This window comes from Phyllostomus hastatus, unplaced genomic scaffold, assembly GCF_019186645.2.
Source record: "Phyllostomus hastatus isolate PE091 unplaced genomic scaffold, TTU_PhHast_1.1 phas_scaffold_501, whole genome shotgun sequence".
Taxonomy (NCBI): Eukaryota; Metazoa; Chordata; class Mammalia; order Chiroptera; family Phyllostomidae; genus Phyllostomus; species Phyllostomus hastatus.
The window spans coordinates 38,034,611-38,178,789 of NW_025334033.1; the positions used below are offsets into that span (position 1 = coordinate 38,034,611).

The 144,179-nt window shown below is 37.4% G+C and overlaps 2 protein-coding genes across 6 annotated transcripts; one reads left to right on the forward strand and one right to left on the reverse strand.

Moving 5' to 3' along the window:
• Positions 1–33,053: 33,053 nt before the first annotated feature.
• On the reverse strand, positions 33,054–79,609 carry EXOC5 (exocyst complex component 5). Its single transcript, XM_045823960.1, has 18 exons — positions 79,341–79,609; positions 64,522–64,616; positions 63,787–63,934; positions 61,758–61,952; positions 60,891–60,955; positions 58,505–58,533; positions 57,255–57,364; positions 55,437–55,481; positions 55,186–55,326; positions 54,098–54,180; positions 52,769–52,978; positions 51,276–51,423; positions 48,267–48,375; positions 45,013–45,133; positions 43,293–43,379; positions 40,219–40,327; positions 39,804–40,019; positions 33,054–39,165 (listed from the first exon to the last, which is right to left on the reverse strand). Exons 1-18 carry the CDS (start codon positions 79,365–79,367, stop codon positions 38,977–38,979), a joined length of 2,127 nt encoding a protein of 708 aa, XP_045679916.1. The 5' UTR covers positions 79,368–79,609; the 3' UTR covers positions 33,054–38,976.
• Positions 79,610–79,648: 39 nt separating this feature from the next.
• Positions 79,649–99,299, forward strand: AP5M1 (adaptor related protein complex 5 subunit mu 1). Of its 5 annotated transcripts, none has more exons than XM_045823961.1 (10): positions 79,649–79,781; positions 79,882–80,097; positions 84,287–84,932; positions 88,310–88,537; positions 89,865–90,004; positions 90,965–91,050; positions 91,138–91,256; positions 94,126–94,222; positions 96,683–96,761; positions 97,327–97,486. In XM_045823961.1, exons 2-10 carry the CDS (start codon positions 80,024–80,026, stop codon positions 97,349–97,351), a joined length of 1,494 nt encoding a protein of 497 aa, XP_045679917.1. In that variant the 5' UTR covers positions 79,649–79,781; positions 79,882–80,023; the 3' UTR covers positions 97,352–97,486. The 5 variants fall into 5 exon arrangements, with proteins under 5 accessions (XP_045679917.1, XP_045679918.1, XP_045679920.1 ...); XM_045823962.1 differs by having other exon boundaries at positions 79,713–79,786; XM_045823964.1 differs by lacking the exons at positions 79,649–79,781; positions 97,327–97,486 and adding an exon at positions 98,380–99,299 and having other exon boundaries at positions 79,788–80,097.
• The last annotated feature ends 44,880 nt before the right edge of the window (positions 99,300–144,179 follow it).

The following is a 144,179-nucleotide window of genomic DNA, read 5'->3' on the forward strand; positions in this document are numbered from 1 at the left end:
ACTTCCATTGCTTTCCTTTGTAACAAAAAATCTAGATGATGGGTAAAGCTAAAAGAAATTTTTTTTATAAAGAAACATGGAGACTTCTGACCAAGATGGCAGCATAGGTAAACATGGCTCACCTACTTGCACAACCACATCAAAATTACAACTAAATTATAGAACAACCTTCACTCAGCAGAAATCAAGTTGGATGGAAGTCTGACAACTACGGAACTATAGAAACCACATCCATCCAGTTTGGTAGGAAAGGCAGACACACAGAGCAGGCTGGTCCCACACACACATGTGGTAGATAAAAATCTGGGAGAGATATCTCAGGAGCGAGGATTCCCAGTCCCATAACAGGACCCTCAGCCCAGGCTTCCAGTGCCAAGAAGATAAGTCCCCATAACGTCTAGCTGCAAAAACCAGGAGGGATTGGGTCAGTGGAAGAAACTTCTAAAGTTCCATGCAGTTCCTCTTAACCCACACATGGACTCACTGACTCAGACTCACTCCCTCTGAGCCCCAGCACCAAGGTAGCAGCTTTAAAGGCACCAGTGGCATACAGGGAGAAACTGAAGTAGCTGGCATCAAGGTGGGAGCTGGGGGACAGCTTTCTCCCAGACAGAAAGGCAAAGGTGGGCAAAGCCACAAGGCCAGCAGGGTGCCATATCTGTGACTCCGTCAACCTGGCCAACAATGTTTGCCCCACCCTGGAGATCCCCTGAGGCTCCCTCCCACTCAAACTACAGCTGTTATCAGTATCTTTTCCACATGAATGGCTGGTGTTGGCTAATGTTTCACAACTTCCTAAAACCTTTCAAACAGGAGACAACTGGCCTCAGTGAGCCCCAGCAGCCAGCCTAGATTCACAGCTTGGCTTTGCCTGGGAATCTCCAAGCCCAACACAAGTAGCATCCATCTCAAATTGCTCTATAGCTCAGGCAGCGTGGCCTCTGGCAAAACACAGGTGGAAATGACCTTGGCCAGCATCACCCAGGAAACTCCAGGGCCTGGGAACCCAGTGGACAGCTACAGACTACATCGGAGCACCATGCCCCTGCCCTTGCATAGCTGATCCTCCACAGAGGGCCAAGTTGATAGTAAGTGGTCACAGCTTGCAACTGACAAGCCTGGGTAAATCTCTCCCATTGATTTGCCAATAGCAATCAAGGCTCAACTACAAAAGGAAGGTGTCTTCAGCACACAGAAAGGATGTACCTCAAGTACCCAGCTTGGGTGATACGGGAGGCTGTACCACTAGATCCTACACAAGACACCTACTACATTAGGCCATGATACAAAGACAGGGAGTCATAGAAGCTCTACCTAATACATAGAAACAAACACAGGGAGGCTGCTAAAATGAAGAGACAAAGAAACATGGGCCAAATGAAAGAACACATGTTCTTTTAGGTTATTTGCTTGTCTTGGCTATTGTTCAAGTTAATACTTAAGTTACCAAATTTCGTAAGCCTCTGGTTGAAAAGATCTTATCACCCCCCTTTTAACATTTCACAGCGTGAAAACTCTCCAAACAGAGGGGAAAACAGGGAAAAGTCACTAAAATATATTCAAGGAACACTGAAAATTCTAGTTGATCTGGAGATGGGTCCTCAACATGTCAGATGAACTCAATATTTCCCATTGATATCCTTTCCTTCTTTTTCCCTTTTATGAATCTTTCAGAGACAGCTTTGAACATTTATTTTCTTACTTTTCCAGGAAGAAATTTAGAATGTCAAAATGATAGCCTCTTTCTGCCTCAAAACTTTATCAGAGGGCTTGCTGTGTTCTGTTCCTTGGCCTGGTAGTAGATTCACAAATGTTCTTCATGATAGATCATCGGTCTACACAATTTTAATTTTTTCAGTTTTCTGATGTGCGTGCATGTTTCACATTAAGAAGATTAAAATTATTAAAAGCAGATAGAAGTGCTTTTAGTAATTTTTAACCTTTTTATTGTTGTTCACTAATAATTAGAAGTCAAATTGAAACACTGTTGAAACTGAAAGAGCCCCTTTATTCTTTTTGATGATCTGAGAGTTCAAGGAACAAGTTTAAAATTTAAAAACAGGTTTTCACATTCACTGTTCCTCTCTCACTCATTTGAGAATATTTAGGAAAAGATCGACTCATCTAAAAGCTATTCTTTACATATTTTGAATTTAGAAAGAATTCTGGAAATACTTTACCAAATGCTATTCAGCCCCATTTTTCTCACTTTACTATTGAAACAAATATGTATTTTAAACTTAATAATGTGCCTTGACCACCGTGGCTCAGTTGGTAGGCATCGTTCCATGAAGCAAAAGGTTACTGGTTTGATTCCCAGGCAGGGTGTAAACCTGGGTTAGGGGTTCAGTCCCCAAGAGGAGTGTGAGAGCCAATCCATCAATGTTTCTCTCCCTTTCTTTCTCCCGCCATTCCCCCCTCTCTAAAAAATATAAGTAAATAAAATCTTTAAAAAATAAACTTAATAATGTGAGCTAGATATTTATTTTATCTCTGCCATGTTCATTGTTTCAAGACGTGTGGATTTCCATCTGCAGAGTTTGCAGTCAGATTCCAAAACAGGGGGCCTAACTCTGAACAAGAACCCATGGCAATTATTAAGACCCATTTTCAGGAGGATGCAATCCAACTCTAGAAGGAACAAGAGTTTGAGTATGCCAGATTTGGGGATCAAAATCCATTTTGGTCTGTGAAGAGGGTTGAAATTTTAATCAACTATTTTCTAGCCCAAAGAATCCCATATGGTGTTGGGTCATTTTGAACATGGGAATGCTTCAACATTGCACATCACTTCTGTTTCTCCCCCTAAAGGAGAGCCATACCACCTCCCATTTAAGGGGCTGCAGTGGATGGAAGCTACTCCCAAGAGCCCGTTGATATCTGCTGGCAAAGCTACCCAAGCAAGTCATGCGTGAGTAGTTTCCTTGCTAATGTTTTGGCATGTCACGATTATGTACCGCTAAGTCTTTGTCAGGAACAGACCTGTTGCCAATGTTTGTTGTTCATGCCTGTTGTTATTAATTTTCTTTATTCCCCTCCCCTATAGCAGACATACTCTGTTGTAAAAGATAAGAAGAAAACAAGCAAGGAATCTCAAGGTTGCTGTCCTTCTCCTTGGCTTGCAAGAACAAAGGGAGATGAGGAGCAGGACAAGGTGAGAGGAGTGTATCAAACAATCTCAAAAAAGGAAGTTCCTTGGTATGAATTACTAAATCTAAAGCGGTTGTACGCCACCTTGATTGCCCATTGGAATCACCATAGAGAGTTGAAAAGACTGAGATCTGGACCCCTCTCCCATCATTCAGTGTCTGGGGAGAGGATAAGGGGCTTTTCAAGTTCATGAGGTGATGATCAGCATCAGTGAAACCGAGGCTGGAGAACCACTGCTGTAGACTTGGTGAGACATCAAGATGACAGTCTGCTCTTTGATCATTTCTTATCATCGAACTGTGTCCTCTCAGTCATCCTAGGACCATGTTACATCCGTCCGGGACCTGCAAGCTCAGCTTGTCTTGCCCTCTCTTTTCAGGCAGCTCTGATGTGACAGAAAAGGTACTGGGTCTAGGTCCAAGGACCAGACTCTTCTGTTCACAGTTAAATAAACTACGACAAATCATGAACAAGTTAAGGCATCACTCTGGGTTCCTTTTCTAAGACACTGGACTTGGGAAAATTCAGTGACCATTATGAATAGCATAATGGCATATGGCAAAACACAGGAAACATTTTTGTCTTTGTTTCTGTTTTATGGATAAAGGCACTGTATCCAAAGGGACAAAACAATTGCCTTGAGCTCTTTCTTTTGTATCTGAGGCCATCATATTTCTTGTTTGGGTGTAGATTTTTTATAATTGGACAAACTGACCACATATCATTTACCTCTATCCATTGGCTATCCCATATCCCCTAACCCTATCAACATAGAAGCACATATACTCACAAACGTGGCTCCAGAGGATCTACAGTCCAGGAGCAAACAGATATGTTCATGCTGCCTCAGGATTTCTAGGGCTCGGACCTCTTACCAAATCACAGCTCTGGAAATATTTCACTCTGGGGTCCCAGACAATCTACCTACATCTTCTCTCTATCTCTTCCATCGACAAAATGAAAAAATTCCACCGGAGATTAATTCTTGCCTGCATGTCACTTTAAAGATTAAAACACACTACATTAAAAAAGCAAAGCATGAACCATAGGGAAGAATAGGAAAATCACCAAGGGAAGAGGCAATAACAAGTGAATCAGCCAGAAGGTAAGCCTTTGTGAAGAATGAGCTACGCAATTGACATGAAATTAAATTTGCCATCTTTATTTCTAGAGTACCTGTTGTGTATCTGATGGAGACTTAACAAAAAACAGATTTCCAGGCAAAGCTGCTATGTTTCTATAAAGGGCAAGCCCATTTTTAAATAAAAAAAAAACAACTAGGTAACTTAATTCTTAGGTGAGTATTGGGCACTTTTTCTCTCTCCCTCCTGTCATCTCTGTCTGTCTCTCTCTCTCATTTATTGATCTTCACATTCAAACATGTCACAGCTGGCGGTGTTTTAAGTCATGCATTAGTACAGCTAAATATCTACCTGAGCAAAGAAGCTTTTTCTCTCTAGCACTGCCAAAAGTGTGTAGGGGCCATAAAATATTCTGAAAGCAGAAAACACTGTCAGGTAACAATATAGACTCTTGTCCCTTACTATTACCACCCCCGCAAAGATTTTCAAGTTCCCCAAATGTATTCTTATTGGGTTAAATACATGCTAAATCAGGTATATGTTTTCTAAAAAACTGCATCATCAACTAGGAGAACATTCTTTACTCAATGTAAAGTCTGCCTTTCCTGAAATGCCTTCTCTACACCTTGGGACAACTACATTTCACATTTCCATTAAGGCCTAACTTCCTTCAGAAAACCTTTGCTGCAACAAACTACCCTGCAATAACTCCTCTCCAGATTTTTAAACTAAAAAAAATAACAATTAAAAAACACTAAGAGGCAAATTTAGATATGACAGAAGTAGTGACTGGCTGCCTGCCCAGCACTGTTCCCAGAGGTGTTGGTGGGGGAAGACTGGCTGCATGGATGGGAAAGGGGAGCCCCAGCAGGTAACCCCGTCGGGAAGCAGGGAAGCCCAGGGTGGTAACCATGTCCCTAGTTTTCCAGGATCAAGCTAATGAAATGGGTGCCCACCATCTGGGAGATCCCCGGAATTATCTCCTCTTTCCTGGAAGTCCCCTTAACCCCAGGGCCCAGAATCATTCCACGTGCAGTACATTTAGGTCGGAGTAGACAACTGCCACCAGGTGGCACCAAACTGTGGCCAGGACCGGGGTGGATTTAGATGGCACAGACTCCTGGAACTCCCAGATGGCTACTTGGGCAACCTCACTCTGGTCATTTCATTAATCTTGTAATGTGATGCCAGGTTTTAAGCAAGTGAATTTTTGGGACCATGCCTCTCTCATCATGAAAAGAGCTTTACTCTACTTATTATTGCAGTTGATTTTATACAGCGTTATTTTTTAGTTTGTATATTCCAACCCCTAGCCAAATTGCAAGCTCGCTGGGCAGAGGAATTATGTTTTCTATCCCTCTGTTATACCCCAGTGCATAGTGTGATATGAAGGAGGGGTAAATGTTCAACAATTTCCGGTCTTACCGTCTTGTTGAAGCTTTACTAGAGTATGAATTTTCTTAATATAGATTTCTGTAACGTCCTGGATACAAACCTGTCTACCCTAGATATTCCTTCCTCGTGTACATCCCCACATACACAGCAGGCTCTCACATGTGGCTCTATCATTGGCCACACTCTCAGGATGCAATTTGTTCAATCCTGTATCAGAGAGGTGAACAGAGAACAAAACATCTTTGTGCAAGATCCCTTTGCGATTCCATTGCTCAGTAATCAACACAACTTTGTACTCTTTCTGACTTTCTGGTTTTGTGCCTAACTACTTATTAAACCTCTATTTATTTTTCCTACCTCTGTTAAGTGATTGGGGAAAATAGCACACACACACACACACACACACACACACACACACACACTAGCAGTGTGCCCTTCTCAGGGGGAGCCACCAGCATAAAAGTCTGGAATGTGCTTGGCTTTGCACCCATCACAGCAAGGCATTAGAAATATTGGATTTAGTGTTGTGTGTCCACAGATATAAAATTAGGCCGACAGAAGTCTGGATCCGGGCCTCGCTCCATACCGCTAACTTGTAGAGCGCTGGTAGCCAAAAAGGGTTTGGAACGGTTGTCTCTCTACAGATGCTGCCATTCATTTGTGTGGGAACAGGAGCACTTACATCTAATTACAGTTTCTGCTTAAATTAACAGGACAGATATGACAGCAAAAACTTCTTCAGACTAGCTGGTGGGGAGACCTTTAGCTGACACAGCTTATGAAGTAGTTGGCTTGCAGCAAAGTAATGTCAATTTTAAAAAGCAATTTAGAATTCATACGATTCCACTCAGCGATTGGTGGCAGCCGGCGAAAACCGCGTGGGGTGGGGGTGGGGGGAAGCGCAGGGCAGGCCGGAGCATACACCGTCTGAGACAGAAGAATAGATGGTCTTACAGAGTCAACAATTTTAGAGAGATTAGGCTACTTTACACAGAGCCATTGCACAGCTAATAAGCCTGGAGCTGGCGTTTGGACCCCGACAGTTGAAATTCAGAGCCCTTTTCTTCTCATTGCCTCCGAGGATACCTAGTGCCCTAACACACAGCGAAGTGCCACTTTCTCAATTAAAAGAAATTCTGTGCTTGATATTGGTTTGACGACAGTGTCACTGGCCTTCATCCTGGCCAGTCAACTTTATGCTGTGAGGTCCAAGGTGAACTGACCCTGCAGGACTCTACAAATTCCTAGAACGAGTCATTAAATAACCCACAGAAGTCAGTCGCTGTGAAAGTCGGCCTCCAGCCAGCAAGGGTTCCAGGCTGCTCTTCGGACCGTCCCACAGATGCCCAGGGTTCACGAAATTTACCCCTAAACTGCTCACTTGCCTATTTGTACCTTGTTCCTCTCTCTCTCAGCCACCCACCCACCTACCCAACCTGCCCATGGGATGCCTCTCACCAGATTCCAGCCGCTGTCTTCGTGACCCGGCCTCCTCTGATGACCAGCCCCTTACCTTGATCAAACAACCTGGCTCTGGCAGGGGCTAGCCGTGGTGTCACGTGTTCCCACAAACCCCTGCCCCGGAGACGGCTCTCGCCTGGAAGAGACCACCCCTGGAGTCACAGACAGAGGGCAGCTCTGAGATATTCGTTCCACTTGGAGTCTAAGAAAAACAGGGGGGACCCAGTCTTATTATTTGTGAAAATAGTTACTGAACATCAGTTCAAAAAAGTTGTAGGGTTTCACAGCACTCTAGATAGAAGTATAGAGATATTAGATACATAGATATAATATATACAAACACATGTACATAAGTACATATGTACAAACATGTACATAAATAATATACATTTTCAAGAGGAACATACCACACTTAAAAGTTGTATTTTAAAATGAAGCACTTAAGTAAAGTTCTCTTAATTGCTCACCCTAAGTCCTGATGGGAGGACAGGAAGTCCCTCTTTGAAAGACATAGTTTGGGGGGCTGAACATAGGGGTCAGAGTCACGAAGTGACAGCTAACTTGTCTGCAACTAAGTTACCTTTTATTTTTTATGTTCTATAACGCTCTACAGTTCAGGATAACAGATTTGTTCCCAGAATTTCCTAGATCACACTTCAGCAAACCACAGCCCACAGGCCTGTGTCTGTGAATCAGGCGTTGCTGGCACAGAGCCGTCCACGCTCATTTGTTTGCCCACAGTCTGCGGCCGCTTCCACACTGCCGTGGCTGAGCCGAGTGGGTCGCTGCGACCGAGATCGTGTGGCCCTTCAAAGAAAAAACTGTTTCCATTGTCTACTCAACTTCTGACACCGAATGGGCGGCTGTTTCTCCCCATACCAACCCACCTACCCTCCAGCTCTGCAGACACCAACTCGATGCCCTGCGCTTCAGTTCTGACACTGATGACTCAAGGGTAACACAGACCCCCAGGTTCAAGGCCAGGCCCCACAAGACTGTCCCCTCTTTGGACACCAATTGCAAGTCCCAGGTTTTCAACAGTACTTCTGATCCACTGGTCATAAATTGGGGTTCCTACAACCTCCTCCTCAAGTCTGATAATTTGCTAAAACAGCTCACAGAACTCAAGAAAACCCTTGGACTACTTGGTTCATCATAAAGACTGGAGTGAAGGATACCAATGAGAAGCCAGATGAAGAGGTACCTTGGGTGAAGTCTGGAAGTGTCCTGAGTGCAGGGGCTTCTGTCCTAGAGAAGTTGGGGTGCGCCACCCCACCACCATGGGGCTGTGTTCACTAACATAGCTCTCAGAACCCTGAAGTGCAGATGTTTATGGTGGTTTCATCATGTAGGTATGATTGATTATTAACTCAGTCTCCAGCCCCAGAGGATAGCCAGCAGGGCTGGAAGTTCCAGGCTTCTAATCGTGGTTGGTCGTTCTGAGGACCAGCCCCAGTCTAGCCATCCAGGTGCGCCCAGCTGCCAACCGCCTCCTTGGCACATGGCAGACACGGTCACCACTCCTGAGATTCCCAGGGCCTCAGAAGCCCTTATGTCAGGAACCTAAGTCGAAGATCAAGTATTAGAACAGAAGCTGTTCCTCGCACCTCTATGGCTCAGGAAACCACAGGGTTTTAGGAGCTCTGCACAGGCACTGAGGACACAGATCAAATGTATTTCTTCGATCACACCCACAAAACCTAAGATATTTACTATCTGGCCCTTCCCGGAAGAAGTTTGCCAGCATCCCGTGCTAGACGAACAGTATGCAGCATGTTAGTGTACCACATCGGTTTCACCACGAAAAAGCAGCCTCTTGGTAGGTCTGCATGAAGACTCACACAAACATCCCCTCCGATTCTAGAATTCAGGACAGACTGCTCCACAGCGCTGGGTTTTAAATGCATACAGTTCAGAGTCAATTATTGAAAATTCGGCCTTGAACTAAGATACCGAGATCTTTTTGCCAGTTACTTTCTCCAGGGGGTATTCAAGTTATAAAATAAAGTCATCATCCTTTATTCTCAGCCTCAGACTAGCAAGAGTACATATTTGCCTGGTTGATTTAAATAATGAAGAATAACTAGGGGTGGGGGGGGTGGGGGGGTGGGAAGTAGCTCACAGGGTTAATATAAAATCTCCATTTCCTTGGAAGTGAAGAAAAAACGAGTTGAGGAAAGAAATAGTGATAAATATTTACATTTCCTTAGAGGGGGAAAAAAAGCATTGCTTTCAAATAAGTTAAACAATTACTTATTTAAATACCACTGCGTGTAATAATGAGATAGGTCTGCAAGTTAGTGGTTTCTACTCTTCTAAAATCTCTTCTAGACACAGAAGATAATTCCCAAACATGCACAGTGAACAAAACAAAACACTTTTTACAGGTTAACTTAAGGGAGGTGAACGGGGGCTCCGCAAGCCCAAGGTGCTGGTGTTGACGGAGCAGAGTGCGGGCGGTGAAGAAAGCGCGTGTGGGCTCATGGTAATTAAGGAAGCCAACTCCGAAACCTTGGGCACGTGCATAAAAATCTGATCTCCTTTGGGTCTGATTCTCATTTGGTTCCCCCTTCCCTTTAAAAAGGTGTTTCTGTCTTACCGATGCTAGACTATTGTTTAGATTACTCCTCAGGTTGCTGGAAAGGAGAGTGCAGTTTGCAGCATCTCTGTTGTACGACTAACATGCTGTCTAGCACTCATTGCGTCAAGGCACGAGTAGAAAAGGCTTCAGGCTGGGAATCATGAGCCGTGGTGGGGGTCTCATCTCTCCTTCTGCCTAGCTGTGTGCTCTTAGGTTCTGCACCTCAGGTCCCTCAGCTGAAAAATGTGGATCGTGAAAGAGGCCCCAACCTACCAAAATGCCAAGCTACAGGAATAAAATAAGAAAGAAGATGAACACTAGTTCTTAAACAGTTAGAGTTTTAATAAGAATTGGCATCTCCCCCCTCCCAGGGGTATGTGTTTTCAATTCAATTTATCAAACATAAATTGGCTGAGTGAACACAGAAAACCCCAAGTAGTTTTGATGTCCCGAGATGAAGAATCGGCTGCTGTCTTCCCCCAGCCCTCATTCTCTATGGTGCTGGCTGTGGCTCTCTGTGGGAGGGCCTGAGGCTTGGGGGGGAGACAGTGGGTAGCAGGGAAGCCGAAGGTGGGCCCCACATTCCCATATCCTCCCAGCCCAATCTCCCACCATTGCCAATGCAAGTAAGTAGAAGTAATTATCTGGGAGATTTTGGAAATTACTGTCATTTTCTTGTCAGTACCAGACAGCTACAAGATCCAGAATTATCCACATTGACATATAAGCCAGGGTGAAAAGTTGCTACAGATTGTACCAACCACAGCTGGGAAAGGGGGAGATTTGCATGGTTCATTTTTACCCAGTACCCAGCAGCTGGTTGTACAGCATCACCTTGGCCATCTCCTTATAATCTGGTTACTCATATTTCAGCCAGTTTATTTTTCCAGCCCCCTCTTGCCACATAAGTAATGCTGACAAAGGTTGGCTGTAGGCAGGGGGGAAGGCCGAATAGCACTGGCACTCTGCTGAAGCCCTTGGTGGTGAGGAAATGAAAAAAATATAGCCTATTGGCTTTACTGATAACGTTTTGGTGACGGGTTCAATGCCACCCAGCAGAATCTTGAGTTGTGACCAGATGAAGACCAGATGTGACCTTGCTTAGTGTGGAGCCGTCCCTCCCTGCCTCTCAGAGTCGAGCAGTCAGAAACCACTTCTGAATGGGTAGGTTCTGCGTGTCTCTTGGCCTCACCAATCAGAAACATTCTTTTAGGGCTCAAGGCCAATAATAAGGTAAGGAACTATTTCCCCCATGTCTTCCTTATGGGACTGCTCAGATATTAACACGCGAAACAAGAAAACGCACATTACTGGCTGTCGGTAAGAAGTGCCATTTTTACGCAGACCTCCAGCGCAGTTGGAAAGCGGGAGGTGACACAGAACCCTACTTAGAGAGTGAGTATGACCAGCAGTCCTTCAGATAGCCACTCCAGTGGATAAAGAAAAAGTGATGGAAATGGAAATTTTAGCCTTCAGCGCACTGGCGCTGTCCTCCTTCAGGCCACCAATATGCATTATGATCAAAGGGAAGGCAATTTAAATGTGTGGGGCGGAATTTTTTCCCCAGCCTATGGGCAAAGCTGTTTTATTTGCTTGACCCTCTCTAGTCCTAAAACTATTTATGGTCAGATATTACCAAACGTGTGAAGAGCCACAGAACAAAATTACATTTCTTTTAACCAAGGGTAGGGGAAATAAGTTAATTTCATGCTATTTCTTGAGGTCTGATAACAAAATGCACATTTATCCGGGAAGAGAAATTATAGGCCTCTCTCCCCAAAATTGTTAGGCCTGAGAGTAAAAGCCCTTGAACCCAGGGAGAGGATGAAGCGGAGGTCTGAGAGTGCAACCAGCAGGACAGGGAACCCAACGGCAGCCGGCAGGCGGGGCTGCCTCCTGAGCACAGGGCCTTTGATGACGGTTCCCTCATTGGGTGACAATGAAGAGGGCACCTGAGAGAAGCCCCTGAAGATCAGCACTTCTGCTCGTAATGAACCCAAGAGAGAACACCAGTGGCCACAGCTTCCGAGGTAGTCGACTTCCAGATCAGTGGTTTTTACATGTTAGCGAGCATCGAAATCACCCAGGGTGCTGGTTAAAACACGGATTGCTGGGCCTGCCCCCAGAGCTGCTAACTCTGGAAGGAAGGTCGGGGGTGGAGCTGATGATTTGTTTGCATTTTTAACAAGTCCCCTTGGTGATGCCGCAGCTGCTGGTCGGGTGATCACACTCTGAGGGTCACTGTCCTAGATCAAGACAAAGACAGTCTTAGAACAGGAAAGAATAAATAACCCCCAATATTTCCTATGGAACTGTAGTTGCACAGCAGAGTCCATCATACTGTATTGATGAACAACCACAAGTTCTACTCAGACATTGCCTTGGATTGATATTTTTAATACTCACAACCCCAGGGAATTACAGACCCAGAAAGGGGCCTTTAAGAGCTGAGAGAATGGCGGACCCAAAGCTAAGATGGTGATCTTGAGAGGAAACTCCAGTCCAATATCCTCAAAGCCACATGGCTTACTCTGAGGATCACAAACTGAAGCGGCTTAATCTAGAGCCCTGCCCAGGGTCAGATCCACAAATGCAGCAGTCCATGCAAATCCCCTGGTGCCCGACTCTGGGGCAGAGCGCCCGGTGAGTGATGCACCCAGGGGCTGGTGACAAGGACTCCTGAGCCAAAGCTTCAGACAGGCCAGAGGGTGACCTCAGCACATTTGTTCTTAAATAATCCATAGACCAAGAGCAGACGGCTTAAAACTATCCCCAAATAATCCAGCCCTTTCACGCTATGCAGAAGAGATTTGGCATGCCCTCCCCGTGGTATGGGCCTAGGAGGGGCTAGGGAGGAAATCCTTTGCACAGCATGTTATAGTTTACAAATTAATTTTCACAGGTATTGTCATTTGGTCCTTGTAATTCTATAAGTGTAAGTATTGGCATCACTCCCATTTTACAGATGAGGAAATGGGGATCAATAAAGATTGCCCAAGGTCAAAGCCTTGAGATTCAAACCCAGGCCACTCAAGCTCGATGCATGATACCACACTGCCTCTCAGAGGCCGTGGGACAGACGTACAGCAGCAGCCTGGAGAAAGCTCCAAATAAAAGAAGTAAGACCACCAGCAAAACTAAGTAAAATTCTTGGTGTCCAGCAAAGGGACTAGTGCACAGGACAAGGGGCAAGCCATTTGGCCAGCAAACAATGGAGAAGCAAATGAAAACGAGATAAAATTTGGATTAAAAAAAAAACATTTACACAGTGATTTCACAATAATAAAATAAGACGTTTCTCTGAGGGTACCCTTCAAGGTTCTCACATAGACTGTCCTGAGGGACCTTAAGCAGACACCTGACTCACCACTACTCCCATAGACATATTTAACATTTGATTTTTGAGCTAGTTTTTATTTTAGCATTTCCCAGGAAACATCAGTACCAGGGGAACAAAAACTGCTTTGTTAGAGGTGGTCAATTTCCGACTCCCCCACCCACCGTGATGTGTGAAAGAACGATTGCTGAGACCGCTTTAAATACGAGTTCATGATGATGCACTTTCCTCCGTGAGCTCATTCTCCTCCTTGTCTTCCCTCTTACGTCCTGGTCAGAGCCAGCCCCAGGCAAACTGACAAACTGAAGTTTGTTTTCAGCACCATTTCCCCCTAATTCCCCTCTTCCCAACTTTCTCTAAAAACCCAGGTACTTTCTCCTATTTCCCTTCACCCGAGGACTCAGGTTTTTTCTTTTTTTTTCTTTTTCTTCCTAATCAAAATCTGTCCCCCAGAAAGGACGTAATCAAAATTTTCACACTATGGACTAATGGTTTCCAACTTCGGCTGCACATTAAAATCACCTTTTATATTTTTTAAAAAATATATATACTAAGACCTGGCTCCAGTGCTTTAAAAAATTCTTCATGTGGTTCTAACATGTAGCCAGGGTTGAGACTCACTGCATGTATATTCATGGGAAGGCTTATAGTACAGGGTCCGGCAGAAGTGACGCCTGCCTGACTGTGGTCGGCAGGGTAATAATATGGGTGTAATGATTTATAGTTTTAATTTGAGCATTTCACCTAAAATGTCATATTGTGTGCTTGAGTGTGATATTATGTTATAGAATTACATGCTTATGATTTTGTAAGAAAAGATATTGTAATAAAAAAACGTGTATTATTTGTGCTGGACCCTTATCACCCTTTCTGGAGATAGTTGTGATTTATATCATAATAAAGCCTTAATAATGGAATTTTTTAAGCTGGCCATGAGATGGATGCAGGTGGGGGGAGAACTGAAGGTAGAAGGAAGATCCCTGGGTGGAAATCACCCCTTTATGGGTGGGCAGCCTTTGGTTTCCATCTCTACTGGTCGGCTTTGTGGACTGGTGACAGGAGGGTCCTCCAGACGTGCGTTTGGCTTAGGGTCCTTCTGTCTCCTGGGTTGCCTCTTACACGCAGCACCCTCTGACTGCTGTTCATGTTGCCTGCACTGAGGTCCTTTGGTCACCTCTATTTTTAATCCATGCTGTCGGATCATTCTCCTCTCAGGCCTGATTCAAATACCTGCACATGCTTTCCATCATTCAGCTAAGGGGTAAGGGGCCCTGGGTAAGTCAACACTGTCCGTCAGTGCTGTGAGGACAGTCCCTGGGCCTTCCTCTGAAGCGAAGATTAGGGCTGGCTGTCTCTTTCTGGGCAAGTCTCACGGGGTGGCAGTTTGGTGGGATCACCAAGAAAGCAGGGTCGGCTCTCAGTTTTACAGGCTCTAAACCACAGTTTCATCATAGCACTTGAGAGTGATCAGGGCTTTATGGGGTGGTGCATAACTAATCTACCACACAAGTCACAGTGCAAGGTTCTCATTTTTATGGAGATCTTTGATTGCCAAATGGACCACTCCTGCTGGCCAGCCTACACCTCAGCTTAGGAAATTAAATTCAGGGCAAGTGCTTTCTTAAGAAGAATAAAGGTAGAGCAAACCGCCTCTACAAAATGCTTCCTAGCATTTCTAGAAATTTCCAGAAAACCTAGAATTTCTAGAAATTCTAGAAAACCAGAGATTCCTGCATCTTAGCCATACTCACTGTCTCTTTTCTCCTTGCCTTTGAAACAACGCCCAGCTTTCTAAGAGTTACACTTGGCAGTGGCAGCAGAATCAGTCCAAGAGGACGCCTTAGTTGAGGGGATATTGCCAAAGAGAGTCCATTATCTGACATCTGCCGTAGCCTCTTCACTCAGACCAGTGGATTTCAAGTCTTACCTGTGGGAGGACCTTTACAAACCTGACACCTAGGCCACACCCTAGAGCAGTCACATCAGCGTCCAAGGGGGTGGGCGCCCACGGCATCGGTGTGTTAGGGGCTCAGGTGATACTACAGAAATGTGCTGACAATGAACTCCGGTCATTTTTGTAAACTCCCCTGAGGTGTTCCAAAGAAAAGCCAAGTTTGCAAACTACAGAACCACTGTGTTTCACCATGTATAATGCACACTTTTGCCCCAAATTTTGAGGGAAAAATAAGGATGCACATTATACATGGGAGTGCATTATACATGGCAAAATACAGTATATCTGTGAAACTGATTAGCATATCCACAGTCAGATAAGGCTGGAAATATATCCCTACTCCATTTCTCTGTCTGCCATTCTGTTTAAGAGAGATCAGGTAGTGAAAGCTATTTATGTTTAAATTTATATTTATATTTATATTTATATTTATATTTATATTTATATTATTTACATGCCAGACACTGAAGAGGTGTTTACTACATGCCTTATTAGTTCTGAACATAAGCTGAACATCCCAAAGCATTGGGCTGAGTTTTCTAAATATATACATGCCAACCACATACCTCCCCAGGTCTCCTTAATCAGAAACTCTGAGATTGGGTGCTGGGAATTTGAAGGTCTTTAAAACTCCCCAGATGAGCTGATTCAAAACTAAGGTTGGGAATTGCGGGGCCATGTAGGTCACCTGGAACTTGTGACATTGTTTGGCACTTATCATGATAACATCGATCTGGGTACAGAGCCAGATTACGGGGTGAACCAACCAGAAAAACTGCCTGTGGTATCAATATATTAAAAGTGGTAAAAATACCACAGGATATATTGCCTGTGAACTCAGGCCTCCTAATGTAAAGGCAAAATGTAACATAGTCCCATTGCTACTAAATTAGATGACCTTTCAAAAGAAATTAAAAGGGAGAAAAGAAAAGCATTTTTGTCAGTGTTGACCCCTACTCACTGTATTAATGTTGAACAAGTATCTGCAGCACCCACAGTGCTCACACATGTTCATCCAGCCCTCATTTCATACTAGATTTCACTGGTGCTGTCTGGGGTGGCTGTTCCCTTGTGTTCTGAGTGATAAACAACACAGCCAATAGCACCGCCGTTTACTGAGCACTCAACTAAATTTCTGGCGCTAAGCCTTATAACTTTTTACTTCTTACCAAAACTCCTCCCATGCAGGGAGGTATTCATTCATTCATTCAACAAGTATTGACTGCCCACTGCAGAAAAAGACAATATTTGACAGCCTTTGGAATGTTAACATGAATCCGAGTCCCTACCTTGTAAGCTACTGATTGTATGCCTCTGAACACTGTTTTATTCCTTCTAAGCCTCAGAGTTTCCTCCTCTGTAAAATAAGGGTAACAATATCACCACAAGCGAGTAGCTCATTAAAGCACCAAACACAATGTCTGATTCATTCAGTAACAGTAACAGGCATCGCAGACTCTCTGCTACTACACGTACTAACTGTGCTGAGAGACTGAGAGCCGGACACCTTTATCTCATGAGCAAATTCGCCCATCCATTTGTTTATTCATCTATTTAGTAATTCAATCAGTCAACAAATCATTTTTCTAACGCTGTGCTCAGCGGTGGGAGGGCGCAGGGCAGGGGGAGACAGAGTACATAACTAGTGATGAGAGCCGCAGTGGGGGCGAGCGTGTGAGGCAGTGCAGAGGGAGGGCCCGGAGCCTTGCTGAGAGCAGTAGGCAAAGGTTCCATGGCACAGATGACATCCCGAAGGAAGCGTGCAGCCAGTGACATGAGTGTGGGAGGAGATAGGGCAAGGGAGTGCCAGGCAGAGGGAAAACCATGAGCCAGGACAGGTTTCTGGGATGATGGCCATCCCTGACTGGAGAGCAAGGCCCTTGAATTTCCCCTGGATTTGGCAATCTGAGAGGTTGGGATTTAATTTTTGAGCCTGTAGACTTAGGCTTACCAACTATACTTCTCAGAAAATCCTCATTAAGATTTGATGAGCTACCTATGCAATTCTTATGAATAAATTCAGCAAAACTGTAGGCAAGTGGTGTTTCCATTGTCGCAATCACGCAATCATTCACTGGCAAGCAACTGCAAGTCCAAAGGCAAAAAGGAAATGTGGGTTTAATAACTGTTTGCAATGGATATTCCAGTGTGATGTTCATACTATTTTTCTATCTCTTGGATTTGTTTTATTAGCCTTTAAATATCAAACACATGACTCTGCAGCAAGAATAGGCTTTTGAAATGTTAACAGAAAGTGGTATTATCAACATTCACTTATTAGGTTAAAATATATTCTAAACACAAAGGATTCCCTCCCTGGGGTTTCTGTAGGAAGAAAGCTCTGCTGACGCAGCTATAAAACACAGGCCAAGCCCACAGAGTCACTCACCCTCACTCCAGAGGCTGCGAGAGCCTCTGAGCGCTTCTGCACACGCCCAGCAGCCAGGGGGCCTCCTGGGAAGTCTGTTTTAACTCTCAAATCTGGACCTTTGCAACATAGTCAGAGAGGGGGGAAATGACGACACACAACTGCAGTTGTCTATGAAAACTGGAATTTTCGGTATTTTCCAAAAAGCGTTAATGAATATTTTACTGCTTAAAACGGCTCCCAAATTTACATAATTAAATACATAGTAATGAAAACACAAGTCAAACACTAAATTACTCGGCCTTCACATCTAGCTCTTCCTCACTTCTCACAAGCCCACGTTGCTGTGTTTAATGCAATTGTGACGGAGACGTCAACACTGGGGCTTAAGCGCCTCGATGGAAAACAGGACTGTGACCATTGTCGAATTCATCCGTTAACTTTCATTCCCATGCATCTCCTCTTCTTATACCTTGTTTTGAGCTTATGATTTAATTATATTTTAACAATGGGTGCTTTAAAATCAACTTACTGTTACAGCTGATAAAACAACAGAAATATAATGGTCGAATTATTGATCTATTCCTTACCAAAGTTTCCCTAGACAACTTGTAACAGGAGCAGGAGACTTGGGGGCGATTCATTAAAATTTCTACCAAGAATTTACAATGACGTACACCAAGCCAGTAAGGACAACATTTTAATCGTTGTAAATATCAATAGCTAACATTGTATTTTAAGAATCAAATTAGGATTATTGTAACTGTACAGAGTCTTTTCTCAAGAAATTAAATGATAGGGAAAAAAAGGTTATCTCCTGGCCATAGTCTTACACAGCAAGAAACATTTTTATTGTAACTGTGCCTTTTACAGCCCTTAAATTTAAAAAAGATGGGGAGGACGGATCCTGTGTGCTTACTAATCTGTAAATAGAGTACCAGGCCAGGAATCAATTCTGAAATGTGGCATCAATTGCACAGACTTCCACTTAGTTTTAGTTGAATAAAATCCCTACTAGATACGCAAATAACATCAAACTTGCCAGATTAAAGAGAGGCCCTTCGTACTATAAATCATGATCGTCAATCATTACTCAGGATTAAGGGATATATTTTAAAAACCTAAAAGCAAGTGCTTCCTTTTAACTTCTGACTACTGTGCATTTTGGATTACCGCCCAGAAATAGCATTACTTGAAACAAGACTGCCTCCCTCCTACCATTTACGAGAAGTGCACCGTTACCATCTGCGGCTGTCTGTTTGGAATGAAACTCAGCAAGGCGTGCGGCTTAAGGTGCAGAGCCCTTCAGCAGACTCTGCTTGTGTGTGGCACGCAGCCTCACATTTAAATGGGGCTGATTTTTGGGTTAGTCAGTGTTTTCTCCACATTGCTATCCTCCCCACCAGAAAGGAGCAAATTAGTCTGAGAACTAAGACGACCATAACACATTCATGTTTCGAAGTGGAAATTCCCTTTAAACCCTGCAGTGGCCAGTGAAGCTTTACTTGTAAACTCTCCAGGCTCGTTCAGGTGAAGAATGCTCCCATTTTGTGTTTTCTCATTATCATTCCCCTCTCTAGACATCCATATTATTTTCACTATTAGAAAATATTCTTTTAAAAGGCGTGTGTCATAGTGAACAATACCCCAAAGGTGTAATCATCCAAGGGCCTTGGGGAAAAAATATGTATATGTGTGTGTATATATACCTTATAAAAAGTTATAATAGTTCTAACAAACAACAGATTTTGTGAATTTGTATAAAAGAGTTGTCTAAATACCTCCAAAGTATACACAAGAACCTAATAACAGGTTTCTTTATTCAGAGGTGAGGGGAGACTGACAGTCAAGCATGAGAAAGGCATTTATCCATATCATTTTGTGTTTTTTTAAACAAGTAAATGTATTGAACATTTTTTTAGTAATAATCCCCTGTGCAGTTATTGAAAATTGTAAAAAAAGAAAATATATACTAGTTCTTTATATTTAAAACAAAAATCACATTCCAGCACTAATCTTATCAAGAAATAACCTTTTAATAAGATTATTAAAACAAAGTGTTAATTTATGAAAAGTTCAGCGTTCTATTAAATTGCTAACAAAACACAGAATTACAACCCAACAGATTGCTTCACTGAATTCATTCATGCGCTCCTGGCAAAGACATTCCAAATTTTCACTTAATTAATATTCCTTCTCCTGGTTTCCATAGTTTCTTTTTAAACATGAGTACCAGCAGAAGCTGGCAGTAACTTTACTTATATTCTCAATAATAACCCCCTCTGGCTGTCAGTATATATGAAAAGGACATTTTTTCCTACTCAGAAGAGCTGCCATTTTCACATCTTTTGTTTTAAAATATGCTAGTAACATTTCTTTCTCTCCCTTATTTGGTACATGCAGTTTGACACACTTAACCCTTCCCCTGCCTATGATTCCCACGATGCTCAGCTGAAAAAATGCCCAGGAATAGCAGAGCAGTGCTGCCATTCTGCCTTCCTGTGGCCTCAGAACTGCAGGGGTCTGCGGAACTGGGGCCTGACAATAAACGTTCTGGCAGAAACCAGTATCATGCTTGAAATTTAGCTGGGTGCTGAAGAGGCCTTGGCTCCTGTTGCGTTTTACACCTCAGTGAAGATCTCCTCAGCCACTGTAAACAAAGGAGGGAATGGCAAGAAACTACATCTGTATGAGTAAATGGCTTGTGGGCCCACTAAATTGATTCATTTGGGCACAACTAATCCACTATACTCCGCATGTCTTCTCTAAGTCTGGGCATTTTCCTATAACCCAAAGAGGACAGGAAGCAGTCTCAGACCTAGTCTTGTACCTCCCCTCTGCCGTGTCTGCCCTTGAAGACCTGCTTGTCCTGGCTGGGCCACTCGCCTTCCGTGAGTCACAATGTCTTGAGCAATACGCTGCTGGGCTAGAGCAGCATAACAAGTATCTCTGCCCGCTTCCTTTTAGTTTACAATGCCCTCCTATTTCTTCTAAGATGCTGTTGCCGTTCTTCAGATTTTGCTCTTACTTTTTATCTAGCTGCTCCATTTCTGTGCATTTGCACATTCCACAAGGCTGGTGAAAATATTCCTGCTGACTAAATTGTCTGTTGTGGTTTACAATAAGACTTACAGCCTGATTGATGTGGGTGAGCTCCCTTTTCCCTGGTTTGCACAAATCAAGCCTGGACCACACATCATATGAGCCCCTGTGGTCCCCGCTTGTGTTGATCTTTGCATTCAGTCCTCACTGACCATCAGTGTCAAAGGTAAATATGTAGGCCCCACCCAAGAGGCACGGGGTCATTGACCTCTCTGGCAACTTCTCTTTGGTCTTGTTGACAACCATGGCTATGCCAGCAAGTAACCACACAGAGCTGTCTGTTCTCATGGCCAGTGTGGGCCTTGTCTTGTCCACCACTACCCTGACTTCGAGACTCACTGATCTCTCTGTTTTCCCCTGAAAGGGATTATTTATCCTATTCCAATGGGTCTGAGTGAGAAGAATAAACTTGCAAGCAAGAGACAGCTAGAAACACAATATGCCAGAAAACAATCAACTATTTTGTTTGTAGTTGTATGTTTCTCCAAAACTTTTTAAATTATTCTATGATTCAGTCAAAGGATAAAAAATAATATGAAAAAAATGGGCCTCGCATGTGCCATGAAGCTACTGACTCTCCAGAAAGTCCTGAGAATAAATTCAAATAGAATTTAAATTCAAATAAATAAGACAGAAATGTACTGACCTTAAATAGAAAATATCTACAGGGTGGGGCAAAAGTAGGTTTATAGTTGTGAGGACAAGAAAGTTTACTCATGAATTATTATTTATTAATTATTATATTATTTTCCATATGAACAACTGAAAACCTAATTTTGCCCCGCCCTGTATATAATATCACTGAAGGACATAAAACCACATTGAAAAGCATACCATCTTCTTGAATGCAAAGAGCTTAATATTCTAAAAATGCCAATTTCCCCCAAATTAATATACCAATGCAATGCAATTTCAATTACACTCTCCACAGACATGGCAGACGCGCAAATTCTGCATCGCTCTTCTTATACACATACTCCATTGCCCCATTCAACTCCACTTAAAAAACAAGAGTTCAAAGGTAAAATCACTAAGAACTCAAGATGATGTCCGCAGAGTATTAAACCACGGAGGGCGCCTGCTGAGCGCGGGCCTCATGCAGCTGCGCACGTCGCACACACACAGCTGACCCTGCACCCTCTCCTCCGCATTTAAGAAGGAGACTTTCCCCTGCCGTCTCTCCTTTTTCTCTATGTCCTGATCTGTAATATTCTCCCCCAAAGCATTTATCTTCTAATGTATCATACAGTTCATTTATTAATTATATGGATTGGCTTCTGCTGCCAGAACAATTCTGGGACTTTGTTCACTGATGTGTCCCGTGTTCCTGTCACAGCACCTAGAACATTCTAGGTGTTCAGGGAACACTTACTGAACTGAGTGGATGCTGAAAGGAGCCCTCAAGTGCTGACAGGCCTCTCTTCCACCCAATAAAACTCTCTGAGGGAGACCACTGATTTTTAACTGGTGTGCCACAAGAATTTTTAAAACATGCAATACTTATTTAATCAAGGGCACTGACCTTTTTTCCCTTAGACTGGCAAATTTAAAAAAAATGACTATAGCCAACACAATAGCCATCTGGTGTGAATGAGTAAAAATTATACCTTTTTTTGTCAGATCAGCAAATAATACATATTTTGGTGTGCCACAGAATGTCAGTAATTTTATGGTTAGCCAAAAAGTTTTAGTAGCACTTAGTTGTCTTTAACTTCATTCGAAACAATTTTGTTAGATTGTATTGTGACAGCTGTCATATCAGCGTGTATTTAAAAAAAACTTATCAAAAGTGGTGAATTTTTAGATAGCCATTTCAATACTGAAGATAGAAGAAAATACGTGACATTTTTGGCATATTATGCTTTTTTGTTTCAAGAAAGGTAAAAGCACAATGGAAACACACACAATAAAATTTGTGCAGTGTATGGAGAAGGTGCTGTGACTGATCGAATGTGTCCAAAGTGGTTTGTGAGGTTTCATGCTGAAGATTTCTCACTGGATGATGTTCCACGGTTGGATAGACAAGTTGAAGTTGATAGCGATCAAATCGAGACACTCACTGAGAACCACCAATGTTGTACCATGTGAGAGATAGCTGATGCACTCAAAATACCCAAGTCAGTAGTCACTGGTGAAAATGAAAAACGTGTCTTTTATTTTACAGGAAAAACCTGATGGACTTTTTGGCCAACCCAACAGTTAGTGTGTGCCATGAGAAGGAAAGGGTTGAAAACCGCCGAGGTAGAGTTTTGTGGTGATTCCTCACTGGAAATGCATGGCATTGACTTCTGAACTTTGGGCACCCTTCCATGAAGAGCAAAGGGGACACTGGGCCTTTCCACTCACATGTTCATATTGCCGCTCATTTGCAGGTTTGTTAATTGACTAAAAAAGCCCTTAAAATGGGTCTAGGTTGTCTTTATTGCCCATCTTTGAACCTGGACCAAGCTCCGGCTCTATCTTTGCCCCACATTTAGGAAACATTATTATCAACTGGTCTATTCTTACCACTGGCTCTAAATAACAAAGCAAAGGCTCACTCCCTCAATTCTTTATGTTGGCTCAGGTATTGCCCCTCTGCTCACGCTATGAGGAGCCACATCAATATTCAACTTGCTGCATATTTAAGTATGAAAAGTGTGGATTTCTTTAAGTGTAAGAACAAGTTTGAGAAGCTACACCAATCAAAACCCACAGTATAACTATTGAGTTGAGCTCTGACAGCATTGGGATTTTTTCACTTTTTAAGTGTTCTGGTTTGTTTTGTGAAATGACCTGGCTTTGGGGGGTTGCCAGGTAGTTCGGATTTCTGGTAGACAAATCCATTATATTCTGAGACATGCCCTTCATTTGCAGAAAATGATCCAAAACAGGCTCTTCTATTACACAAAATTAAGAGTTCATCAGCAGATCTTGGAGAAACATGTGAAGTCATCATAAATCCAAATGCAGATATTATCTGAGCAGCTGATTTTCCAAGAAATGTCACACAGTGGTTAAGAGTACAGGTACTAATGTCTGACTGCCCATGTTCAATCCTCTCTCTCTACCTGCCCCCACCTGGGTGGATTTGCATTGCTTTCTCCACGCCTCAACTCTTTCATCCATAAAAAGTTGTTGGCAATATATCATCTACCTCATAAAGTTTTTGTGTTGACTGACTGTGCCAATTAAAATAGCATCTGGCACAAAGTAAATGTTCCATGAGTGTGGGCTATCCTCATTAGGAGTTATTCAGTAACTGGATAATGGCTCTTGAAGAACCGGAGAAATGCTTTTCCTAAATGTAGATTTACTTAGGACTCTCAGTGTTCCTGTGTGGTGTTATTAAAATGAACTAATCTGGGCTTTGCAAAGTCTGTGACTGGCCTTCTAGTTCCTCTCTCAATCATTTTAAAGCAGAAAACTAAATGGACCTTGGAATTAGGAGTGTGGGGGTGGGGCAGAAAGAGCCTTTTTGAGCCTGGATTTGGAGGGTGAAAGTTCTTGGGGTTTTGTTGATGGGCATTAAATTGGCCTCAACATCTGGGAGCCTGATAGAAACTCCACAGGGTCCCTGACATTGAATTTCAGGCTCATGAACCTGAGAAAAAACTCACTGCCAATGGCAGACTAAATCACTTTTAGAGCTGTTCTTTGGTTATCCCCCAAACAGGCAGTAAAGCTTGATTAACCACTAGGGCCTTAGCTGGGAATTCAACATGTTGGACTGAAGTCATAAGATTTTAATATTTTTTAAAAGTTGACCTTTTGTAAACCAGGCCAGTAAGGCACGGCATTATAGATTTCTGGCTATACTACATTGTATATTTCTATAACGTTTGAAATATTTATAGCATGTATGCATTACTTTAGAAAAGAGAAAATGTGTGTGTGTATGTGTTTCAATCCATCTACACAGAAATTCCTTATCATCTGAGGTCAGATGATGTTAATATTCAACAAACAGAACAAGCCAGAGCTGTAGTATGTCCAGAAAGTTCTAGAAAATGTGCATCCGAATTCTACAGTATTTTAACAGCACCATTAAAGGTTATGAATACAAAAGTAAAGTAGTTCTGTTACATTCAATTACTTTCTTTCAAATAACCTTTTTATTAAAATATAACAAATTCAGAAAAGTGCAAATTATTAAGTGTACTGCTCTATGGATTACTACAAAGTGAACACAGTCATGTAACTGTACCCAAGAAAGAAAACAGCACCCCAGAAACAATGCTCTTGAGACACAACCCTCCTTTCCTTCTCCTTAAAGGAAGAGTAGAATTGCTGGTATGCATATGCAATAGAAAATAGCAAATGATTATTCAAAGAGCAGTATATCCATTCCCATTACAAATGTATATGAATTCCACCTGCTTCACATTTGCCAACACATGGAATTGTCAAGGCTTCTTAATTTTTGCCATTCTGGGGAATGTGTAAGGGTATCTTATTGTGGTTTTAATTTGTAGTTCCCTGATAACCAGTATAGTTGAGCATGTTTTCGTATGTCTATTGAGCATTGGATAACCTCTTTTGTAAAGTGTTTCAAATCTTTTGCCAATTTTTCTATTAGAGTATCTTTTTCTTAATGATTTGTAGATGTTTCTGTTTTGAATATGAATCTTTTCAATTATGCAGACTGCAAATATCTTTCTTACTCCTTTGCCTTTTCAATTTAACTCCCACCAACAAATTTCTTCAAGAATCTTCATCCCTTTAAATCTAGTTTCACGAATTCTAGGCCCCAGAGATTCAGAGGCATTCTGTCCTAACCCCCTCACTCTAAATTGCAAAATCCATTCACTTTCAAGAGTTAGCATGATTGGAAGTTCCTAGTTTTAATGTAATCCAACTTAAAGTTAATTCTTTTTGCATTTGCGAAGATATTTTGGACAATCATGAAGACATTTGCCTATTAACTTCTAGAAACTTTATTTTCTTTCTAACATTCGGGTGCATAATCCACTTGGAATTTTAGTGTATGGTATTATGTAGGGGGAATCATGAGTCATGTATACATGTACTCCTCAGCACTAATTTTATCATAAATCAAGTACCCATGCGTGTCAGTCTATTTCTGTATCATCTCTTCTGCTCAGATGGTCTGTTTTTATATTCTTTTGTCAATATTGCACTGTTTTAATTATGGTAACTTTGTAATAAGTACTGGTATCTAGTGATGAAAGTTCTCAATTTTTCTTCTCTTGGTACATCTTTGTTACTATTGGACCATGACATTTCCATATAAATTTTAGAATCAGCCTACCAATTTCCACAAGCCAGCTGAAATTTTGATTAGGATTTTGTTAAATCTGTAGATTACTTTGTGGAAAGTTGATTTATAATACTGAGTTTTCTGACCCATGAATATAGCATTTCACTGCCTTTCTGTTAATGTTTTATAGTCTTATGCATAGTTATCTTGCATGTGTTTCACTAATTTTATCCTTAGGCATTTGATGTTTTTGTAATAGGTATCATTTAAAAGTTTTTATTTTCAAATTGCTTATTCATGTAAAGAATAATTTGTGTAATTTGTAGTATGTTGAATTTTGAATCCAACAATCCTGCTGAAGTCACTATGAAAATATTTGCAAACCCTTTGGACTATGTACACAATCACATCATGTTCAATGTTTTATTTCTTCCTGTCTACCTTAAGAATTCCTTTTCTTACATTATTGCATTGCCTTGAATGTCCATTGCAATATTAAACGGAGGTGGTAATGGCAAGCATCTTTGTCTCATTACTGATCTCAGGAATGTTGATTTCAATATTTCATCATTGTTTGCTATATATGGGGATGGGTAAAATTAGGTTTACAGTTCTGAGTGTGAGTTAATTCTTGTATTATCTTATTGTATTTACAACTGTAAGCCTACTTTTTTTTGCCTGTATACTTTCTTGTAGATAGTCAGATTAAGGAAATTCTTTTGATTCCTAATTTTCAAAGTGGTATTATTTTTATCAATGGGTATTGAATTTAATGTTTTTCTGCTTTGAGATTTTTAATTGTTGTTATAGTAAACTTCATCGATTTTCAAATATTTGACCAACTTCATATTCTTAAACCTAATATGGTTGTGATATATTTTCCTTCTTATATATCACTGGGTTAGGATTTTTAATATTTTATTTAGGATTTTTAGCATCCATGCTCATGAAAGAGACTGTTGTATAATTTTCCTTTGTTATAATATCTTTGTTTTTGGCATCAATTATATTGGCATCATGAAAGTGTTGGAAATTTATTCTTCCTTTTCTATTCTGTATTTGTGAAAAATTGGTATAATTTCTTCCTTTAATATTTGGGGGAATTAAGAAAGTAATCTGAACCAAAGTTTTCTTCACAGTCTTTAATTATGAACTATTTTAATAAATATAAAGCTGCTAATGTTTTCTATTTTATATCACTGTTATTAAGATTGTTTGAAGCACTTAATCTAATTTTTAAAGTGTTGGCAAACAGTTGGTCATATTAACCTTTTGTTTTCTTTTTAATGTCTGTAAATATAGAAGTTTCCCTTTTCTGACACTGGTTGTTTATGCTTTTTTCTTTTTTTTTTAAGATTTTATTTATTTATTTTTTAGAGAGAGAAGGGAGGGAAAAAGAGAGAGAGAGAAACATCAATGTGCGGTTGCTGGGGGCCAAGGCCTGCAACCCAGGCATGTACCCTGACTGGGAATCGAACCTGAGACACTTTGGTTTGCAGCCCGCACTCAATCCACTGAGCTACGCCAGCCAGGGCTATGCTTTTTTCTGATCAGTTCTTGCAGAGGTCCATCAGTTTCATTAGTCTTTTCCAACTTTTTCATTGCTAAATTTATTAGGATGTTATCTGTTAATTACACAGGTTTTAAGTGTACAACTCTATGTATGGTATACATGTGAATATTACATTGCATGTTCACCACCCAAAGTCAAATCTTGTTCCACACCGTATTTGACCCCCTTTATCGTTTGCTACCCCCATCACCTTCCCACTGGTCATCACCCTAATGTTGTCTGTGTCTGTGAATTTTACTTGTCTGTCTTGTTTGTTCACTTGTCGCTTTCAGCTGTATATACTACTCAGCCATACGATAAAATACTGCCATTTGCAACAACGTGGATGGATTTTGAGAATATATCATGCTAAGCAAAACAAGTCAGAGAGAAAAAGTCAAGAACCATATTATTTCACTCATATGTGGGATATGAAACTTTTGCTTTTACTGAGCCTCTCTCCTGTACATTTTATATTTCATTCTTTCCCTTCTTTCCTTTCTATGTGTTTGATACTTTATTCTAACCTTTTAAAGTTAATATTTAGATAATTGTTTTCACCTTTGCTTCTTTTCCAAAATATTTAAGGCTTTAAATTTTTCCCTATGCATTACTTTACCTGCAGCCCACCAGTTTTGATGAGCTATATTTTCACCATTCGGTTCAAATATTTTATAATTTCTATTGTAATTTTTTTTTACTTCTGAGTTACTTAGAAATTGTTTATTTCTGATTGTAAGAAAGCATTTTAGTAAACTTTTATTAAGCTGGAATTCCAGCTTAATTCCACTAGTCACTGTACACACTCTGAATAATTTCTAATTTTTGAAAACTGTTAGGACATTACAGTCTAGCACATAATCAGTTTTGTAAATTTCTACATGCACTTGAAGTAAATGTGTATCCTGTAGCTACATGTCACTACCACTTACTTTTTTTTAAATTCTAATTGTTGTTCAAGTAGTTTTCTGCCTTTTACCCCCAACCCAGACCACCCCCAGCCCTCCCCACCTCCCTCCTGTTCCCACCCCCCCTTGTTTCTGTCCATGGGGCCTTTATACTTTTATATAATATCCTTTACAGAAAAATCAAAATATTAAAATGTTTTGAGGATACATGTCTTCACTGATTAAAGTTAAGTATGTATTAATATTAAAGTATTTACTAAATATCTCAGAATTTTAATAAAATTTATATCCACAAATTTCATATTCAATATTCTATAAATGTTCTTTTGATCAAAGCCATTAGTAATCACAACAAAAATAATTTGACTTGTTAGTAAAACTGCTAAAGCAGAACAGAAAGCATTTGAAATATAAGGATAACAATATGTGGGGTTCTTTTCTATCAGATTTAGAAATGAATTACATCTAGAGGATTTTGCTAATCCTTTGGCTAACTAGTAGTCTGCTCTAGACCACCCAGTTATATCAAACTTCTAAAAGATCCAAAAAATATGCTTTTAAAACACCTGTCTGAAATCCATCAAATATAAGAAAATTAGTTTGTGGTATATCCGCAATATGTAACTACACTTTCCCCATACTATTGCCAACGAGTCATTTTTCTTAACCTTACTGAGATAACCATAATTTCCTTGGGATTACAGTTAAATATAATGGCTAAGAACTATGTTCTAGATCTGCAGCATCTCAAGCTCTGCAGTGTCTTCCCAGAAGAAGCTACCTGACATCCTCAGAATCAAAGCAGAAAATTCTGGCTCACAATTGGGAATCAAGGTGTAAAGCATTCCAAGCATGTAAACAGTCCAACTACAGAGGGTCATCTATATACTTTCCAATTTAAACTTTCTAAAGGACTGACTTTGGGGAACAGGTGTCATTCCAATTGAGTCTGCCTATTATATCCATACACTAAAATGCTAGAAAGCCTTTTTCTTTTTTAAGAAAACTCAACTATTATAAATTTACCTAATGTATGATTCAAATTTCAAAACCATCCCTATGTTCCCAAGACATAAAATAACATGGATTTTTCTTCTGCCACATTTCTGGTATTACTGAGAAAAATGCAGATTTTAAAAATAGCTTAAATTCTTTTACATGACCTTAACCAAGTTCTTCTGGTAAGAGAATAGATGTTCTTCCAGCACTCACTGGCATTCCCCCTAAATCTACTTCTGCTAATGTATAATGTAAGTCAATAATTAGTATTCACCAAGATACGTAAGCTAAGAATCTTAGAAACTTCTTTGACTCCTTTTCTTCTTTGCCCTCCACATCCAATAAGCAACGCAGTAAGTACTACTGGTTTAATCTTCCAAGTATTCCCCAAATCCATCAACTCTTCTAATGCAGGACTTCAACAACCAGATTAATGCAATGGCCCCTCTTGTTCTGCTTTCTTCTCCCCACTCATTCAACGTGCACACATTCCTATCAGTCATCTTTTTAAACAGCTGTTCATGTCATTCACTTTCTTAATCATTAATGGCTGGTTCTGTTATCTGTATGATAGTACTAACGATTTTTAATAAGCTAACCCACCCAAGTATTCCAGCTTCACGTGCCTGTTTTGATAGACCGTACACCCTGAGCATTACTCACAGGGGTCTAGGGGTCCTCCCATCAGTGAATATGCCAGTGCCTCATGCACCATACCTTTGCAAGTGTGACTCTCTTCAACCTGGAATGCCCCTTTGCCTGCCTTATTCCCTGAATTGTTCCTTGCTTTTGTAAAGTTCAGTTGAAATGTAACCTCCTTTTTTGAAAACTTCTTAGAGGCAACAGAACAAAATAGTTAATGCACTGGTTCTGGAAATGTGCAAGTACAGTTTCAATTCTGACTCCATTACTTTTTAGATATGTAACCTTGGCCAAGTTATCCAATGCCTCTGTGCCTCAGTTCCCTCACTTGCAAAATGGGGATAATAATAGTGCTTAAGTCCCAGAGTGAGGATTAAGTGCAGTGTGTTCTTAGCAAGATGCCTGACACTTAGTAGGTGTCTAATAAAAAGTAACTTGAACAGCTTTAATTACTTACCCAACCCCCTACTTCACCACAAATTGTAACACCTGTTCCCTTTGGGCTCTTACAGCACCTGGTCCCATGCTACTATTATAGCACGTATAGAGGACTATAATTTGTTGCATACATTAACTCTCACTAGACTAGAGTCTTGAAGGCAGGACCTTTGTAGTCATCTTAACATCCTAACTTCTAGTGCCGTGCCTGACAAAAAACAGAATTTCAATGTTTGTCACATGAATAATGACCAAATGAGTGCTCCCACATAGGACTGAAAACACCTTAAAAAAAACTAATAAAAGTTGTAAGATTAAAAATCATCACAAATGTCTTTTCTCCCCACTTTACAACAGTTCTACAAAGTCAAGATGCACATTGTCATTTGTATGATTCAATAGCGTCGGCTCTTGATCACAATGGTGTGTACACGAGGTCTGACTGGAAAAAGTCCAGCCATTAATAACGAGAATGATTTGCACAACATCGACGTAAACTGGCAGCCAAGGAGAGTGGACTGAAAAGCATATGCGTGAAAAAGACTTCACTGTACTAGTCAGTGAAAGTAGACTCCATAGTGAGCTTGTGTGCTGCTGCCACTGCATTCAAGATGACTGAGCAGAGCAATAAATCTGCATCAAATTTTGCATTAAGCTTAAACATTCCTCTGCAGAAAACATTTGGATTCAGGCCATAGCTCTGGGCAACTAGCAACTGGCAGCTTCATCACGACAATGCTCCTACTTGTGCATCACGTGAAGGTTTTTTATGAAACATCAAATCACCCAGGTGACTCAGCCCCCCTACAGCCTAGATTTGGTACCCTGCAACTTCTGTCTTTTCCTAAATCAAATTATCCCCTTAGAAAGGAAAAGACTTCAGAACATCAGTGAGATTCAGGAAAATATGAAAGGGCAGCTGATGGTGATTGGGAGAACTGTGTGAGGTCCCAAGGTGCTGCTTTGAAGGGGACTGAGGTGTCCTTGTCCTATGCATAGTTTCTTGTATCTTGTATCTTCTTCAATAAATGTCCCTATTTTTCCTATTATGTGGCTGGATACCTTCTGGATAAACCTTGTATGGTCACTGCATGCTGGTGGCAACGTGGGAGGATTTGACTCTCAGATATTCTCAGCAGAGTCAGATAGGACTTTTTTGGCTAATCTATTTCTGACATCACTATAAGCTGTTAATAGAAAGCCTGCATTTTCTTGCATTTAGAATTATATAATTTTAGCCCTAGCAGTGATCATTAGAGACCTAACAAGGAAAGAGAATTGAGTAATCTGTCCATGTATATAGACTTCTAGTTCACATAGTTTATTTTAACATGTATGAAATACAATCCAGATCCAGACCCCTTTCTCACATAGTCTATCCTACCTACTGCAATGTATTTTTATTTTGTGGCCTACGAAACAACTATATTATCCTCTTTTGTTTGAATCTTATTAGTAAAAATATTCTATTCAGTCCTTAATGGGCAGATTTCCACTCACGCAATCAAGTTTCTCTGATGTTCTCTATCAATAATTAGCAACTATTCACAGTAGCAAGGAGATGTATTATACAAAAACATATGGTATTCATTTGAAATTTAATTCCTTCAAAATATAAGTTCCATGTTTTGGGCATAAACACTTTACCCTTCTCAATTCAGCTTTACTATTTTGCTCACTACAGTAAAAAGAAAACACACCAAAAAAGAGTTGTTTGTGAATGATTAAATTATAAATAATTTTTATTTAGACTTTTAAAATTTTTACATGTTCTCTGTAATGACCATTTTCATCCCCCCAACTCTGTGCCACAGCCAAAGCCTTGGTGGCTGCATGAGGTGAGGAAGCCCTCCTCCTGAGTGGAGAGGGAAAACCCAGTATGAGGAGTTCAAGTGGGGTTAGAAGGGTATCACACAAAGAAAGGAATGTATGTATGTGTGCGTACATTTAAAATATATACATGTATGTGCTGCACGCACACATAAAGCTCCCTAGCACTGTCCACTGGGGAGGAGTGGAGGCAGTGGCATCCCAATCATAATAAGCACATCTCACACACAAATAGTGGCTTCTAAATACCAATTTCTACTAAAATGTGTAAAAATGGCTGATTCCAGTACTGAGGCAACAAGGCAAGTACAAAGTAAGTTTGGAAAATCTGTGTACTCAAAAGTAAAAAGTGCAAAAAAATGATGACAACATGTCAAAAGGACATATAAGCCAGGTTGAAGAGAGCTCCCACTGGCCAACTGTGGGACAATCAGAGTCAAAAGAATTAACAGATAATCCATTAACTAGAAAACCACAAATCACTAATATTAAAAAATTAAAATTTTGATTAGGAGCAAGATATATACATAGCTTCTAATTACCTCCCCACAAAATACTTAAAGAGTGAAAAACAGTTAATTTACAGTAAAGGAGCCCAAAAGGAAGTACCTTAAGCAACTGATCAGCCTGAACCTCATCAAAAATGAGGCAAACTGAAACTGTACACTACCTGATAGGAGGCAACGAGAACACAAAACTGCTTCTCTAATACCCCTGCCAAAAAAGTATCACTGGAATTTAATTAAGAGTAAACAGATAAATCCAAATTTAAGGACAGATGCTTTACAAAGTAACAGTCCCATAGCCTACAAAAATGCCGAGGATGACTAAAGTCAAGGAAAAACTGAGGAACTGTTGCAGGGTGAAAGAAGCAAGGGAGCCTACCACCTAAGCTCACATGTGATTTCGAACTAGTCCTCATTGGGACAATTAGTGAAACTTGAACGTTGTCTTCCTGATTTTGAAGTTGTATGTGGTTACGTAGGAGAATTCCTTCTTTTTGGAAATACAAAAGCACTGAAGGGTGATGTGTCATCATGACAGCGACTTACTGTTAAAGTGGAAAATGTTTATTTGTACAGTATTTACAACATTTCTGTAAATTTGAGATTGTATCAGAAAGTTTTTTTAAGGATAATGGAGAAAACCAATCCATAAATTATTCTTCTTAGAGTTGATAGAGCAATTCATGATATATAACTCTAAAAAAACCATAACTTTAATTACTATGGACTTCGGACAACTCCTGTGTACACATATGCTCTTCAAAACTGTATTAATTTTGTGTCATTGATTCACTCAGAAATTTTTCTCACAAATAACCTTCAGAATCTCATTTAAGTATCTGCATTCACGCACACAAACATGCTCTCTCTCTTTTCCTGTTAGGATAGTGACATGTTCATAGGTGGTGTTTGGTAGAGAGAAGCTTTGTGAGTTCTATTTTTAAAATCAAACAAAAACGTAGGTATTACTATAAAAATAACATCTCCCCCATGTGGCAAAAATTAAAAATACATCCCACTGGAGAATCCTAATATAAAGGCACTTAGTAGTATACCTTATCAAGTATTTTCACATAATCCCATGTGAATCCTCTAAATAGCACACAGCATCTGCAAACAATATACTTAGAGGTAGTTTCACCATTTTCTTTAGGTCAGCATTTTCCAGATTCTATTTGGATAATATTCTCTATAGCAAAAGGCTGCAGATTTGATAGAACTGTCCTAAGAAAACACCATAGTTCAAAGGAACCAAATTTACCCACAGTATAAAGATTAAAATGATAGGCAGGTAAAAAGAGACAGCCTCATTCAAGAGCACCTGCCTATTTAAGATAACAGGGACATCAAGAAAGCTTCCTACCTCTCCAAGTTTAATCTAGAAAATTTGAAAGTCCACCACTGGAGGTTAATTTCTTGGAGTTGGTTCCATCCAATCTTCAGGCTTAGTTTGTTAATATGAAGATACTCTGGAAGGAGTAAGACATTTTCCTTCACTTAAAACTGCCAATGGTGAAAACAAGAGGAAGTCACTCATCTGGGCTGTAAATGAAACAACTTATTCCATATTTCTACCCCTATTCTTAACCCTCTATATTTCTTCCTATTAAGTCACTAGTCAGTGATAATTCTGTTTTACTGACTTTCCAATGATTATAAAGTAAGTAGTTTCTGAAAGTAAACTTAATAACCAATTTGACTTTTAAATTAAAAGTGGCTCAGTTGGATACTGTCTCAACACAGTAATATAAATATTAGTATCATGACTAAAATGAATTATTGACAATTTTAATACATGTTGCACAGTACATATTAATATAGAAAAATACATGTTATCAGCAGCATAATGTTGATCATGTTCTAATCCATTCCACCTGCTCAAATATTAGTGCAAATAATTATATATTTGTAATGCATCACTGCTGTCTAGCACAAATCTATGCCTTCTGAATAAATGACTTTCCTCTGAGACTGTTTGCTGTTTGGAGTATGATGTGATATATTCATATTTAAATTGGCTTTGTATGGTGAGGCAGACTGCAACCTTCTAAACCACTTAGAAAATGAGTAAGTATGGTTAATTACCTGTCTCTGCCTCCAAAAGTGATAGTGTTCATAAGAACTGGTTTACTGTTACCTCCCAAATAATAGTGTTAAAGTATATAGGACCTAGTTTAAAAATATCAATCTTGTTAAGCCCAGGGTTATCAGCCTAGCTGCTTCAAATCACCAAATAAATTTCTTACTCTCTAATGTATCAGGTCTCTATCTCAAATACACTTGAGGGGTTGTTTCTCCTCTAAATTTGAAAGAGAAAGAACTGATCAGTTGTAAGAATAAAAGTTAGAAGTTAAGGCAACTTTTAAAAAGATTAAACATGCAATTTTTGATACATAAAAATGATCACTTATTGTTAATAAACTGAGTACATTCTCCCACACATTTATACTCCTACATTTGCCATTTAAAAACTACCAATGTGCTAAATAATTAACAGAAAAGTTAATTATGACAAGCAAACTTATGACATTAAAATATTCTGTTTTTGAAGGCAGAAATACTGATTTCTTCTTATCTTCCAAAGAGTTGTCATTTGTTCCCATGTTACAAGATATGGTACAATACCTGGACCCTTGTTATAAAATTAAGTAGAAACAATATTATGATTATGTAAAGTAATACTAAAGAGAACTCTTTGATGGAAATAGTTCTATTAGGTACAAATTTAATATTCAATTAAAATTTCATAGCCATTTATAAAATTTTAAAAACCAAATTTAAAAATTATTGATCACACATTAGGCACACTAAAAAAATCCAATAGCAAATTAGATACTGAAATTGTGTATCAACTTCATAACCTAAACACTACAATGAGAACTAAACATTTGATGAAAAGAAAATTAGATTAAGCAAAATTAATAAGTCTATCAAAAAAAGGACCTTTTCAATGTTACATAAGAATTGTGCATTGAATAGTGTGTGCAAGAGTTAGGTTTCAAGCTCAGCCTTTTACTGGCTATAGACCTTGAACAGGCCTACTTAACATTTATTTGCTTTAGGTATTTCATCTGTCAAATGGATATAATAGTATCCAACCCCCAGGGCTGTTTTGGAATCAAATGAGATAATACCCTAAAAGGCCTTAAGTGCATGGAACTTAAGTCAATAAATGTAGCTGTAATTATCTTTATTATGCATCAAAATTTAAAATTTGCTCTTTTTACTTTATGTAGAATTATTTACTCTAACAATATGGACTGGTCTTTTCCTCCAAAGTACACGTGTATTCAGGACAGACTTTCTCAAACAAAAAGAAGTACTACAGGAACTGAATACAACTGAACTCAGTGGATGAAAGCACAGAATGTTTGTGTATCGAATGCTCCATTAGAAATCTAAGTCAAAATGGGCAATATATGGGTAATATGCAGAGTATTTTTACATTAAAAAAAGTTAAACTCCCAGATGTGAGCTTTTTAAGTCACTAACAAATTATGCTGAGTGAACCTTATTGTCACATACAGTTCAAGCATGCCTCAGGCACTGACTTATAAACACATAACTACCTTAAGGGGTTTTGTGGCATTTCATGAACCAAAATTTCTTTATTTGGTTACTTATAAGTATTCAACATCACAGATGAGAAAAGGGAATGTTAAGGAAGCAGTATATTCTCCACTTTGAATCAATCTAGTGGCTGGTAATTCAATTATTTTACTAAGAGCCAGAAGGCTGACATTCAGATAGTGAAATATTTCAAATGAGAGAAATGGCCTAAAATATACCACAAATTAACCTACTTGCAAAAAATTAACCTTCTAATTAACCTATTAGTAGCTCTTTTTAAAACAAGAAAAATGCTAGGGATTTGCAACCATGGTGATGCCCATAAAATGAGGCTAATAAATAAATTTCTTGGAATAGTCACATAGTCCACAGTTCCATCCAGCTGTTATTTAATAGTTCTTCATAAGGACTATTTAACTATTCTGGCTGAGTGTCTTTCTCCAATGTCATAAAAGCTAGATTTCCTTCTTAAACCTGTGTTCTGTATTTCACTTTCTGTACCATTTTATGCAAACATAATATACTCGAGTTTTAGAAAAGTAATTAATTTACAGCGTTTTAGAGCACATTTTCAACTTCAACACATTACCTAAATATTGTTGTTAGCTCATGCGGAACTGCAGAAAATTGCCAAGATTATCTTTATTCAAATGTTGGCTAAAGTTACTAATATACAAAGTTCCATTATTGCTACCTAAAATTACTGTGTACATATGAAAAACATTTCCCTTATTAATCATCTCTTTTGAGCCATAAATTTTGGGCAAAATTTTTTAGTGGCTGTGAATATCAAAAATATTTTAAAAATCAGAATATTTCTGCTAAAAAAGGAAGTAAGAAGACCTATGATAACAAAAAGAAACATCTTAAAAATGTAAAGAAAAATAATTTATAAAATTCAGTATGGATGTCCTTAAATGTAAAAAATAAAGTGAAATAAAAAAAAAACAATTGCAGGGAATTTGTTTATTGAGCATTAATATTGACACTTCTAAATTAAGTTATCACTTACGAGTTTTCTTTGTCACTGCCCTGTCAATGGACATAATGGAAAATATTGCACGGAACTCAAGCATGTAAATAATAATTAACAAAATATCTATGCAACAAGTATATGTCATACATTTTTAAAATTAATCTAAACAAAATAATTTGAAGTGCTTCTTTGTTTTGGAAGTCTCAAAATGTTTTCTCATGTTTTATTTGAGATCCGTCCCCCACCCATTTTTACAAATTGACACTGTATACAAAGAATTCAAATGGCCAGTAAAACTACTGGGTTCATATTGTTGGCTTTTAGGTAACAGAGGTATAATGTGAATTCACATCAGAGTTTTCTAAAATGGCAATAGTACAAGCATATGACTTTCCCTAGTATCCAAAACCTCTTCTGGTTCTCCCTTGACTAAGGAATAGAAAACTAGACAGCCTTCTAAAGCTGCCACAATCTCCTTAAATGCTTTAATCAATGTTGGCATACTTCATTTGTCTTGATCACCTTGATAACACTGGGCTAAACAGAAAATAAAGAAAATTCAGTCAACAGTAACTTAAATAGTAGCTAGCTTTAGACCTGAAAAAGTTTTGGTAAAGTGGATGACCATTCAGAAACATTCTTCAAAAAAAAAAGTAATTTTCCAAAATTAGGCCAAAAAACCTACACTAAGAGAAAATAATGCCAAGAATGAGTTGAACATTAGAATTTATCTGTTCCCGTAAGGTGAACAGCACAATGGGAGCTGAAACACTACACAGAGTTAAGAATGCATTCTCACAGAGCAAGTTTATAGAGCTAATGGCCTTTCTAAATTTCCACTTGATGTTTAAAATTTTGTAAGTGATTTACTGTGTCACCATATCAAGCCAATTCAATTAACTACATTCAGTAGAAACTGCTTCAGAAATGCCCTGAAAAGATAATGACAGAAACTAGATATGAAAAGCTACTAACTTTGCAAAGCTCATCTCCAGACTTAGAATATGAATTCCCAATTCCCATTAAAACAGAAGACTATCTGCATGTTTAGCCACTCCATATTATTCCAATTTGACTTCAAGATTGAAATATTAAAGGACTACATTATTGCTAAACATTGTCAATATTTCTCATATGCACTATTTAGAGTATACTTCACTTTACTTCCTTTATAATATTAAAATAATGAATAAATATGGTCTTTCTGTTAAGGTCCTCCACCTTATCTTAACTGAAATATAAAACAAGGTAGTTTTATTAATTTCTTGCTAGCAACGACTTAAAATCTGTTTACCAAGAAACAGTAAACTTTAAATTGTGTTTTTTTTACCCAGAAAGCAGATATATTCTAATCCATTCCTAATATCTACATAAAACATTTCATCATTTTAGTTTAGTATATAACATTTTTCTTGAAATAGTACTATGGTTGTACCTCAGAAAAAATCCAATCAACCAAGGAAATTATGCTCAATTGTTAACCTTTTGAAAGAGGCAAAAAGTTCTCTAGGAATACCTAAAATAACTTGATTAACAATTTCTGGTGCTACAAGGTCATTAAAATTGATAAAATAGGATGGTGAAATTTCCCAATGGAATATGTTAAAGAACATGAACTGGAAAACTGGTAACATCTATTTGCCTTCTGATACTAAGATTTTCCAGGATGAAAACCGTGACATATAGTTTCACAGAATTTGAAACTTCTATGTTCAAAGATGGTATTAAAAATCAACTTAAAAGTAAAAAAACAAAATATGGCTACTAGTGTCCAAATTTAAAAACAAAAATCTCAAGGGTAAGTATGGCTGCTGCTTTTCCAGTCATTTTTCCATAAAGTGTTGGCTATGTCGTAAGAAATCTCCTGTGCTTTCTATCAACCAAGGCCTGCTGAAGTACAACACACTTCTCTTCCAAATGCAACCTCAGCTGAAATGTCGAGCAAGACGGGCAGATCTATAGTCAGCACGAAGTTGTACGAAGGAGTGAAGAATGTTCTTGTCCAGGTTAGCAAGTTGTTCTCCTGAGCAGACTTGCTTTAAATTATCTGGGGCAACTACCAGAAGATTGCAAAGTGCATGCAGAGTATCAAAAAGCTGTAATACCAGTGGAATCTAAATTGAGATAAGAAAACAAAACAAAACATTGAAACAGTGATTTCTAGTTTTATGATTAGTAAATTCTTCTCATATACATAGTATTGGTCAGGATTTACTAATATGGGAGGGCTCAATATATTAGAACTTTTGAAAGCTCCTGAAGCATTAAAACTCAAATATTTCAGTTATTACATAAACCTGGCTATAATCTTTCTGGAAAGATACATATTTTGTGAATCGTCTTCAACAGTGATAATCATTTATATTTTTGTGGACTAGAACTAGTTATCATTCATTTAGCACTTTTCTTAAATAATTGAAACCTTAGAAAAAGTGATTTCAGAGAGAGAGATACATGAGGAAAGGACATATTCTGCCAATGTGTGACATATATAGTATTAGTGATAGTAGTGAACAAGTTCATTTGGACTAGGGGAAAGCAATATGGCTTTGTCTAAAAATAAAGCATGAAGCAAAAATGTGTCAATATGGAAATATCATTAGAACCATACTTCTTCAGTTAGGAAATGTTATTCTCATTAGGCATCAATAAAATGTATGAACTTTTTCACAAATGGTAAGTCAGTACAGATTTTTAATGGTCTGACATGTTCTTGAGCCTATTTATAAGTTTGATATTTGTGAATACATACCTTGAAGTCTTTGGCACACTTCCTATATTCAGCTACATCACAAATTGCTAACATGCCACCCATACAACTGTAGGAATATTGTTGAAGGTGCTCATAAATAAGTCGATGAAAACGTACTCCAAATTCCATCAAAACTGTATCCACATTCTTCCCATCCATGGAATTTTTAATCTTCTCCACTTGTTTTCTTACATAAGCACAGACTTTAACACAGGCCTGTAAAATTTTTTCTACACTTATTACATAGAAATGTATATCATGTTAGCTAAGGAGAAAATATATATTGTTTTTCATTAATCTCTAAGTATAAAAAGAAAAAAAAACAAGACTACAGTAAGAAAAACCAATGAAAATGATAACAAATGCATTAAGAAAGCAGATATTTCTTACTAGCATATCAAATCATTCTACTCACATTAGTATACTGAATCAAAACATTGTTTTCATCTTCTGGCTTAAAATCTGTTTTCTTTTGTTCTGCAGCCAAGATATGCTTCATTTGTCCAATCATACAATTTAATGTTCTAAAGAGTTGAGAATAGCAGATATTTGATCCATTTATATTATTTATACTAAATTAAATTAAAATTATTAAATGCAATATCACCATAAAACTGTTTTACTATTGTTAGACTTTAGATTTTAGAAAAAATAAAATCTAGGTCTTGATGTCAAAGAACTCATGGTTCTATTGGCTTCCTGCTCAAAACGGGGTAAAAATTCATTTGCCAAATACTTCATTTAAATCTTTAAAATATTAGAAGCCTGTCACTTATTTACTTACTTAACAACTACATATAAAGAATACTTAGGAAAGGGAAAAGACAGCGCTTAAGAAGAATGGCTAAAGTCTGGAAAATCAGGTGAGAAGAACATGCGTTTCATAGTCTAGAGACAAGCAGGAGGCTGGGGACAAGTGATACTGAAGACCCAGCTGAGAAATGAAAGCACAGGTTTATAACAGCAAACAATGTTTGAGTTTTATGATGTCCTTCAATAGCAATCAGCCACCCAGTTACGGGAATAAAAAAGACTGCACTGATCCACAGTTTAGGATCTTTAAGACAGTTATGGTTAAAGAAAATGGACTTTAGGGTAATTATGAGTAATTCAAGGGTGGAGCAAGCAATCGAAGCACAATAATGAAGTAAAACTAGGAAAAGAAAAACAGATTAGCAAAAGATGAAGAATTCCTGCTGAGGTCAGAAAGCAGAATAGAAGATTGTGAGCACTGAGTGGGATTATTCAGGTTCACGGGTTTTGTTACCAATGATAACAAGGTCTAACAGCATATGAAAGTAGGTAGCTAAAGTGGAGGTGATTAAGAAAAAGACTTGTGTCACACACATGGAGGTGGAAATAAATCAAGATTTAAAGAAAAATTTTGTGAGCCAGATGCCCAAATCTTCAATAAATTTAGGAAGCTGACATAAATGAGTGAGACACAACAGCAGAAGGAAAGGGAAGATGATGTGAGCTTCAATGGCAAAGGAATCTGGCCTAACAGCAGATTGATACTGGTCTGAGAGTATCAGGAGGAACACAGTTGGATGCTGAGTTCACCCCTTGGCTTTGCTGTACATGGGTATAAAGAAGAACTGGAAGTTCGCATTCAAGAGACCACCAGAGACGACTGTGCCTTTGATTACACAACTAATACAGACTTTGAGACAAAGGCTCACATGCAAAAATGAAAGGAAATTACCTAATACATATATTAAAAAGGCAACTAGGATAACTGTATTTCCTATACTTTTGAAGGTTTAACATATTCAACTTCCCCACCTCCCAAATATGATTTTCAGGTATTCTGAGGCAAAGCAAAAAGAAACAAGTTAGTATGAGGGATTTATGTTATAAAAATACATACTTTCTTGAAGTAATGATTATAATGTATACATATACACTTTAATTTTATTAAAAGAAGTTTTGTATATGTATAATATCATGTGGTCCTGACTAAAAACAAAGGGAGAGATCAGTTTTTAGGATTCTTCTAAGCATTTAATTCTTCAATAAACTAGTCTCAGTAATTAATTTTATTAGCATCCTTATTTTTCCAATTTTATTCTTCCATTTTATTTTTCTTTCTCTTATTAACACATACTCTATGGTAGTTCTTGGTCTTAGTAGGAAGTTAACTGAGAGGTGAGGTACAAGTTTGTAACTACTAATAAAGTAAAAATTATTTCTTTATAATTTTTTATAAATTTTATGTAATTTTAGAGAGAGAAACAGAGGGAGAGAAACATCAATGTGTGAGACAAATATTGATTGGTTGTCTCTTGCACACCCCCAGCTGGGGACCTGGCCCACAAACCAGGCATGTGCCCTGACCAGGAATTGAAGGTGACCTTTCAGTTTGCAGGCTAATGCCGAATCCACTGAGCCATGCCAGGCAGGGTTATTTACTTTTTAATAAAACAGAGTGGATTCCAAGTTTTCTTTATAACAGCACAGTAACTAACCTGCATTCAAATATGCTTCCTTGAATGGAAAAGAAGTAGAATTACAGCAAATGAGAAAGATATGCCCAGACCTAGTAAAAGGGGCATCAGAATGAGCCCCAGCTCTACCAACATTAACTGAGTGATCTTGAGCAAATTGCTTAATTTTTTTAAGCTTCCATTTCCTCATCTGTAAAATGGAAAGATATTTCCTACCTAATAAATAAAATAATACAAGCAAACATCTTTTCACTATGCCTGGCCTAAAGCAAATACTTGATACATGGTAGCCATCATAATCATCAACAAATACATGCCCACTATCACCTCAAAAGAAAAAAGAGAACCACTGCTTTACAGTATAAAGTAAGTGCCTTCTGATGTAATGTAAGAGTTTGCCTTTACTTAAAAAAGTTACCTTTAGAAAATGTGTGTGTTTATTTACTTATTTATATTGATTACAGAAAGAGAGGAAGGGGGTGAGAAAGAGAGGGAGAGAAATGTCAGTACAAGAGAGAAACATCAATCAGCTGCCACCTGCATGTGCCTTGACCAGGGATCAAACGCACAACTCAGGCACCCGCCCTGACTGGGAATCAATCCTGCGAACTTTTGGTTCATGGGAGGACGCCCAACCAACCAAGCCACACCAGCCAGAGCAGAAAATTCGTGTATTTACTTAAAGCATTTCAGATGTAAGCCTGAAAATTCTAAATGAAAATAAAACCCTCTGTTACATACCATTTTTAAGGAGTTTGAAGAGTATGTGTGTACAAGTGGAGGAGGGGCTGATTACAAAAAAATGTTTTTTAAAACTAAATCTGGTTTAAAAGTAAATCTAAACACACTGACTTCCAGAAATAATAAGCTTACAAATCCAATAAAAATAACATTCTAATAAGGATGATATCAACAGGTAAAAATAAAGTCAAATGGTAAAATGAAGACAGACGTTTTTCTTCCCTGAAAACCATTTTATGGTGCTATAATTGTTTTTATAATTTTTAAAAATGTAAGAGGAAAAGTAAAACCAACAACTTGCCTATCAATGCCAGTATCCAACTTCATCTCCATTTGTTCAATTATTTCTTTTTTCTTCTGAAGGCATTCAGATAACTTAGGAGAAGAGCTATTGAATGTTTAAAGAAAAAAATCCCATTAGTAGTCTTACAATTCTAAGTTTTTCATATTCATGTGTGTACTGCTATATACATTTATATAAACACACACGTTATTTTAATATGCTCACAAATGGAACAAAATACAAGTAGTTAAATAATCATAGTTGACCTTGAACAACATAGGTTTGAAATGTGTGGGTCCACTAATAAGTGGACTTTTTTTTCCCCCAGTAAATACTATATATGTGTTTTCTCTTCCTTATGATATTAATAACATTTTCTTTAGCTTACTGTAATGTTAGTATATAATACATATAACATACAAAATATGTGTTAATCTACTATTTATCTTATCAGCAAGGCTTCCAGTCAATAGTAGGCTATTAGTAAAGTTTTTGGAGAGTCAAAAGTTATCCACAGATTTTTGACTGCAGTGGTGGGTAGGGCAGGGTGGGGATAGTGTCCCTAACCCCCTCATTATTCAAGGGTCAACTGTACTTAGTATTCATTATAATGGTCACACTAGTAAAACTTAACCAGTTAATGAAGAAAAGGAAGATTTAGATATGTTACTTTTATCTCTGAGAAGATATCCCTTAAGAATATAAAAATGTGATTTTGAAATTTTGGATTTGGTTTCTTTGTTAATTAAATTTCTGGTATAATAGTAAGAAAAGTCACAGACTATTAAGACCACAGTAAATTACACTAATTAAAATCTGGAGACTGACAGTTGTATTTAGCTTTCTTACATTAAAAAACAAACAAAATACCTGACAGTCCTATTTGCCTTCTGATGTTACCTAAATGTCAAAAACACCCAAAATAAGGAATGTGCTCCCTAATAGTGTATGAATTCTTTGCCATGTGGCATTATAGCTCTTTAAAAAGCAAATTTCCTTTCCAAGTGATTCTGAGATCACAAGTAATCTTTATCTTTGAGACTATTTCTGGACTAATTTCTTAGCATATCAATGTTATTAGCAAAATGTCTGAAATTTTACCTTACATACATTCTTCTTAATAACAACAGTACTACACATATAGTTTTATAAAGCAAGTTAACATATACACTAATTTAATCCTCATGTGGTTTAAAAGTTCACATAAATTGATAGGAACATATAAACCAAACCTTACTTAATGCCTCATCAAAACCTATCCTATTAATCTCATAAAAATTTGTATTGATGTCCTTATATGACAAAAAGTGGTTATAAGCTAGAGGTCCTCTTTCACATCAGATGTAGGTTGATGACAGATTCAGTCTTTTCAAATAAACCAAAATTAATACCACAGAAATGAGAGAAAATAGGAGGCAAGGGAGTAGGAAAAGAATCTTTACTTTTTATTTCACACTTTCCTGTCCTGTTTTATATTATTAATATGTATGACTTTTTAAAAAAATTATTTATTTATTTATTTTTATTGTTGTTCAGGTACAGTTGTCTCCATTTCCCCCCACCAGTCCCCCCAACCCCAGCCATCCCCACCTTCCACCCTCGATCCTACCTTCTTTTGGCTTTGTCCATGTGTCCTTCATACATGTTCCTTGACAACCCTTCCCCCTTTTAATATTTAACAAAAAGGTATGTAGAATATTATAATAGTTATTAAAATACCAATAAAAATTTGACTAACCTTATTAGTGGCATAAGGTGGTCATTAAACTGCTTGTCAAAAAGATGGAAAATAGTATTGGCCTGTTGCACAACATCCAGAAAATAGAGATTTGCGTTCCGAGAATCTGAAGAGGGAATTCCTAAAGTTGGAAGGCAAGTATATGTTAGAGTCATACTTTAAAAAGTTCACCTTGGCAACAGAAAAATGAGTATAGTTTTATGTATACAACATGAACAGAAGTAATTGCTGTTTTAATAAATTAACAATGATTTCTGTAGGCAGAACAGTAAAATTAAACTTGTTCATCAAGTAACAAAATGCACCCAAAGTTTTCATGCCCAGATTTTCACCACTTACTCACTCTTCATTATTTGCTGAGCTAAACTGAAAAGTAGATCAATAAATGTATCATCTTAAACTGTACCTTCTCCTTCCTCTTCCCACACTCTTGTGCCCAATGATTCACTTGAGCCATGAACATATGTCTGCCATTTTTCTAATAGCCAGGCCTCTTTATTTCTGAGAACAGTTAAAACAGTTTTCTTACTAGCTTCCTGGTTCAAATCTCTTTATCTGTTATGCTGTAACAACATACTTAAACTTACTCATTTCACTCACCATGTTCCCCACTACTACCTCAAAAATATTCATGCTTCTCACTGTTTAGAGAATAGATTCCTAATTTTCAGTATGGTATTTAAGCCACTCCACATTCTGGTCCCCCCAAAATACAGCTGACCATTCCAAATTTCAATTCCGTCTTTTGTGTAACAGAGTAATAGTAAACTCTTAAGGTCCCCCTAATCCTAGATACTTATGTTTCTAGTTAAAACTAAAAGGTATAAAAGACTAAGAAAAATATTCACAGCAAATAAGAAAAAAAAATTAACACCCAGAATTTTTTATAGGATAATGACTTTTTTCAGTTTTAAAAATGAAAATCAAAGGTGTTTTATTTTCCCACAAAATACAAAATTTACCCGTCTATAAGAAAATTAAAGGCTCCAACACAAACATGCAAGAGAAAAAAGTCAATACACATGTAGGAAAAATACTAATCTGTGTTAATAATGAAAGACATGAAAATTAAGGTAATAAGTATATATATTTTAATCACTAAATTATTAAATTTTTAAAAAGAATATTCAATAATGTGCAGAAACACTGGTACAGTCATATCTGACTGTAACAGTGTAAAATAGTGGGGGAAAAACCCTTTGGGAAAAACAGTTTGTATGTATAAAGATTTTAAAAATTTGTACATACTTTGATCTGGTTATTTCATTTCTGGGATTTTTATCCAAAGAAAATAATTTAAAATAAGGAAAGTACATTAAGTACTACAATTTCATTGTTGCATTATTTATATTAATAAATTGCTGAAGAGGTTCAATATGTCTAATTAGAGATGGTTAATTTTATAATATATACATGTGACAGAATTTTAGATAATCACTAGAAATAATATCAGTAAGTAATAACTAAATAGATGCATGGAAAATATTTATGAATATAAGGGACATTCTTATTCTACCAGGAAATTTTCTCAGCCCTTCCAAATTGTGAATACTGCTTTTAAAATGAAGAGGCTAGGTTTCCATACTAGCTAAATAACAAATCATTCCTACTATCTGGATTTTAGTTCATGTTACTTTTTTCATTACCTTTTTAAATCTTTATACCTCTAAGGTATTATTATCCCAATACAAATTACCACATTTTAAAGTCATTTGCAAAAGGTAAATATTAAAATACTTGATGTCAAGAGACAGCTGTAATTAAACAAACAAAAAGGATGCAAATGCTTATCCATATCATGAGAGCAACTATACAAAAAATGGGTAACAATAAACCACATGGTTACTAAATTATAGGTATTCTTGCTTCAGTGTTAGAAACTTTATGGAATAATGTTATAAACAGTCAATAAATATTTTTGAGTGTCTGCTATGTGTTTTCTAGGTGCTAGACTATAGTGGTGAATAACACATACAAGATTCCCATCCACAAGAGCTTATATGCTGTTCTCTGTACTTAAAATACTCTTTCTCCAAATACTCAGTTTCCTCCTCAACTTCATTTAGCTCTCTGGTATATGTCTCCTCAGAGAGACATCCTTTCTAAAAAAGCTCTCTGCCCTTGAATATCCCTTCCCACCTCCCCATTACTACTCTCTATCTATCCCTTACTCAATTTTATTTTTCTTAGTCATATGTCTACCTTTTCCATAAGAATGTAAGCTCCTTGAGTACAGAAGTAGGCACTTAAGTATGTACTGAATGAATTCTGGTGAATGGAGGTATACATTAAAAGATGAAAATGTCACTGTGATAAGTGCTATGAAAAAAGCTAACCCAGTGATGAAATGATGAGTAGGCTAGGAGAGGAGGGCTACTTTAGCTAGGGTGATCAGCAAAGGCCTCTATGAGAAGGTGAGATCTTAGTTGAGATAAGAAAATTGAAAAGCCAGACATGAGAAGAGCTGAAGGAAAAGGATTGGGGATGGGTAAAAGCCAAGTGCCAAGAGCCTTAGTGAAGAAAAAGAATAAAGGCCAGAAGCACTAGGGTAACGAGGGGAAATGCCTATGAGGATGAATACGTATGAGGAAACTGGATCAAAAAGCCATGCTTCTATAAAGAGTTTGTTGTTATTTTCCCCGTAAGAGTAATAGGGAGCCACTAAAGGGTCTTAAACAGAAAGATAACTATCGCATGGAGTCAGTAATTTGGAGAGGCAAGAATACAGGGAGACCAGTTAGGAGCAGACAGAGATGGTGTTTAAATTAGAGTGGCATCAGTGGGGATGAAGAAAAGTAGATGAATTTGAGTTATGTTTGGAAGTGTGTATCAGGGTTGAAGAAAAAGAGGAACTGTGGCAAATCCGCACTGAATTCAGGACTTGAACAACTGGTAAATAGCAATGCCCTTTAAAGACATCGGGAAGAACAGGAGAGAAATAGGTTTAGGTGGAAGATAAAGTGTTTCATTTGGGATATGTTAAATTTGAGACGCACAGTGAACAGGTGGAGAGGTCAAGGAGGCAACTGGATTAATAGGCCTAGAATTTAGGGAAGAAGTCATTAATACCCTATTAATGTACAGCTTTCAGCATCTGACAAATCCTTGCATTACAAAAGCTCAGAATACATTCACTGCACTGAACTGAACTTGACATGTAGAGTTGAATATATATAAAACATTACACATTCACATTTAACCACGCAGGATCAAAGGAATTTAACAGAAATTATAACACAGATAAATATACTTACCAGCAAGTCCTGTTTCCAAAGCATAATCAATATGCTCAATACATAAAAATTCCACAAGAATGGTAAAAATTCTAAAGGCATTCCGTGGTAGATCAGAAGGATCAGAGAGCTTTAAAACAAAAACCAAATATATCACATCACAAGTCTACCTTAAAAAAAAGGGCAACTCTTTTTTTTAAGCAATCAACTTTGTGTAAGTGGTAGTGAATAGTAAGGTACCAAAATAACAACTTAAGAGTTCTTCCTCCCCACTTCCAGTGCCTCTCTCACATACATATAATGCTCCATATTCACCTACAACTCTCCTGGCTTAAACTAGATCAGTGTTTTTTTGACCTGAGAGAGATAACCAACAGAAAATAAAGTGTAATAAAATCCCTTTTAACAGTAAAACCAAATACAGTTTCATGAAATATACATGAACACATATACATATAACAAAAGTACACTGGGCTGCCCTGACTGGTGTGGCTCAGTGGGATGGGCGCCAACCCACAAAGCAAAAGGTCACCAGTTCAATTCCCAGTCAGGGCACATGCCTTGGCTTACAGACCAGGTCCTGGTTGGGTGTGTGCGAGAGGCAATTGATCAGTGTTTCTCTTGCACGTGGATGTTTCTCTCCCTCTCATTCTCCCTCCTTCCCCCCTCTCAAAAATAAACAAAATCTCAAAAATAAAATGTACACTGGGCTGCCACATAAAGTGCATTTCTTATTGTGGGGCATAATCAAAGAAGTTTGAAAACTACCAAGTGAACAAAAGCTATTCTAGCAATACTCAAAATAAAAAAAAATATTCTTTATTTTACTGGGGGTGGATTAGAGAAATCAGTAAACTGATGCACTATAAAATATGAAAGGCTCAAATCCCAGCCTCATCACTTCCTGGTTGAGTGAACACTTGAGATGTTATTTAACTCCACAAAGCCTCAATTTCTTCATTTGTAAGGTGGGAATAATATGAATTGTATTTATATCCTAGCCTTGAGGTGAGAATAAAATATGAAAATGAATTTAAAGTACCTTCAGCAGTGTTTAGCACATAGTAAGCAAACAATAATAAATGTTCATTTTGATGTTGATGCTGATTAACTATTTCAGTAAAAGAATTATTAGTAGTTAGCTGAAAAAATTAAATCCCTCTTAAAAAGTTAGAAAGTTACCTCGCAACTTCTTATAAATGCTTCCTTCATTATTTATCAATTGATCATTACCTACTTGTAGTCTCTATTCATGCACCCTGTCAGAGGAATGCTTATTACCTGATATCTACAGCTGGGAGTGAAGTATATAACCCACCTTAAATCCCCTAAGTCTCCACTGATTATAAATACAGATTTGGTATTACTCAATTCCACTCAGGGTCTTCTTTAATACCATCCAACTTTTACCCTCCATACCACAGCTCTCACCTCCCTTATTTGCTCACAGATGCTCTACAACAGATACCCTTAATAAGCCATAAAGAATACAGAACTATTAAAAAATAGTGACAACCCAATTTCAAAAATGTACAAAAATATACCAAAGAATATATATATGGATGGAAAGATGTCAACATCATTAGTTATTAAGAAATTCAAAATAAAACCATAATGAGGTATCACTACACACCCTATTAGATTGTCTAAAAGTAAAAAGACTCATCATACTAAACGCTGCAGATCATGTGGAACAAATGGAACACTCACACACCACTTGTAGGAATGCTGAAACAACTTTGGAAAATAGGTAGTGTCTGAATGACTACTACCATATTGTTACTACGTATATACCAAAGAGCAACTAAAGCATTATCTGCACAGAGACATATGAATGAATTTTCATAGCAAATTCATCCATAATAGTCAAAACACTGGAACCAATCTAAACCATCAATAGGTAAATGGATAAAATGTGGTATATTCATGCAATAAAATAGTACTCAGCAATGAAAAAGAACACACTAATTAATACACACAACATGGATGAACCCCAAAATAACTATACTGAGTGAAAGAGGCCATAATCACATGTACATACTATAATTATAATATACTACAATTGCTCCTATAAAAATAATTCTAGAAAATTAATCAACTCCTTGAAGACATCCTATTTAGCTTCTAAAACTTAGTCCTCATATGTCGCCTTCTTTTACAAATCTAATCTATAGTGACATATAATGAATCTGAGGTTGCCTGAGGACAGAAGTGGAGAGAGGGGAACAAGAGCTTATATCAATAAAAGAGCAACAGTGAACTTTTTGGTGTGATGAATCTTATTATCCTGACTGCAGTTATAGCTTCAAAAATGTACACATAATTTATCAAAGTTAAATTGTTTTAATATACAGTTTATTGAATGTCAATTATTAATATATCTCAGTTATTTTTAAATAAGGAAATAAAAATCAATCTGCTTATTCATTACGCTGCCCTTGTTTAATATCCTTTAAAGCTGCCATCATCAACTACGAGGTCAAGTCCAAGTTTCTAAGCTTAGTATACAAAGAGTTTTTCCCTACCTTTTCAACCTCCTTGTATTCCTCTTCCCACGTACATTTTAATTTCAAGCATTTTATGCTGCATGATTGATCTTTATATGTCTTTGTACTATTTTCTCTGCCTGAAACAGCCGGCCAGAATCATCTTCTTAAAGATATCCTATTTAGCTTTGAAGATCTAGGCCTCACTACTTGTGCCCCACCCTGTATAATGTTGACAGCTACATGTAGGATGATCTGAGGCTTTAGAAATGTTTTAACATATCTTCAGCATTCAGCAAATTAGAGATATTACTGTATCAAATATGCCCATCCACCCACCCTGGTGTATGATACCATAACATTTTTACAAATGTACTTCTAAATCATTTCAAAGTAATTTAGTCCTCTAAAACAAAAGTCCTGTATATTTCTATTATAAAAAGTTGTTCCTAACGAGAGAGCAGATCTGTATGTTAGTATAAACAAGGCAAAACTTAAAATATACAATTATATATAAATAAAATAAATTTATAATTACTCTTACCCTATGACATCTTTCAAAAGCTTGTTTGGTTTCTTGTAGAAGATTAACCACCACTTCTTGGGATAGGAAAGTTTCCCCATGAGTATCGATACTTGGCCCCAATGGTAAGTTGGTACGTTGTCTAATTCTCTCTTTCAAATCTTGAATACTAGAGCATCATATCAATAAATTAAAAAAGAACACTTCAGTATACACAGATTTCAACTTTAAATACCCAAGCTTAGTATATATCAACAACAAAAAAACTGACCAATAGCCAGGGGGCCTAAAAGTTCTAATTCCAGTAATTAGTTCTGTAAAGAAAGGTAAGCTTTAAATCTCTAAACTCAGAAGACTGTCTCTGAAAAATTAGGAGATCTGGAGTTATGATCTCTATTTAAGCTCTACGATTCTGACTCAGTAACCTAAAACTCTTTGTTCAGTTTTATAGGAAGTGGGCTATTACAAATAAGGTAATATTCCACATTACTAAATGGTCCTGCTTAAAATAAACTTTAAAATTTTTATCTTTTTAAAATATATTTAACCATTTAAACACAACAGTTATAATAATCTCAACAAATATATTGCACATTTCTTCATTATTAAACAAGATATATTAAACATGATTTAGCTTTTCTTAATAACTAAGGATCACTTTAAACATTATATGGTGGTATCATCAGAAGGTTAGACTTTTTTTTTTTTTGCTCCTAGAACATACAGCTCCAGATAGTTAAGAACATATAGCTCTTCTTTAATTTTTATGACTGTTCTTTAGTTTTTCTCTTCCTTTATTTACTTCTAAATAAAAGTAAAGCTACTTTTAGATGTAGCTACTTCTTTCAGAGCTACTTCTTTCAGATGTCAATTTTTATTCCTAATTTTAACCTCTCCCTGATCATTATTTAACATTCAACAAACTGGGAAGTAAGAAACTGAATAGGGTGTTTACATAATTGGACTCTGAACCCTGATTATAAGATTCCAGAGAAGTCATTCTGCTTCCTCCTAGACTCAACTGGGGTTCTAGATAGTTGCAGTCTGGATTAGTGAGGTGCCAGCCCTATAAATCACAAAGTGATTTATAGCAAATCACTTTCTTCAAGCGTGTGAACAATCACAAGTTTTAAGGTATCAATTAATTTTATGTGCAAGTCATTAAAAAGTTTAGGGTTTCTTTGTTTTTCACACCTACAACAATCAACAAAAAAAACACACGTGCCTCCTAGTTAACAGCCTGGAACACTTTACTGAGTTTGAAAATAAAACAGAACCTAGAGAGCTCTATATAGTGCTGGTATTCTGCTTTACATTTTAATCATATTATGTTAGGGCATTTTCAACAGGTGGTTCAAGAGACAGGATTTGATCAATAGTATAAACAAACTGGGTTGAAAGAGTTTTTCATAGAAAATTCCAATGGCTCAATATTTGACAAGTTTGTGCAAGTTTGTTAATAAAGTTCTTAATATATTTAGTCTTATTATATAATACTTAACAGAAACACTCACCCTCCTGTTCCAATGGATCTCTTTTGATGGTTTTTTGAATCATAATAGCGCTGTAGGATCATTGCACTTCTGCTTTTCAAATATCCAGTCTCCACCTCAATATAGTTCTCCAAATAGGAAATGAAAATGGATTTGATAAGCTTAGTCAAGAAAGTCTGTTTATCAGTGCCTAAGTTAAACTCCATCAACTTGCTGGAAAGATTCGTGGTTCTTTTCATGGAAGAGAAGGAAAAAAGATCAATATATATTTTAGGTATAGTAACAATAATAAGGAATATATATTTTAACAATGTGACTTTAATAACTTATGTTATACCACCATTCTTAAAATTTGGTAAGGTACTTATCAGGAAGCAGAGAAAAGCTGTATAGAGTTATATAAAATAGAATGAATATTACAAACAACATTATGGGGTTTTTTTGTTTGTTTTATTTTCTTTTTTTGCAGTTTTTATTAAATTATTGAAGTTAAACTGGTTAATGTGATTATAGGTTTCAAGTGAACATTACGACTTTGAAAGCTGCCATGAACTCCAAGGGGTGACCAGCAGAAGAAACCAAGGAAACCAAAAGTCTAGAAACGGCAACCAGTGGTACATGGCTTCAAGTGTGCTCTAATGCCATTCGCGCACGGCATGGTACACAAGCCAGAATACTGAGAGGTCTACTCTCTGATCATTCTATTTTACGTTTATCCATGTGAACTTTACTCTAATTTTGTTTCTCATTGTTGAAGATAGGCTCATAATAATGTTGTTACTGATAGAAACTTTCAGTTCGATTATGGATACTTTTTAAAACTCTCCTCCCAAAAGGATGACACTGAAGAGTAAGCAATAGGGTTGGGTAAAAACTCTCTATGAAGCTTCTGATATAACATGTCTAAGTTTTTAATATTGCTGTTTACAAAAATAAAGGACAAATTCTCACATGAGACTTAAGATTGAAATTGTCATTTTTAAAGAATTTGTCACTTTCTCAATTTCTAAAGTTTTAACTACAGATAAATGTAATTATACTACTTCTTGGAGAAAAAAATTAAAGAATAATAAACTAGCTTACAATTCAAATCAGAAACAAAATTCTCAAGTCTTAGTTTAAAGAAGGTAAATAAAGCTTTGTTTCATTCAAGTACATTAATATAAAGCATAATATCCAATCACTTAATATACTAAGAATACTACAGAACACTAGTCTATATAGCCAAGCATTTAATGCTAAAAGGCATGCATGTTGCTACCAGTTATTCAAAAATACCTGAAAACTCCCCCATTTTCCAAAAAACAAAATCTAAGATCTGTTATTATTTTCTAATAATTAAAAATATACCTTGTATATAAGTCATAGAGATTTTTGAGATACTGCTCTGCATCAGACTTCCTACATTCTTCTAACTGGTCTTTCACAAAACTCTAAAAAAAAAAAAAGGCAACATTTTGTCAATTAAGTAAATACTAAATTACATAGTCAAGATGTATTTTTGTCTGAAATTAACTTCACATTCTTCAAATGTTTTGACTTACAATTCAATGGAAAAGACAACGCACAGAAAATAGGCCAACATAAAAATGTAAGAAAAAAGGTTTAAAATTTTACCACTATATTTACTAGCCCACCTATACAGGCTTGGGAATAAGTATTAAGAATTTCAAAATATCCTTTTTTTAAAAAAATGGCCTGACTCATTAAGTACATTTTTAAAAAATAACAACAAAAACCCCAGAACAAAGCCCCATTATACCAATGCAGTCAATTCCTGAAAGCAGCATTTACCAAACTACGGTCTTGGTAGCATTAGTGTCCACTGAGACATCGACAGGCATTACTCTGAAGTTGGGAAATGTTATACATTACACCACCACTTCCAGAGAACCACATACACATTAGTACCTTTAAAGGCTATTTAAGAACTTGATTTGTGTTTTAAAAACACTTATTTAATGTTTCTTAATCCAGTGGTAAACATAGTTTAAGAAATGTTGCTTTAAAGTATAGTGCTGAGAGTAAAAGCTGCAAATTAAATTCCTGTGTTTTTTTCCTTTCAGTTAGTACCCTATTACAAAAATTTTACAGACTGCATTTGTAATTCTTGTTCAATTTCACAAATGCCATCTACTGGTCAAGGTGAGGACCCCCCAAAAATAAAAATCTAAGGGTACCCTTCTATAACCTGTTGCTTACTGCTACTACTGGTAAACAAAATTAAAACATGTGCTCTGATGACACTTAGTGTTTAGCATATTTTTTCCAACAAAATATTTTTTAAAAAGCATGAGGCTGTCTTTCCTTTCCCCTTCACTGAATAGGCAGATTACTACTTATGGGCATTACATAGTAAGATAATTTTTAAAAAACTTTTAAAACATAGAGAAATCATACATTGCTTTAAGAACTACTTAGTCATTATTTAAAATTACCTGTAATTTGATTTCAAATACATTTTGAATAAGTTTAGCCAGTACTGTCTCTGGATTACTAAAGATATCTCCAACTTGTTTGTTCACCCGTTGACAGAGTACTGCTGCATCTTCAAATATATCATTTCTCAAATAAGCACCCTAAATAGCAGAGGCATTTTACATAGTGAATACATAATTTTTAAATGGCTTTTAAAACACAAATTAACATAAAATAAAGTGAAATCCAATAAAGTGTGCTGTAATGTTACCTCCTGGCACTGCTTTATATAAACATCAACACAATGGGAATAACCCTATGAAGAAGAAAGAAATACGTTATCACTGTTCCGGTTAAATCATAATAATAATCTCAATAAAACAGGTATTATACAGGGTGGGGCAAAAGTTGTTTATGCTGTGAGTACCTGAAACAGAGTTTATTCTTGTATTATTATTTGTTAGTATTTTCCATATAACTGTAAATCTACTTTTGTCCCAACCTGTATGTAATAAAGCTATGACTATGTCCTAAGGAGTGACCAATAGTTATTGGGCTTGAAAGAAGAAAACGGAGGTATAACTGGTTCTTTATAGTCATTTTACCCAGTCACCACCTAGTTCTCCTTCAAATCTAAAACATTCACACGATCACACACACTCACAGACTGAAGGTCTTGAGAAGGTTTTATGTATCTACCTTTCTTGTCTTGAATTCAAAGCAGACACAGTTGTATTTAACTGACATTCTGGAAATTTACTTTAAAAATTAGATCCATTTAATAGAATGTGTTTAGTATATTTTTTCCTTCTTACCCGAGGACATATATTTTTTCATTGCTTTTAGAGAGAGAGAAGTGGGGAGTGAGGGGGGCAGAGAGAGAGAGAGAGAGAGAGAGAGAGAGAGAGAGAGAGAGAGAGAGAGAAACACTGATTGGTTGCCTTCCCATAAACACCCTAACTGGATATGAGACCTTTTGGCCCACAGGAGAATGGTCTGACCAACTGAGCCACACCAGCCAGGACATGAATAAAATGTGTTTAAATAAAACAATTTGTCATATTAAGCTCAGTATGAGATTTTTGCTTTTTAGTGAATTATACATATAAACAAGTAAGGTAAGCAACAGAAAGTATTGTCTCAGGAGCCATTCTTTCTTTTTTAATTGAATTATTGGGGTGACACTGGGTAATAAAATTCTGTAGGTTTCAGGTGTACAATTCCATCATCTCCCTAAGTCAAGTCTCCTCCCATCACTATTTATCCCCCTATAACTTCTTCTACCTCCCCCTACCTCCCTTCTCTCTGGTAATCACCATCTGTTGTCTGTGTCTATGAGTTTTTTTAATTTTTTTTTTATTTTTGCTTTTTGCTTAATCCCTTCACCTTTTCCCACCAGTTCTGCAAAATCAAGAGTCATTCTTAATACTTAGATATGGTACTTAAATGAAAAGTCCAACAAATGGCTTATATTTCCCTAATCTGATATGAATGTAAAGAAACAGACTGAAGGAAGCACTATTTCTTTAAGCATTTTGTTTACAGAAATGCATTCCCATATAGGAATTCTCTTCCTAATTCAAATTATAGGAAGACAGTTCCATAATAGAATATTCCTTTGTAGTATCACCTGAGATCCTCTGATTTAATTTAAGTCTTTTACTAGTCATATTCCATCTATTCCATGGTTCCTATATTCCACCAGATACTTAAGGTCAAGTCTTCTTGCTTTTGACCTATTTCATATCATGCCTGACTGAAAAAAAATACATTATAAACCAAGAAGGCAAACAATATGATTTTCTATGTCAAACTATATAAAAATTCATATATAGCTTGATATATACTGATATCAAATATATATATTAATGTTATAAACTATAAAATACCTATTTAAATATTGAATACCTAAAATTCAATGTCACTTAAGGAAAGAGATAATGACATGTATATTCACATTATTCAAAACAATAAAAGTGATCACTGTGAAGTCATACAATAGGGGAAAATCAGAGACTATAATATATAGAATTTATATAATCTCCATAGTTTCAAAGACTAATCTTCATTTTTAATTTTTACTATTTACCTTAAAATGAAGTAAAACTGCTGCTACTTCTCTCATTCTGGAGATTTCACCTCTTCTTTGAGCACTAGTAAACTCCTGAATCAGTTGGCATTCCAAATCATGGTATTTACCTAAATATAAAAAAGAAAGTCACTCAGTTACAATGAGACAGACACAGTATCTAAGTTATTTGCCAGTATATGAATTATTTATAAATATAATGACTACAGATCTATCATTTTTTTGAAAGAACTACAAAATAATATGAGATTACAGGCAGCAGAATCTAGACCCTACAATATACTGTGGTATATAAATCTGTATTTTTAAGGCACAAAATCTTCCTAAGCTAATAAAACAGCTGAGTTCTCATAGTTTGACTGTTATTTACCACTATTACTTTAAAAGCATCTGACTGAGAAATACCTCCCAGATGGAATCTCTGAGAGCAAGAGATAGGGAAAATCTTAAAAACCACAGGAAGGGAGAAGAAGACTATAGAAATGTTTACTTGAGTTCAGATGCCTTTACCTTGAACAATGGTGGATTCAACACCAAATTTCACCTTAAGATAAAATGTGATATTTGATTCACTACATTCCTGAGGTTATTATAGTTCTGAATAATTGAACTTTGGACTAATCTATAGTGATCACAAACACTGCAGGTAAGTCCAAGTGCCAACCTTTTTCTAACAACACTTTTTGGGAAAATAGTTCTTTGCACCTTCTATGCAAAATGGCCTCTCAAACAGTGATTCAGGCTATCATGAGAGCCTGCAAATACAGTGGCTGTTCCAGAAACCTAGAATGATCTGCCTAAAATATAATCCAAAGATTGGTAAGAATCAAACTAGTCATATAAGGAATTAAATAGGTACCACAATGCTCATGAGCTTAGCTTTTAAAAAAAGAACCCACTTTAGAGATACATGTATGAATATAAAACAATCTCCAAAATACATTGTTAAAATAAAAAAGGAAGGTGAAAGTTATTTGTATAGTATGCTACTAATTATTTTAAAATAAATGGGGATAGTAGAACTAAATTTTACACATGTATCATGATTTATGTTCTATGTTTATACACTCAAATGCTCTGGGAGAATACCAAAGAAACTGGAAATGGTTGTTTCAAGGAAGAGCAATCAAACTCAGGGACACGGGGGAAGGGTGACATTGTTTCCACTATCCCTCCTTTTACTAATTTTTTCTCTTATACAATTATTTATTACTTGTTCAAAACAGTTAAATAAATAGAACCCCACTTACTTGCAATTTTGGATTTTACATCTGAAAATCTGAAAGATAAAAACCAATGATGAAATCTGTTAGTTGTGACAAATGTACCAGAATAATATAAAGTATAAATAAAAGGGGAAACTGAGTTTAGAAATATATGGGAATGCTTTGTATTAAATGTCATCATAAAAAAAAGGAAAAAAAAAAAGCCAAAACCAGAAGGCAGAGAGTATTGACAGAAAGCATACCAGGTGACAAAACTAAATTTCAGCAATTCAGATAGGGTAGCTGGTTCTCATTTAGGAAATTCACATTGAATAACCAATTCCCTTTTTAAGCAGGAAGAATTGTATGAAGCATTAACAATTCAGTCAGCCCCAAAACTGAGCTATTGTCCCTAGTCATATTCACTTGCATTTTAAATTCACTTTTTATTTGCCTATTTCCTCCCTCTGTTAGGATATTTTCATATAAAGTTCAATTATTATTATTTAAAAGAAAAACAATAAATGGTATATACAAATTAATTCTTTTAAAACTAGTACAGAAGCTATAAAAAAGGACCCAGAAATGTGCAGAGTAATCATTCAATCTTTGCAAATTCAGAAACTAAATATCACACAAACCAGACTAGAATTTTTTCAAATCTTAAATATCAAGAGGGATGCATATCATGCAAAATTGATGCTGAGAGATCCTACACAATCAGTTTGAAGAGAGAAGAACGTGGCTGGCAGAAGAGATGCCAAAGACAGATGAAAAAAGTAATAAAAATTTAGAATTATCCAAAACTGATATAGAGTCATGTGCCACTTAACAGGAATATATTCTGAAAAATGGTCCATTAGGCAATTTCATTGCTGTGTGAACATCACAGAGTGCACTTACACAAACCTAGATGGTGTGGCCTACTACATGCCTATGCTATATTGTATAGCCTACAGCTTAGCAGAGGCGAAAACAAAACTGTAAGAAGTATATGATTGTATAACTGAGAAGTGGGAGAAGATGAGTATATGCATGTGTGTTTTATAGAGGAAGCAGGGGAGAGAGAAGGGTGGAAGGGGTAGCCAACAACTATTATGCACCTATCATGAGTCACACATTTTACCACTTAGGTAAATGGCCCAACTATGAAATGCCATAGAGTTAAAAGAGAGGTTTTTGTGGGTCACTTTAAAAACAATTACTCAACATGCTAGGCAAGTACGAGATTATTAGTAACAGCTAAGTAATAGATGACTATTATTGCTAACACTTTATGAAGACACAGAGTTGAGAGTAAAATAAGATGTATTTTGGGGTATGTTTGGGGTATTCAATCTCTATGTTTGGGGTATAACAGTCAAGCTTTAAGTATAATAATAAATTTACATTTTATCTGTACTACAGGATCTTCTAATATTACCAATAACAGATAAATTGTCTGTCATGTGGGAAGGCATATTTCTTTCAAGATATTCACATGAGGAAACCACTACCAATATTTTATTAAAGTATGTGACATTCCATGGACTAAAGGAAATCATGCAAAAATTTTTTGTCTCAGTGAAGTTTTTTTAGGATAAAACCATTAATACCTGACTTAGCAATGGCCCCAGGGCCTTGTAACTAAAGCAAGGGTTCTTAACCTGAAGTCCCTAGAGAGGAGTTTGCAAATAAGCTAGTGAGTATAAAATTCCATGAAACTGTATACAACCATCTGTGTATCTGAATTTTTTTAAGAAACTTTAGAGCTTTCAATTCACTTTTCTTTTTTCTTTCAAAGAACCCTCACATTTCATTTTCTCCTCACCCAAGGATATGTTTAATGATTTTTAGAGAGAGAGGAAGAATGGAGTAGCGATAGAAACATCAATGTGAGGAACATCGCTCAGCTGTCTCTTTCATATGTGCCCCAACAGGGGATCGAACCCTGAACCTAGGTATGCACACCCTGACCAGGGATCAAACCTACAACCTTTTAGTGCACAGAAATGTTCAACCAACTGAGTCACCTGACCAGGGCTCATCAGCTTCCAAAGGTACCTCAGGTCTTAAAAAACTTAAGAACTTTCATCTAGAGATTAGAAAAAAGCAGCTGAATGGTCCTATGCTTAACCTCTCCCTATCTCCTCCCATCTTGGTTGTCAAAGTCCACAAAATTAAAATTCAAACTCTCACTTGAGTAAATTTCAAAACTCTCCCATCATTTTTTCCCCAGAAGGAAAACAAAGGATTGAAACTATTTCAAGGTATATTACTAGGTTTAGAAACTAGAACCATAGTTTTTCATTCAACTACAATATACTATACTTTGTACAAAGGATTTATAAATCCTTGTTGAATTAATGAGCAAAATCATACAGGGAAAAATATAAGTTTATTCTATTCATTGTACCATATATTCAAATTAGCTCTTGAAAAATAAACTTGCCTATCAAAAGGTAACTCTTGGGCGATTAGGTGCAACTTCTGAATGATGTCTGCTGCCTCCTTTATCTGTGAAAAAATAAAAGCAGTAATTTTTTAAAAACCCTTATATATATAAGTTTATATTTGAAAATAATAATATTCTCCTATATATGCCCACAACCCCTCACCCAAACAATTTTCTTTTAAAATCCACAACAAATAAAATATTTTGACCAACAGGAATACATCCAGGGTATCACCAATGAGTTAATAAAGCATATATTTGTCATTCTGGCACCAAAATCTTATGATTTTATAATGGTACAATCACCTTCCCAATGAAACCTGCAGTTCATTTACTCTGAAAAATTTCAACTCACTGCTTACTGAAAGCAGAATTGTAAGTTTCTTCTGAGTTTATGAATCCAAAAAGGGTAAACAAGATTTAAGAAAATTACTCAGATCATACTGCTGCATATATCCACTTTAAGCTAAGTGAGTAAAACAACAAAAATGCCACTTCAACTTATCAATGATTTAGGTCAGACAACCCTCATCCAGCCAAATGTAACTATTCAAAAACTACAGAACTTCTGTTAATATTAAAAATCAGTTACAGAAAATGTTCAACAGTTAGCTCAGCATTTCTAAACCACACATAATTTCATAAAGAAAAATGCCAAGCAATCCAATTAATAATTAGAATAAAAATACTTCATCAGCAATCTGTAGGCAAATACACTAACTTACATTTTAGAACAATAACAACTTTTAAGAAGTCAGCTACTCAGTGATTTGAAGTTCTTCTCTGGAAAGTAATAACTGCAGTTTAAATTAGGACATTGCTATTAATGCTGTAGTTTGCTTTTATCCTTCTGACAGTGCTCACCTTTTCAGAATTTGTAAAAACATCAGACTTCAATTCTCCATCCAGAAACTCATTAAAGTATTTCATCAATTTCTGAGCCTCTACTGCTCGCTGTCTGGGTGTGTTTACCCCTTCCAACTGGTCTCCAAGGTGACAGACCTTGGTTGCTACATAGCTAATGTGTTCATCTAGTTCTTGGAAATGTTGGAAGGCAACCTAGGAAAAAAATGTGCATACGCATAAAATACAATGGCATAACCCAATTTTTATTTATAATACAATGACAGCACCCATAATTAGCTTATAATTTGTATCAAAACTAACACACCAACTCATCACTACTCTCAAACTTATGTAGCTAAAGATAACACAGAAGTTATATAGGAGATGATCTACAAAAACAATTCATGCTCATTAGATCAGTACATAATCTAAAAACTTTTAAAAGTTGCAGACTTTTATACTTTTAACTATTAAAATCATATTTTATCATGAATATATTTGCTAATCAACAAGATAGCAAACCAAAGTTCCCAGTACCACTAACTTGGAAACAATTCTGATAACAATGAACTAAGTATCAAAGAGACCAGTTAACTGAACAACTCACTTGCTACTACACTAACATGAGTCATAAAAATGTTAGAAGAGACACTGATTAAAAAGAATATTTAACATATCTTTACTTTAAATATCTTAAGAGCAATGTCAGTATCATAAACAAGGTAAAATATTTTTTGCCCAGTTTTGAAACTGGAAAAGATAATTATTCTACTTATGCTAAGGTACATTACTTCCTAGAATATCCCTTTTCCCAGGGTACACTGACTGTCCTGTGGAAGATAAAAACTATGTAGCATGAATGCCTTAGAACTGCCAATAACAAAATTGCTGATAATTCAGTATGATACTTTTGTTCTAACCTTAAATTGAGGGAGGAAAGCTGCAAACACGTACAAAGGACTTCCTCTGTGCTAGACACTGTTCTAAGCATATTACATGTGTTTATTGTAATTAATTCTTACAACAACCTATTTCATATGTAGATGAAAAAACTGAGGCAAAGAAAGATTGAGTTGCTTCAGTTTATACAGCTAATATTTGGCACAGCACATTAGCTTTAGAACTTGTTAGATTAACTATTAATACTATTATTATTACCAAGGGAAAACTGCCTTAGAAGTATTTGGAATCTATCACCTTAACTATTTAAAAAATTTTTCTATCTTATGCAATTTACTGACTTTTTTATTAAATATTTTCTCGCAAATATCTTTATGTGAAGGACTCTAAATTAATGAAATCGGAGCAGAGATCAGTTTGTTCATTTCTAACATCAAAGAACAGTCTCCGGGAGGCAGCAGAGCTAAACAACGTTCCTCAAACTAATACACTAATAAAGGGAAATCAAGTTCTAGATCAGGCCGAGGTTGTGAAAGGCATTGGGAGGTTCCAGATTAAGTGTAGGGCCTAAGAAGATTGGTCTATTTAGCTCTAGGACCAGTCCAGTAATTTGTTTTTAATCCAACATGGACTGAGGAAGAATTCTGCACCTACTTTTCCCATAGTTACATTATAATTCTTATTAGGATACACCTGATGACTTTGGTGAAACTTCCCACACCAGGGTCCCCCTAGAGAAAAACCTCATCCAGGCAACAGTTAGTCTGGTACTACTTTGATGATTAAATAAGAATGCAAATCACTACCTAAATGTCCAACCTAACAATGAACCCCCAAAGATACAGGTCTGCTGAAACATCATTCCCAAAACACTGCACTGTTAGAGGGGAAGCAAAGACCACACTGTACTGGATAGCACCCCATCCTAGAAGGGAGTGCTGTGATCCCAAAACAACACTTAGCAGTTAGCCACTGCCAAGAGTGTCTAATAACAATTCACTAAAATTTTATCCAATGGCATGGGAGCACTAGAGAGAAATTCAATAGTTGTTATAATTTGACTAGATTTTTATTAAGAACTTAAAGCTAGAAGGAAATAAAGATATTATAGCTATATAAACTATTCATTGTTTAACTAAATATTTACCTGATTGCTTTTCTGGAGCTCTTGCACCTTCTTGGCAAATTCCTTGGCTTCTTTCTGACACTGTTGCTCTAGTTTCTCTACTTTCCTTTGAATTCTTTCATCCATTATCTGTAGTTCTTGAATATGATTTACAAATTCTTCTAATAACCTAATAGAGAAAAAGGAGAATATGTATAAACCCACCTATGATTAATTTTAGGAACTAACCAATTCATTTATAGTTGTAAATTAAGTATTAATAGAATGATCATGTTAATCTTCTCTATAGCATCTTGTTGGGATCATCTCAGCCATAAATAAAAACCTCACCTAGAATCTCCATTAACCTCCAAAACAAAACCAGTTTCAAAGAAACAGTCAAAAGGTAAATGTACTATATAAAAATAATATTGTGCATTCCAGGATACATTGACTTTCTCTTCCCCCAATTTATAGCTAAAAACAATACATTTGACATGTTTTTATTACCAACTCTAATTTATTACTAATTGAAGAAAATATTAAATTCTTACATTGTAACAAAATCCTTTCTCTCATACCAGTTAAAATCCTCTAAAATAAAAGGAATGTAAAGGGGGAAAAAAATCAGTGCCCAACTTCTAATGTTTATGTCTTTTAATGACCAACTATTAACTGATATCCCTTTACATGAACGTTAAAAGAAATTCCAACAGTCACATTTATCTCAAACACAAATTTGTACTAGATCAGGTCTATGAAAAAAATTTACTTCACCTTTTAGGATCAAAAGCTTCAGATCCCCCTCTAGAGCCTCCTCCTGGGGTTCTCCATACAAGACGTTCAATATACTCATCTGCCACAAAAGGCTCCTAGTTTACAAAATAAATGTTCTTTTAAAAATTTTTATAGAAGATAATACCACTTACAAAAATGAAACAGGTTCTACTATGCGAGAACTTAAAATTAAAGTACTAATACCAATTAAAACATCCTAACAGAAAAGTATGTGAAGGATACAATTTTCAGAAGAAATACAAATGATCAAGAAACATGAAAAATATGATGCAATTTCACTAATAATCAAATAAGGTAAAATTATCACATTTTTATCTCACAGTGACAAAGTCTTTTTTAATTATACATAGTGCAGGAAAGGGTAAGCTGAAATTCACACTCTCATTACTGCTAGGAATGTTAATAGGCACAGTATTTTTGTGACTTTTGGAGGGCAATAAGTAATACTTCAGTAACATCAACAGTATTACAAATGTTCTTATACCTTAACCCAGTAATTCTACTTTTAAAATTTTAAGGGAAAAGCAGATATGAACACATAATTTTTTGCAGAATGTTCACTGAATACTACACACATTAAAAAATTTTCTACAGAAATTTTCAACAAAATCATTATTGAAAAATCATGGTAAACTTATAAGGTAAAAAGCTATGTTGCTATTAAAATCATGTTATAAAAAATTTAATGAGAAAAAAGTTCACATAATATTGGAAGAGCAGTATAAAAAATTTTCTAAATTTTCTCAAAAAAAGCAATTAATTAAAAAACAAAAAAGGACCAATCAAAATATGTTGAAATGTTCACCATCAGTTTAATAATTCATTTTTGTATTAATATATGCTAATTTACCTATTTCCCATACTACCAAATTGCAAATGAACATCATATATTGCCTCCCACTTAGCATGTAATTTAAGCTGATAGCATTTCCTGGTGATTCCAGTTTAAATTCTTATACCTGTAAAACTTAACATTTGTTAATCATACTTTTAAAACATTTTCACTGATAAGCATTCATTGAACAAAATTTCCAGTGTCAAGCACTCTGTTAGGCTTTGGAATAAAATAAGATGTATAAAACATAAATTGTACCTCTGAGAAACTCATAGTCTAATAGAAAAAAATATATATATAAGTGCAATAGTACTTATAATATAAGTAATAATAAGTAAAATTAGTAATAAGTAAATAATAAGTAAAATTAAAAATGTGTTCATAAATCTCAGTATTAAAGTTGCTGAATGAGTTGTTGTAACTCAGTAACTAGTTGGGAAATGAAAACAGGGTACTCATTAAGTCAGCAAATGTTCATTGAGCACCTACTATGTGCTGGAGAAGGTGGTAGGTGCTAAGAATACAGATGTAAATTCAACAGATAGGATCATTGCAAGTCCTCATAGAAATGATCTTCTAAGAATGCCAACATTAAGCAAGTAATTACAGAATAACAAATTTCAGTTGTGATAAATGTGGGGGACTTCCAGCCAAGATGGAGGCATAGGTAGACATTGTTTGCTTCCATGTACAACCATAAGAAGAATCACACCTAAGCTCAAAACAAAGTAACACCCAGAACTGCCAGAAAATTGAACTGTATGGAAGTCTGACAACCAAGGATTTGAAGACATAGTAATCCAGACAGGTAGGAGGGGGCAGAGACGGGGAGCCAGGGCAGTATGGTGGCAGTGAGGTGACAGTGCCATTGGTGGAACAGGTGGTCTCACATTCACCTGTGGTGGATAAAAATTGGGAGGGGTATCTTGGGAGGGAGGGATCCCAGCCCCAGGCCAGACTGCCCAGCCCCAGACCAGACCGTCCAGCTTTATTTACTAGGAAATAAAGCCTCATAACTTCTGGCTGTAAAAACTAGTGGGGGTTGAGGCAGCGGAAGAAACTGCCAGTCTCTCAGGAGAGTCCATTAAAGGGCCCACAAAGTCCTAAAAAGTAGGCAGGCCCACACACTATGGGAACCACCAACAGGGCAGCAGCAGGAGGGACGGCAGTCTCATACAAGAAGGGGGTGAAGAGAGTGGAAATGGGGTGAGTACCAAGCAAGCTTCCAGCAGCCAGACAGTAGCACTGTTGCCTCTCTAACCCTTTCCCGACATACAGAGCCACAAAGTGGAGAAACAGGTTGCCCTACCCTGGAGAATACCTAAGGCTCCACCCAATACAACTTAACTTGTACCCTAAGACAGGAAATCAAAGTTCTACCTAATACATGGAAACAAACACAAGGAGGCTGCCAAATAGAGGAGACAAAGAAATATTGCTCAAATGAAAAAAGGGGACAAAACCCCAGAAAAAGAACTAACTGAAATGGAGACAGTCAACCTATCAGATGCAGAGTTCAAAACACTTGTGATAAGAATGCTGAGAGAATTCATTGAACACAGTAAACATATAAAAGAAGAAATGAAGGCTACACTAAGTGAAATAAAGAAAAATCCACAGGGAACCAACAGTGAACAGAAGGAAGTCAGGGTTCAAATCAACAATTTGGAACATAAAGAAGAAATAAACAATCAGCCAGAACAGAATGAAGAAACAAGAATTCAAAAACACAGGGAGAGAATAAGAAGACTCTAGGACATCTCCAAAAGTGCCAACTTACAAGTCACAGGGATGCCAGAACAAGAAGAATAGCTAGAAGTTGAAACTTTATTTCAAAAAATAATGAAGGAAAACTTCCCTAACTTGGCAAAGGAAATCAACATAGAAGTCCAGGAAGCACAGAGAGTTCCAAGTAAGTTGGAGGCAAAAAGGACCACACGAAGACACATCATACTTAAAATGCCAACAGTTAAAGAGAGAATCTTAAAAACAGCAAGAGAAAAGCAGAGAGTTACCTACGAAGGAGTGCCCATAAAACTGTCAGCTGATTTCTCAAAAGAAACTTTGCAGACAAGAAGGGACTGGCAAGAAGTATTTAAAGTGATGAAAAGTGAGGACTTACAACCAAGATTATTTTATCCAGAAAAGCTATCATTTAGAATGGCAGGGCAGATAAAGTACTTCCCAGACAAGGTAAAGCTAAAGGTGGTCATCATCACCAAGCCATTATTATATGAAATGTTAAAGGCATTTATTTAAGAAAAAGATCAAAATATGAACATTAAAATGACAACAAACTCACAGCTATCCACAACTGAATCTAAAAAACAAAAACAAACTAAGCAAACAACTAGAACAAGAACAGAATCATAGATTTGGAGATCATTTGGAGGGCTATTAGTGGAGAGGGGGACAGGGAGAATAGGGAAAAGGTACAGGGATTAAAAAGCATAATTGGTAGCTAAAAATAGACAGGGGGAGGTTAAGAATAGTACAAAAAATGCAGAAGCCAAAGACCTTATATGCACAACCCATGGAAATGAACTAAGGGGGATGATTGCGGAGGGAAGGAGAGTGCTGGGCAGAGGTGGGCAAAGGGGGAAAAAACTGGGACAACTGTAATAGCACAATCAATAAAATATACTTAAAAAACTATGATAAATGTAAGGGAAAGAAAAGTCTTGTATATTTTAAGAGTATACAGAAGTGGGCAAAAGTAGGTGTGCAATTCTAAGTACGTGAAACAGTTTAATATATAATAATATATATTATTATAATATATAATATTACAAGTTATCCTTGTATTATTAATTATTATTAACATACTTTGCCCACCCCTTTGTAAGAGAAACAGAAAGGACAGGAAGATGGTGAGGGACAGAAGAAGAATGGCCAGAAGTGGTACTGCAACAAGTAAACTTTCTGTAAAGGTGATACTAAGCTGACACCAGAGGAAAGAAGAAAATTCAGCAAGGCATAAATGGAATAAATAGTATTCCAGACCATTATGGAAGGGAAGATAGAGCTGAACCCATTAGAGGACTGAGACATAAGCATGGACTAGATGACAGAAACCACATGTGAAAAGGATCCAGTTAAGACCAATGGATGACAACCTTGTACTTTTTATCATCACCATTATTATCATATTGGGCACTTGGTCTATACAATAAGGGCTATTACAGTGGGGAAATCTAAATAGAAGTCTTTGAAATAGCCCCTCTCTAACTCAATATAGTTAGTAAATCAAGTGGGATGGCGAAAATTAGGGCTATTCTTAAAGCTCTAAAGCAAAGATCAGCAAATTTTTCCTTAAAGGGCCAGACAGTAAGTATTTTAGGTTTATAGGCCAGTCTCTGTTACAACCATTCAGCTCTGCCATTATAGTACAAATGCAGCGATAGATAATATATAAATAAATGGGCATGGCTGTGTATCAATTAAACTTTAAAAACAGGTCTCTATCCCATGAGCTATAAGTTTACTGACTCCAGATCGAAAGAATGCAGGGGTGGTTTTACCCATCATTTTCATCAGTCTGGATTTTTCAGAAACCAGACAAATCTGGAGGATAACTACCTCAAAATCAACCAATGTAAATATCTCCCAACATCATGGTACATGGCCAATGATTTGGCAGATACATACTTTTCTATCCCTATCAGCAAAGAGGATCAGACAATTCACAGTTACACAGAACTGACAACAGTATACATTTAGTTTTGCTTCAAGGCAGTGCGAACTCTCCTACACTGTATTATAGCATTATCTGTACCATAAGACATTCTCAGAACATCTTATTAATTCACCATGCTAACTGACATCACAATAATTGGGCTGGGTTAAGCAAGCAAGTAGCTAGCACATTGGAGGAGCCTTGATATAACAATTATACTCCAGAGAGTGGGACATAACATTGTACAAAGATTCAATGGCAAAGTAAATCAGTAAAATTTTTAAGGTTGTCAGGGACGTGCTAGACATCTCATCCAAAGTAAAGAACAAATTTTTGCACCTCCCATAACAAGGAAGGACACACAACACCTGGTAGATTTTTTCGAGTTCTAGAGGAAGCCTATTCCACACCTGCTCTGGCACACATATCAGGCGTTACAAAAGCAGAAAAGTGTTCTGTAAAAGTGGGGGCCATAAAACCAACCCTGGCTGACTGAGCCATACAACCTAGCAGACCCTACAGTGTTAAAGTAATCAGTATTTACTAAAGTATTAAAAGTATCAGTGTTAAGAAACAGTGTCATATGGAGTTATGGCAAGGTCCAACGAGATAATCACAGCACAGACCCCTGGATGTGAAACAAGATCACGCCAGCAGCAGCAGCAGAAAATTATACATCTTTTGAGAAACAACTCCTGGTGGGCTGCTGGATCCCGGTAGATGGCACACCTGACCACAGATGACAAAGTGACCATGCATCCAGAACTATACAACATTACTTGGGTTCTAATACACTTAGACAAGTTGACAAGTGTAAATGACAAGTGGACTCAGGAACTATCCATCATAAAATGGAAGTGGTAAACGCAGAATCAAACATGCGAACAGGACCAGAAAGCAAACTGCCTGAGCAGGTAGCCCAAACTTCCCTGTCTTCCACCACTATCGCACTAGCATCCCTCTCTCAACTTACACCTATGGCCTTATGAGGCGATCTTTTACAACCAGCTGATGGACAAGGAAAAAGCCTGAACTTGGTTCATGGAGAGCTGGCCAGGCATGTGAGTGCTTACTAAAACTGGACAGCAGCTGCAGTCACAACCTCACTCAGGGGTGGCCATGAAATTCAGTGGCAAGAAAAGTATCTTCCCAAGAGGCAAAGGTTCAGAAATATACCTGATCATCCTCTTCAGTGGACAGAGAACACATCTGAGGTTAGAATATACACAGACTCATAGATAATGGCAAAGGGCCTGGCTATCAGAGGACCAAGATTAGAAGACTGAAGACAGCCCCACTGGTATGGCTCAGTGGACTGAATGCCAGCCTATGAACCAAAGGGTCACTGGTTTGATTCCCAGTCTAGGGCACATGTCCAGGTTGCAGGCGAGGTCCCCAGTAGGGGGTGCACAAGAGGCAACCACACATCCATGTTTCTCTTCCTCTTTCTCCCTCCCTTCCTCTCTGTCTAAAAATAAATAAATAAAATCTTAAAAAAAAAAAAAGGGAAGACCGAAGACAGGGAATCTGGGGTAGAGTCACGTGAATGGATACATGAGAGTGGGCATGAAGTATAAAGATCTTTGTATCACATGTTAACACCCCCAGAGGACAGACATCCACCACAAAAGAAGAATTACACAACCTAGAAGGCAAAATTCCTCTGCCAGTCAACATCAGCCAGCCTCTTCCCAGCATTATTAGCACCCTGAACAGAGCAAACACAGTATAGACACTACATGGCCCCAACAGCATGAGGTCCTACTTACCTAGGCTGACCCATCTATTGTGAAAGCCAAACATCTAGGCTAACAGTGACAGAGACCAACTCCGAGCCCTTACACAATCCCATCCTTCATGTAGACTAATCAGCCATATGGTGGCAAGATGACTACATTGAGCCCTTTCCAGTCTGAAAAAGTAATTCATTCTGATGAAAATTAAAAACATTTCAAGTTGGGTTTGGCTCTCCTCAGAGGGAGTGTTTGTTTTCTGGCACGAGATCCCACATATCCTATCAGACCAAGAGACCCATTTTACAGCAAAGGTGGTGACCATGGGATCCACTGGTCATATTACAAACATTACCACCCAGAAGCTACCAGTCTGACAGAGCATTGAACAGCCCGCTGAAGGCACAGCTGAAGCACCAGTTCGGGGACAATACTCTAACAATGGAGCACTATCCTCCAAGATGTAGTATACATTCTGAACTAAAAACCTTTATATGATGCTGTGTCCTCAAAGGTGGAAAAACACAAGTCTAGGAACAAGGAGTAAAAGCAGAAGTGGCCCTGCTTATAATGATCCCTAATTTGTGCTTGCTATTCCTGCATTTCTGGCATCTTCAGGGTTAGAGGACTTACACTCCCAACAGGAAACACTTTTTCCTGGGAATGTAATAAGAAGTCCCTTTAAACTGTAACTACAGATACTACTTGTACATTTTGACTGCTTATATTCGGCGGGGGTGGGGGGAAGGTGAAGAGTGGCCATCTTTGTCAGGGGCATTCAACACTAATCATTATAAGCAGGGCTGCTATTACACAATGGGTACAGAAAATATGTTTGACACATAGGTCTCCTCATGGGAATATCTTGATATTCCATTGACCAATTCTAAAGTACATGGACAAATGTAGCTTCTCTGGCCTAAGAAGGGTATGGTAACCAGTTAAACCACCAAGAATAGCAGAACTAACTGAAGGGGGGCCAGAGGCAGGTGGTTAGAATGAAGAGTATAGGAGGGAAACAGTGTATTATCAGTTGCAACCCACGAGCTGTAGTTCATCCCACTATATTTCTAATTTTCCTCTAAGATAAGAACCCCAAGTAGAAAGCTAAAGGAACTGTTCCTCAAATGTATATGAAGAAGTGGAGTCTAGTGGTATCAGGTTGGTCTGTGGTGGATACAATGATATGTCACCCAGGTCACCTTTCAAGAAGGGATGTGCTCCAGGTCTTAGCAGTGCTATCCTCAGAGAGCCTTCATCTGACAGTATTTTCAGAGATCTCCTAAGCTGCAAAGAGACACTTCACTCAATGTTATACCTTTACTAATGCAGTCTGTATCCAATGACTGACCAAGATGGGGATTATAATGTCTGACCACTTTGGTCCAAAGCAGGACAACTCTGATAGGTCATTTTAGTTCCAGAACTCTCAAAAGGGGCCACCAACACTGTCATTGGACCAGCATTGTAGCTCTACTTTTCCATAGGCCCAATTGTGCATCCATACTCTGCTTCTTCACAGTTGTTCATCCCAACGGTGCTTCCTAATAAATATTCTGCACACTAAACTCTGTCTCAAAGTCTTCTCAGAGAATTCAACTTGCAACACAGCAGTAGTCCAATCAGAGACAATAATGACTCAGATATAAGTGGAAGTGGAGGGGTGCTGCAAAATGATCAGGTATGTGACATTTTAAAGGATGTACTCATACAAATACTTAAGAATTAATGTAGGGAGAAATTTAAAAAAGGAATTGTGATTACTCATAGAGGTTTGCAGCTTGAACAACTGTGTGAATGGTGGGTGTGCCATTTCCTGAGACTGGGGAGAGATGGAAGAGAGATTAAGGGAACAGGAGATTTATTCAGTTATGTTGTAGATGCCTATTAGATACACAAATGAAAGCACACAGTCAGAAAAATAAGTTTGTATTACAGGGAAGAAACTGAAACTAGGTATAATTTTAAAAATACCGTTTAAAACCTCTGAATTGGATGAGATCACCTATAAGGAAGAAGAGCGTGTCAAACTTTAGAGATAGGGGAGGAAAAAGATTGAACAAAAGAAACAAAGCAGGAGGAACCAGTGAAGGAGGAGGGAAAATTAGGAAAGAACAATGTCCCAGAAACAAAGCACAGTTTTATCTTCAGAGGCAATCAAATCACCACAAAAGTTTAAGATAAATGAACCTAATGTAACCAAAGTTCCAACAAAGCAGAAAACAAATAATTCTCCACAACTTGCTTTCTGCATTTAAAACCAAATAAATCTCCATAACTTGCTTTCTAATACTCAATATTGCTACAAAGGCATTTACAATGAGAAAAAGCCAGATTAACAAGTTCTATGACCTCCAAATGACCAAGTCCTGCCAAGAGGATTCTTAAGGACACTTGCAAACAAGTACTACCTCCAAAAATCTTTCAGAATTTCGTGAACCTGACAAAGGTATTATCTTCACCTTCTATTTTACTATAGTAATTAAAAGCAAAAATGGCCAAAACAAAAACAAAAATTGAAGTATACACTACAGACTAAGATACTATCATATTAAATTCAACTTTACATAATTGGTTACTGTGTTGCTCTATTAAACTGATTTCATTCATACTCCTTACATATGCTACCAATTGTTAGGAAAACTTGGAGTTTGGGATCATTTCTATTAAAAATTAAGACATTAAGCTCTTGGACAAGAATATAAATCCCTAATTTAACACTGTTTCTTTGAGATACCCAAATAAACTTTTATATTTTCTTACAGCATCTTCCCCACAATAGATCCAATACAATGTGTTACAACTACCCATATCTGTCTCTTCACTCCCCCTCACACACACCCAAAAAAGTCACATCAGATCCCTTAGACATGATCTTATAAAGCCTTCTCAAAGCTTCTCCCATCTGCCCCTGTGGTCACAATGCCTTACTATGAGCCACCACTCCCACACCTAATGCTAATACAGATCCTCTGTCTTCACACTATTTCCTGAATACTCTTCACCTTACAAACTGGAGTCATCTTCTATCTATGCCTTGGAATCCTCTATCAACATGCAATATATATGTCATTACTATATGGAACCTTCCCTAATTATGCCAGAAAGAAATTCTGTACTCCCACTGCACTGCATTATCTGTTAACCAATATCCCCTGTAATGTTGTAATATAAGAAATACACATTTTGTTCTTTGTACTCAGTTCCTGACCAGAGCTCCTAAAACCTTTGGAATTACCTGAATGATAAAGGTGCTAGAAGCATCTTTTATTCTAATATTTCATCTTTGACCCCCATTCCTGACACAGAGCTCCTAAATCCCTTGGAATTTTCTGGATGATAGGAGTGTGCCTTTTGTTCTACTGAAAAAAACTCTTGCTGGGCTCCTGGATGGTGCCTCATCATCAGAAAGATCAAACACGATTAGAAGACTGGAACTTTCAGCCTCACACCTCATATTCCAGGGAGGGGAGATGGTCTAGACGTTGAGTTAATAATTATTTCTACATGATGAAGACTCCACAAAAAATGCCTAAAGTAGAGTTCAGAGAGCTTCCAGGTTGGTAAACACATCAAGATGCTGGTAGGGTGGCCCACCCAAAGAGGGCATGGAAGCACTGCACTCCTCCTATACACTGCCCTATGCAGCTCTTTCATCTGGTTGTCCCCAAGTTGTATCCTTTTATTATAAACCAGTAACCTAGTAGTTTTCCTGAGTTCTGGGCGCCCTTCCAGCAAATTATCAAATCTCAAGAGGCAGTCATGAAAACCCCCAATACACAGACAGTCAGTAGGAAGCACAGGTAACAACCTGGACTGTAACTGGTATCTAAAGTAGAGGTGTCTTGTGGGACTTGAGCTCTTAACTTGTGGGATGTGATGCTAACTCTAGGCAGGGTATGTCAGAATTAAATTGAATTGTAGGACACCCAGTCAGTGTCTACTGGAAAGCTGAACTGTGGGGAAAATCCCCACACATCTGGTGTCAGAGGTGAAGTATTGAGATCAGTGGCAGAGTGTTGAGAGAAGAAAGTGTTCTTTTCCTTTCATTCCAACTAGATTTTCAACTCAAAACACCTTTTGACTCCAGTACTTGGAATGACTTCTGGACTAGGGTAGGTAAGGTATTCAATAAAATGTTTGCTGAATGAATACATTTTCTCACATACATGGTACTCACATACATGATAGCCAGGTTCCACAAACATTTATTTAACAGCTAATACGGCTGAAAACAAGTGCATTTCAGTACCTTAAAGGTAAAGGAGTGGTCCTTACTTGAATATCTCATATTTGTTAATATATTTTAGCTAGTTAACACTATAAGAGATAAATCTGTTTAAACAGCTTTTGTAACTTAGTTTGAAAATTTAAGAGACAGAAATTTGTTTGTATGAGAAAATGCATTCTTGACAACTCAAATTCTAATCTGGAAGTCAAAGAGCCATTGTCAAATTACACGACCTCAAACACTATCATGAGCAAGGCTCCTGCATTTACAGTAGAGAAAAAAAAACAACTATTTCCTAATTCTAGCACTCAGGACCTCTACAATTAAAATTCAATTTACCTCACATGCCATTCCTCTTCTTCTGCACTCCAGCCAAAATGAACTCTTCTCCAGTTATCTTCTTTTATGTCTTAGATTTCACTGCCTGCTGTATTATAAAATCCCTCCACCCAGTTCCACAAACTCAAATCTAACTTATCCTTTGTATAGCATTTAAATACCATCTCGTAATCCTTCCGCACTTCTAGAAGGAGTCTTCCCATTCTCCCAAGTCCTACAGGATTTTATCTAGACCTCTTTGACTCCATTTATAGCTTTATTTCAAGAGTATGTAGTTATATATCTATTTTCCTTTCTCTATTTAACAATAAGGGCAGGTTCTATATACAATTCAACATTTTCCAAAGTATGTTCATGGAATTCACAAAACTAATAAGCACTACAAAATAAAAGTATCATAATCAAAAAAGTTGGGAAAATGAACTTCTCAGAATTTTTAACATACTAAGCCATATTATAAAACTCTAATGAAACAAAGTATGTCCATTTCCAAAACCTACTTGGCCTTTAAACCATTCTGAATTTTTTGAAGCACATAGCATAGAATTAGTATTCCTATGGCATGCAGATTCATTAATCTTGGCACCTCATCTTGAACTTCGTAGGTACTTAACAAAAATTTGCTGGATAAATGGGTAATTGACCAGAGTTAACAAAGAACTCTCCCATTAAGGTAACTTGCGTAGAGAGAAGTAAAGACTCCAGAAGAATAACAAGACAAAACAAACAAACAAACAAACAAACAAACAAGGGAGTACGATGTCCTCAGTAGTGCAGTAAGAGAAAAGAATATTTGCAACAACAGAAAAGGAATTCAGTACCCCAGTCACTTTTTATATATGGAGGAAACCGCAGAGACTTCCTGTTTAGAATGTCCATCCACAGGTGATCATTTAGAAACACTGCACATAGATCCTTTTAGAAAGGTGTGCCCATGTGGGCTGAAACTAAGAAGGTATTCTCATGAATTTCTAGGATACTTCACTATTTTTAAAATATATTTTATTTATTTATTTATTAGAGAGATGGAAATGGAGGGAGAAAGAAAGGGAGGGAAACATCAATGTGTGGTTGCCTCTCACAAGACCCCCACTGGGGACCTGGCCTTCAGCCCAGGCATGTGCCCTGACTGGGAATAGAACCAGTGACCCTTTGGTTTGCAGGCTGGCACTCGATCTATTGAGCCACATCAGCCAGGGTGGATACTTCACTATTAAAATAACTGAATAATATATAACTAATCATTTCTGCAAACTAAGAAAATATCCTATAATTAATTTTGTGGTTCTAAGGTGTTTAAGTTAAAAAAAAAAAAAAAAGGCAGTCTCATGGGACCAATAAGATTTTAAAAGAAGCAGAGTTAACAAATGAGATTTCATGAATTCAAAGCAAAATTTTATATTGATTGGACCACTTTCAATGGGGGAAAAAATGAAAGCACAATTCAACTTAATAGTGCACTAAAACCAGGTTGCATAAAAACAAAATATCCTTGACTGTGTTCTGACCTCTACTTCCCACAATTCTCCAGCTGTCCAGTTGTGACTAAGAAAGGGAAGCAAGGGAAAAGACACTCCCTGACTTGCCCAGCAACCTAGAGCCTAGCCAAGTAGCAACAGGAAACAGCAGCAAAGCCTGAGGTTTGGATTTTTATCTCTCCTCCCTCTTAAGCAAAGGGACCAATTTTTCACTTAGGAATGAAAACTTATTCAAGCGGACAGAGCCTACTCTATGAATGAAAGGGTAAATACATTTCTTAATCATTCTTAACATTTAACTGTAACAATATAATAATGTTTTTCATATTAATGAAACAACAAACCACAAACATATGGTCAGGAAAAAGAAAGTCACATGAGTTAAGATCCATAAGAATGTTTAAAATTGCTCTATGATGGCCAAAGAACTAGTCTGTCTCTATCATTACCCTATCAGCAGCAATTTTCAACCTTTTTCATCTCATGGCACACATAAACTAATTACTAAAATTCTATGGCACATCAAAAAATGTATTTTTTGCTGATCTGACAAAAAATAGGTATAATTTTGATTCATTCACACCAGACAGCCATTGTTGTATTGGCTGTTGTCATTTTTTTATTTGACAACCTCAGGGAAAAGAGGTATGTGCCCCTGACTAAAATAGTCAAACACTGCAGGCTTTAAAAATTCTTGCAGCTCACCATTGAAAAATCGCTGCTCTCTCAGTAAGTGAATTATTACCAGCTATCACATAACTGGGGTCACTGAGTTAAGTTAAAGCCTAATTTGACTTAACTACTTTACTAAATGATGAGACCCTAGAAAGCAAAATATATATTTCTGTACCTCCTCCCCTCCTCCTGGAGGGGGCCATAAATCAATACACTTTCATGTAAATTATGTGGAACTCATGTGATAAAATGGTTAAAGAAAAATAGACGTAGTTTTGTCTGAGACACAACTGGGAATGACATGCAGTATTCATTAACTCAAAGATTAATGCCTTAGGAACTGTATGATAAAGTACGGTTTCTATTAAAAGCTAGCTAGCCAAATATTTCATTAGGTATATTACCAATCGCAACTTCAAAAATAGTTTTCTACCTTTATAAGATGTAAAATGAATACATAAATAAATAAAAAAGACAAAGAACTACAGAACTTCATACTTCAGTATCATGCCCAGCAACACACAGTAAAAGCTTTTAGCAAAAAGAATGTCTCCCTTCTCCTATGTCAATCAATATACAGATGGAATTAGGAAAATTAATGTACTCAATACTTAAATATGAGAAAATGTAATTAGTATTTCCAAATTCTTTCTCGTAACTATAAGCCTTTCACTCACAAATCACCATTTTATTACAAATTATTATAACAATAGCATGATATTCCTCTCAACAAAAACAGTATTATCCAAAAGCTGACAGAAACCTGAAATATAGTAACAGTAACAAACGTGAAAAATTCCCAGCTGTAATAAAAACGGTGGAATTTACATTTTAAGCCAAAAAGAAAAGAAGTAATTGCTGAATCTAAAGCAGAAAAAGGATCCAATTTTCATTTTTGGAGAAATTCTCTATTGTCAACTGCGACCTTCTCAATTCTCACTTAGTTACTCAATATGAAACACAAGCACGCACAGAACGGGTCTTCCTTTTTCTTCATATCTTGTTTCCATTTCTTTCACAAAAGGAGAAGCTTTCTTCATACGTTTCATTGTTTTGTGGTCCAGTGAGAATTTTGCTATTCTGTTATCTCACGGATTACAGCTTTCCACCCTGCATTCCACTACATTAAATGTTAACTTTTAGAGACTGGGAACTCGCAAGGAAACAAACACATCAGCACTCTCGCCGTCTCCGCGTTAAGGACCCCCTCGCTCGCCGCTAGGGGAGGTTTGTAACACACACCAACTCCCTGAGACCCGCACACAAATGTTCTTTTTAGCTTTGCCTTCAAGGATTCTGAAGGGCTCAGCAGGCCTTTACTGTCCTAAAAAATACTTCGGCCTTTTCCATCATGAGGGTAAACGGGCAAGAGGCGAGTGCCACTTCTACCCACTAACGTTGTGATTACAAAGAACGAGAAGCCCCCCATCGTCCGGATCTCAGGCGGCACCCTGGGAAAATTACGCGAGGATCCCAGCGACAGGACTGGGCTCGCCCAGCCTGGGGCTCCTGACTCCTCTTTCCGCGTCCCGGTCAGCCCTTCCCACCACTCACCCCGTGTACACCTTCCCAAGCCCCCACCTCCCAGGCCCCCTCCCTCCTTTCCGACTCCGGGTTCCCTCCCCTGCAACCCATGTCCCGGTGCCACCCCTCCCCCACGTCACGCTCCACTCGCGCCGACACCCGAGCCGCCGCCCCACCCCTCCGCTCCCGCACCATTCTTCCGAGGGCTGCGCCCGGGTCGCGGGTGACCACCCGCTCGCTCCTCAGCCTGCCCATCTCGCTACCTGCACCCCGGGCCTGTCACTCCCTGAAAGCTGCCAGGACCCACCTCGAAGAGCTCGGCCGTCGTAGCCATCCCGGCCGGCTGAGAGGCTCGCCTCGCGCTGGACGCCGTCTCCTCTTCACATGCTGCGCCTCAGCGGCGCCACACACAGGTCCCTGCTCAGCTCGCCAGCTCCGGCGCCAGGACGCTGCGGGCTCCCCGACTTCCCACCGAGCCCAGGCGGGGCTGGAGAGCGGCCATGAAGCGAAACCGCAGACGCCTGTCAGCTGCCTCCCGGCGCCGCCTTCGCTGCTCCCATTGTCACCGCCTCGCACGCCGGAAGTGGAGCTGCGCGCGCCCACACGGCGGTCGGGAGGGGCAGGCGAAGGAAGCGAACAGCGGGCAAACTGCAGAGGCTTGTCGTTCCAGCCAGTGGGGAACCTTGGTGCTTGCGAGCCACCATCCCGGAAGTGGAATTTGGAGGAAGCAACTCCTAAAGTGGCTGAGGTATAGTAAGTTCTCTAGATTCTTGGTGAGGGTTCACAGAACTTTTGTCGTTTGGGTCGGCCCGGACGAACTCAGAGGTTTTATTTCTCTTCATTTGAAGGAACTAGCTTCTCTGCTGAGCCTGACGTGTTTGTGGTGGGGCAGAACGTGGTTCGGATAAATGAAAGTCCGTCTGAGGAAGTTGGTCTGCGCTCTTCCTCCGTGGTGGCTTTAGAAGTGATCTGATGCTTTAGCGGCTTATCATGGCCCAGCGAGCAGTGTGGCTCGTAAGCCACGAACCGGGAACTCCACTTTGTGGCACCGTCAGATTCTCCAGGTACATGCAAGTCTGAATCGTCAGGGGCGATCAGTCGGAGGGATGGATCCTGAAGCATAGTTTTGTGATGCAGTGTATCCCTGGTAGGCGAATCACTTAATCTCTGTTTCATCTGTCAAGTGAACGTTTTAATACAACTACTTCCTAGTGTTGTGAGAATTAAATGAGTTGATGTCTGGCACATATTCAGTATCATGTGTTTTCTAATACAGTGTTATTTAGTATCACGGTATCTTTAAATTAACTCCACCTGCTTGGCATCGATTTGGAGATTATAAAAGGAAGAAAACTTACTGAGCACTATACGTTTTAAAATTTTTCTTTCATTAATAAAAATCAGTCAACGATGCTTTAACTCATTCTTGTGTAAAACCCTTGCTGAGCAATGCCAGGCTGTTATTTTCATCTTACCATGTTTCTTTTTTCATTCCCAGAAAATTTCAGATAGCTTAACGTTCCTGATTGTTAAATAAAGTTAAAAAGTACAAAAATTAAATTGTACTCACTTTTTCTTAGATAATGTTAGATAATGCTTCATTTTTAGAATTTGCTGCATTTGATTAAAAGAGCTCTGTGAAGAGTACTATACAATAACTCTTGGTAAAATGTGGGTGCGATTGAGTAATTTGTTTCACCTTTTATTCTCAGTGCCTATGACAATTTGGTCTTGCCAACAAATTCTTCCCAGAGGAAAGTTCTATAGTGAAGTTCTGAATTGAGATTGAGACAGATAAAGATGAGTGCAATTTTAAGTGAAAAGTGATTGGCAATGTGAACATGAAAAATTCCCACTTTGCATCCTAAACAATTTTTGTTAGTAAGGACATCACAGTTGGAGTTTACATTTTCCCCCAGGGTACCAGACTTATATTTGTTGTTGTACCTGAAGTGAGGGGGTTAATAATATTCTTTAATATGGTTAATTAGCCTCACTGGTCTATAAGAGGTACACCTCATTTTACTAATGTATTCCCTTGGGTATCTTTATTTCTGCCATTCTCCCTGCCTCATAGGTAACTTGCATCTTTTTTTGCTATCCTTGTAATTGTGTGTCTGTGTATGCAGTTTTCAAATTACATAATTGTTCTATTGACTTAATTCTTTTTCATATATTTGTTAGATTTCTCAGCATCATTTTAAAGAAATTTTCATGTTATTTTGTGATCATCTAGAGCAGCGCTGTTCAATAGAATTTTCTGCAATGATAGACATGGGAAATGTTCTAAATCTATGCTGTCTGATATTGTAACCACTAACCACATGCAGCCTCTGCATTGTGGCTATTATAACTGAGGAACTCAATGTTGTTCATTTTAACTTTAAAAAGTAACATGAATAGTGGCCTCTACACTGGAGAGTGCAGGTCTAGGTCATTACTTCTGCTTGCTCTTTAGTACTCCATATTTCACCCTCCACACTTTACTTATCCTCTTCCCCATTGAGGTATCCCAGGTTGCCTCCACCTCTGCCATCAAAACAGGGCTGCAATAGATATCCTCAAAAGGTCCATGGGCCATAACTATGCTGATTTTGACTAAATATTGCCAAATAATTGGCTCTTCATAATACTTTCTCCAGTCTACACTCATCAGCAGAGAGTGAAGTTTTCCCATATCTCCTTTCTTTCCTAATACTCAGTTTTTGCCAGTACAGTATTTTATTTTCATTTAATTTTCTCTGTGTAGCAAAGACTGTTAGCCCCTGGGTTTCCTCTTCTGTGAATTGCCTGCAGATATTCTTTGCTTATTTTTTCTTTCATATTTGCTGGGGAGGGGGCAGTGTCTGTTATTGTGCAGGAGTTTATTGTGTATTCTTGACATTAATCCCATGTTGTTTTCTTAGCTGTTACAGGTACTTTATCATTGCCAGTTAACTTGATGTTACTTTGATTAAACAGAAATCACTGAGTTTATTGCAAGCAAAGTAGTTAGTGCTTTGGGAGATTTGTTGAAGTCTTTCCCTACCCCTGTCTCCCAAGGATATCTCCCTACGTTTTCCCAACTTCATCACTTTATCTGTTAAATTTAGTCCATCTTTGGATATGTTGTTAATTCAGGAATCCCAATTTGTTTTTCTCTGTATTGTGGGCCACTTTCCCAACATCACCTTTCAAACAATACATATTTTTTTCATTGATTTATGGAGCCATTGGTAGTTTATTGTGTTTCCCATATAAACATTGATCTGTCTCAGTTCTGTTACTTTATTTATCTGTTATTGTACCAATACCATACTGTATTTATATCTGTGGCTTCATAGCTTATCTCAATATCCCACAGAGGTCAGATTTTTCCTGCTTACAGAAATAAGCTCCTTAAAGAAGTCATGCTTGTTTTCAGAATTTCTCTCCACTGTGCTCAGAATATTTCAAAAGAAAAAGATATGTTTGGTTGGGCACTTCAGCATCTCTATGGAAACGGCATATTGGGTTCAAATAAGTCATTTGTCACTTACTAATTCTGTATTGTTGAATGAACTAGTTAAGTTTTTCTGTATCAGTTTTCTGACCTCTCGGGGCTGGGGGTAGGGCTAAACAGATATGCACTGGCATATTATCCACGTATATGCCAAAGGATAATGGCCATCACTTAAGATTTAAAAAGGCAAATGATCTTTCCTGTATCTATCTACTCCCCACTCCTCTCTTCTCCCCCACAAAAAAATCTTGGTCTAGATTCTATTTTAGAGGTTTGCTGCCCAGATAGATAGTATCAGGTTGAGTCTGGCTGAGGTTAGTATTGTACCTCATAGTTGTAGGGCCATTTAAGGTGTGAGTCCTATTTTAGAAAAGGCCTTGAATAAATCTAAAATGACAGTTTGAGTCATCCAACAAAAATATTTATTGATCACATATTGAAGCATTGTAAAAGGTCCCAAATTAACTTGTTATGTTTATATTCAGTCATGAGATTCTTACCCTTAAGAAGAAATTTAATTATCCTTTAGGTAACTAGAGGATAAGACACTGTACTAGAGTTTAGTCCAAAGTTCTCAACAATTCTTATTCAGAGACTCAAAGAAAGAAATGGCATTTACCTGATACTCCCTTACTGGAGTGCTAATTCTTTCCCCTTCTCAATTAAAAAAAAAAAGCATCAGAATGTAAATGAGTAAGCTTTACTAATATATTGATAACTTGAATACATTCTTATTTTCTTTTTAAAGAATATTAGTAAACATCAATATTTTATTAGTAGAATTAGTGAAAAAAATAATCTTGGCCAGGTATGTTCTTTATCCTTGATGAGAATTACTGGTATATTCTTTAGCCACCCCTTTATTTTACAAATAAGAAAAAAAGACTTGGCAAAGTTAGGTGCTTTACAGAGAAGTTAACAGACAGTAGGCGACTTTGGTCTGGACTGTGGAATAGAGAGGTGAGGAATAGGGAAAACACATGATTTTTTAACTAGGAAAACCCAATTGAACATTTCTGTAAATGAACAAAAGCACCTTTTATTCTGATTCCCCACGTGAAGGGGTGAATTAGAAACTTACCATCCACCCTAGAACATGCAAATCATAAAAAAATTATTCAGATTATATTCTTTTTTTATGACCTCATACTATCTTCCAGGGCCAGAGAGGTAAACCATTATTACTGAAATGCTCAGTAATATTTTTGTAGGGGTTGGCAAGAAAACCCAGGGTACCTGTTATTCATTATAGGTTGAGTAAAATAGAACATTCCTTTTACAATTGTATCATCTCAACTAGTGAATTCAAAATTATTGAGAGTTAAATTGAACCACTTCTTTTGATCCTACTCTACTAAGATGAATCGGGGGTGGGGGGAGTTCTTGTAGATGCCCAAAATGTGTCCAGGTGTACAATCCTTGCCTGCGAAGTGGGAATCTGAATGGCTGAGAGACTAAGATTTCGAATTAGAACCATGTGCTCTACCTGTTTTAAAAAATTAACTAAGTTGAATTATTTTTAGAAATAGATAATGATACTTTATCATTTGAGATAATATACTAAGTATACAACAGTTAATTACTATAGTCAGAACTCAACATGTAATAAAATGTTTTTTAGGTTGTGGTTTTTTTTTGTGTGTGTAGGTATTTATTATTGTGTATTTCATTATTACTGTTTGCCTTCAGTTTTTTAGGGGGGGCATTGGATTCTTTCATGTTTATTTTATTTGGAAGAATCATTTATAATGTTTTCTGTTTCCATACTGCAGGCGGTATCCAACTGTTGAAAAACGAGCCAAAGTCTTCAATGGAGCAAGTTATGTGCCTATTCCTGAAGATGGTCCCTTTCTTAAATCACTGCTCTTCGAACTTAGGTTATTGGATGAAGATAAGGACTTTGTGGAGAGTCGAGATAGCTGTTCTCACATCAATAAAACGTCTGTCTATGGACTTAAAGTAGGAGGGGAAGAACTCTGGCCAGTGGTTGCTTTTCTGAAGAATGGCATAGTATATGCTTGTGTTCCACTAGTTGAACAAACTTTATCCCCTCGTCCACCATTAATTAGCATTAGTGCAATTTCACAAGGCTTTGAATTTCTCTTTGGGATACAGGATTTTCTTCACTCAAGTCCAAAAAATGACACTGAGCTAAATACAAAATTGAGCCAATTGCCTGACTTGCTTCTACAGGCTTGCCCATTTGGAACTTTGTTAGATGCCAACTTACAGAATTCGTTGGATAGTATTAATTTAGCCTTTGTGTCTCATCCACAAAAACAACCAGCCTGGAAAGCTGGAACATACAAAGGAAAACCACAAGTTTCTATTTCTATCACTGAAAAGGTGAACTCTATGCAATATGATAAAAAGGATATAGCAGATACATGGCAAGTAATTGGAGCTGTCACTTGCAAGGTGAGATTTTTCTCTGGTACTTGTTTTATCATCTATGGAGAAAATAAAATTTGCTAACCTTAGTTTACATTGTTATGTGACATTATTGATTTTTATCATAAACAGCAGTCATTAGATACTAGATTCATGTCAAATTTAGTAAAGTTACCTTTTGCATTCCTACTAACTGTATTAGTTATATATTGCTCTGTAATGAATTGCCCATTGTCCCAACAAAGAATATTTATTATACTTTCTGTGGGTCAGGATTTCAGGAACAGCTTAGCTGGAACTTCTAGTGTAGAGTCTCTCATGAGGTCACAGTCAAGGTATCAGCTGGAGCAACATCACCCAAAGGTTTGATTGAGGCTACAAGCCAGACTTGCAAGGTGGCTCATTCACATGACCAGTTAATGGTGGGAGGACTTAGTTCCTTTACACGTGGCCTTCTCAACAAGCTGCTAGAGAAAGCCCTCACAGCTTGGTGACTAGTCTCCTGTAGATCAAATGATTGGACAAGAGACAGATGCAGGGCATGGGTAGAAGCAATTTTTTATTACCAAGACTGAGAGGTTAGAGAGCATCACTTCCACCATTTTCTGTTTGTTAGCACAGGTCACTAACTCTGGTCCACATTCAAAGAGGCTGGACTTAGGCTCCACCTTTCAAAAAGAGTAAAAAATTTGTGGAAATATTTTAAAACCACTATACCTATTTTCCATTTTCTCTAGCAGGGGTGAAATTGACAAACTTGATTTAATATCTAAAACCATTTTGAAGGGCTCTTGTTTTATTTAAACAAGTCAGTGAGTTAATATAGGGTTATCTGGTTAGAAAATAGGAAAAGACAATAAAAATAACAATACAGTTAGCAGTGATCAGTACCATGTTGAATAATGATCTAAAATAAAAACCTTCCAAGTACAATTTTTAAAAGTGTGTGTTAACATTCTCAGATATCTTTATTTTTCTGATATACTTCTTTATTCTCTGCATTATGAATAGAAACTTTTTATATCTCAAACTTAATATTGAGTAGCTATGTACAACTTCTATAGATAAAAGTAGATTTCAAGAACAGAGAAGTAGAACAGTCCTGCCAGACAAATTGGGTCTTCCTTTTCCCTTTTAACCTAAATTGATCTAAAAGTTAGTATGTTAAACTCAATTCCATCATGATCAAAAATACGTAGCTGTTACTGAGGTCACTAGAAATAAGTGTTATGAAGAGCTTCGAAATTGTGGTGTCCATGGGTTGTTATTTGTAAGTCTTACAACAGTTTAATCTTTTTTTTTCTTATAAATTCTGTGAGCTAAAAGTAGGAAAATCCATCAATTCTGTTTTTTTGTTCTGTGACAATAAATAGGCAATATGTTATATATCATTTACTATTAATATCATGATGTTTAAATGTCTCAATTCATTAATAAGCTGACCCTAGTTTACTGTGTGTGGGAATTTTGGATTGAGTCCTATTCCTTGTCTGATACAAATTATCACGATAGAAAACTTTCTTCTTTGAAAAACTTTATTCTAAACATAAAAAGTGCAAGGGTGCACCTTAACCCACACACTAAATGTTTCTTTAAACTTATATGTGAATACTGTATCTGTTAGCCACACATCTTTTAAGTACTTCAGGAAATTAGTATTTAAAGGAGTTTTATTGTGAAGCCTATTATAAATAGAAGTGACTGTCTTCATTTTGTCTTAGTCCTGGTAGTCAGCCGAAAGCCAATGGACTGAAGTTCTAGTCCCTACTCCACCACTAATTCTCTGTGTGCCTTGGGAAGATTCATAATGTTTTTAAGTCTTTTCTGATTTTTAAAATCAGATTAAGTTCCTAGGTCCCTTCTGTTTTCATAATTCCTAGTTAAAAGTCTACATTTATATATGTTAGATTGATTTAAAAGGTAGTACATAGATTTCTTCTGGAATAAATGTCCTCATTCTATGGTAGATGACTGGTGATCTGGTATTTTAAATGCCTAGGAGGTGGATAATTTGTTGGTGGTTTCCATAATGGCTACAATTTTCTGATCCATGTAAGAATGTTAGAAGCTAATTTAATAAGTATAAACTGAATATTTTAAAATTTTAATAGTATTTGCTATTAATATTTGCTTTTTTATTACCCACAAATACCTGTCTAAAATCATAACTTTTCATTTTTCTTGCTAGCTCACATGGAGAAAGTAAAGTAGCAAATGGTTTAGAAGTTGAAACACTAAAATATTTTAAAGTTTTGTAGTAAGACTATTTGGCATTTTTATTTTCAAATGTGATTGATTTTATTGTAACTGTCCCCAAAAGACCTTTATAAGACACTAAGTATACATGGTACTGTTTATATGCTTGCCTGCTCCCTATGTGCTTACATTTTATAGCACGTATATTCTTGAATTCACACATATGTCAACAGTAGATAAAACAAAAAGGTGAAATATTTCATATTAGAATGGTAAACAAAGGTAGGCTTCTAAATTAGAAAACAGTGACCCATTCAGCAAACATATTTTAAGTGTCTCTTATGCATAGCCCCATGCTAGACACTAGAGGTACCAAGAAAAACAGAGGTCTGTGAAGCTGTCAAATTTGGCTTCCATGGCCTTCCTAGAATACTGACTTCCCTTTCCCTTCTACCTCCCAAGTCTCTCATGAGTACCTCTCATTGGCAAACTAACCCAGACCACACAGGAGAAAGATCCTGGGCTTCTCTCCATTGGAGGGGTAGGCTCTGGAGGTGACAATACAGAATGTAAGGCCTCGCACAAAGCATCAAATAAGCTGAGGTTACAAAGAGAAAAGAAGATTGTAGCTGGAGGGAACAGCACATGCAAAAGCATGGAGGTAAAACACTTTATAATTTATTCAGGAAAATTAAAGCATCCTATGTCTACAGCATTAGTTGCAGGGTAGACAAATGATTAAAGAAATGAAAGGCTTTAAAAGTAATACAAAACAGAGAAAACTACTGAAAGGTTTTGAATGTGGACAAAATATAATGAGAATTATCTTTTTATTAAGATAACTTGACACTGATCAAGGGTGGGTTGATTAGAAGAAAACAAATCCAAATACATTTAGAAGACTATGACAAAAATTGTAAGGGCCTGTACCAATGTGTTTGCAACAGGAATGAAGTCAGTGGGTTTGAAATAGCTTTTTAAGGGTTGTAAATATAGGTTGTAAATATAGGAAGGTTCTCCTGGTCTCTGGGTTGGATGTCTGAGAGCATGATCAGACTGTTAACGAGAGCACAGAAAGCACAGAGAACAATACCTTAAGAGAAAAGTGAGTTACATTGTGGAAAATGACTCAGATAAAGCCAGAAAAGCCTCACCCAGAAGATTTATGCTTCTAAGATCTTGGTAATGTGTTTCCTTTTGTATTACAGTGTGATTTAGAAGGAATCATGCCAAATGTTACCATCAGCTTGAGTCTCCCCACCAATGGATCTCCACTTCAGGATATTCTAGTTCATCCTTGTGTGACTTCTCTTGACTCTGCCATTCTGACTTCTAGTAGCATCGATGCAATGGATGATTCTGCATTTAGCGGACCTTACAAATTTCCATTCAGTCCACCTTTAGAGTCATTCAACTTATGCTACTACACCTCCCAGGTAAACAACCTTAGAAAAGTTGAGACTTTGCAAGTCATACATTTGGTCCAAAGGAAAACTTTTTATGAGTTATTTACCAGAGAGTGATTGATGATGATGAAGTTTCAATTCTTTGACCTGGATGCCTCTTAATCTCTAGTGTCTGTAACAGCACTGAATGGTTTTCAAAATCATGGGATTTTTTTTTAATGTTTTTGAATAAGGAATTCATGCTCATAAGAAAGAACTTGGTATGTTTTAGTCATTGTTTGAACTGTGAACATTTAAAAATACCTCCCTAATCCTAGGCAACTATGATTACAAATATATAATATTATTAATAGCTCTTTATTGCTTATTGAATAACTGCTATGTGTCAGACCTTATCCTAGGCACTTCACTTATATTTTCTCTAGTACTTTTAAAGCCCCTGAGAATAGGTATTATTTGCCCCATTTTACATGAGGAGGGTCCCAGAGAAGTTAAATGACTTGTACAAGGTCATATAACTGATAAGTTGCAGAGCCTACATTTGAACCCCACATCTTTTCTACTGTACCATTTGTCTCTTGTAATTGTGAATCTGTAGTTTAGAAAAACATACTCAAGCTAGCTTAAGTAAAGAGAGTTAATTTTGAGAATGCAGGGGGCGATCTCATTGTCATTCAAGGATAAGAAATAGAAGACCCAGGCCATACTAGAACTAGAATCAGAAAATTAAAATTAAAATCACTCTGTACTCAAGGTCTATACTGGCTGTCTCATCTCTGCTTCTCAGTCTGCTCTTCCGACTGGCTTTCTCTGCTCACACGTGTCCTCCAGCTCTAGGATACATACTATAAAATAGGTTCTTCCTGCTTTTTACTTCATTTTTATAGAAATAGTGATTGGCTCATTCCACCCTACAGATTGTCTCCCTTTCAGTTGATTAGTGATAACCAATTAATTAAGTCTCTGATGGGTAGGGGGTAATCACAATTTTTAAATAGGGCAGCAGGAACTATGGGCAGTGTGTTAGTGCATGTCCTGAATTGCAGGTCACAGAGAATCTGGAGGAAGGGAAGAGAGGAACCTAGACTAACAAGAGTAGGAAGAAGAATGTAAGAATGTACTGCACACCTTTGTAAGCACCTTTCTCATCTCTGAAGACAGAAAGAGATGGAAGAATCCATGTACTTACAACAAATGTAACTCCATCATCTATTATCCAAACAACTTAGAGTAACCCAGTAGTCATTAAAGACATATCTGTATATATTGAGCATAGACTTGTTTTGTAAATCACCATTGATATTTTAGACTTATTAACCTTAGTATTATAGAAAAGTTTGTTTATGTTTATTTCCAGGTACCTGTCCCCCCAATTTTGGGCTTTTATCAAATGAAAGAGGAAGGACTACAACTAAAAATAACAGCTAATTTAAAACTTCATGAAAGTGTGAAAAACAATTTTGAATTCTGTGAAGCTCATATACCATTTTACAATAGGTAGGAATAAAATAACATGATGCCATAATTTCTTCCTTCCTCAGTACATTTTCACTGCCCCGCCATAAATTACCTGTCTTTCTTTTTCTACCTTATTTTTAAGATTTTTTATGTCTCTCAAATGAATGCTGATTCTGAACCAAAACGTGGTCAATAAAAATAATCTCTTTACCTTTACATGTGTCTTTATTTTTTGGTTATACCTGCCAGTAAATATAAACTTATACCAGTGTAGCTTTCTCAGAGACTGTTTCACTCCTGGCTTTATTTCTAGCAATTTCTCTGTACTCTGCATACAAGTCAGGTCAAGCCCAACTATCAGCTACATGGTGAATGAATTAAGTCAGTCGTATCATAAGATTACAGTTGACCCTTGAACAATCGAGGGTCGGGCCACTGACCCCTGCGCAGTGGAAAACTCCACCTATAACTTCTGAGCCCTCAAAAGTTTAACTACAGTTGCCCCTCCACACCTGTAGATCCCAACCATGGATGTGAAAGGTTGACCCTTGAACAACACAGGTTTGAACTGTGTAGGAAACCTGTGTTGTTCTAGGGTCGACTGTATCCTCATAATTCTCTTAAACTTGCTCTACAGTATGGTTCTTTTCAAAGGGTATCTAGTGTATAATAAAATAATAGTTTTAATGTTATATCAATCCATATGACTGTTTATATATTCTGTATGATTTTTATAGATGTCTTTAGAACTACTAATAAAATGTAAATCATCACCAAAAATGTCTTCAGAATTAATAATGAAATATATGTCATCACCAAAAATATTTATTGTGTTTCTGGTGTTTTTTTGAGATATAATAATTTGTTCTACTCTATTCTGTAAACTTGAATATAGAAATGCTTTTATCTTGTATTAAGTAACAGTAGCAAGATTTGACTTAGATTCCTTAAAATTATTGTCTCTGTGATCATTTTTTTTTATTGTGTCCTTTTTTATAGAGGTCCAATCACACATGTGGAGTACAAAGTTAGTTTTGGCCAGCTCGAAGTATTCCGAGAGAAAAGCTTATTGATCTGGATTATTGGTGAGCTGGGTTTTGTTTATTGATTATTTTTCATTCACTAGCTGTAGAATCTGCTTAACTTAGGATATTGTGTATTTTTGTTTTTAGGACAGAAATTCCCAAAATCAATGGAAATTAGTCTTTCTGGAACTGTAACTTTTGGAGCCAGGAACCATGAGAAGCAGCCATTTGACCACATTTGCACTGGGAATACAGCATATTTAAAGGTAAATATATTTCTATGACTCAATATATTAGAAACCTTTCCTTTGTTTCTAAATTGCATATATCTAATTAATTTTCTATGTTTTCTAGCAACTTTTTAAAATTCTGGGTGTGTGGGTTTTGTCTGTGCTATTCTTTTTTTATTTTTGTGAGATTCTTTTTGTTTAGTATTAGTCAGTTTCTATTTCACTTTATACTTTAAAACTTTTAACGTGAAACAGGTAAATATGGCCTACCTACCTCAACTCAATCTAGTTCTGCCTAACTGCAATGATCATATTTGAGATTTGTATACCAAAAATGTAAGATGTAGTCCTTTTCCTCTAGGGATTTTTTTCAATGGTCCGTGTCAATAATTGATCAGAGCTAACTATTTTTGGTGTTTCAAGGAAAGAGTGAGCACTTCTGACCGAAGTGGTCAAGGAAAGCATTACAGTAGAGATGGAATTTAAACAAAACTCTGAGGCCCAGCTAAGCATGAAAATGAAAACATGAAGATTGACTAACATTTGTATAGGTTAAAGAGGTAACTTAATCACAGGAATGAAGGATAACAAAGCATCTAGGAACCAGTATCAGGAACAATAGTAACACATACGGCTGGATAAGATTTAGATCTGGATTATAGAGGGTTTGAATCTGACTTCTATTCCTTTGTTAGAAAATACAATTTTTTTGAGAGGGGAATGTTCTTTCAGAAAGTTATACTATATGAAGATTAATCTAGAATGTATGTGAGGAAGGCAAGAGAAATAATAACTATAAACAAACTTTTTTAGCTCTAATAGTATTCTGGATGAAAGGTAATAAGTTAATCATGCTGAGCTCCTATGGTATCACAGAAAGAGACTGCTATAGGAGTTGTAATAAAGGTAAAGCCTTGGTCACTAATTAAATATAGAGACAAGAGATAGTTTTAAATCAAAGATGGTGTTATTTAAAGCACAGGTCCCCATTCCCCTAGGCTGTGGACCAGTACCACTCTCCACTGCCAGTCTGTGGGAAAACTGGCCCCTGGTGCAGAAAAGATTGGGGACCACTGATTTAAAAAGGGTATAACTGAAACCAGAGTTCAAGTGCCAAAAGAGCAGAGACCATGCGAGTCTCATTCATTCATTGTTGTATTACCAGCATCTAGACCAGTACCTGCCACATAACTATTGGATGAATGGATCGATAAAGTACTTAGAAGATAATACGGATATGGAGAAAGCTGAGAGGGAGTGCGTTTCATGTCATGTATGGTGCTGTTGGTAGCAACATGTCCCAGTGTAAGTGTCTAGTAGGTAGCTAACAACTTGGAACTTGATTCTCAGAGAGCTCAACTGTATACAGGATTTAGGAGTTATCCATAGATAAGAAATACCATAGTTGAGACTGTAGAAATAAGATCAAGAAAAAGATAAAATAAGGAGGAAGACTTGGAAGAACCGATGAAAGAACTTGAAGGGGTGATCAAAAAGGTAGCAGAAAAACCTAAACAGAGTGGTATCAAAGAAGAGAGATTGAAATCTATACATGAGAGCATTAGGGGAAATGGTGAAGTCCGAAGTACACTTGTGATACTTCTTCTGTCTTGGTTTCAACTATGTCCACAAGCTTTGTTTCAAGGATTATTTTAAAAATTACTGCTTCCAGATATTTTTCAGAAGAAAATGTGCAGTGTCACTAAACTGTATGTGTTTCAAAGGTAGGGATTATGACTTTTCTATTCATCTCCATCACCTAACCACTTATAGTTTAATCAGAAGTATGTACTGCCTATCTGTGTTCACTAAATAGATTTATATAATATCTAGTTTTGTGGAAATCAATCTTGTCGTAACTTTAAGCATCCAGAATTATATCAAACAAGCAAGGAAAAGCCCTTTAGTGTTGAGATAATTTGAGAAAAAATGTCAAACATCTGAAAATTACATTCTACGTAAGTGATCAGTTAGGTTGGTAATTGGGAGGAGAAAGTTAGGAAATAGGAGAAATTTGCAGAGAATGTAGATGGGAGGGGAAAAGCATAGTAAAAGATATCAGGATATTGCAAAATTAGGCACTTTTCGCAGCAAAGATGAAGAGAAGCACAGCAAAAGGAGACTGGAGCCGCGTAAGTTGCAGAACTTTCGTAGCTCCGGTGACTATCATTGTGACGCAGGCACCCAGCACTGCTTTCAGAGAAGGTACTAATGGCCCTTTCTATTACAGTGCAACATAATAATTGGCATTTATACTCATGATACCACACTATTAATTAAACCTAGGAACTAAGGATTACATTTTAGAAAGCTTTTGTAAGTGAGAGAAAGGGTGATTTCTAAGCTTATTTATATAAAAGTTGAATTTCAGTTTTCTAGACCATTAAGTACAGCATCTCATTTCTTCTAAACACCAGAATAAACTGGTGTTTCTCTTTTAGTAATTGCATTCTTGTGTTTTGGTAGAATATATATATGTCTCTGCCTATAGAAGAATTATGATCTAAATATACCACATAGCCTAGAGATAGAAAAGAATATACAGAGCATCAGCTTTTGTAATCAGTCAGGACTGAGTTCAAATGCCAGCTCTTAGCTTCAGTTCCCTTGTTTGTACAATAGGGATACTTTGCAGGATTAGAGTTCATGTTAGCAAAGTGCCTGGTACATGTGAAGGACTTCATAATGCCAGCCTTACAAAAAAAAGATGGCCCTAATGCAAAGGGGAAATGATGTGTGTATATTTGTAAATATGCACACACACAATATTCAGGTTTAATATTCTGTGATTTTAATTTTGTGAACTGTGTGAAGTAAATTCCTAAAATTGTGCCAAAGGAAAAAGTGTGACCATTATTTTTACCAAAGAATCACCTTAATTTTTGGTACATTTCTCTTTTTCTAGCTTCGTTTTAGGATCTTAGATTACACACTTACTGGGTGTTATGCAGATCAGCATTCTGTTCAAGTTTTTGCATCAGGAAAACCAAAAATAAGTACACGTAAGTTGTATAGATTCATACTGACTTGAGGGAATTAAAATGGTGTTATGCAGTTATTACCTAAGGTAAAATTAAAATGTAACACAGAGGTGAGGGAGCAATCCCAATTTATAAATCCTGTTCTGTGCAACATTTGATGTACTTTACATTGCCCTCTGTTGTCTTCTGTTTGTAAAATTGTCTGGATGAGCAAGGATTAACATAGAGTTGGGCTTTAGTATACAGTTAGATTTATTTTACTTTGCTAATATACACTTTCATTTAGGGGTTGCTCACAGGGGCTTTGGCGTTGAACAGACTAGAGGTTTAATTCTAGCTTAGACAGTTTGTTATCTGTGTGATTTTAGGCAAGTAAGCAAACTTCTCAAAGTTTAGTTGCCTCATCTGTAAAATGGAAATAATAGTATTATTTACCTTGTGACTGTCATGAGATTTAAATAAAATTATATTGGCCAGGCACTTAGCATGATGCTTAGCATGTAGCATAGATTCCATAAATGCTACATATGATTATTTAAAATTTTAACTTTCTAGCAAATGTTGTAGGCAATGAGCATTATTTAGTACCTTCTCTATTTTACAAATAGGAAGGCAATAGAAAGAAGGTTTCCTGCCTTTGGTGAATTTGTTGGTTGTAACAAAATATGTATACAATCTATATGAAAATTTAGGGAGACAAAAAGTAATTTATAAGTGAATTCAAAATTATTTAATCCAGAACAAATACACATATGTGATATAGAACAGAAATGTAGCTAGAATGAGGTGTAGAGTAAGCTAATGTAAGCAGAAATGGTTTACCTCATATATTAAGGAGAAAAGAACTACTGTATTTAGATAAGCTTTTTAAGCTAAGGATTAGGGTCCTTAAAATAGAAAAGATAGGACAGGACTTCTTACTTGGAATTTTCAAAAGAATTCTGAAACTCAACTACAGTATTCTAAGCAATTACTTGTGAAGAGCAATAATAAATTTTATGTAATTCTATGTCATATTCTTTAGCTCCCTAAAGTTTTTCCTGTTTTCTACTATACCATTTATTTTTTGACAGTCTTTTAAAGAGATGCATGTATATGGAATAGTCTTCATAATGTAAGTTGTATGTATGTGGAGGCATAATATAGTAATGTCAGTTTGGACAAACCAGTGGTTTTATCTAATTCAAACACCAATATTTTAGATTATATCCATGAGTTACTGAGTGTAAAATGTTAATTTAAATAATAATAGCTAACATTTATTGTTTACTGTATGCCAGGCACAGTTCTAAATATTTTATATGTGTTAACTCATTAATCTTTACAACACCTATTAAGTTATCTCCATTTTACAGATGAGGATGCTGACAGAACGGAGAGGTTAGGGTCACATGATTAGTAAGTGGCAGAACTGGCAACCAAACCCAAGTAGTCTGGCTCGGAGCCTGGCTGCTTAAGCCGTATGCTGTGTTGACTCTCAATGTCGTTGAGTTCCCAAACTGGGAAAAAAAAAAAAAAAAAAGGATAAAGTAATACATCCTAGCTATCCTACCTGTATTCTTTCATTAGGAAGAAGAAAAGTAAAAAAAAGGCAGAATTGGATATTTAGTGATTCATATGATAATAAAAATTTATGGGGCAGAGGGAGGTGGGTTGAAAATTGAGACAACTGTACTTGAACAATAAAAAAAGAACTTAACATATGTTGGACCATAAGATGCACCTAGGTTGTAGAGGAGGAAAATAGGGGGAAAATTTTTGAAGCAAAAAATTTAAGATATTTAATAACATAAATAATATAATATTTCACCAGTGTAAATGTAAACAGAACTCAACAGCAGCATTAACAACCATTATTCCTCCAAACGGGGCCAGAGCAGAGGGGGGCGTCTTATAGTCTGAAATGTGCAGTACATATGTCTAGCTCAAATTAGCATTACCTTAATTTTGTATATCAGAAAGCTTTAGTTCATTTGTCTAAAGCTACAAAGCTATTAAAGCAAAAAGCTTAAATTTGATCAAAACTATAAGAAATCATTGAAGCAGTCTTTTAAAAACATTATTAGAAGGTTGTATATTTATATCTCTGAAACTTTGAATGAGTAGAGAATAATGACAAGATCAGAATTAGGACCTTGGTAAAGAGGTTACAAAAAGGAGTATTTGTTGTCGAAGTAATGGTCCATAAGAAACAGAAGTTAGGGAAAATGTGAGGGGGCAAATTAGCAGATTTGTCATAAGTAAGGCATATTGACATAAATTTGTCATAAATAAGCTTAAAAGTGGATTACTTAAATATTTTAATGAACTCATGTTTTTAAAGTGGTGAAAGTTGTAAGTATGCCTTGATAAAATCAAACAAATATTTCAAAGTGTTGCCTTACTTGAAATAATTGTGTTCCACAATTTTACAATATCAGTCTCTTACTAAATTTTTGTTAATATAATATAGTCTTATCATTTCTTTCTTTTATTTTTCAGACCGGAAACTAATTTCTTCTGACTATTACATATGGAATTCTAAAGCTCCTGCTCCAGTAACATATGGATCATTATTACTGTAATTATCTCATGTCTAAATGGGATTTATGCAATAGTAACATAGCCTACATTAAATTATAGTCTTTAATTTTAATGTGTATACATATAACTGTAAGTGAGAAATCATTGAATGCTTTAATCATTAAAAAATGTTCTTGTTTGATGTTTTTAGTCTGACATAGTTTGAAAAAAGTTTTTTAAAGATTAATGTCTCCAATTTCGTTACCTTTGATTTTACTCAAATATAATTCAGAGCATAAACCACCAGTGATTCATTTCAGGCTTATTTTAGACTAGTCCTGGGTCAGCCTGCCACATGGTCCTTCCTGTACCTGTGGCAAACATGGCTAATCAATCACAGTCCCCTCTGTCCACTGAGATTTCTGGATGCAGGCTCAGGCTCCTCTTCAGTGCAGAGCTACTGGCATCCAGCCACTCCCGATGAATTGTAGATGACGTGCAAGATAAAAAAAAGTATTTGTTCTTCCAAACCTGAGTACTAAGCACCTACTATTCCTCAAAATCTAGTCATGCTCTTTATTCTCTACCTGTCTTGACAATTATGTCTCATTCTGTTTCCAAAGCAGTTCATTGTCAAGTTGGACTTGAAGTGACCATTCAAGAAAAGGTGAAATCTCAAAATAAGCCAGGCAGTGAAAGACCAATACCATATGATCTCACCTTTAACAGGAACCTAAACAACAAAACAAAGAAACAAGCAAAATATAGTCAAAGACACTGAAATAGAGGACAGGCTGACAGTGACCAGAGGGGAGAGAAGAGGGAATTTCAGGGGGGAATGGGAAGGGTTTACAGGAACAAACTTAAAGGACACATGGACAAAAACTAGGGGGAGGGTGGTACTGGGAGGGAAGTGGGGAGGGATGGGTGGGTGGGCTGAAATGGGAGTGAAAGGCAGAAAACTGTACTTGAACAATGACTAAAATAAAATTTAAAGGAAAAAAAAAGAAAAGGTGAAATCTCAAGGTTCTCAAAACTTAATTCATGTCAAGTTTCTTTTTACAGAATTAGAAGTGTTATGAAAAAATATACATTATAGATTAGTATTCAATTGAATTATCTTGGTTTCTATTTTTTAATGAGTTTCCTAAGGAAAGACTTAGAAAAAGCTGCTAAGTCCTTAAAAGAGAGTTTGAAGGAATATTGCCTATAAATTTAGGATTTGAAATATGATTTTTAAAGTAAAGTCAATCCTACTCATTATAAACTCTCATTCTCTGCAAGGCATTATCATGGCATAATGTTCTCCATTCAAAATTATCCCAAGTAACAAAGGAAATAGAATAACTGCCTAACCAGGATTTTTAACTTGTTATTCTAGCTTAATCATAGATAATCAGTAGTAAAAACCTTTTTTTTTTGAAAGAATAAAAAAATATTCCCCCTAAGTTATTTGATCTCTCTTAAACTCAAGGAAAGCTTAACACTTAACTTACATTAATATTAATGGAGCCATTGGGCATCGTGATTGTATAAATGTTTAGCAAAGTACACTAAAACAGGCAAGAGGCATTTATCTAGTGAGTAGACAATGATTCGGTATAATAATCCCCTAGGGAAAACTTTCTTTATAAGCAATCAGAAAAACCAGTGAATGTTTGATTTGACGTTTCTAGAAACCTGAGGAAAATCTAGGGCGTCCTGGAAAGAGTGTGGGCCATGGGCAAGCTGATGCCATCTGTCGCCATCCCGCCCTAATGTTGCACTACAGAACTGAAACCAACTCATGTTTTCATCCTGTTAAGATCAGCTGGACACATTGTGATGCTTTTGATTTTGTCTAGAAACCTGTCACTTCAGGATAATTTCTGAAGACAAAGTCCGTTTCCCGTTTGGTAGGTGACCTGTTTAATGTTTTCCCTGTGTCTGGGAACTCCTTAGTGTAATTAGCGACCTTTGAACTCCACAACTAATCCTGAGCTATTTTGTATTCCTTACTCATCTTTAAGGCTGGACCTTTCTTTTCTTGAGAGTCTGCTGCCACAATTAAAGAAGAAACAGCTGCATTTCAAAGGGATTCCGATTCCAGAAGCTTAATCGTGATTGACATGCTCTTATTCTAAGCTATAAGACACTCTAAGAGTCCTTTCTTGGGTTAAAACTTCAATCATTTTCTAAAAAATTATCTCACTATGGATTTTATTCATTTTCTTTGATAACTATTCTTTGCATTTTTAACTTGAAAGATGCTTTGCGTTTGCAGTGAATATGAGCACCTACTTCCACAGATTCGGATGGTATCACACCTACTCTAGATGCAAAATGGCTAAATTCCCTTTTAGTGCAAAAATATGATTATGAGATATAATATCTATCATATAAGTAATTATGCTTCAGTAGACTCAAAAGGTACAGAAAGTGTTACATTTCTGAAAAAAAAGTGCTACAGAAAAGACGGTTCATGATTTTGATAATAACCCTTTTTTTCTAAACAATGTTTTTAAAACTTTTTAAAGCCAGTAAATACACTTAACAGGGGTGGGCATTTTTTTTTACTTTTTTAAATAATTAATTTAAAGATCAGGTTTGAAGTAAACAATAGCCTTGTCAAAAGTTCTTTAAAAAACTATTTGGTTAAAAATGGTTTCTTAATTAAACAGTCTGATACAATTTAAGTTCTTTTTACATCAACTAAATATTTGAGTTAAATTATTGTGTTTATACACTGTATAAAAGCACAATTTTATACATAAGAATAACAACTAATATTTTTATTACAGTATTTCAGTATTATAGTATGTCACTTTAGAGCCACGCATAGCTCCTGCTCCGCCCCTGGGAGGTAGGTAGGTGGGGCTTTCATCCAGAGCCTGGGCCAGGACTGCTGCCGCAGCTGAACGGTTGTTTCTAAGACAAAGGTCAGAAAAGGGATGTTAATAAACAGTCCTCAGGTTTAAGGGACTTTTTTAGGATTACATCTTAAATTCCAACAAATCAGATTTAGGAGTTACTGAAAGTGAAATTGATCCATCCCTCATCCAAACTTTGCAATACTTTCCTGTTCTGACATCATTTAGATAGTTAGCTGTATTATCAGATTAGAAACCATTGTACCACGCTGCTGAAAGGAAAAGGAGGCAAAAAGCTAAACATAGGATGAATTCTGAACCTTTTAACCTGGCTGAAGTGCGTTGGTCCCTGTTATGCAAATACCTTCAATCCTCTGCTAAGTTCAGTGGAAATAATTTTCTTGAATGACAGGTTTATTCAGCAAGGATTCAGTTGGTGATTAATCCCCCTTTGATCTAGGGTATTTCACTTAACTACCAGTTACCTCGTTCTGACAAAGTGCAACTGAGATTAGGGAGATCACTAGAACACTACCAGGGTGTGCATTTATTCTCTCTAACCTTTTAAAGCAAGGGCCAAGAATGTAATTTATTTTCAGTATTTGGAGATGTAAAGTCCTGTCTGCTAAGTTAGAAAGTCAATTGAATACCAAATGAAGTTTATTTCTTACGTAATAAAACAAACATTTCTTTTTGCTTTGCCTAAGAATGAGTTTAGAAAACAAGCTTTGAAGAAAGAAGAAACAAAGACTACATTTTAGGTATATTTTCTGGTTTTGTTTCATGTAGTGGAGTATACACTTATCGGCCCTGAGATAACCCAAAAATCAAAGCAGTGGCTACAACTTAGGTTGAGAAACATGCTTCTGTTTTCTTAAACTGCATGATTTCATCCCACTCTCCTCCCATTAAAAAATGCCCTGCTATGTGGTGAGTCCAACTGGGGAAAACATGTAATACACAATTATTCATCTTAAGGCTTCTGGTTTCAAAGCTTTATTTGTTAACTTTGTTCTTTCTTGAGGAAAACAATTTATTTTCCCAACTTAAGAATAATTGCATTCATTTTATTTTAATTGTTCATAAAGAAGACTTTTGTTCATTAAAGGTAAATGATGCTGTTACAGAAATACTTCTAAGAATTAAATTATCAAAATAGCCATTTTCCACAGTACTGTTTACCATTCGTCTACCTTCTTTTCATTTAACTGTGTATCAATTCCATAACTTTAAAACTTTGAAATATTTTATGGAATTTTGCACAATATTTTAAGAATAAAATTTTAAGATGTATTTCATGCCCTAGGGCTTCTCAAAAAATTCATGTTTAAAAGCTTACCAATGTCAATATTTATCTTGCAAGATATCAAATTTGGAAATCTATTCCTCACATATTTCAAGACCCTTAAAAAAGAAACAATAATTTTTAACAAAATTTGTTTTTAAATATTAAATTATTATTAGTGATTAATTTTATTATACACAAAGCATTTTAAATACTTTATAATTGTTCATTATTCTAGTAGCAGTTTGCAATACAAGGTATGTATTTAAATAATTTTCTTACATATTTTTTTTGCTTAGGGTTTTTATGACCCAATTTCTAAGTTGAAACAATGACTAGAAGAAGTAGGTTTTTAACTTACCTTGGTGTCAGCCTCTGGAGTTTCATTTTAGTAACCAAACTTTCCAAATATCTTTTGATAGTAAGTTACTTAATCACAGAAATTGAGGATCAAAATATAAGATGAAAGGCAAGATCCCCTGGCTATGTTGCTAAGATACTAGTATTTTTAATAATTCATTATGCAGTAAATGTTTAGTTAATAAAATGCTACAATGTATTTTGAAATATGACATCAGAGAAGCTATATAAAATATGTATAAGAAGCTATATAAAATATGTAATATACATAATACATAGTGTGTGTGACTTGGTGGGTTTGCTAATGAAATATTTCAGTATCATGTCAGAGGAAGAACATTTAAAGTCAGATATTTAAATATCTTCCCTCCAAACACAATGTTAGCAGTAATGAAACGGTTCATTAAAATAAAAATTGCCAAAGAACTCATGAAATCACTCTTATAAAACAATTGAAAACTTATGAACTGAAGGCTTTCCCACTAGCTTCTAATTTTTTTTATCAGCCATTTTGTGGTTATAATATTGTTCATATGTAGCCTGGAACAGTGCAAGGCCTTACCTGTATTACTAGTTTACTGCCTTACAAGAGGGTTTACTCTGAGGTCCGTGTTGATTTCTCTAAGGCCCCGGCCAATCGGCATGATTGTGGGCAATGCGGTGAGTGTGGTGGTAATGTATGATGCACAGCATTTGCAGACTGACACGCCCTGGGATAGAAACCACCTGCTGAATTGTTTTTCCAATAGGACGTGAACATTTGTATATTTTAATAATCTATTAAACATTTAAAGTCAATGTGTATGCTTCCTTTAAATGTATTTTTAAATGGTAGTTTTGTTTAAAAATGGTTTAGATAACACTTTTAATAACAAAAATGAAAAAAGTTGTTATCTTAAAATTTTTACTTTTTCTTTCAAGGGGCTAGAGTGCCCTCTGCAGGTTATAAAGAGATAATTTATGGCTGTATTTACTTTGAAACCCTGTGATTTTTCCCTTTTAGAAGCATAACCTGTGTAAATGTGATCTATTTTATTTAAATTATTAACTTTGTTAATTTTCCAGTGTCTGAGAGAAGAATTTCTTTTCCTGGCCTGTTCTGTAGTTTTTTTAGTTGTGTTTAGTGTGAAGAATATAATACCATTGAATTTTCCAAATCACTTAGCTAGGGCTCTTTGAATGTTGGAACTGTACACAATGGGACTGTACAAGGTTCTTCACAGAAAAGAGATTGGGAAAATTCACCTATTTCGAAATGTATGAAAGGTGTGGGAGATAACGTGATTACTTCCCATTACATTTTTAGAATATTAACACATTTGAAATAAGCCTTACTTTTGCAATATGCATCATGTAAAATTTTTAAATTACAGGTTCTGTTTTTTTTTATTTTGCTGATGAGTGATGATTATCACTCTTAGAATTTCTTTATTTAAACAGAATTAGGATTGAACAGATAATGCTCTGGTATTATTGTTGCATAGGTCTACTGACTACAAAGAGTATTTCTTCTGTTTGACGAACAAAGGGCAGAGGTGTCACATCTGAGTCATTTCTGTACCCATCTTTCCCAGTGGGTATGACAGATTCGTTTCTCAAGGTTATAGGAGTTTGTTATATATATGAAATTACAGAACTTGAGCACTGGTGGCACTTCCGATTCACTCAAAGCTTTCAGGGGAACTGTATATGATGAGGACAAGAGGAATGATTGAATCAAATTAATGGCAATAAGATCTTTTTGCAAGCAACATGGTGATCCTGATCATCAACCTTGAAAAGTAAATTAGAACAAGCAAATTGCTGTTGAAAAATTCTTTCAGCACTCTGCTGTTGCTACTCAGTCACAGCTCAGCCAGAGGCAAAGAAAAAATGCACTCAGCTTTGTATTAACAAAGGAAGCATTATTAAAGTGAGTGTTTACATTGTGTTTGTTGAAGTGTTCAAAGAATATTTGTTGCTATTCTCCCTGCTATTATAGTGCATGAGTGATAATAAAAATAAGACATTTGTACATTTTAGAAAATAAATGACATTTAACTTAAGTGTTTGTGAACTATCTTCAAAATATTTAAGTATTGAACTTTATACTTTCCCTTTTAAAGATTTCTTTAAAGGAAATGTGTCCCATTACAAAAAAACTCCTTTGCTTGAATATGACTTCGTTATTTTCGTATTTGATCTTATTTGAAATGCCGAGATGCAACCCAATTATTTACAAATGCTTTATGTAACTTTCCTCCCAGAAACTGCAAAGCATAAGAAATAATAAGCAAAAAATTTCAAACAAAAATAAAAAAACAATTGTGAAATTACTGATGTGTGTAATTGGATATATAATATGTTCATTAGAGAAATAGTTTGGTAATTGAGAGATCTTTTGTGAGCAGTTATCTTGAGCTACTTTTTAAAAACTGAATTAAGAATAGACAACAATTGAAAACACATGCCAATCTGACATTTAAAAATTAGTAAGTACTAGTAAAACAGGGGAAAGTTAATTAAAAATTCAGAATTTAAGCTTACACCTATCTAAAATGAACAATTTAAATCACCTGCATTTTAGAATTAAGAGAAGTATAGAATGAAACAGGGATTAAGTACCATATTTTACTTGATCTCTTAGCAGGTGTTTATTGAATACAATTCAGTATTCTGTAATTTCTTATGAATTAATTTTGAAGAACTATTTTATTAGATTCACCAACAGTGAAGTCAGTCTTCTATGTTTCAGCCTAAAAATCTTGATTATTATAGCAAAGATTATTAGCTCATGCTAGATATAGGCTCTTGGGAACCTTTTAGCCAATTACTTTGTTATTTACCCTTTCTGTAATATATTTACAGAGCATCATATTAAAATCTAGAAAGAATTTATTAAAATTATTTAAAAGTTACAAATTATTGTTTATCAGTTTACATTTAAATATTTTATTTAACGTTTTTAGGAACTTCAATTTTTGTATGTAACCTAAAACAAAATATTTTTGAATCTAAAATAAAGCAAATGTCAAGCCACTAAATCTCCTTTTGCTAGGGAAGTAACCAAAAGTGATTAGTGATGCTTATGGCTTATAACTAATAGTGCCAAGAGAACTTTTAACTAATGTAAATATCAGTGGCTTTACGCCCATAATACGTATTTCCCTTATACATAGTAAAATATCACATGCCATTTCATTTCATTTGAAAGGCCTAGACACAATTAAACATAAGGTATGACTTGGGATTTAAAACTGCTGAATAATCTAGTTGGAATGGAAACCTTAATTTGGCTAACAAAAATTTGTAAGTAATGTTAAACTTTTATTGTGCTCCTGTTGTATGCCACTCCAGAACTAGACAGAGACAACAACAACAGCAAAAATAGTACCTGATTTTCAGTGGTTTAACTTCTGGAGCCATGGCTGGTATGGCTCAGGGGACTGAGTGCTAGCCTACAAACCAAAGGGTCATTGGTTCGATTCCCAGTCGGGGTACGTGCCTGGGTTGCAGGCCAAGTCCCTGGTGCCCCCACCTGGTGTCCCTGGTGTCCCATATGTCCCCCATATGAGTGGCAACCACACATTGATGTTTCTCTCCCTCTCTTTCTCCCTCCCTTCTCTTAAAGTAACTAAATGAAATCTTAAAAAAAAAAACAACAAAAACAGAATGTAGTAGCGTTGTAATATTGGAGACTTACCATAGACATTGTTAATTAGAAATCGTCCAAATGAGTGATGGTTGAAGTGCACCAGGCAGACAAAGGAAAGAAGGGCATTCTAAGGGCAACATCATATCTCTGTACGTCTGTCTGACAAGCAGAATCCCAGAAACCTGAATATTCTATACCGTAAGAATAAGCATGCAAGATAACATTTTTTTCTTCCAAATGTTTGATATTTCAGTATTTAAATATATACAAATTTCTAAGGAATGTAATTGCCATATTTAATGTCCAGCCTAATATACACAGAAACATGAAGGGACTCCTACATACTAAATGTACACCCCACCACTGTCTACCCCTTTGTTGCTGATTTTGAATGCATGTTCACATGCACTAGTATGAGTTTTCCCTGTTACCAGTGAAGAAAATATGTATAAATAGGATTAGGAGGAAACTATATAAGACAAGTGAACTGTTAAATGAACTGTTTTATTCATATATGTGTATGTATAAAACAAGAAAAATGCAAATATGTATATGTGTGTGTATGTATGTGTGTGTGTGTTTATAAACCTTTCCTCCATCTTTCACACCATTATTTTCAACTTTTTTGAAGGCAACATTCACCTTTGCATTGTATTCTCAGTGCCACCAGAAACACAAAGAAGCTTAGTCTTGATTTAGTAAAGTAGTAAAATGTTTAACAGGTAATAAAGTAGGTTGTTTCCCCACCAAAAATAAAATTGATTATGTTTGAGTGGTGGTTTCACACATGTGTAGAAAAAGTCCATTCTGCAAACAGTGGTAGAGTCTGCAGGATGCACAGGTGATTTCGGCCCTGTGACGCCAGCTCTGGCACCAGCAGACCTGTGGCACCGTGGCGCTGCTCTGCAGACGTGCTGTGCAGGGCTTCGGCTCCACCTGTTAGACTAGCACCAGTGGAGGCCTGCCGTTGCTCCCTGTCACAGGTCACATTCTTTGCAGTTATGCTCCAGTGAACCTTAAAGCGTTTGCACTCCGATCTTAGAAATTCCCTTCTGGCACTCACTGGACAACAGCTTTGTGAGCTCCCCACTGTTCCCAGAGTTGATCTTGACTTTAATACAATATGACCTGGTATGTTGGACTCGTCACACCCCGGAAAGCCACAGCTTTCCAGTGATTCCTGCATACGGATAAAATAAAGTTGCCAGTATCCAAGAATTGTGATTATATTGAATATTTTCATTAACCATAAAGGCAAAGTGGTATAGAGAAAATATGCAGTCTTTGAAGTCATACAGGCCCAACTCTGCCATTTACAAGCTGGGTGGTCCCGGATAAATTACCCTCTGTGGTCTTTGGTTTCTTCCTGGCTTCATAGGGTTATTGTGAGCAGTGAATGATGGTAGTAAGTTCTAAGTGCAAAGATATTCAATCAATATTCACTCTCTTCTAATATCAAAGTTAAAAGATGGCCTTTTCATGCAACTGTTAATGCCTAGAATTAGTTATTCCTTAAAATTATCAAAATTGTATGAATTATCCTTTTGACCTTAATTTTGAATGTTCAGCTGTACGTTGTATTGCAAAAATGCCTACTCTGTTGTTTGAATGGGTCCTTGGAGTTAAAACAGCCATTAAATTAAGTGGGCTTGAGTGTTCTATAAAAGCTGCTAAAGTTTAACAATTCGTCATTATACATGGAAAGACATTTACTCAAAATTCACATGAGATTTGAAAAAATAGTCATATTCTGACAAAAGTAGGGTTGAACAAAACTGAAATTCATCAGAACATAGAACAAATGCAGTAATGACCCACAAACTATTAATAGAGCTCAACTTCTGGAAGGCTTTCTGTTGTCCAAGGTATGACCTGTGCAATTCATAACTAATTGCTACAAGTGAACCACAAAATAAACCATATTAAACCTAGTTTGATGTCTGGTAAGGAAATGAATACATTCAGAATATTCTGACACAGACACTTATGTAATGTGCTATGTTGGGCTCTAGGAAAAAATGTAAAGATTAAACCCTTGCTTTCCCAGAATTTGCAATCTGAAAGATAATAGAAATGTTTTAAGTACCAGCTGTGTACCACTGGATTTTCTTGAAAAATTTTTCCTAAATATAATACAAAAATATTGATTTAATTGACCATATATTGGGTTGGCCAAAAGGTTTGTTTGTTTGCTTTTCTTTTTCTTTTTTTTAAATATATTTTATTGATTATGCTATTACAGTTGTCCCATTTTCCCCTCTTCACTCCCCTCCACCCTGTACCCCCTCTCCCACCCATATCCCCCCTTTAGTCATGTCCATGTGTCATAAGTTCTTTAGCTTCTACATTTCCCATACTATTCTTACCTTCCCCCGATCTATTTTCAACCTACCATCTATGCTACTTATTCTCTGTACCTTTTCCCCCTCTCTTCTCCCCATAGTCCCCTGTTGCTAACCCTCCATGTGATCTCCATTTCTGTGGTTCTGTTCCTGTTCTAGTTGTTTGCTTAGTTTCTTTTGGCTTTGCTTTAGGTGTGGTTGTTAATAATTGTGAGTTTGCTGTCCTTTTACTATACATGTTTTTTCTTTATCTTCTTTTCTTAGCTAAGTCCCTTTAACATTTCATAAAATAAGGGCTTGGTGATGATGAACTCCTTTAACTTGACCTTATCTGAGAAGCACTTTATCTGCCCTTCCATTCTAAATGAAAGCTTTGCTGGAAAGAGTAATCTGGGATATAGGTCCTTGTCTTTCATGACTTGGAATATTTCTTTCCAGCCCCTTCTTGGCTGTAAGGTCTCTTTTGAGAAATCAGCTGACAGTCTGATGGGAACTCCTTTGTAGGTTACTGTCCCCTTACCTCTTGCTGCTTCTAGGATTCTCTCCTTCATTTTTACCTTGGCTAATGTAATTATGATGTGCCTTGGTGTGTTTCTTCTTGGCCCCAACTTCTTTGGGGCTCTCTGAGCTTCTTGGATTTCCTAGAAGTCTATTTCCTTTGCCAGAATGGGGAAGTTCTCCTTTATTATTTGTTCAAATACGTGCTCAATCTGTTGCTTTTTCTCTTCCCCTTCTGGTACCCCTATAATTCGGATGTTGGAACATTTAAAGGTGTCCTGGAGGTTCCTAAGCTTCTCCTCGTTTTGTTTTTTTTTTAATTCTTATTTCTTCATTCTTTCCTGTTTGGTTGTTTTTTTCTTCCTTCTGGTGGACTCTATTGTTTTGAGTCCCAGTTTCCTTCCCATCACTATTGGTTCTCTGTGCATCTTCCTTCATCTTTTTTATGGTAACCTGCATTTTTTCATGTAATTTGCGCCCAAAATCAACCAATTCTGTGAGCTTCCTGATCACCAGTGTTTTGAACTGTGCATCTGATAGATTGGCTATCTCTTAGTCGCTCAAAAGGATGAGCCCTGGGGCACTGATCTGTTCTTCTATTTGAGACATGTCTCTCTCTCTCTCTCTCTCTCTCTCTCTCTCTCTCTCTCGCTCTCTCGCTCTCTCGCTCTCTTTTTTTTGGGGGGGTCTGGTCACTCCTGTTACAGCGAGGGGCGAAGCCTTAGGTGTTCACCAGGGCTGGGCACCCCAGTTGCTAGATTGTGGCGTTGTATGCGGGGGCGGGGGGGAACAATTGCGGTAGCTCCAGTCTCCTGGGACCACAGTCCCTTCCCTGGGATCCTGGGCTGCGCGCTCTGTCCCGGTCCACAATCGCCGCCTCACTGGGTCCGCCAGCTGCCACTTGCGTACTCAGGGTCGACCCGCTGTGATCCTCCATGCCCTGGATGCCCCACGCGCTCCCAGTTGCTCTATGCACCCACTGCTCTCTGCTCTCCACACTGCAACCCTTGCTGCAACCTGCAACTGGCTGCTTGTCTCCGCCCCTCCTACTGGTCTGGATGACTGGGTCTACTTCAACTTCTTGGCTGCCCGACTTCCATTCAGATAAATTCTCTATCATTTCTGGGTGTTATTCTGCCTCTAAATTGTTGTTCTAATCTTGGTTGTGCGTGGAGGTACGGTGCATCCACCTATGCCTCCATCTTGCCGGAAGTCTGTTTGTTTGTTTTTCCTTAACATGGCTCTAGTAGTGCTTAGTTGTCTTGAACTTTATTCAAAACAATTTTGTTAGATTGTATGGTGACAACTGTCATATCAGCATGCATTTAAAAAGACAAAAATCAGTGAATTTTTGTGTAGCCATTTTAATATTGAAGGTGAGATATTGCAACATTTTGGCATATTATGCTTTATTATTTCAAGAAAGGTAAAAACACAACTGAAATGCAACAGAAAAGATTTGTTTGTGTAGTGTACAGAGAAGGCTCTGTGACTGATCAAATGTGTCAAAAGTGTTTTGCGAGGTTTTGTGCTGGAGATTTCTCACTGGGTGATGCTCACAGGTAGACCAGTTGAAGTTGATAGCAATCAAATGGAGACTTTAAGAACAATCAAAATTATACCATGCAGGAGATAGCTGACATACTCAAAATACCCAAATCAATAAAGTTATTGGTGGAAATGAAAAATGTGTCTTTTGGACTTTGGGTCAAGATGGAGGCATGGGTAAACATCTCACCTCCCCATACAACTACAGCAAAAATTACAACTAGATTACAAAACAAGTATCACCCAGAATTGTCAGAAAAATCGAGCTGTGTGGAAATCTGACAACCAAGGATTTAAAGAAGCCACATTCATCCAGATGAGTAGGAGGGGCAGAAGCGCGGAGAGGTGCGGAGAGGTAGAGAGGTGTGGAGACACTAAGTGGCATGGAGAAGTGCAGAGATATGGGACAGGAGGTCCTACATCCTTGTTGGGAGGGATTACTCAGGAGCAAAGGATCCCAGCCTCAGTCCAGACCTTCCAGACCAGGGTTCAATCACCAGGAAGATTAGTCCCCATAACTTTTGATTGTAAAAACCAGTGGGGATTGAGGTGGTGGAAGAAACTGGAATTCTCAGGAAACTCCTCTTAAAGGGCCTGCAACTGAGTTAGGACTCACGCAGACCCACCCCATCTGGGATATAACACCAGGGAAAAAGCTGGAAGGGCAACAGTGGCATATGGGGAGAAATTTTGATTGGCAACAGAGCAGTTGCCAAAAACTCCAGACTTGTCCCCTCTGTGAGCCCTCACCCCCAGACGGATTCACAGAGTGGTTACACAAGTTGCCCACCCTGGCAATTACATAAGGCTCTGCCCCACACACCTTAGAGGTGTGTTTTTCTACAATAGTCCATGCTACCAAGGGAGTCAAAGCATCTCTACCTAGTACACAGAAACAAATATGGGGAGGCTGCCAAAATGTGGAAACAGAAATATGGCCCAAATTTAAGAACAGAACAAAACACCAGAAAAATAACTAAATGAAATGGAGATATGCACTCTATCAGATGGAGAGTTCAAAACACTGGTTATCAGGATGCTCCAGGACTCATTGGGTACTTCAACAGCATAAAAAAGACCCAGGCAGAAATGAAGGTTACATGAAGTGAAATAAAGAAAAATCTACAATGGAGGGGATGAAGCCAAGAATCAAATCAATGATTTGGACCACAAGGAGTGAAACAAGCATTCAATCAGAACAGCAAGAAGAAAAAAGAATTCAAGAAAAAGGATAATATAAGGAGCCTCTGGAACAACTTCAAATGTACCAACATCCTAGTCATGGGGTTGCCAGAAGAGGAAGAGCAAGAAATCGAAAACTTATTTGAAAAATAATGAAAATCTCTTTCCTAATTTGGAGAAGGAAATAGACATTCAAATTCAGGAAGCACAGAAAGTCCCAAACAAGATGGACCTCAACAGGACCACACCAAGAATCATTGTAATTAAAATGCCAAAGGTTAAAAAATAAAGAGAGAATCTTAAAAACAGCAAGAGAAAAGCAGAGAAATACCCTCAAAGGAGTTCCCATAAGACTGTCAGCTGATTTCTCAAAAGAAACTTTACAGGCTAGAAGGAACTGGCAAGAAGTTTTCAAAGTGATAAAAAGCAAGTACCTACAACCTAGATTATTCTATCCAGCAAAGCTATCATTTAGAATTGAAGGGCAGAGAAAGTGCTTCCCAGATAAGGTAAAACTAAAGGAGTTCATCATCACTAAACCATTATTATACTAAATACTAAAGGAAATTCTATAAGAAAAAGATCAAAATGATGAACATTAAAAAGGCAATAAATTCACAACTATCAATAATTGAATTTAAATATCAAACTAAGCAAACAAGCAGAACAGGAACAGAATCATAGATATGGAGATCATTTGGAGAGTTACCAGTTGGGAGGGGTAGGGAGAGTGGGGGAAAAGGTGCAGGGATGAAGAAGCACAAATTGGTAGGTGCAAAATAGACAGGGGGATGTTAAGAACAGTATAGGAAATAGAGAAGCCAAAGAACTTATATGCATGACTCATGGACATGAGCTAAAGGGGAGAGGGAATTGTTGGGGGGAATGAGGGTACCAGGTGGAGGGGAGCAAAGGGAGAAAAATTGGGACAATTGTAATAGCATAATCAATAAAATATATTTTTAAAAAATTACAAAAGAAAAATACATCTTATTTTACAGAAAAACTAAACAAACTTGTTTGCCAACCCAATATCTTTTAAGTGTCAGATTGCTTGATTTATTAATTTAAAGAAACATCTAAGTTGTCAAATTTACCTTCCTAGGAATCAGAAGTTTTAGAGCAAGAGCACTTAATCTTAGTAATGCTAAAAAGATCTGAAAATAAGTTGTTCTCTTCTCATGAAATAGAGACATTTTGTTTTGGTTCATTCTATCAGCCCTTTTTGCCCAAACTAGCTTTACTGAATAAAGTAGTCTAAGCTGCAGCTGCAATTTTCTAATAGCAGTGGGCATATTCCTTCATCTTCCCTAGAGCTGAGTCTCTACACAGTACCAAGCTCTCCGACCCTCAGGAAGCTCCTGCTGAAGACCTGGCCCCTAAACCCCAAGAGGGGAAGAGCTTACTAACTTCCCAGTTCTGCACCTGCCCAGTTGGTGGTGCCTGAGAGCTTTCTAAGGGCTGCACAGGTTCACACCTGTGGTTAGTTATTTCTCTTTATACTTCATTCTATTTCTAGCAAAGACAATGGTTGTACATTTTTAATAGTGACATAAAGTTTCCTTCTTAAATTGAAAAATAAATACACATTAAAATATTGAGTAAATAATAGTTCAGGTCCAAATGGCTAACAGATAGGTCTAAACTCAAATGAGTGCACAAAAGTTATCTTGGGCTTTTTGAAAGTCAAAGATTGATTCTCAGAGAATCTGAAGTAGGAATAACTTCATTATGCTACTTAAGACACTTTTCTCAGTGAAGCCCTTGGAGGGATTAATAAGCAGTGTCATCAGTGGAAAAAACACCCTGGATTTCAGGTTAGGCAGACACAGTTCAAATGCTACATCTGTTTAAGTGAACCTTGGACCCAGGATCCTCATTTGTAAAATAGGAACCTTACTTCATAAGATGTGCATGAATGAAATGACACAGCCCATCTAAAGTGAGTGGGACATAGTGATGCTCCTTCGTTTCCTTTGATTCCCCCTCAAATAACATATCAGCTGTCTCTATTTTCTTAAAGACTTAGGAACTGCTAGTAGGTCCCAACTATTTACACTCCACTTTTTTTTTGAAATGTGCTAGCCAAATGGGGAAAAGAGAAATATTAAATTCCCACACTTACTGCAACACAGAGAAATTAATAGTTTGTGTCAAAGGCAAAGTTGGGTTTAGATTTGTATCCAGTTATGCTAACCAGCCCTACTGCTTCTCTCTCTCTCTCTGTCTCTCTCTGTCTCTCTCTCTCTCTCACACACACACACACACACACAATGAACTCTTGTAATGGGTAATTTTCCTCTCTGCTTTGGTAACTAAAAGCTGAAAGCTGAAATTTTGACCTTTATTTAATTTTTCCAGAGCATTTTTGTATACATTTTTGGTTATTATCTTTGTATTGTATTTATTTTACTATTCTATATTTTCCCTTTGCTTCAATTTATTTATTTTTTATTCTGTTGTATTCTACTGTACTATACTATTCTATTATATTGATCTTTATTAATGTTATACTATTATATCTTTTATGGTTTCCTCACATTGTTTTTGGAATAAGGTTAAGCATAATAATTATATAAGCAAAATGGTGTTACTAGTCCACCACTGATAATGTTCTAGGCAAAATTTAAAAGACAAAGATTGGAGAAAATTTAATATGATCCTAAAACTGATTAAATCAGACAGTTCCCTGGTGACTTCTAACTTTAAACATTTCATTCTTGCTCAAACACAACTAACTTATGCTCCCAATCATTGCTTTACATCAAATGCCATTAGAATCTATTTCACTATTGTTTAAATGACACTAACATCATTAACAATTGTACCAATCGATGTATTCAAATAGATACAATCTTTCAAATTAGTCTCCTCTACAGAGTATTCTTGTGAAGCCATCATAGCTTGGAAATATTTAGGGGACTTCCCTTTGCAGAAGCCTTCAAAACTAACGCAGAAGCTACAGAAGAAAAATGAACCTTATGATTGCCTCTTCTTTTTAAATAAAAACCACTTCACTGAGCTTAATCAACCATCTCAATAAGAAATCAAATATTTTGAAGACTACGCCACCTGGTTTGAAGGCCATTCACAAAGAAAAAAGGAATTCCCAGAAAAAATAATGCAATGACTGAATCATGGAGTAAGTGTGTAGTTAATCAAAGAGAATACTTTGAAGCTCAGTGGCAAGGTCTGGTGTGTTTATTTTCAAATGACTTGATAATAAGTGCAACTTATACAGCATAATCTTACATGTTCCTAAGAAGCCAAAATATTTTCGATATCTGGATTTACTTGGGTTATTTTGTATAAAGCACAAAGATAAAATTTTTAAGTAAAAATAATAATTTGGGGTCCTTTATAAAAAGGGTCTACTCTGACAAGAAAATTATAGCAATTGTACCTGTGGTATACAGGTTTGGGGCTCCTTAAAATGAAAGGAAAGGAAAATGAAGGAGTATTTGTGCTTGTATTTTTATATTCTAACTTGGGTGCTCTATCAAATGCAACAAAAACTGTGTTTGATAGATTGTTCTCATGCTTATGACAATCTTGTGATTATTTGTATTTAATGGTTAATATTTCCTGACATTTTTACTTCTATTATTTTTAGCCATTCACCCACAAATGCAATAAGACTGACATAATTACCCCCTTCTAATTCACAAAAGACATGTATTTACCTATTTGCTATAAGGCTTTTTTTGCTAGCGTGCTGTTACTGTGATAAGACTGCTTTGAACAACACGGTAGGTAAAATAATATCACATATTGCACAGCAAACCCAATAGCTGAGTGTTAATTTAACCAGTAAAGACTAAGTAATTACAATCATAGGATTCTTACCTGCTGATGGAGTTAAAAATGGAACTCAAATTGTTCTTGTATAGCCCATTGCTGTCTTTGAAATCACTAGAAAAATCAACCAAAGTGCAAGTGTGTTTTCAACGATGCACATAGTTACTGCAGATCCTAAGAGAAGACCTCAGTGTAGTGGACATTCATGGCATACCAGGAGTATTTGACACCCTGCGTGGATTATTTTGAATGCTCATCACCTCCATGTGACAAAATTATTTGCAGTAATAATCATGAAAGGAATAAAAATGAGATTCAGAAAAGGAGCACTGAGAGTGAAAACTGCCCTTCATATATCATAACAATCATGCCCATAAAGTGCAAAATAAAATTATTTATTACAGAGCAAATGAAGAATAATACACTAATACTTTTAAATTACATGAATGTGTTTTTTAAAGGGGACAAATTTATACATACAAACTGGTCTGTCACAGTAATGCATCATGACATTATAGTAGCTGAGAGGCAAACTTTAATAAAACTAAAACATCTATGAAAGGTGCAATTTAAACAACAAATCATACCACTGGCCTAACGTTCTGTTTTCTTGAGCTACTCTTTAGTTTAAAACAAATAATTAACAGTAAAATATCAAATTTAGTAAAATACTTGAGGTTTGCCATAAAATTGACCCCTCTCAAACAAAAACATCACAGCTCTAGGTTAGCATGCTATTTCACTGTTGCAATAAGAACTGCATGGAATGACCAAGTCAAAGGGACTCAAGTTCTATCTCTTCATCTTTCAAATCACTGTGCTAAACGGTTAATCTCAAATACACTTTTTAAACATAGGACTATGTAGTACCCAAAGTTTGGAGATAGAAATCACTTCAAAGCAAGCAAGCTTCAACAATCTGCCATCATAATGACTCTGGAAAGAAATGGGTGCAGCCAAGTCCAAGTGTAGGGGCTAACAGTGTGACTGGGAACTCTCCAAATTAACTTATATGCAGGATGCAAGGTTTATGAAAGGATAGGTTATCAATGTGCTAATTTGAAACTTCCATATATTTTATTTCAACTCAACTAAAGCCACAGTAATTGCTTAGAATTTAGACTGATAAGAGATAGTATGGAAGAGGATCGATTCATCAGTAACATTGTTTAGAATTGCTGGCACATGACACTATCGGAAAGAGACCCACTTTCGGTCAGTTTCATTCCTGTGCTCAACTTCTCCACAGACCGTGTGTCCTCTCATTGCCTCCATCAGGAGGGACCACCCTGCCCCTAACACATCCCCGCCTATTCTAATTTCATCTCTGCCCACAAAACCGGCTTTGTTCTGTGCCAGCTACAACTGCAGAAAACATCCAGAGCCGTCCCTCATGCATCCCAAAGTTCACTTTATGTATTCATCAGTATTCACTGAGGAGATCCGAGCATGCTATCTTTTAGTAAACAATTGTTAAGTAACCCTGTCACTGCATCCCAGTGCTGTTATACAACATGATTAGTTCTGCATTATATCTCACTATTGACACTTTCAAGATTTTTTTAAAGTCATTTAACTGGAGAGGGAACACAGAGTTGGGTGTAAGTGAGCAATTCACCCTCAACCTTTTGCTTCACCTTTGAGTAGATTCCTAGTTCCCATTCTGTTCCCTCCCCAAAGCTAGAATCTGTGTGCCTGTGGTCCTAGATTTCTGGGGTCACTTTGAAGTTTCTGTGTCCCCACTAAAGTATTAGAAATCTGTGTATCTCACCATTCAGGGGATTTGCTTCTCAAATAGGATTGTGGAGTGAGTAAAGCTTAGCACAAATGCCAGTGGTGCAATTTCTGACATGGGGTGTATTCCGTTTTGGGGTTATAGGGCCTCTGCGCTACCTTTCACATCACACCATATCTAGGACTCCTTATTCATGTGGTTTACCGTGATAAAGTGACTTAGCCCAAATGATCACCTCATGATTACAAATGGGGAATTAGGGCTCATGAGCTTATGGGAGCTTATATCCTGATGAGGACAGGTTTTTCAAATCTTTCTGTAAAGTCAGAAGACTTCTATCCTAAGACTAAAACAAAACCCCCCAAATTCAGGCAGTGTTGGTAGCTATGCGGTCACAGCTACTGCAGTGTTTATTGTCCATTTCCTCAGCTGGAAAATGTGGGAACGAGGCAAGATGCTTGGATGATATCTAAGGTTCCTTTCACCTTCTTTGCTTCTATTATGTATAGGTAAACCGGAGGTTACATAAACTAAATTTTACCGTGTGTAGCCATGTAATTTTGGGAAAGAGAGGAGACAAATTATTAATAACAGGAAAAAAATGATGGTGGTGAGAATGATTTCAGGGGTCATGGTTAGGAAGTTGTGGAAATATAAAAATCTTTCCCTAATAGGATTTTCCTGGTTGGGTCACACATGCACACACACAAAAATTTTGATAAATGTTCTACCTACAGATTCTTCTTTAATTTAAAACTTATTGATTAAGCATCTGTTATGTCATTATTCTAGAGACATTATTCTACTGCACCCCCTGCCCCCACCCCGTGGCCTCTCAAAGCACTCTGTGTGCCCTCCAGGACTTGTGAGTAATAAACTCCTCTATTTCACTTTCCCTTGTGGCCTTTATTTTGAACCTTCCGCCCACCACCCGACATCCTGGGGCTCTGCTTAACAAATGCTAATTTAACAAAGTCATAACAGTAAAAGATGTAAGTCTTCCAGGTAGTGATAAATTCTTAGGGTTTTTTTTAAAAAGAAGAAGAAAGAGAAGGATGAAGGGTGAGGCATCTGGGAGGGTGGAAGTGGGTACAATTTTTACAACAGAATACATAATTGTCAGAGAAGCAGGGGTGTGGCAGGGGCAACACCAAACCTTCTGTAATCAGGAAAAGAGCACCGAGTCCTGTGAAAAGTAGCGTCCACACTATTCGGATAGAAGAACCGGTCCTTGCTTGTCTCAGTGACAGCAGGTGTCACAAGAACAGGTGAAGGTGTAACTGAGAAGGACTTCTTCTCAAAGTCCTTATCTGGATACAAACTAAATGATACAAAAACAGCTGCAGTAATTCCACAAAACATCTAAAGCCTAATTGCAGTTGCAAACTACTCTCTGACATACCAGCAAAATCAGACACTAAGCATACTAATACTTGAAACACTGGATCCCAGGGAATACCCTCTCTCAATAAGGTACAGTCTATTGCACTTTGTCATTTTTCTTTTTCAGCTTTCTATTAGTAATGTAGTGAAGTCAGAGGTTGGAAATTTGAAACACAGGAAACCCCTCTGAGGGTGTTTTGAGGGTTTAAACTGAGAAGTTGCCCAATTCCTGGAGGCCTGAACTCCAGGGAAGGGCGGAGAGGGTTCTAGGCTGAACCAGTCCCCACCCAGAGGTACTGGGCCAGCTGGTGCCCAGGAGTGGACTGGGGGGATCAAGGTCAGTAGTATGTTGCTTCATGGGGTGAAACTGAGCTAAACAAAAGCCCCTTGTGCTCTGAATAAAGGGGGGTGGGGTGGGGGAGGACCCATTATATGCCCATGTTTATCCATATATTTCTGGATAATTTGAAGAGCAAGTCAGACATCTTCAAATTGCACAAATATCTCTTACTTGTTAAACAGAGATGAAAGCAAGTGACTTTTCACTGTCTACCACCTAAGTAAAGTTTAAATCCTAGTCTCCAGATGAAAATTGTGAGAATATTCATTATCACATAAATATTTACTTATCCCATAGAAATTCATAATGCTCTAGGCTGATTCTGAAGGTAGATAACAATAACTAACATTTGTTAAGCACTTTCCATTCAGTGATTAATCCCCGGCCATTTTCTCTTCAGTCCTCCCAAAAACCCAGGGAAGTTTGGTACCTCCATGTTGCAAAAGAGGAAGGTTGGAGCTTGACAAGATTAAGTGGGCAGGGAGAAAGGGGTCGGGGGAAGAATCTGAGCACAGGGCCCCAGTCTCAGGAAATCTCTTCTCCCTCTAACACAGTGCCTTCCAGGGGGCAAACTGCATTCTTTGGCAGTGGGAGTGAGAGCCCTCAGAGGTACTGTTTTTCTCTTGTGGTCTCCTTCGTAGCATAGGTACACCAAAGCCAGACCATTCATTCACATTAACCCAGTTACAACTTTTCCCTGCTCAGGTTGGTGTGAACGCTTCTCTGCTGTCACCGTCCTTAGCCCTCCCTGTTACTCAAGTGCCACTCACTGATGTGTGCTGTCCCCCGAGCCTGCCAACAGTACTTCGGAGTTATGTGCAAAGTAAACTTTCGGTCCTGACTCACTTCGTTTCCACAAGCAAAAGACTCACTCCAATTTCATAAAGAAGAAGTGAAGAAAACATAAATGTGCTTCTTTGAAATGTCTCCTTCAGGTTCAGAGAACATACATTGTCGGGGCTAATTGTCAGGGTTTCGTTGTTGGCCTGCATCTCGTGTGCTGGGGCGCACCATGGGTGCTCCCAGTGAGGAGCTCCACTGGAGCCTGATGTGCTCTCTTCATCCAGCTAATGGAACATTTTCCTCTCATTTTCTCCCTAGGGTGGCTGTAGGAGTACAACCTTATAATTGTCGTGCTTACTATAATTGGAGGTAGTAGGAGTATATGTAATTTTATTGTCTTTCCTATGCGGCGGTAATTTATTTATGACCTATGGATAATTCCCAGCCAGCAGCAGAAAACTCAGTGTGTATTACATTAGCATTCCCTCTTAGGGAAGTGACTACTAAACAAACACTATTATTAACCACAAAGAACACATACAAGGGATGGCCCAGCACACCAAACACAAATTCACTACTGCAAAGACTGGCCCCTCTGACTATCATGGGTGTTGGTTTTTGGTCCTAAAATTAGTGGAGCCTGAATCTTTACCTTTCTTAAGATACATGAATGGAGCTTCATGAATCTTTTAGAGAGGCTTTCAGAAGCCACCACACACCTTCTTCAAAGTGATGGGGGCTCTCGTTCAGCCACTGTGAAGTCCCTGGAGTGTAGTGAGCCAGGAGAAAAACAACATTCAGCATCCACCCTCCTGACTCAGGGCCATTAGGCTGTGCTGAGCACAGTTTGGAGCCAGCAGGACCCTCCCCAGGGACAGTGGGTCTCTCTGGGAACCTGGGAAACACAAATGAGGGGATCCGTTGAGGCACAGACATCTACATTGTCAAATCTTGAACTCCCGCCACATCTTTTACAAGATGTGACAGGACATTGTGTATTCTCCAAAAATTCTCCACATCCTATGTGTTGCATTTAGTCTTCATTAAAGAGTAACTGAAGAGAGTTTGGATGTTGACTGTTTTGCTGTTTAAAATGGGCCCATTCAAGGACTGTCCTTTATTTTTGGACAGAAAGTATCTACTAAGGTCAGTACACAGAGCTCATAAATGCAAAAAAATAAAAACAAAAACAAAAAAACAAACAGGTTGGCATCCTCGCAAACATAACATTATATGTTCTACCCTTATTAGGATATTTAACATCTAAGGATTTAATGCTAGCCAGGATGCATACTAGGATAAGTACCTGGATTGTTAAAAGTTACAAACTGCACATTGGCATTGCTCAAGTATCTAATATGTGGCAAGCACAATGCTAAGAATTTCACAGATATCCTTTCATTTTATACTACTATAGTAGGCAGAACAATGGCCTTCTAAAGATGTCCATGTCTTAGTCTCTGAAACCTCTATGTTACTTTATAAAGCAAAAGGGACCTTGCAGTTGTGATTAAGTCAAGGGTCTTGATTATTCTGGATGGTCTGGGTGGGCCCATGTCATCACCAGGGTCCTTATGAGAGGGAGGTAGGAGGCTCAGAGTCAGAAAAGAAGACATGACAAGGGAAGCAGAAGTCAGAGTGATGAGGCCACCAGTCAAGGAATACGGGCAGACTCTAGATGCTAGAAAAAGCAAGGAAACAGATTCTCCTTCTGGAGACTCCAAAAAGAATGCAGTTCTGCCAACCTATTTTCAATTTCTGACCACCAGAACTGTAGACAACACATTTGTGTTTTTTTAAGACATTAAATTTGTGGTAATATGTTATGGTAGCAAGAGGACATGAATACAACTCCCAACAATTTTGCAAAACAAACTTACTGTCTCCATTTGCCGACGAGGAAACTGGTATGTCATGGGCATCAAGCAGCTTAGCTCGCCCAGCTTCCTCTCGCAGTGCATGATGTGTAGCTGTTTTTGAGTGTACCTGTGCTCTCTCTTGAAGCAGATGGGCTCTCTCAAGGTTCTGGAAAGGTTACAAGATGCATGAGTTAGGTAACTCACTAACTGTACATGCTTTTGCCTTCAGTCATTAGGTTAGATGACTTTTTAATAAGCTTAACTGAGGTTTTTATCTCCTAAATATGTGGCAGGTTTGTGAAGGTTAAATTAGCATTTTTTATATCTGAGCTTCTGGTATAATTCCTTCTTTTGGCTAACATCTTCCTTTGTCTCATAATTTACGTTTGTACTCAGTAACTACTAATACAGAAGGGAATGAACAGTCTGTGGAGGGAAGGGGTTTGATGTGTTTCCCAGTTTGCAACAACTTTAACCAGGCAGGGTTTTAGAGAGAGATGGCATATTCCAGTTTCAACTTTACCACCCATATAAATGGAGAATACACTGTTGTATAGGTAATGGTCATTTTCAATGTCTCTAGCATCCTGTGCTTCCCTGAGTTCTTCAGCTAGTCTAGACATGATGGTCTACACCACAGGGATTTAAGTTTCTTCTGGTTTTAAGCACATTTGGTTTTATAGTACATATGTGTATTGCCCATCAGCCCTGCCTTGGGGGAGTATTCCTCCTCTTTCTAGGTGGTACAAGTGAGGGCAACGTCATCATCCCTACGTGACCTAGGCCTGGCCAACCGGAGTGTTCTACCTCCTAACCACAATGAGGTTCAGGGATCAAGAAGGATATGTGATCCAAGCCAGCCCAGAGTTCATCTTGAGACTTAACTGCCAGAGCAGGAAAGACCTTTTCTCTTCCTCATTGACCAGCTATCAGAATAATATAAGCCTCATGCATCTTGTGGCCATTTTCCCTGACCCTTGGGGGGCAGCCATGTGCTGCAAAAGAGAATGTAGCCAACACCCAGGACCTGAGAGTTAGAGACAGAGAAAAAAAACAAGTTCTGATTTATGCAGCCACGTCTTTCCAGCTGCCCTGCCACAGGACTCTTCCAGCACACAGCCAGCAAACCGCCCTTTCCAAACTTAAGTACTTGGATATGGATTTGTGATTAAAATAAATTTTTAAATTTGATTTTTCAAAAAGGTAATATCATACCTGAAATAACAAGTACAGGGTGAAACCTTCTTCTCCACATTGTCCCATCTGCCCAGTTTCCACCCTGTAGGTTAACATTCTCTATTTTTTTTTATGTAACCTTACAGATTTTCTTCATGCATATACAAGCAACTATAAAACTATTTCTCTATTTTCCTCTATTTTATTACAAAAAGTATCACATTAAACATATTGTTTTCTACCTTGCTTTTTTCATCTAACAGTGGATCTTGTCAGTCTTCTTCTGTCAGTGGGTAGGGAGTTTCTCCCCTCCTTTCAGCAGCTAGGTAGTGTTACAGGACTCATCCTGATCAGAAGAATCTTGGAAATGCGGGTTGGTTTTGAGGAGCTGGGTTAACGCCATGAGAAAACAGTTTCACTCCATGGCAAAGAACATACAGAATTTCTAGACCCATCTTTTAAGTAAATCTAAATTTCCTTTTTTTTTAACATCTTAACAAGCTTATTATTCCTCACAGGTTAACATCAAACTTTAAGGTTACATTTGCCACAGAAATTTTGAATAACTCCTATATTATCTTGAAAAATGAACCCAGGGCAAATAGGTTATAAGCTGAAGGCCTGTGATTCAATTTGGTTTACAAATATGTCTTCTTTGTACAGTATTTTTAAATTTTTGAAAATTATTTGAAAATGGTTAAAATTTTTTAATTGGATTATTTAATAATATTTAAATTTTTCATTTGATATGATTTCCATGGACAGCTTGGACTACTTGTTGCCACAAGGCAACAACAAGCTGAAGTTCTATAGCGCGCACTCACCTAGAGCACTTCCTTTACAGTTAGTTCTCCACAGCTCCTACCGCTTCCTGTAGTCCCCCCAGCTGTAAGGCCAAAGGCTTCTTGCCATATGTTCTTATTACATATTATTATTTCTCCATAATGTGACTCAATAAGCACCTGTGTGGCTCCTATGGACATTTGATTGTGTGGCTTTAATATATTTGAATTCTGAGGATCTTCAAGAAGACCCCTTCAAAAAAGAGTTATTTTTCCAAGATGGTGTTAGACATGCTCAGGGAAAGAAACAAAGTCATTCTTTTTTTCCATCTTCTTCATTAATTTCTTTAGTCTAATAGTGAAAAAAAAGGAAAAAATACTACCATGTAGAGAAAACTCAATACATAAAGTACTTATATAAAGGTTTTCTTGCTCATTCTAATTGGCACAATTATTGCATAATCAGCTTTCTTTCTACCTTTGATTTGGCTCTTGATCATGGGGAAATCAGCATCTTCAAATACTCAGTTGTTCCTAAGGTCAACTCTAGATTTCAGGTAAAAACTGAGACCCAAGAAAATATCTGTGTATTCCCCACTGTTCCCAGCACAGTATACTCCAGGGCAGATACTCAGTAAAGGCATGTTGAACTACCACCTAAAGATGGCAAGTTAAACACAAGACATTTCCTGTGGAAACCTTACAAAACACACATACGCACAAAATTTTTTTTTAAAAAAGGCATAAGTCTCAAAGACAATGGGAAAGGAGGTGATAGCAATAAAATGTTGGAAGCTAGAAAGCAGGAGAACAGGTATCTTACCTAATAAACCAAAGAAAGTTGAATCCTAAGACAATGATGGGGAAAGCAAAACACCAGCATCCATCCCTTCTTCTACCTGGCAGAGAACTGGGGCCTGGTTCCCTCAGAGAGCTAAGAAAAGAGGGCTTGTGGAATGGGGCCTTTAGGAACACTTAGTGGTATGGACATCATATTGAAAAGAGGAGAATTAAGTAAAATATGTATGCACATGAAATGTTGAAACCACCACCAACACTCTTCCCCAACTTGGCCCCCAGAAAGCAGACAGTGAGGGTCATATCACGCAAGAGTGAGAAAGTTTCTTCTTTGGAAATCTGACCTCACCAAGAGAAATGACCTAGGAATACTGATGCGAGCTGGACATTCTCATACACAGAGCCGCCCAACCACGCTACAGTGAGACCCACAGTCATCGGGCCTCCCTGGCTAAGCACAGACCTTTCACTGAGCTTTTAAGTGATGCAATCTTAATTATTACTGAGCAGGCAAGAACCCCCTTGTATATGAGGAAGACCTTTAACATCAAAAATAAAGTCCAAATGAACGAAAGAAAAAAGAGATGAATTGCAACTTGGAAGAAACAAAGACTATAGGAGATGAAAACCTTTTTTAAAACAGCTATCATTAAAATGTTCAGAGAAATAAGAGATGATATTGCAAACATGAAACTAGAGCTTCTAGTACAAAGAAACAGAAAGATATAAAAAAGAATTCTTGGAAATTAAAAGTATAATAACAGAAATTAGAATTTAATGAATAAATTAGAAGAGAAACTGAAAAATTCTCCTAGAAATTAGATTAAAAACAAATAGTAAATATAAGTATATTTACTTAGTCATAGGAAAACTAGAGAAATACAGGAGATCCAACACCTGAATAATAGGATGACAGGAAAAATGAAAATTTCCCAAAATTAAATAAAGAATATGAGTTTCATATTCTTTATGAACATAGAAAATGCAGATAGAAAATGTCCAATATAATTAATAAAAACAGAATTATATTAGGCTTATACATATAAGGTATCAGAACTCAGAGGAAAGTGAAAAGATTCATGATGTTTCCAAAGGGAGAAAACAGATTAGATTGAGATTGAAAACCAGATGAAAATTCTCAGGGGAATACAAGGAACTAGTAGAAAATAGAGCATTGCCTTCAACTCTCAGTGAAAATAACTTCCATTCTGTAATTCTAGGCTCAGTCAAAATATCTCTTAAATGAGACATTTTCAGAGATTCAAGGTCCCACATGTTTGTTTCCTATGAATCCTTTTTGATGTAACTTTTGGAGGAGGTCCTTTCTCCATCACACAAAAAAGGGGGGACAAGGGGAGAAAGCCAATTAAGAACAAACTTGGAGTCCAATAAACTGAGGATCCTAAACATTTGAGAGGCAAAGGGAGTCTGTAAGACAAAAGTAGTCAGATGCCAGCCTAGGCCGTGTTGGAATAACAGTTCTCCCTACATTCCACACGACGGGCATATCCGTCATGTTAGCCATTCGCTTAACACAAGACACACACTTCTCAGACCTGATTCACGTTGTGATTGATGATATCCAGACAGGTGAGATGGGTGTGAGTGTTGGTGCAGGATGGGAGTATTTTTCACAAGTCTTATATGCTTTTTAAAGGAAGGATTAATTTTGGGGTCACATTTTCCTATTTCTCTATCCCCAACTTCCCCCAAATCTATAAAGACCTATGTAACAGAAATAAAATCTTAAATATCCTTTGTTTTCAATCAGTTGTTTTTTTTTTTTGTTTTAGAATACCTTTAGAATACTCTGGGGGGCTTACAGAAAAGTTGCAAAAATACTAGACGAAGTCCCCTAATGCACCTCACGCACTTCCCCCGTTGTTAACGTCTTGTAGCAGCTCATTTGACAGAACCAGAGAGTCATTGTCAGGACTTTACTGTTAAGTGAACCCCACAGTTTACTCTGTTTCACTAATTTTTCCCTGTTCTGGGATCCTATTCCAGGTTATCACGTTATATTTATTTATCATGTCTCCTCAGCCTCTTCTTCTCTGTGACAACGTCTCAGGTTCTCTTTGTTTTGATGACTTTGGCTGTTTTGAGGAGTCCTGGTTAAGTATTTTGTACAATGTCCCTCAATTTGTGTTTGCTTGATGTTATTGGGATGGTTGGTTAGACTGGGGCATGGAGGTGACGTATCCCTCTCTTCATGTCGTATCAGGGCTACACACAACCGATTTGACTCATCACTGATGATGTTCACCCTGATCACCGGGCCCAGACAGCTTGTGGCCCCATTTCTCCGTTGGAAAGTCACTTATTTCTCCTTCCCAGAAGCAAGTCACTAAGCACAGCCCATACTCAAAGAGTGAAGAGCTCAGTTCCACCTCTTTGAGGAGCTGTGGTGAGTACCTACAAAAATTATTTGGAACTCTTCCTTAGAAAAGGTCATTTGTTCAGTTGTGGATTCCTGGATATTTATTCTGTACTTTAGATTATAAGCTAGCTTGTTTATTTTGTTGCCCAAATTGTTCCAGGTTTGTCCATTGGTAGTTCTTTTATTAGGTTGACTCCTATTTTCCTTTAACATGCATAATTTTTTTGTTTCTTTGTTCGTTTTTGTTTTTTAAGCACTTCCCTACTCTTGGGCAGTACAGGATGCTCCAGGTTCATGAATAATCACTGCTTCCACCCTAAATCCCAAATGCTGTTTTCCCAAGGAGCCTACTTCCTTTTATTAGAAAAGGTCACACACCCCTAATATATTGTGAGTTTTTTAAGGACTCCCCCCACCCCACCTTAAAAGCTATTTGGAATACCAGGGAAAGAGAAAGATGTTGATAACACACTTCAGTATTAATATAAACTTTATTTAACACCTTACTACTAGACAAAGACTATATTAGTTGTCCCTTATCCTAGAAAAACAGTACTACAAATTGAAATTTTCAGTCTTAACCTTATACCTTTAGAAATGTTACTTAACTAATATCTTATAATCCATCTGAAGAAGGCTAAACAGGTATTCCAAGAATGAGTTTCAGTGATATTAAGTATTTTAAAAGCAGGAATCCCATAAGTATATAAGATAGTCTTTACATTTTTATTAGGAATAACTAACAGGTTTTAAATCCTATGTTCTGAGTCTTTCAATGTGTGCATTGCCAGTGCCATTTTTTAAAAATCTATATTAAGGGGGAAAACAGATGTTTTCACTCTACACATAAAATGAATAACCAACACTGGAATTGAAAAACTGCTTCAGAAAGGGGCAGTTACGTTAAATTAATCTGAAATCTATACTACGTAAATGTGAATTCAAAGTTAATTGTATTTTTCCCTAAAAGCTTCATCTGTACTTACACATAAAAGGCCCAACTCAGCTGTCTGTGTCAAATGACATAATCCGGTTATCAGACTTACGAAGGGATGTAAACACTTTAGTGAAAGGGGAACTACGTTATTATTTTTGTTAAAAGTAAGTTTTGCAATTCAAAGGGTTTGTTCATTTGGGTCTCCAAGTTCCTCCTTTCAACATGAGAGAGTCTTGAAGGTGGTATCTTTGCTTCAAAGGATTTTGCTTTCAAATCTAACTTTTGCTTTGAAACCAACCGAAAAGAAACTAAGTGTATCAGAACCATACCTAATCCCCTAGGAGACAGCATTGCATCGAGTTTATTAAAATTAAGCACTTCTTTTTTTTTTTCTCTTCCCCAAACAGGCATCTGGTAATAAAGGCAAATCAGCTGGGTTAGGATAAAACAGGCAATGCTTTTCCTTCACTAGTTCATTTGGAAAAGTTGCTTTGCTAATTAAGAAAAATTTAATGGATTTTCCTTGTATTAAAATAAAGGTGATTGCTTCATGGCAACAATGTACTCATTGGAGAAAGTCATTACATTTATGTATTGTGTTTTCATGTAAATACTTCTGCCAAAACGTATTAGCAAGGAATATAATATTATGGTTCATGGGCCATGTAGTATCTGAAAAGAGTGATTGCATAACTAAGTAATCAGTGAAAACAAAGTAAATGTTCCTCTTGAGTTTGTGCAATAAAAATGGAATTAGAATTATCCAGGCTCAAAAATGCAAATATAAAGCATCTCTACCAGCAGAAAAATGAACATTTAAAAGCAAAACTTGTCTATTAAGGCCAGTGTTTTAGTTCCTCTGGAAAGTCTTAGTTTGATTTCAGAACCGATCTCATCAAAATTCACTTCATGCATTTTTATAAAGTAATCAAATATTTCACTCGCTCTTTTTAAAACAATGAAATTATCATTCATTCTCCTGAACACAAGCTCACTGATATTCTGAACACATTTTGGGGAAAATTAATGCTAATCAGTGTAGCGGCAGCTAGCAAAAGAGCACTTTAATGTATTAAACAGTAACATAAGATTAAACTCACAGTAAACTCAAGAGCAAATAACCAATATCAATTTAAACAGATTAAATCCTGAGAAAGAGCAAAGGTTAGAAGAGATCTGAAGCAATAACCCAATTCTAGTGAGAACAATAGGCCTTGCACTAGACAACAGCAGCCCCTGCCGGAAGCTCAAGGCCGCCAGGACAGGCATTCTCCAGGCTGCAGGGCAGGCTGGGCTGGGGGACAGGCACCTGTGCGGGGGTGCGCCACGCCACCAGCACCCACCTGGCAGGTGAGGCTGCGGCCATGGAATGCAAGTGCACCTTCAGTTCCAGAATCGTTTCTTCTCTGTTGCATCATCATAAACTGCAGTTTGATCACCTAGCTTCTTAAAATTATTTCTCAAGTATAAGTGAACAAGAAATTGTTTCAGAAGGTTTTGTTAATAAACATTTAGAGTGCCCTTTTTAAAGAAAGTTTAAATGTTGTGATAAATACTTGACAGGAACCAGCACTCTGCTCATGGAATATTTTTAATTAGATTTCCTAAGAATTCCCCCAGAGCTCAAAATTGTTCCTGTTGCAAGTTGAGAATGTTTCTGAGGGCGCTTTAGTCTGACACCCCAAAAAGCGTAGTGGTGGCTGTACACATACATCTGTACACAAATACATATGTACACACGTATGTGTATGTGTGTGTGTGTGTGTGTGTGTGTACATACATATCATGCAACCCATGGTTCAAAGTTGAACCTGGAAAAGCCTCACTAATTGGAAAGCTCACCCTCAGTTTGCTGCTTAAGTGTTCATACTTATGGCTTTTTTTTTTTCTATTTTCTGTTTTAGGGAGTGGGGGATTAATTAAATATCCTTAACAATCACTTATAAAAAGAAATATGAAAACATCTGAGAAATGATAAAAGGCAATGATTTGACAGACTAACCATCTATAAAACATCTTCATTTAAAAATTAATGTAAAATGCCCTGGAAGGTATGGCACAGTTGGTTGAAGCATCTTCCCTTAACCTAAGGGTTGCAGGTTCGATTCCCTGTCAGGGCACATACCTAGGTTGTAGGTTTGATCTCCAGTTGGGGCATGTGTTGAGAAGGCAACTGATTGATGTTTTTCTCTCACATCAGTGTTTCTCTCTCTCCCTTCCTCTCTCTCTAAAAAAAGCAGTGAAAAAAACTGTCCTCAGGTAAGTATATTTTAAAAATTAATGTAAAGTGCCCAACAATATTTTGAATGTAGCAATTCAACTAAATCAAATATTTAAACTATTATGTCATATAACTAAAGAAAACCTCAGTCAAGCTGACTTGCTAAATGTGTATAAATCCCACAAGCGACAAGTACAGTGATCAGAGAGCTGAACTGGAAACAAATAATCAGGCATGATCATTTTAACAGATGGGGCCAGCGAGAGAGAGCGAATGGAAGAAAAAAGGAAATTGAACCAGGCACTAAAACCAGATTTGTCTTGGAAAAAAAGCATAAATTATTATGAAAAATGATCATGAAACATCTCTCAACTTTGCATTTTACTTTCTGAACACCCACCCTACCACCTCCAGCACCAAATGCTTTAGTTTCATGACTTACTTGTGAACGGTTTTTATAAAACCCTACCAGGAAGGCGCATCACCCACCAAGTCAATCCTATCTCAGAGCCCATGTTCGTGTTCCCAGACAGATGAGAGGAGAAGATGACTTTCCTTGGACTTTTGGAAGTGTATGGAGGAGGCTGGGGGTAGCCACATTGTCAGGTGCCACATTTAACTCTCCTGCCTGAAATATGAACTGAAATAATTTTAGAAAAAAGTTCAATATTTTCTGAGAGTTGTCTGCAGGTGGAAGTGTTCATTTCCTGAGGCCAGAAGCACCAAACACATTCCTCAAAGAAGCAAGATCAAAAATATTTGGAATTACAGGCAGTTGCTATATGGAGGCAACCTCATAGCTGGGAGAAAACCCTGGGCCCAGGGCAAAGGAGGCCAGGAGCCGCCATGGGCTCGGCCCAGCTGTGTGCACCATTGACCCCCTCTGTGTCTTCACTTCTTCACCTGTAAAAATGAAGACATTTGACTATTTTTCCAGTTTGATGGCAAAATACGTTTTAATGAGGATACAGTGTTCACACAAGACCTAATTTAGCAGTGCACCACAGAACTCTTATTACTCAGAAAGAGAATAGGCTCACAGAATCAGGGAACTGAAGTTAGTGATGCATCTTCCCTGGATTTGCTCATTCGTTTTTTTATTCTTCCATAGGCACTTAGAAAATGGGTCTACTGTGGATCAGAATCCAAGCCAGGAAACAGAATACAAATTTAGATTGTGGTGGATACCGTCCAGCAGTATCCATCTCTGCTGCAGATGCTCGTCGAAACATGAGAAAGACATACACAGAGACAACCAGGTCCTGTGGGGAAATAGGAGCAGAATGGCCACTCTCTCTAGTGGAGAGTATCCCGTATCCATTCCCAAGCAGATTTTTATTGAGAATAGAGACTTAGTTTGTGGGTTCACAGACTGGCAGAAAAGATCAAAAGAAGTAGGTGACTTACAAAGGTGCAGACAGAACCCCCGCTGTGATTCTGGGCAGAGTTTGGAGTTTTAACATATGGCTCAAAGAGCTAGTTTAAGTTCCCTGTCTGTCCCTTCAAATTCTAATCTAATAACATCCTCCAGCAAACATATCTCACAGGATCTTGCATATTCTATGTCCCAGGCCTGATTACCCCGGGGGTCCACCATTTCTGGTCTGGGCTGCACCACCCCTGCTATTTCCACAGGCCTGCGTTAGAGGAGACAAAGGCAGCCAGGAGACTTGGATTTCTCACAACTAAGAACAAGGACTCAGGCTTTGACAAAACCAAGAGGGCAGGGGTCGATGTCCATCACCCCTTCATTTCTACAGTCCCGAGTGTCTTCCCAGAGGCCTCCTCGTGATCATGCCTGTCTCAGGCGAGTCCCTCTGTGGGAAATCTTACCTGTCATTGGCTAACTGATCAAGTAGGAGGCCAGGCACAGAACAGGCAGCATTCATGCCAGGGAAATAAGCTTTGTCTCCTTAGTGGCTCCTGGTTCGGAGGTCTCTCACTCAGCCTAAGTTACGGGGGGTTACAGCTTCCTGAGACCAGGCAGGGTGGCCCCCAACATTAGATGAGATTCAATTTTTTCCCTAAAGAACTTGCAGCATAGTATGGAAGACAGACAGCTCTGTTTTCACAACACAGGGCAGCGAGTCCTCTGCTAACATGCCGCAGTGCTGTGAGAACATGTCTGGAGGATCTCAACCAAGGAGGCAATGGTGAAAATGTCAGCAGAGGATGCCCAAGGGGCAATACACAAGGTCCATCTAAAGCAAGAACAGAAGTTAGCCTCAAAGGAAACAGGGCACTTGAGGCAAAGCAAGGAGCCTTTGAGCTAAAGCTAAAAGCAGGGAAAAACCCATGGATGGACGGTTCAGGCACCTGCAAGCTGTTCAGTGTGGCTGGCGGGCAGGGCTGTGTCCTGGGAAATGGCTGCAGAACAAGCAGGAGCAAGCCCTGAGGTTCTGAAGGGAAAGGCTCTTTCTGCCCAGGGTGAGGGTGGGGTGGGAATGGGAAGAAGCAGATTGGAGATTTTTAAGACGGGTGGCAAGAAGACCAGTTAAGAGTTTGTGATAAGGACCTGTGCTAAGGCTACAGCAGTGGAAATAGAGAGAGGGGAAGAAATTTGTAAATATTTATAAAGTAGAATTAAGAGGTTTTACTGATTGATTGTGTCTGAGGGCTAGGGTGAAAGAGAGGGAGAAGTTAAGGATGACTTCCAGTGTGGATGGCCTGGAGCCATGGATAGCAACGAAGGATGGAGATCAGTTTGGCTTGGGAAGAATGAAGAATTCTGTGTTGGCCATGGGTTAATGTGACATTCAGATGGAGATGTCTAAAGGGATTCTAGAGGACAAAGCAGATTAGATTCACAGATATAGATCTGGGAGTGAACTGAAGCAATGTTCCAGGATTGTATTTTACCATTTAACACCCAAGAAAGAAACTCCCTTCTTCTCTCTGCCACCCATTTCTCCAACCAAGTATTAAAACATCCTGTGGGAGAATTCTGATTGGCTTGGATGATAGGCCCAACTCTGTGACCAAGAGGGTGGACTGCATTGATTGGCAGCTTCTACCAGGGTCATTTATGTGGGAGGATTATATCCCAAAGGATATAATGGCGCTATGCAAAGCCACCAATGTCCCTAGCATCCCTCCATCCATTATCTTCTGAATAAGAACCCATTCTCATGACCACATCCTGAAAATGGATACTTCTGGAATTCCTTCACCTCAGAAATTCCATTCTCCCATCACAGCTTTCTCTCACCCCACATTTGTCTTCACCCCTCAGTCTCACACATGCACTTAACCCATCTTCAGCTTCATCCAGGTGCCAGTCTTCAGTCCCTTGCTCATTTGTGCATTGTACCAAGCTCCTGCCACATTTACTTGCTTCCCTTCCCAGTCAGGACCACAAGGGTCATCATATTTAGTCTGATTATGGGTCTGTATAGAATCATGAGGAATTCACAGAGGACACTGACCAGCCTAAGGGTGGGCCATGGCCATCTTGATTGATCCCTTGGACTGAGATCTGAATATTCACATACCCTTGCCATGTCCTGGTTCAGATGATACTCAGCTGACTTGCCCACAACCACTCTGCATAGTCCCATACCAAGCAGTTATAAAGTGGTCCCAGGCTGAGTTCCTGGGCCAAAGCCTTTCGTCTCCCCTTAGGAAAGTCAGAAGATGCCAGCAAATGTCACCACGATTTTAAAATGACAGCTCCTCCGTGCCATTAAAGAAAGCTACAGTTCCTGGACTTACAGTTCCTAATGAGTTACTCCACTTGTTTTTCAGTAAATATTCAATAATATTTGTCCAGCAAATGATATTTTCAAGTTATATTCATTGCCTTTAAAATTTTATTCTGTATTTTAGTAAGTAGGCTCAAACCTTTTAATTCTCTCTGCTAAAATGCTCTGTCTAGCAGGAACCATGGATAAATATGGTGATAACAAGAAATACGGTTATTTAGTAACCTCTAGAGCTAACCTAGTAATACATATAATGAACATAAACAGCCATTTGAGGAAGTAAACCAAGACTGTGTTAACAAGTGACTTAACCCCCACTCCCCATAATCAGGAACCCCCACAACTCCAATCAAGGTAATCTTGAAAATGTGTAAAGAAAGGGAAAACATATAGTAAATTATATGATAGCAAAACTGGGGATACACTGTACTAACTCTCTGGAAAAGAGAGTGGTCTATCTAAATGACAAGGCTGCATACACATTTAAATCTTATCTGATTTTGTTTTTCTTTTTTTTTAATTATTTATTTATTTTTAGAGAGGGAAGGGAGGGAGAAAGAGAGAGAGAAACATCAATGTGTAGTTGCTGGGGGCCGTGGCCTGCAACCCAGGCATGTGCCTTGACTGGGAATCAAACCTGCGATGCTTTGGTTCGCAGCCCGTGCTCAATCCACTGAGCTACGCCAGCCAGGGCTGATTTTGTTTTTCAATAACCCTCTCATTTTCATTTTGGTGGGTTCACTACAGGAAGAGAATATATTGGTTGTGCAGGTTGAATGCATCATCTTTCTGGCGGTTATATTCATCATTCCCAATTAGAATTTAATTCAGCCATCTCTACTGGGTTTAGTTATCGGATGAGCTGGCATCTCCAAATTCTGACTCTGTAGGTAGATGCAGGTTCTGCAAAACCTCAGGTTTCAAAGCCATAGAAAAGTAAATGCCACCTGTAGAAAGAACCCCCTCGCAGAAGACTTGCTCACCCCTGCAACCATACACTTGATTAGGACCCCTGCAAGACACCTTTTGTAACATGTGAAGAGCAACCCAGTTGCTAAGTCAACAAAATATTGACCCACTAATCTTAGGTGTGGTTTTAGTGAAAATGATAATTCCTATGTGTTGAATGACTACACTGTGTCAAGAGCAGCTCTAGGTACTTTTTGTAAGTGTACAAAAAAAGTATGTAAATTTTTTTCCTTAAGCTCTTATTTATAACAGTGTTACATACTGAGTATTTGTGTCCCCCTAAAATTCAAATGTTGAAGCCCTAATCCCCAGTATGGTAGTATTTGGAGATGGGGATAGAAACTTCATGAATGAGATTAGTGCCCTTTAAGGAGAGACAAGAAATCTGCTCTGTCTCTTTCTCTGCTCTCCACCATGTGAGGAGGCAACCACGGGACTGTCTCATCAGACACTGAATATGCTGACATTTGACTTTGGACTCTCCAACTTCCTGAATTGCGAGAAGTAATAAATATTTTTTGTTTAAGCCCCCCATTTTGTGGTGATTTGTTATAGCAGCCCAAGCTAAGACATTCACTTAAACTTGGAATTGACCCAAACATTCAACTAACAGAAAGTGCAATCCCAATTGGTACAAACCTATGAATGAAAAGACTGAAGAACCACACATCAAAAAATTAACAGACAGGCTCAGGTGTCTTCTTCTTTTTTTAATCATCTGCTTTGTTCTTTTATGTATTTAAATTTTTTTCTACAGTGAATACATGTTTTCTAACTGAAAAGATTTAATTCAAAGTTAATTCACAAAAAACTTCAAAATTATTGTATGTCTTCAGAATCTTCTCTAGATATTATTTTAACGCAATGTAGGAGTCCTTATAAAAATCATGTTGAATTTTTAGGTGAAATATAGTTATACTGTCTCTTTGGTTTTTACTAAAGACTTAATTTGTAATTCTGCCTGCATGTCTTTGGTCCCTCATTCAAAACAAAACCAACAGAGCAATACCAGCCTAATTTTGCTTCATTACCATAGCAACAGAATGGTGACAAAAATCACACAGCTTCTTCCCTCCCTCTTACATACATGCCTGTTACTGTTTCTCTTTCACTTACTTTCATTCACTGCCACTTTCTTCCATCTAATTTTTTCATCATTTTTCATATGCTGGTTTCCTTCTTCCCAAAAACATTTGTGTATGGCAAGGAAAGAGTGGAGGTGACTAATCAAAACACCCTAAATGCCCATTTATTTGCTCTATTTTATTGTCCTTAGGGATCCTCCTAGTCAACCATAAATAAGGGACACATTTTTCCTGAGACATTTATCTAATCTGCATGTCTGAATGAAAATAGCTTCAACATTCAGAACTTAAATCAGATGAGTTCTTAGGTAGAAGGAACAGGTATCGGGGGAGCCACTAGCAGTAACTGAGTCTTACTGGGCTTTGTGCCACTCCCTTCTCTCACCCCCCATATAAGCAGCCGTGAAGAGATGGACTAGTGACAGGAGCTCTCACAGATAAACATTTCAACGACACTTAAAATGAAACCAGGGACATGGACACCGTTGTGCTCCATACAGAGAATGTGCAGGTGATCTTGCCTACCAATTCCACTTGGCCCCTCCTTTCCCCACACCCCTTCCTCCTTCCTAAGAATTCTGACTTCATTCAGGTATCTATCTACCTTTTGTTTTTGCAAAGATGTTCCTAGCCCCAAGCCTAGATAGTGAACCTTGTTTGATGTGAGCTAATTATGGCAGTACTATTCTTTGCCAAGATTTTGGCTTAGGCATGAGCAGGCAATGCTCTTCCGGCCAATAAACAAAGGAAAACCTGCTAGTGGCTTGTAAGAAAGCTTGTTGAGAGGCCAAGAATGTGGCAGTGACTGCTCGTTGTTACCCATGATGCATGCTCCATTTAGTCCACAGCAGTAGGAAGTTTATCCGTGTACATGGACATCCAGGATAAATAATACATTTCTCAGCCTCTTTTGTAGCCCATTTAGGCCTGAAAGCTTCTGACCAATAGCAGAAAAGCAGAAGTGCAATGTGGCAACTCCTGGGAATCTTCCTTATTAAAAGCTGACAAGTGCCATTTACCTGCTCTTCCTCCTTTTCTGAGTTTGGCTATCTGGAATGGGGATGTGACAGCTGGATGCGAAATCGCCACTTGAGATCATGAACGACCTCGGGAATGAAGAGCATGTATGGAAGAACAAAAAAGATGCCACACTTAACCTACTGTTATTTTGGGTTTTCTGTCCTTTGCAATCAAGCCAAATTCTAACTCATTCAGAGAAAGTGATGGCCGGCGTTAAGTCTCCACACGTTGTTGTGTCTGGAAGTAACTAGGGGAACTGCTGCAGCTACTGTGCCACCAGGAAGGAAACCAGCCAGAGGCCAGAGCCAAACAGAAGGGCTCAGGTGATAAGACAGAGCTGCAGTATCAACCAACCCTGCAGCTACCTTCCTGTGGATTTTTTATTATGTGAGAAAATATATTTTATTTTTGTTTAAGCCACTGAGTTGGTAATTTCTGTTTTTTGGCAGCTGAAAGCAATCTAGCTGGTACAGAGTTTAATGGTTTATAATGATTGTAAACTACATGATCCTTTAGAAAAGATTCAGCTAACCAATGACTTAGAAGAAGAAAATGATTAAAGCTAAAGGGAAGCTGTATTATAAAACATTTAAAAAATAGAAAACAGAGGGAAAAATAATTTCACCAGTCCAAAATAGCCAAGATAATAATTTTGCCCTTTTGGTTTTTAAAAAAACATATTATGTATAATTTCATATATTTTTACATTTATATATATACATATATGTAGTCACACTATATGTTTAACTTTCTCTCTCCCACTGAATATAAATTAAAACTCTTGGCAAAGGATAAGAAGCAACTACCTGAGAACTATGAAAAGTAAAAAAAAGAACACAGCAGTTTAAGAAGAGAATTCAAAATTTTAAGAAAAACTACTATGGTGATTTCTGCTTTTTTGGTCTTTTTTGTTTGTTTGTTTGTTTTGCTTTTTTTTTTATTTGTTTATCTTTCAGCTTCTACTGGAGGGTGAGCAAGTGTCGATGCACTGCTCAGGAGATGCAGACCACACAGACTTCTGACTAGAGTACTGGGACGGGAATCACTGCATGCCTTCCCTTGATTTACCTTTTAATTTATTTACTTGCAGATATTAGATGCTTTATTAGGCCTCTTCAAACTGTGCTTCCTAAAAAGGGATTTTTTTTCCATTTTAAACAAGACAAACAGAAATGTCCTAACACCTAAGGAGTACCTTCAATTCACTTATTGGAAAACTTAAATTTCATCAGTAGTTTTTCTGTGTTGCTAGCACCCACAGCAAAGATTTCCCATTTAGCTAACCTGACACCCAGCCAATTTGGCCTCACAAAGCAGGGACATCCAATCCATTATTTCTTTCTGTCTACTAGGAAAGGACAAAAAACACTTGGTTTTGCAATACAGGAGGCAGAAGCAAGGCCCAGAGTTGGCCTGGCTGAGTCTGGCCACTTCTGGACTGTTTTCTCCCATCTCCTGAACTAAAGGATTCCTGAGACTAGATGCCAGGCCATGGCTAATGCTGATGGCCTCACTCTCACTGCCAACTGGCGAAGAATGTGAGGAGGAAAAGAAAGAAACTGAGACGACAGCACTGGGTAAAGAGATAGAAGACTGGCTCATCTTTGCAGCAAAATGCACATCGATCCCCAGGAGCTGCTCTACATCAGTGAGAAGGCTGGCTCCTCCTTGTGGTGCCCCTCTCCTTCCTCCTGGAATAAATTTCCTAATAATCACATCTGAGAAGAGTTGTTCCTTTTTAAGTCACAGCCTTTGGGTGCTTCTCTTTAATCAATTCTGAGTGATGCTTGTTTTCAGATCACATGTTAAAACAAAAAATAAAATTTTAAATATTTTCTATGTTTGTGCTCTGGCTGGTGTGGCCCCATTGGTTAGGGTGTCATCCTGTGGACCCAAAGATCATGGGTTCAATTCCCAGTCAGGGCATGTACCCAGGTTGCCAGTTGGATCTCCATAGGAGAAGGCAACCAATAGATGTTTCTCCCTCTCCCTCTATTTCTCTTCCTTTCTCTCTAAAGGCAATGAAAAAAAAATTTCCACAGATGAAGATGAAAATAAAATAAAATAACCCGATTTAAAAAATACTTTCTATGTTTAAAGTGTATACATGATTGTTTTTTATAACTTTGGTGTTCACATTGTTTAAAAAATAGTCACTTTATGTGTAATAGGGTGATTCTTTTTTTAAAAGATTTTATTTATTTATTTTTAGAGAGGGAGAGAAACATCAGTTGGATATCTCTTACAGGCACAACAACCAGAGACTAGGCCAAAACCCAGGCATGTGCCCTGACCAGGAATGGAACCAGCAACCTTTTGCTTTTTGGGATGATGCCCAACCAGCTGAGCCACACCGGTCAGGGCTGTAATAGGGGAATTCTGATTTCTGACATTTAAGCAATTCATGCTTCTTCATGTTTTACTGCTTATAAAGCAACAATGTTCTGTCAAAAGTTCAAAACATTTTTGTAGACGTGAACATTTTTTTAAAAAATGTAGTTATTTCAGAAAATATCTGTCTGAACAATTTTTAAACAGGATCTGTATAGCACAGCAATGCGTATGTTGATATTTGAACTATTTATTAACTTTAAACACAACAAATTGAAGATTATTAAAGTTTAAAAAAATTGTATTTGGTCTGACAATTTCCCAGATGATCATGTTTTGCCTAGCATACATATTCCTCCTAGTTTTCTGGAACAGAGAAGCTAGAAAATGTTCACAAATGAATAAAAATTGGGGAGAATTTCAGGCACAAAAAAACTGAAAAAGAATGGAAGTTGATTTTTCTTTAAAAAAAAAAAAACCACTTTCCAATGCATTCATGCTGACAACACTATAACAAAGTGATTGAAATGTTTGTTGTGATGAAGAAATTGCAAATTGATGAAAAACCAGGTAGGTACACAGGGAGCTTAGCTGCACTACACTAAAGCCGAGCCTGCCATTCTCTGTGGGGAGGCAGAGAGCAGGGCAGAAGGGCAGGGAGCCCAGGGGAGTCTGTTCTGAGGAACACCAGGTTGTCACCTAGAAAAACATCCATCTCCCTTATTACCCCACCGCGCTTTTCTGCCCCACATCAAACACCAGATGGACAGCCAGCTGTCAGAAAACACTGTCTGCCTGCCTCCTCAATGGGAGTACAGTGTGTGGAAGGTACCGTTTTTTGAGTCTTGTACTTTCATGTGAGAAGTGCTGGTAAAGGCAGCAGGAGCTTGGGGTAGGGGTTAGGTGTTACAAAAATGTCCGGAAACATCAAACGTCACTCTCTCTACAGAAAGGTAGGCTCCAGCTTCAGCAGCTGATTCTTTGGGCTCCAGCTGAGTCGAGCACTACACAAAGGATAGACAAAAGCCTGCAAATGACTGGCGGTCACCATGGGGTACGCCAAACCAATGACGGCGAACTCCGACACTTTTCCTTCTCTGTGGAAGAGCAGCTGCACCTGCGCCCAGCTGAAGCTTGGACACATCTCTTCTGGACCTCTGGAAAATTCTCCACAGCAAGAAGACAGCACTCTGGTCTTTGAAAGCCCTTGTTTCTGTATATGTTTGAATGCTTATTCATATGGAGATTTTATTCCTCAGGCTTCACCAATTTTAAGCTTGAGCTTTTTTTTTAATGAACTATAAAATGAGGCATGACACAACTGTTAAAAATAATTCCTTCTTCAATAACTAAACCCAAATGCAGTTTTCTTTTTCTGGAGGCCTGTGGAATTAGCCGCATGCCTCTATTATCAGCACGTATCTCCCGCATCACCCTTTGACAACCCGAACCCTTTCAATTACCCATTGACTATTTACTGCCACACTAATCCCCACAGGCCACTCTTTTGAGTGTCTCCTGCCAGCTGGTATATCAACTTTTTAAAAATGTCACTGTTTTCTGTAATAAGAAGTAAATGAAAAACATTTTCTTTCATCTAGTATCATGGATATCAAGAATAAGAAGATACTATGGATATTAAGAACTGTCTGCCCATAGGGTTCATTTCTTAAATGAACATTTCTGAAACATGTATAGAACATCCTATTGTATTGGAAAGAGGCACCCATTACTCTTTCCATTTTATAGAAAAGGAAATAAAGCCCAGTTGCATTTCTGCAGATCCCCATTATGTAGTGGGGATGTGAAAAATTCCAGGAAAACCATCTATAAAATGATTTAACTGCTTTTATGGTGTTATTTATCAATGCAGGAAAGCATGGGAGAAATCTACACCTTTCAATGCTTAATGGAACATAAAATTGTAGCAAGAAAAAACATTTTTCTCACACCATCCTTTTTGGATTCTCTCCTGTGGCAACTCTGTAAGATAGGGTTGCTGCCCACCATTCGCAGTTCCAGTGTGAGGCTGGGCGTCTAAAACAGGGCCTCTCCGAACAGGAAACACCTACGGGTTCGGAGGCCCCCAGCACACCGGAGAAGCAGACACCAAGCAAAGTGGTCTGTCATACTCGGCTTTCTTTCTCGTTTGTAAGTATGTGGTTAGAAGATCCTTATTCCAGGCAGGTATCTGTCTACTTTTATGTTCAGAAAACAGTCTCTTCAAAAGTCAACCTTCAAAGATCCTTGAAGTTAGAAAGGTAAACAAATGTGCTATTGTTCCCTTAGATGCCATGGCACTCCCAATGTTTGCTCTAATCTGCTAATAGCTGGTGGCAGACGGGAACAGTGAAAGGAATTCCCAGGTGAGCCGCTTTTTTATTTGAACAAGATAGAAATGGCACTGGATTAAGTTCAAATATTGTCTGTGACTCTAGCAAACAGAGTCATTAAATAGTTTATAATAATGTGATGACTAGTCTTGCAACTAATACTACCCCTTAAGATATACCCCAATAACTCATTCTCACAACTTGCTAAGAAAACATGGTGTGAAAGGGGCAACAACATAGCTGCGTCACAGTAGACTTAGTAATCATTCCTAGAGTCCAATTTAAAAAATATAAAACAGGTGATGATGAATGACAGTGATTGTTTCATTCACAGTCCATCACACAGTTCTTCAGTATGGACCATGACCTTCACCATGAGACATGGTGGGGCACCAGTGGCAGTGATAGAAGCAAAAGGCATAAGTCAATCACTTGCCACAAATAATTTCTATGAAGACATAAGTCAATCACTTGCCACAAATAATTTCTATGAAAAATCACAACTGGATGGCCCCCACACTAGATGACTTCCCAAACAAAGTAGTAGGTAATCTGGTTTCTGAGTATGATTAGACAACTGAACGTAGAGAATAGAAAATGCACAGATCTTGAACAGTAGGTATTATAATACTGATGAGATTGTAAGTTTCATACAATTTGTACAGTTGTGAGCCAAGAGACCCAACACATGTTCTAACATTTTACAAAATCAATAATTTTGGAGAAGTAACTGATATTACTGTCTCTGTAAACAATCACAAAAATAAACAAGATGTTTGGGCAAAAGAAAAATTATATGAAGAAGCATAAAAATACGAAAGGTTATCATCTTGGTAAATCTTTGGTTTCATACAGACATTTTCATGACAATTCAGCAGATAATATCTTAAGAATACTTTTTGCTTGCTTCCTTTCCGCCACGGCAGCCTTTGAGGAACAGCAGCCATAGCTCTGCACTACCCTACAGCTATGGCCTCGACATGGGCCACAAGGTGACCAAGAATGTGAGCAAGCCCGGGCACAGCCCCAGTGGGCACCTCACCAAGCGCACCGAGTTTGTGCCGGACTTGATCCGAGCCGTGAGTGGCTTTCCTGCTATGAGTGGTGCACCATGGAGCTAGCTGCTCGAGGTCTCTAAAGAGAGGAGGGCCCTGAAATTCATCAAGAAAAGGGTGGGCACACACATCCGTGCCAAGGAGAAGAGAGGTGAGCTGAGCCATGTCCTTGAAGCCACAAGGAAGGCAGCAGCCAAGAAGGACTGAGCCCCACCCCCTGTGTGTAATAAAACCTGTTCAGAAAAAAAAAAGAATGTTTTTGATTATAGTAATGGTTATTAAGTACATATTGTTGTATGCTTATAGCTATTTCAACCAAGGACAATTGTTATAAAAACATGAAAATATAGGATATAGTATTTCTGATGTCTTACAGGAAATTAGAACAAATAGATACAGCTTTTATTATAGAGCCAACACAATTTTAAACTTAATTCCTTATTAAATCATTATTATCTCTGCTCCATGTTCTGAAAGAAAAGTACAAATTGGGGAAATGTGGAAAATAATCTGAATAGTATAACACATCTTGCTGCAAAACACTATAGTGTTATAATACAAAAAAGAATATGCCCTAGTTACCAAGGAAGATATTAATTGGTGCTAGTCAACAGGAAAAGGAAAGAAAAAAAGAAGAATTCTGATCACAAGGATAAAGATTTTCCTGAGGTAGCCGTATTCCAGAGAGTAAAACAAGGGAAAGTAGAGACTGTGAAACAGGAGTTAATAACAAACAACAGTTGAAAATCAACTTAGGTTTAAAAATAATTGGTAGAAGAGATGTGAATATTTGGTTGTTTTTTCTTCAATGGAAAGAGGTTTTTTTTGAAAAGAGATTTTTTAATTTCATGAATACATATGAGGTAAAAATAAGTCATCATTTTAAAATTGAAAATAAAAGAATATAATGAATGTGAAAACATTTCAATAAAAGAACTACATAACTGCAAAGTGTATTTCCATGATATTTTGTGTTTATCAAGATGCTTTTCGTGCCCAGATTGGTGTGGCTCAGTGGATTGAGTGCTGGCCTTCGAACCAAAGGATCTGTCTCCAGTTCAGCTCCCAGTCAGGGCACAGGCCTGGGTTGCGGCCAGGTCCCCTCATGGGGGTGTGTGAGAGGCAACAGATGGATGTATCTCTCACACACTGATGTTTCTCTTCCTTTCTTTCTCCCTCCCTCCCCCTCTCTCTAAATGGTAAAATAAATAAAATCTTTTTTAAAAAGATGTTTATCTTACATGAAAAAAGATGTTATTTATAATTGTCAGTAATGTAATGCTGGGTGTTTTGACAATAATAAGCTATGCAAATTTAAACATATATTTGCCACTAATGGTAAGGCCAATATAAATGTAACTGTTCTATTAGAATTTTTGAATAAGGTATTATTTCCTTGTATATGCTTAATTATGCAGTTGTTTCAGTTTTTGCTCAGAAGGCATATTAATTTCAATTAGGAACTTTAAAAAATTGTTTTTACCTGTTCAATAAAAATGAAACTCTGACCATAATCTTGGTAATTTTATAGTATTCCAGGGAGGTTATCTTGCATAATTTATTCTAATCTTAGGAAAATGAATATGTGATAATTGTTCATTGTAAATAATCTATGCCTTCAAATAGCACTATAGCTGAAGCAAAGGAGCTAGTTGATGGAGATGGTCATTTGAAAATTTAGAATTTAAAAATTCAGTTAGCCAATTACATAAACCCTGCTGCTTTGGTTTACTGGATAGAAACACAGGTGCTTACTTGTTTTACTTTGAGATCAGTCTCCATATTGTATTTTCTCTATTTGTTATTTTTTCTCCTTACTATTTCTCCAAGAAATACAAAGCATAAAAAGGATCTTATATGTTAATATCTTGAATTTCTTGTTTTGACTCCTAAGTCTCCATCTTATAATTTTTCTAATTTGTGAAAACCTGGAGACTGTGCTACTGAAATACATAATTTAAACACATTTACACATGCTTTTATCTCCAGGTGAGAAATGAAACAGTATTACTGAGAAAATTATTAGAAATGTGAACTACATCTCAGTTGTGATTGCCTTAAAATCAACATCATTTTATTTGAACAAACAGTGGCAAAATCATTAAGATAGGACCCTACCAAGTCAGGTTAAATTATAGTTCAATCATGAATTTGTTAGATCATTTAGACAAATTGCTTCAACAATTTCCATTTCTGCTTCTTGTAAGTATAGTAATCATAATCGTCCTTGCTGGAAGCTATGACATTGAAGAACCTGTGTTTGGAAAACTTTCCAGATTCTTAGGTATCTAATATAAAAGAGAAAAGATACTATCTACAAAAGTACTATCTGTCACGAGACAAATTTTTATTACACTTATTTGAAGCCATGTCCTTATGGCCATGTGGTAGCATTCACATAAAACTTCAGAGGAACAAGTACTTCATGAAATAAAATTATTTAAACAATAACATGGACCCTGAGGAATAAAGCAGATGAGTTGATTTAAATGCCTGAATCCTCAAGACTCTTTTATTTATTCTGCACAGTATCTAAAACATGGCAACACCTTAAGTTCTTTTGTTGGTCTTGCTTTGAATTTCCCAAGTGAAAAACGTAGGCAAGAAGCAAAATTCAATTTAGAGGTTGGCTGGACCAAGAGCCATGGACATGACTGGTCATGTTCAAAGGCTTGCCTGCTTCTGCCTGTGTGCACTGGCCACCCAGCTGCCCTTCAGAGCGCCCAGTTGTCCCAGGGATGGTGTTCCCATGGCTGTCATCTACCACCTCTCTGCTCCTGCAGCCTATTAGGCAAAAACTCTCCACTGTTTCTGAGTAACAGAGCACTTGAAAAGCCACTTAATGATATTTCATACCTTCAATTTTCCAAGAATTTGACCTCTAGGTAAAATAGCCATTTACCTGTTTTCATATTTTTTTCAATTTTATTATTTTTAATGGTCTTTCACATTATTACATCTGCTATCCCTTCCTCCACAATGCACATCATATTTCTATCAGCTGTTGTCTAAGTCTGCTTTAAATCTTAGCTAACAAGATTGCCTGTGTCTAACTAGCCATTCCTTTTCTTTGAATCTTCAAGACAGACAAA

Coding starts and splice junctions, on each gene's coding strand:
- EXOC5 (XM_045823960.1), bottom strand. CDS start 79,367: ATGGCTACGACGGCCGAGCTCTTCGAG. Junction 63,935..64,521: donor GAAGCTTTTGATCCTAAAAG/GTGAAGTAAATT, acceptor TTTCTCTATTAG/GTTATTAGAAGAATTTGTAA. Junction 39,166..39,803: donor AGTGTGCCAAAGACTTCAAG/GTATGTATTCAC, acceptor ATCTCAATTTAG/ATTCCACTGGTATTACAGCT.
- AP5M1 (XM_045823961.1), top strand. CDS start 80,024: ATGGCCCAGCGAGCAGTGTGGCTCGTAAGCCACGAACCGGGAACTCCA. Junction 80,098..84,286: donor GGCACCGTCAGATTCTCCAG/GTACATGCAAGT, acceptor TCCATACTGCAG/GCGGTATCCAACTGTTGAAA. Junction 94,223..96,682: donor AAAACCAAAAATAAGTACAC/GTAAGTTGTATA, acceptor TTTATTTTTCAG/ACCGGAAACTAATTTCTTCT.